Source organism: Dreissena polymorpha, chromosome 3, assembly GCF_020536995.1.
Source record: "Dreissena polymorpha isolate Duluth1 chromosome 3, UMN_Dpol_1.0, whole genome shotgun sequence".
NCBI lineage: Eukaryota > Metazoa > Mollusca > Bivalvia > Myida > Dreissenidae > Dreissena > Dreissena polymorpha.
Window position 1 is genome coordinate 2,582,877 of NC_068357.1, and position 144,179 is coordinate 2,727,055.

Consider the following 144,179-nt stretch of genomic DNA (forward strand, 5'->3'; position numbering starts at 1 on the left):
CGAGCTAAGTTGGGTAAAAAAAATTAAAAAACCCGGTCAAGTTTTCACCAATTGGTTCTGGAAACAAAGTTGAGCCCTTCAGTGGCCCTCTTGTTTGTGTTTGCGGGCAAGTAAACATCAGTATTAAACAAGGGACAAAATTGTCACAAAACCACGTTTTCAATTTGAAAAAAAAAATCTGATAAAGGGAGACAATTCAAAATGTGCGTTGTTACCCCTCTTGTGTAAGATTCAATCTATTTTTACTCATGGCAACCTTGATTTCAATTTGAAAAAAGTGTGATAAAGGGAGACCAACTCAAAATGTGCATTGTTACTGACCAAAGTTACCCCATTGTTTCAAAATCAATATATTTTTAGTTGTGGTGACCTTGACCTTGGAGATATTGACGTAATTCTTTCACGTGACACACCGTCCAATGATGGTGAACAAATGTGCCAAATGATTTTAAAATCTCACAATGAATGACATAGTAATGGCCCGGACAAGCTCATTTATGGCCATTTTTGACCTTTGAACTCAGTGTGACCTTAACCTTGGGGATATCGACGTAATTCTTTCGCGCGACACACCGTCTAATGATGGTGAACAAATGTGCCAAATGATTTTAATATCTTACAATGAACGATTAAGTTATGGCCCGGACAAGCTTGTTCCGCCCGCCCGCCAGCCCGCCGACATTCGACAATCTAATAACCAGTTTTTTCCTTCGGAAAACATGGTTAAATATATGTACATATTCTTGGTAGACTTAATAAGCAAAGAGATCGATTAAGGAAAAAACGCAAAGATGTGGGTTCAAACCCAGCCTACCCAGGTAAAATCATTTCAAAATTACATAACTTAAATTATTTGAATGAAACTACTATTGGTTCATATAAACAGGTCAGCGTCCTTTGTGCATACAAATAAGATTGTTGCCCTCACTTTTCTAAGAAAAGAAAGCTATTGATGCCAGCCCGAGATTGAAGCCAATTATGCAAATATAAATGCAATAACAACCACATGAACATGTGAATTCCTTTTATTTTTCATATTGAAGATTTTGTGACATTTCCAACTTTGGCCATTAAAAATGTTGACCAACAGTAGCTTGGAAATATTAACATGGAATTTATCCTTCATACACGAATATAATTTAACTAATATACTGTTGGGTTGAATATATTTATTTCTGTTCTGAACTGTACTAATTTTTCACTAAACCACTTCATACTTAACAAAAAGAGTTTTATTAAAGAAAACAACTTAAGAACATCATTAAAGTAAATGAGTGACAAATGCCAAGTTAATTATGTCCAGCTACATGTTTTAGAGGAAAACAGTTGAAGTACTCAAAACAAGTACATATGAATTAACAAACAAATTGTTAACAAGACACATGCTTACTGTATTATCTTCTGTTATACTTATTAAACATAAACCATACACATATTATTTACAATGACTTGTATATCATAAATAAATACACGTGTTCTGATACACTACATGAAGAAGTCATTATTGAGAACTCACATTATGTTTACCATTAACCTTTGCTGCAAAAAGAATGCCATGCATCCCCTTGCTAACATTCTGATTCAGACAAATATTGACACCTATTAAATATAAAATAAGGTTAAAATTTTAAACTCTAAGAGGTTGCTATGGTGTCACAGATTTGGTGTCCGCTCTGCAGCTGAACCCAACTTCAGCAGCGTTCTCAGGATCAAGACACCAAATACTCTAGCTTTCCAGGAAAATGACTCAAAATGACTACAGTATAAGCAAAAGGCTTCTAAGGCTTTAAATGCTTTGCAACTACAAAATTAGGTTTAAACTGAACATTGCAAAATGACCTAAACTCTCGCACAATCTCATGATCAATCTCATATGATCAGGCCCTCCGAATTTCATAACGTAAGTTATTTTATTTAGCTTGCACAGGAACTCTGTCTGTAAGCTCCCCACAGGCTTGCCCACTGGAATTTCCCGAAAACAATGTTATTAACTGTGGTATAAAATGACTAGTATCAGATCCTTAGTTCATCTTGTGTTTTTAAACATTAACTTCTTATTTAAAAACAAGAGATGTGTTTGCCAAAAACACAATGCCGCCTACTGCGCCGCTTTGATTTAAATATTTTTGTTTTTGATTATATCCCTTCAATTTTTTTACTACCCTTGTAAAAATGATCTGAACCTGCCAAATGATAAATATAGATTATCTCCCTTTAAAGCTTGTTACTTCCCTTGGATTTGGTTTTTTGACCTTGAAGGATGACCTTGACCTTTCACCACTCAAAATGTGCAGCTCAATGAGATACACATGCATGCCAAATATCAAGTTGCTATCTTCAATATTGCAAAAGTTATTGCAAAACTTTAACCAAGGTTAAAGTTTTGGGACAGAATGAGACAGACAGACAGACAGACTGGCCAAAAACAATATACCCCCAATCATTCGATCCAGGGGCATAAAAAGCTGATATCTCCCACGAATGCTTTATCACTTTGCCAAATTAATGGTCATGCAATTTGTCAGTCAAACAAAAGTGGCCAATAAACATGCTGAAAATTTTACCTTGAAAATGATCAAAAACGAATGTGCATAATCAGTTGTAACTTGTTATTAACACAGGAAATATGGTAATATGGAATAAAATGTGATAGATGACCTTTTTCACCTTTTTGTTTTTAATGGCATTTTAAGCATCAAAGACTAAATAGTTATGAACTTTGAATTATACACCTTTCACATTTGCATTATGCCTTGAAAATGTTCACAATATAAAAACAATTGAATTTTTTAAGTCCTCACTTTAATATTAAATAAATCTAATCTTATGAATGTGGGTTACCCCCCCCCCCCCCCCCCACCCCCTGAAGGTTGACAAGTTGTTTCATTTTAAAACAAATCATCATGATCTTTTTTGATAAACACACATTTTGTTTGATTTGTCTGCATGTTCTGTGTCCAGAAATAAATCTTTAAATGTGAGCAAATTTACAGTATGCATGTCCAAACACATGATTACCGGTATACAAGCCCTGCAAATGGAGGCAAGTTTAAAGTATGCATGATCAAACATGCGATTATACAAGCCCTGAAAATGGAGGCAAGTTTAAAGTCTGCATGATCAAACACCAATTATACAAGCCCTGCAAATAGAGGCAAGTTTAAAGTTTGCATGTTCAAACACGATTTGCAAATGGGGGCAAGTTTAAAAGTATGCATGATCAAACACACGATTATACAAGCCCTGTAAATGGGGGCAAGTTTAAAGTATGCATGATCAAACATACAATTATACAAGCCCTGCAAATGGAGGCAAGTTTAAAGTATGCATGATCAAACATACCATTATACAAGCCCTGCAAATGGAGGCAAGTTTTAAGTATGCATGATCAAACAAACGATTATACAAGCCCTGCAAATCGGGGCAAGTAAAAAGTATGCATCATCAAACAAATGATTATTATACAAGCCCTGCAAATGGAGGCTAGCTTTAAGTTTGCATGATCAAACATACCATTTTATCCTATTACCAGATGAAAATCAATAGTATAACAACAATCGTATAAACTTAAGCTTTATATTATCGCTATTTTAAGATCAGATTTTGTTTTTTCAAAAAATTAGACAATATGTTTTTGTCAACTACAGAAAGATAAAATCGTCAAAAAAATGCAATATTTTATAATTATTTATAGAAAAAGGGAAGAAATAATAGGATAAATAGAATATTTTGTGAGTTTTGGATAAAGTTCAATTTTATCATGCTTGGCTCGAACCATGGTAGCAATTGACAAGCCTCGTGCTAACATGGTTCTATGCCCCGCATGATAAACTTGATCTTTATCCAAAACACACATAATATTCTCTATATACAAGTCCTGCTACGAGGGCAAGTTTAAAGTATGCATGATCAAACATACCATTATACTATCAATTTCAACAAGGTTTGGATTTTAAGGCAAGTTCATGTAACAGACTCATGAGAAACAGGAACTAGTACAGTTCATGTAATAAACAATAAATGTATACAGTCGAAACTGACCTAACGGCTACCTGAATTTACCGGTCACATGCAGACAACGGTCAGTCTGGAATCCCCCCCGACGAAAAACACTATATTACACCTGAATTTAACGGCCACCTGTCCATAACGGCCAACGGCCACTATATTCAACTCCGAAATACATGTTTGAACTGAAATCAACGGTCACGCGTCTGTCGTCTCGAGTCGCGAAAATTAATAACACTGCCCTTGACTGACCGCTGAATTCAGGTTTGACTGTATATTTGTTGTAAGCCTTTATTCATTGATGAACTACACAAAATTAAGCCTCTTATTTCTTTAATAGATGATATTACTATGAATACCTTCAATCAATTTAATTGTATCAAATCTAATTACTGCTAAGAACAAAGCAGAGTGATCATGTACACATAAAGATTGCCTTGTTAAAAATGTATGACTGTGACAGACAGGTTCTCGTATTTATTTATAAATAATAATAAATCTGTAAAAATGTGATTGATTTTTTTTTATCACAAAACTTTTCGGATCACTATGAGACACCTTGTTTCATGGAAGTTTCTCCTGACAACTCTTTATGCTCATGCATTAAGCCCCGTTTTCCCTGAGCGCGGCTCATGTATATTGTATGTTAGTGGTGCTTGATTGGTCATTGCCGGCTCTGGTACTACTTACATATACTCTGGGTACTCTTACCGTAAGTATACTTACATGAACCCCGGGTACGGTAAATATACTCAAACATACCCGGGATTTTTTACGCTAAATCGGTTGTTGTCAGCTATTTTTTAAAATTAATTATGTTCACATGTATGTCAATTTTCTGTTAAATGGCCTCTGCATTTTCGAAACTCATACTCAACAAGCATGGTGATGCAGTATTTTATATAAAGAGAAGTTTGTTTAAGATAAACAATACAGTTTTAGAGTAATCAGTAGCACGTTTTACATCAGATTTTGGGCGGGAAAACAACAACGGTACAGTCTAATATCGACTGGGTTCGTTACCCGAGCCGACAATGACCAATCAAGCTTTAGTGGTGGTATTAGTTAAGACTAAAACTATAACTGAAGAACCTGAGGACTCTGTCTTGCCTATCTACTAGCACACAAGCAAATCATTGTAAAGCTACCAATGTTATCAATATCAATGAGTTTGAACAGAATACGCAGATCCAGTTGAAATGTTGCTAAAAATGCCAATTTGTTTGCAAGACTTGGACACTATCAGGGAAAAAAACAGAACGCTTAAACATTTATTTAGGTTTAATAGTTTAAAATTCTTAAATATTAATATGCAGTTTGCTACAAATAAGCAAAATTTTGTAAATAGCAACTACCATCAGGAAAAGTTATTTGCATTCATAGAACTATTACATATCAAGCTTTTTGTTCCCATAAAACATAATTTTTTGCTGTCAATTACCCATTTAGGATTTGAAAAAACAGACAAATGGCACAAAGCACCCACCCAACTATGAATATCTGTACATCATCACAATCGGGATAATAATTTGAAAATCTTGGATACAACATCAAAACCGTTGGGCCTTGTGATTACAGAGATTTTAACCCTTTGCATGCTTGGAAATTTGTCGTCTGCTAAAATGTTGTCTGCTGAATTTCTAAAATGAGATTTTTTTCAAAGAATACTATCAGAATAGCAAACAGTTTGGATCCTGATGAGAGGCCACGTTCTGTGGCCTCTCATCTGGATCCAAACTGTTTGCAAAGGCCTCCAAAGTTTGGTTCCAGCACTGAAAGAGTTAAAGTCAGTTGAAGCTATTGATTTGGTATTAACCATGTAATACCCAGAGAGTGGCTTGTGACATAACTTAGGCAATCTAGATAACAACAATACCATGTTACATTCCAAATACTCAATAGTTGGGACATGCAGTTTTACAGAATATTTGCACCATCATATGCCCATTCTATAATAACAGTCCAAGGTGCTTTTTTCCTCAGGGGGATGAGAGGAGAGGCATGGCCAATGTTTGACCCCAAATAATAATAATAATTTAAACAGATTTTGTAGAAGACTACTAGTGGATGAAACATATCCAGTGATATTAGCAACACATGTCCCTGCAATATTTTATTTATAAACTGGCTTACTCTGTTTCTCGTTTTCATAAAGGCAGTCTTGCACCATTCTCTTGGTCTCAACTCAAGTAATTATATACAAATTCAGACTTGATTGATAAAACTGTAAATTTCAAGGACTGCATACAAGAACATCAAAGTTGCTTCTTTTCACATATAGTGTGACATGCATTATCAGCATCAGTACAAACTGAAACAAGGTCACCTAAGGATACCTTGTGTAAATTCTGGTGAAAATCTGCTATGTGGTTCAGAAGATAAGAGAAAATGCTGACAATCAATAAACAAAAGGCAATCACAAAAACTCATCATGGACATTTGAGCTAAAAAGTGCAACATTTTAAAACAGATTCAAAATTAATGACTCCATAACAAAAATTCAACAAACACAGATTTCTCATTGATGGACAAATACACTGAGAACCGAAACACTGCCTATGGTTAGTACATGTAGCTCTTGCTTACAACTGTGATCGGAAGCTAATATTTAAGTATTAACAATTGTGATAGGAGGCAGATATTAATGCATTAACATCACTAACACATTTCAACAAGAGTTTAGTCTCATAGAACAGAATTGACAATAACAGTAATGCTTATTTTGACGAGTTACTAAGCATACCTGTGAATAAGATTGTGTGACATGTGTATGAAGACAGTTTCTTGATTAAAGCCATGAATTTATTTACTTAAATAAAATATCAAGCCTTTATTATATTTTTCTTAAGTTCCATTCCCACAGAGAATGGTGCCTTAAGCTACTCTTTACAAAAAGTCTCCACAGTTCATATAGCCTGTGCATTCCATTAACTGAACAACCAACAATCACATGTTTTTAAAAAGATGAGCTAATCATCGTCTTCTATATTAAATGTTGGCAGTTGCAGCGTACAATAACCAACGCCAGTCAGACTGCGTGGCAAGCCACCTATGGTCTCCCAAATTCCGCTGTACACATCGTACCTGGAAACCAACTTCTGACCAGTCTTTGTCTGAACATTATAGCCGCCAAGCACATAGATCTGATCACTGTAAACAACACAGGAGGCTTCCTTGTGAGATATGGATAACGGGGCTATAATTGTCCACTGGTCCACCTCTGGGTCATAGCACTCCGACTGTACAACCGGTTGGGCTTGCTGGTTGACGTTGAGGTTACATCCACCAAATACGAACAGTTTATCCTGGGCTGTGCACATGACATGCCAACCTCTTGGCGTTAGCATGGGCGCCATGTCCTCCCATTGGTTGGTCTCTGGGTCATACCGCTGCATATCCGGCGTGAAGTGATTATTGCTGTAACCCCCAGATACAAATATGTGATCTGCAAATACCGCTCCAGCATGTGCGTGGTACGACATTGGCATGGAGGCTATTGGCTCCCAGGTGTTCTCTGCTGGGTCATACACCTCAGCAGTGGCTAGACTTCCATCTTTGAACTTGCCCCCAACAGCGTACACTTTGTTTCTGAGAACCCCCGCAAAGAAATATGCCCGTTTATTAATCATTGACGACACCTGAAACCAGGTATCAAACCTTGGGTCATATCGTAACACTGAGTTCACTGCAGATTCTCCATGGGCACACTGTGTTGTGCAGCCACCTAACACATACAAAAAGTTATTAAATACTACTACTTGCATATGACTTAAAGCACTTGGTAGTGTAGCAACTTCACTTCTATTCAGAAGACTGTTAGCTGTGATTTTACTGTCAAACACTAGAATTTCATCATGTAAGCAGGGATTTGGGTGAATTTCTCTACCACCAACACTTATCAACCTCTCAGTGAAAGAACGCAGCTGAGTGGTAAGAGTGTTTAGGAGTGGTTGGGAGTGCGGTACAACGTGGTAGTTTAACGCTGAGAGAACCATTTCGCGCAAGTCTGGAACCGTCATCATGGTCTCCACTTGCTGCACATGCTGCACGAGGTCTCGAGGGTTGATTAATGGGAATCTGATAAGTTTCATGAGGAAGATTGCATGATCCTCACGATAACCTTCCTGCTTTAGCCAGTCCCAGGTTATTCTAAAGATATCAATTTCTCTTATACATAACTTGTCGTTTTTCAAACAGTTTATCATTTGATCATACGTCAACAAGTACAAAGTTCCATCTTTTGAAATTTGCATTAAGTTTTTTGCTATGAAAAAATCAATCTGTCTAAGGGCATTGTTCATGCTGTATAATTTCGCAGTATTGATGAAATCATAGAAGTTTGTGGTAGTCATTCCACTAAGGAAATTACGTTCACAAAACTCAATCACAGGAGTCACCTGCAAATGAGTGGCTGCTGCAATAACATCAAATATATCATCGCCTTCAAGAGTTGTTGTGGACGTGTAGATGATCTCAAGAACCTTTTCCAGTCCTTTGCTAGTAATGCCCTTCAGCTCTATCTCCCTCTGATGACTTTCACGCATCCCAGATGTGAACATAGAGCGGAAATAGTCGGAGGCTGACACTAGAATGACCCGGTGTGCCTCATACTTTTTGTCTGAAACCAAAAATACAGCTTAATTCCTGACACAAGAGAATATTTTTATTGCAAGGAAACAAGTTTTAAATGATGCTTTATTTACAGGTGTACAATTTAAGCTATTTTTAATATTGACTTTACTTTTTTATTCATACATTTTTTCATTTTTGAAATGATTAGGGCCGAGTAACCATTAAAGTGAAAAATCGAAAGGAACACACATAGTTTGTGGCGATAATCACTCCAAGTAGTCAGATTTCTCTAATTTCTGGTACAATGTCTTAAGAGATTTCATCAAGATAAAATTACTTGTATGCATCAAGTATTTGAAGGGCTGGAGGAACATAGATAAATGTACACCTTTACTTAAATTAAATGCATTGACATATCCCTGTCTCTTCCCATGATATCTTTTAAGGAAAACGTGAATGCTTCCTGCAGATAACAGAGGTTTCTTTGTTTAGTGATTTAAAAACGTGGGAAACATCAAGACATTTACCGTAATAGAGTTAAACAAGACACCCTTGGTTTTATTTGTTTCAATAATAGCCTTGTTGGTTTGATGTTGACAAAGACAATATATATATTTAAATCAGCATGGTATAAATATGCATGCTTTTGGTAATTAATGTTAGTGAATGTTTAGCCGCTATTTGCCATGTATCCTCTACAAAATGAATGGGTTCCAGTGTGTTCACTCAAGTGTTCACCATAGAAATTTGAGTAGCCAGTTATATTTTCAAAGTAGCCCGTCACTAAGAACTTAAACGGGCGTTTTTTTTGCGCTGTTTTCAATCGAAACTTTGGGGAAAAGTAGCTGGCGCCAAGATTGTTAGTAACAGGCAGGGGTTATGCTGCTGATCGCCACTGTCGCAAATTGCGACAAATTTTCAGAAGTGGTGGCAAAGTGGCAAATTTCATCAAAGACAACTTATTTGTAGACTGTGTTAATCTGTAATTCAATAAGTCTTGTTTGAAACATTACATAACAAGAGCACTGCATAACGGGTGCCACGTTCGGCTACGGTTGCAGTTTTGAATAAATGAAAGCTTGTCAGAATTTTTTTTTTTAAAGGTCACAGTGACCTTGACCTTTGACCTAGTGGCACAAAAATGAGTGTGGTGTGTAGAACTAATCAAGGTGCATCCACATATGAAGTTTCAAAGTTGTAGGTGGAAGCACTTTGATATTAGAGCCAATGTTCAAAACCTTAACAAAATGTTAAGGTTTTAGCAAGATGTGAACGGTGGACGACATTAGGAGCTGGCTATGACGATACAATTCAAAATACCAATGCAACATTTTAGTTAAGTGTATTTTATATTTGGAAATGAAGTTTCCTTTTATTCTAAAACGAGGCTAAATTACAGCATAGAAAAACGTAATTGTTTTGGATTTGATTTCTGAACTTTAAAACACTGCCTTTCCTTTATCATGATTTATTTTAACGTGAAAATGGAACAAACAGTTGCTACTTCAACAAATTATGGAACAAACAGTTGCTACTTCAACAAATTAATATCTTGTTAATGTTTGGATGGAGGATTTCGCACTCTGCAAGTAAAGTGTTAGTATGACATTGTCATAAATTTTCGCAACCCGATGAAACTATCATAAATGTTGACATTATTTAAATGAATTGAAATAATGTGTTGTATGTAAATACCTCCTAGTTTTTACAATTGAATACATGAAAAAGGAATTTATAATACTTCATGGTTGCAATTATTCTTATTGACTCTTAAAATGTGTCAATATGAGTTATTGTTATTTAAAATTTGATAACTATGGACAAGTATTGGCAAAAATATAAAAACTTAGTAGCTAAAAGAAAATTCAATGCCAACTGGAAGTATAATAGTCCAAGTGCAAAAAATCTTATTATTAATCTAAAAATAAAGCTTAGGCCTAACAAAAAAATATGTTTGTTTCCACTGACATGGCCTAAAAAATTAGGGTAGGTAGGTAGGCAAATAATTTTATTTTTTATTTTTTTTTTTTATAGAAAATGTCGTACATGGTGCATCTTCTTCTCATTTTTTTGTGTATAACTGTATGTACAATAAATTTGATGATGTATGTAATGCAATATGGCTTTATTTAAATGCTTTAATGAAATAAAAACTTGCTGTTCATTAATTTTGCATTTGTTGCTTTCCTTATTTCCGAGTTTAATGTTGACTTCTGGCAGCGGCTTTAATAGTCCATTTTATTACCAATAATAGGCATTACTAAAGTCGCAGTAAGCTTGACCCTCAGTGTCTATAGGAATTCAGTGTTGTTATACTTTCCGTTCCTTTGGAATCATGGAGTATATACTATATTATTTATAATTTATAATATATTAAATAGCCCAAAAGCCATGCTTGGGGGACGCGAGTGGTGTTGCATGTAACATTATCACCATGAACAGACCCAATCAAACTGGGTGTGCTATTATATTTCTTGGATGCAGTTTATGCTTCCAAAGGACCACATTTTCAGATTATATTATGTTCTGGTGTCGTGAGGTCTATCTACCAGGGCTAGCGCTGTCCCAAAATTTCTTTGAGCCGACCAGCTGTGCTGCGTGAAAACTGGTTTTGAAATAATTATATACACATTTACTTTCAACTTGTTTATATTCTTTCAATGACAACAAGGGCATATCACATATATCACATATCATAATGTAACATACATTTTTCAATATACAAATAATTAGTATGGTACTTGTCAAAGTACAAACATAAGTTATTTTATAGATGAACATTTAATAGGGGTGTCGATTGTTCCAAATTTGAAATCCTGAAAATTAGGCCGGGGGTCTTGGAACCGCAGCCGCAGGAATCCAACAGGAATAAAGGGCAGATCCACCAACCCATCCAGAGCCTTTACTAATTGTTCTTTTTTATAGTCTTTCCAATTGTATTTTCAGGTGAATACAATTTAAAATATTACAAACCACACCGTCTGTATCACCGCATGTGCATTCGTCATTCTATTTCTTCTATACAGAACTTCGAAAATAAATTATAATCGACGAAAAATAATTACTGTATCCGAAAACGACAGTCCGAAAAATTGTACGCGTTTTCCACATTAATTAAAATGTGCATATCGTTTGACTGCAGACATTGCAAAACCTAGCAAATATACAATTTGGTTGCCATATTGCTTTACAATAGCATTTTTGTGGGTAAAAAACAACTTAATTATCACCTTTTAATTTCAAACGATAATCGGCAAAAAGGTGTAACATCGTCGAAATAGAACTAATTATTTAATTATCATCCTTTAGTTCAGATCGATAGTCGGGAGAAAGGTGTTAAGTAATCAGCTTAGAAATAATTTATTTATTGGTACGCTTCTTTTGATTTGCTAATCTTTAAATACGACATTTGCCATCAGCCGCTATATTGTTGGCAGACGACAAGATCAACTGACTGTGTATTCCAAGTGTACAGTGTCTGCGCATGAATGACCCAATATCATGTGTGAGCAAACTCATTGCTGATTGGCCAGCTACCACGTGCGCTTCAATAACAATAAAAATGATATGCGGATAACGTAGACAAGTTTGACAAGTTTATTGACCGTCGCCGAAAAATACGCGGTCCGATTTTTTTCGAATTTTGGGCTCAAAAAAGATTAGGACCGGCGGCAAAAAATTAGGTAGGGTCGGGTCACCGGAAACAAACAATAATTTTTGTTACGCCTTATCAAGAGTAAAGTTAATCTTGAAATGTTTGTGTTTATCAGTGCCCCAGATAATTATTTCGGTAATAGGGTTTTCACCCACTGATTTTGAAAAATAGGGTGATTTCATTCGTGGAATAGGGTGAAATGAGTTATAAGCTGCATACAGTAAAACCATTGCTGCTTTACTTCTGTTGAAGCTGCACACAATTGTATTGATTCAATAAAACTGTAAACTAATATAATTAACTTTAATAAACTGATGTTTCATAACATCTCTAATCCTTGAAACAGTCAAAAATATAAACTTTAAACTTAAAAAAAATTGATAACACGAATGATTCGGCACTTTTTGACTCTTGCTTTCTTGGTTCGATAAAGTTGGCGATCGACACATATTTTGGCGCAACAATTGCGGACGTCTTTCTCTTAGACATTTTTATTACGCATCGTATTAGAAACTGAAAGTACAGACACTTTGCAAATATTTGCACAATGAACGACGGATTAAGTCAGATTGAAAACGCATGTATGTCGTCGTAAATAATTTTGTCAGCCGCTTTATTTAACTATGAAATCTAGTCCGCAGAGCGTTTGAATAGCTTTGACTGTTTTATTGCCCCGTCATCCAGGCGCTTGCTGAATAAAAGCGTCGCCGCGTAACGAAAATAATCACAAAAAATACCGAAAATGAGCAAAGTTTTTTCGATCAAAGCTATTGTATCGTACGCATCAAATAAGACGAATGTGCGTAAAAGGCAAATCGGGTGCGTTTTCAATACGCATGATATTGTATTTCTTTGCGTTTTTAAACATTTTAATAGGGTGAAAGACGCAGATACGCAGCTTATCTGGGGCACTGGTTTATATACTTGTAAAAGTAATACTCCAGTCAAAGACATAAATTGAATACAGGCTAATAACAATAATTCAATCAACTGTTTTACAATAATGTCATTGACTATGTTAAAAGCATCTGATTAAAGACATGTAAAGGTTTTTTTAGTAGTGAAAAAACTTTTTTTGACCCAGTGAAACCCCTGACCAGTGAAATCGCCAGCTGCTGTTGCTTCTGGAAAACACTGCTACTGAAAGAAATATGATAAATGAGATTGTTGTCTATTATTGTTTGACAGATATTTCAACCTACTTTCAGCTATCAAGATGACGTCACACAATATTTTGTCATTCTTAAGCTTATTCAAGGCGTGAAGGATTCTCATCCCATGTTCTGGCCGTTCTTCAACTCTATACACTTCTGTGTTTACAGATGAACCGTTTGCCTTGCTTGGGCTGTGGTAGGACTCTGATTCTGCCATTTTGTTTAATGGATCAGTGTCAATGAGTCATGCTGAAAATTGGAAGGAAACACCTGATGAAATGTTTGGAATTAATATATAATAATTCATTATAAAAATTATACAAATAAAAACAAACATTGTAACATCAAACCTCTGACAACGTAATTAGCTGCAAAATTATTAAATACTGTTAACAATAACAATGACTCCTCCATTAAATAAAATATGTGTCTTAATCAATCTAACATGTCTTTTATGCTAAACTAACACTGAAAAAATATAACTTGAATATGTTTATCAGCAGTACAAGACGCACGTAAACTACATCAACATAATTACGTTTAAATACACATAGGCTCGTTGTTCGTGAATGTTATGCTACCTGTTGAGCCCATCGTAAAAGCAGCAAGTACAAATAACTTTTACGTTTCTCTTTTCATGCTGTCACCATTTTCAGGAAGTAAAACAGCTTCAAATGCGCATGCTCGACCGATAGACCACCACCGTACAATAATTCAGAAATCGGCAGCGTTGACGTGGGTATAATTTTTTATTAACATGAGTCTTATTAATTACGCACAGTGTATGTCCTCATATTGACTCTTATTCCTCACATATGTATGAATATAACAAACTGAACTGTCTGAACCAATTTCTATGGTGTGAAATATTTGCAGAACTATGATATGAATCGGATGCATACACTGTTTTCGGATAGTGTAAATGATCATGACAATATGTCAAGAATTGACCATTTATCTGAATAAAACATAATTCTATTACTGGCCTTAGTATATGCACTTAGTACTGGTTAACCAGCTAACTCAGGAAGAGTGCGTTGGTTAGATGACCATCGTGATTTGATTTTATGTTAAAACTGCGAAAAACACTTAAAATTGTTTATGGAAGTTATGTCCCACCCACTGATATTTGTAAAGGAAAGTGGTAGTGTGTTCGTCACAGTTGTAAAAGTTTGCATGCATCGTGTAGCTGTGAATAATGTTGGTAAACTTCAGCGTTTTAATATAACATTTTTGTATTTGAAGATTATTTATTGATGATACATGAATTGTTTTAAATGCATTTCAAGTCTTATTGTTAGATTTATTGGGTGCTGGACGTTTCGTGCCACTACCAGTTCGTGCCACTGATATTTGTGTAGGAGGGCATTGGACTTTTCGTCCCACTGATAATATATAGGCGGATAGGTGTGAATAATACCGTATAGGTGTGAATTCATAACAGGAAACTTTCGCACCTTTGATTGTAACATCTGTTCAATGGGAAAATAACATTGTTTTATTTCAAGATTGTTTTAAGTCACAATCACGCTCACCAATACATACGGCTACTGTATTATGCTAAATAAAAACATTCGACAACAAGTAGTACCATACGATGGTTAATTTCAATAGTAAGACCCTAAAAACAAGTAACATTGATGTAAAAACGTTATATTACAAGCATTCGGCAAGTTTTAAGCATCTAAATATCGTTCCACGATGTAATCTACTTTTGCTTTCGAGTCAGGATGGGATTCATTCGGGTTGCGTTCATTTGCATAATTTATACAAGCCATTTTCTCATTTGCTAAGTTCCAGTTACCCAGAATTCATTTTGATTTCACAGAATGATTATTCATGAGAGCTACGTCATGCTTCCGACGCTTACCGTATCCAATCTCGTGTTCGCCCGTAAATGTTCGGATGTTTCGCGGGAGATACAAATGGAATTATTTGTGGCCACAAAAAAATAAAAACGAGCATTTTGTATCTCGTTAAATCCATTCTACCAGACAGCATCTAACGTTGAAATTTTGCATTTTGCTAAAAGGAACATTGATTTTTTTATGGGTTAGCTTTATTTAACGAAATATTCGATATTTTTGAGTGTGATTGTTACTTTAAGAGTCAATTTAAATGCTTCATATAATACATTAACAATACATTACATAAATATATTAAAACATTTTCAATTAATTGACATTAACCATATCAAAAGTGAATGCATACATACATTTTAACAATATCTAGATTGATTACATAAATATATTCAAACATTTGCAATAAATTGACATTAACTACATCAGAAGTGAATGCATACATACATTTTAAACAAAAAAATTGCATCCTACCCAATCTGGTGGGATTATCTTGTGTTGGCAGAGATTACATAAATATATAGAAACATTTGCAATAAATTGACATTAACAATATCAGAAAATAAAGCATGCATACATTTTAACAATATCTAGATTGATTACATAAATATTCAAACATGGTTTTAATACACATATACAAAAGTGAACAAATATAGAAACACCAATACAACAGCATACTATCCTATCATATACATACACAAATCATATATACAGTGTATTGCATTTCAGAAGTCCTCATCGTGGATGTCATCCTGGGTTGTGCTCGGTCCCAGCCCGATGATATGGCTGCACTCTCTCAGCAGTTGAGTAGTTTTCATGTCATTGTCTTCGTACTTCTCCCAGATCTCGAAGAGTCGCCCGTGCACTTCTTTGAAGATTTTCCGGTGTACCCGAGTCAGGGCGTGCTCCGACATAAGGTAGATGGTCAGATCAACTGTTTCTGCCTCACGGCGCAACAGGGGGGCGAGCACGTAAAACCCTAAGTCTGGACGCCCTGCTCGACCGTTGATTCTGCGATGCCATCCTGGAAAAAAGAAATATGTTGTGAACTATGATGTATATTGGTTTTTATATAATAATATTTAAATTATAACTATCAAATGAAAATATGATATATTAGTTTTTATAAGATAATATTTAAAGTATAACTATCAATTGAAAATAATATATTGCTTTATTATTCTATATATGTAAAAAAAATACCTTCAACGTCGTTGTTCGTTCGTACTGTCTGGTGATACACGCTCCAATTGTCTGGAGTCCACATTGAACCTCATATCCACGTCCGTTGCATGTACATCACCACATTCAGCATAGGACCTCCGACTTCTTCAGCCTGCAGCTTCAGCTGTTCGAAGGCGGGAACGATGTGTTCGCACGGCAAATACGGCAAGGACATCAGTTTCCTCAAGAAGAGGAACTTGTCACCCTTTGCTGCATATGCCGTGGCAAGGCCCTCATTCACCACCTTCCGGTACACGCGCTGATTCCAATGGAAGACACATCCTTTCAGAATGGCCCTTGGATAGACATGCCGTAGCGTCTGCCACGCCGCTGAAAAACATACAAATAGTATAGGTCATACATCACTTGATAAGTTTAAAATCAATTAAAATCGATTGACTTAATATTGTTGTGATTTCAAATAATTAAAGTACTCATATAATATTAATCAAATTACCTGCTTCAAAGTCAAGCATGACCCACTTGACCAGTGGATTTTCCAGGCGTTGGTGGATGGATGTCAGCACACTAACATAGTCTTCCTTCGTTCGCCTCGACATCAGCATGTACACCAACGGCACTTGTTTGGTGCCGTCACCCTTCTTCATGAAGGCGTGTATCGTGAACAGCTGGTAAAAGGGGGTCTTTACCAGCTTGAAAGTCCCGTCGATAAACCATCTTCGGGCTTCCTTCAGCTGATTCAGCTGATTGAACGTTGCAAAGATGATGTGACGCGCATCACCCGACCGCACGTCGTCAACCAGGAAATCGTCGCCGATGAATGAGACGTCAACCTTCAAAATAAAATAAAAATGTAATAAAATGTTATTTGTAATAATTATTATTAATACCATTATTATTACTATTATTGTTATTATTAATATACTTATTTTTATAACAAAACTATTATTGTGATAAATGAGTATCATTACTATGAATATTATTACCTCAAAGTTCAGATCTGTTGGGTCCTTGGGCCTCATATGCTGCCTGAATCTGTTTGCAGCCCTAACGAGGTTTGCCGGTTTCGGCAGGTTGACATCTTCTGTCTTAACCATCTCTTTGAGGACGTCCTCCACTATACTGGCCGCAGGTTCGAATACGTTCTTCTTTGAACTATCACGAACTTCTACACGGGCCTTTACTCGCTTTGGCAGACCAGGATACGCGGGATGACTGTGCCCACCCAACGACGCCGTGAAGTAGTCACCGAACTGTTTGACGTTGGCATAGCACCTCGTAGTTTTGTTACGGACACTGCATGTCCAGGATGTGTGCTCACCATCACTACACTACAAATAAAACAAACGCATTATTAATGATTATTTATATGCAAAATTGATTTTGCTATTGCTATTATTATTCTCAATTATAATAGTAAAACGAGTTATATTCTCATTAATTATTAACAAAAGATTATAGTTGCTTATTTTTACATACCTTGGCGGTATAGGAGTGACCATCACTGCTGATCAGCTTCTTTCCTCCTCTTTTGGTGCCACCAGTCACAACTTCATACGTTACGGGTCCGTCCTCTGGTATGACCGTATCCAGAGAACGTTCCCTTAGTGAAACGTCGAGCGGGACGTTCGGTTGATTGATCTCCCGATTGGTTACGTTGAAGGTCCTATCTTCTACTTCTTCTGAACGGGAGTCCATCGATAGGTCTGACAACAGAAATGTCATTTGTAGCCTCTGGTACTTCTGGCGGAACATCCATAGGGATCTCCACTATCTCCGGTACATCTGGCGTAACATCTAACGGGAAATCCACTATTGCCAGTACCTCTGGTGGAACTTCCACTTGTCGGCTACATTCGCAGTATTTCCACGTAACGACGACATTCCCTTTCATCATTTTTCGATACTGTCGGAGACTGACACCAGTCTCACACGACAGATGCTGCCATCTTTCACATTCATCGCATGAGATGGCTTTATCTTCTTACCCAACATTCAGTGCACAGTACACACAAGGATATTCGCAAGCCATTACTGGTTTTGTGAATATTATATACTGTGTGTTCAACTGACTTTATTTACTCTCTCAGTGAATTACACACTTTGTATCATAATTAAAGCGGTGAGTTGTTTACTAATTGGTAACTAATTGGCCATTAAAGGCCCACGTCGGTAAATTAAAGGCCCGAGTCGGTAATTAATTGTTTGTTAATTATGTAGACACATACGGCTAATTGAAAGTTTGTAAGTAGATAGTAAAGCATAAGCTAACTCTTTAAAGAAAAAGACCAACTTTATTTTAAATTGTATTATTGTTCATTCATGTTATATATTATTATTTATGTATATAATACATTCAATTGAAGCATAGAAAATAACAGAATTTCATGTTTTATATTTATTAAACATAATGAACTATGCACACATGTTTTTATACTAACAATAAATCATTTTATTTTATTATTACAAGCACATAAACATGATTCATAAAAAATAACAACACTTTATGCTTTATATTCATCGCATATAATACACTATTTACAAATATTAGTATATTAACCATAAATCATTTTATTTGTTTGTTATTAATAATTATAATTGTCAACATAGTTGTAATTTTCTACATTTATATACACCCCAATATCATTCACACCTATACAGCATTATTCACACCTATCCGCCTATATATTATCAGTGGGACGAAACGTCTACCCCTTTTCAACACAAATATCAGTGGCACGAACTGGTAGTGGCACGAAACGTCCATAAACCGATTTATTTTGCACTATATAAAATACATTCACGATATTATATCTGACCTATGATAAGCGTGAATCGGGACTTGTGTAGAGTCTGGTCCAAGTCCAGCAATGTAACTTCATGTCCGCAGTAATTGTGTAGTTGTTATCTTGTCATCCTTTTCTTTTCCCATATACATGTAACAGTCTTCTGTGGATCTCCATGAACTTTTCCAAAAAAAAGCTTATTGTTAGATCCACATTCTCAGCCTAAAGTGGGACAAGCATATAAAAGCTTAGGTCACCAAATAAAATATTAGAAAAACCTTGTTACTACTGTTCATGCAACATTTATGACTCATTTTTGATGAAACTTGTTCTTAATGTTTTTTATGCCCCCCTTCGAAGAAGAGGGGGTATATTGCTTTGCACATGTCTGTCTGTCCGTCAGTCCGTCCACCAGGTGGTTTCCGGATGATAACTCAAGAACGCTTAGGCCTAGGATCATGAAACTTCATAGGTACATTGATCATGACTCGCAGATGACCCCTATTGATTTTGAGGTCACTAGGTCAAAGGTCAAGGTCACGGTGACCGGAAATAGTAAAATGGTTTCCGGATGATAACTCAAGAACGCTAAGGCCTAGGATCATGAAACTTGATAGGTAGATTGATCATGACTCGCAGATGACCCCTATTGATTTTCAGGTCACTTGGTCAAAGGTCAAGGTCACAGTGACCCGAAATAGTAAAATGGTTTCCGGATGATAACTCATGAACGCTTAGGCCAAGGATCATGAAACTTGATAGGTAGATTGATCATGACTCGCAGATGACCCTTATTGATTTTCAGGTCACTAGGTCAAAGGTCAAGGTCTCAGTGACCCGAAATAGTAAAATGGTTTCCGGATGATAACTCAAGAACGCTTATGCTTAGGATCATGAAACTTCGTAGGTAGATTGATCATGACTTGCAGATGACCCCTATTGATTTTCAGGTCACTAGGTCAAAGGTCAAGGTCACGGTGACCCGAAATAGTAAAATGGTTTCCGGATGATAACTCAAGAACGCTTATGCCTAGGATCATGAAACTTGATAGGTACATTGATCATGACTCGCAGATGACCCCTATCGATTTTGAGGTCACTAGGTCAAAGGTCAAGGTCACAGTGACCCGAAATAGTAAAATGGTTTCCGGATGATAACTGAAGAACGCTTATTCCTAGGATCATGAAACTAATAGGTAGATTGATCATGACTCGGAGATGACCCCTATTGATTTTCAGGTCACTAGGTCGAAGGTCAAGGTCACGGTGACCCGAAATAGTTAAATGGTGTCCGGATGATAACTCAAGAACGCTTATGGCTAGGATCATGAAACTTCATAGGTACATTGATCATGACTGGCAGATGACCCCTATTGATTTTCAGGTCACTAGGCCAAAGGTCAAGGTCACAGTGACAAAAAACATATTCCCACAATGGCTGTCTCTACAACGGAGAGCCCATATGGGGGGCATGCATGTTTTACAAACAGCCCTTGTTTAGCAATATTTAAGCTAAGTCATGTGTGCCTAAAATCTAGGACCGTCAAGTTTGGAAAATTAGTTTCTCAAACTTAGGTGAGCTTGTTTGGGCCATAATGGTTTTCTTGTATATGAGTGCATTTAAATTATCTGTCATCATTCTTTATTTTTTCAGACAGATAAGTTCAACCAATTTCAAGGATGTGGAAAACTTAGATCTGGTACCGAAAACTTAGTCAAGAGAATTATGAACAAAAACCAGATGGCAACCGCAATTGATATATACAAGCCATCTCATTTCTGAGTGATGTCAGTTTGCTACTTAGGTACGAAAATCCTTTCAGCAATGTTTCGAAAATGTGGTTCAAGAGGTTTTCTCAAGTTTATGGCATTGACTGTCTTTGGTATGTCATTATACGCTCTTACTCTAAAATGGTTTCCTTCAGAAAGGACTGATCTCACTAACAAATTAGGGCCATTATATCAAATGATTATTGGTCATAGATATACTCATTTGGAAGATTTGGAGGGATTTGAAGAAGTCAGTGATCAGCAGAAGATATATTTAATGAAGAAAGTGCAAGATGAAGTTCACAATCTTATGTCAAAATGTCAGCTACAAAAAAATGAAGTGAGAGAATGTGAAAGCAAGTTTCAAAATCAGAATGATAAAATACTGACTATTTTTACAACATGGATGTATGATAAAGATAAGTTTCCCATCAACAACAAGACCCTGTTCAATTGGAGAACTTTGCCAGATGTGAACTTGATTGTCTTCAGTGACTCTGAAGACGTAAATCGCCTTAGCAAGGCAGCAGGTTGGTCGGTGGTGCCAATACAAAACAAAGCCGCTGGGGCACCTATTCTACCAGAAATGTTCATAGAGGCGAAAAAAACATTCAAGAGCTATTTTTACGCTTATGCCAATGGGGATCTTTTGTTTACAGATTCTTTGATAACAACACTAAGGACTGTTTTGTGCAGTCATGAGTATTTTAAATCAGAAAAATCCAGTGGGCTTTTAATTGTGGGTCGACGAACAAACATTCCAGCTGCAAGTGTAATTAATGATGATGCTATCTCATGGTCGAAACTTCATTCTCTAGCCAAAAGTCAGGGGGAGCTGTTTCAGACTGATGCAGAGGACTATTTCATATCGGATTCTAAATATCCATGGGAAAGTTTCCAACCTGTGGCAGTGGGCAGACGGGGCTATGATAATTGGGTGGTTGCATTTTCCCGATACTCAAACAAGACTGTGATAGATGCCTCTGAGACTGTATTATGTTTACACCAAACTCTTGATTCCAGAGGAAATTATGAAGGTCTCACAAAAGGAAACTACAATCTGGATCTCATAGCAAAATTGAATGTTCCATTTTCAGTGGGAGGCTGGGGCAGGACATTCTGTTCGGAGTGGAAAACATGGTCAGATCTCTGCGGCCATATTGTGATTACTAAAAGAAAGAAATTTCCATCAGAGTGTCTTGGTTATAAACTGACATATCAAGTGTGGAATGCTCTTTTTGGAAAAGAGTCAACACCAGTTCTACGTATAAATTAAGTGTAGAGTTGAAGGTTATAACAGTATTAAGGGCTTTTGCTGTAAGTTAATAAACTATCCATAGACATATTAATTTAATGATTTATCAAATCAATTGGTTATTATTTATAAGTTTTCAACATTATACTTGTGAAATCGTAAAGAAAGTATTATAGTAAGATCAAACAAATTTTTGTTGATCAATACATTGTTCTTGCATTGCTTGAGCAATCACCTATGAAATTGTGCAATTCTATATATAAAAAACACACTACAAGTACACCAGTTATCAAAATTGTGCATTTACTCAGCAAGACATGTATGTTTCATTCATTTATTACTGCAACAACCCTTCTAAGCTCACCTAAGCACAACTTCCTAATTATGAGCTTCTGTAATTGCTTTTTTTCGATCGTTTGTTGTCCCTTGTGCATCATCATCATTTGCCTTGTAAACACTTCATGCTTTGTTTGAAATTTGGTGACTTGGGGTCATGGCTAGGTCACTGTAAAATTTAACCCTTTACCACTTAGATACGTATTTTAATGCATTTGTAGTCATTAGAAAGTTATAATTAATTTGAGACCTTTCTTTCTATATTAAAGTGTTAAAGGCTTTATTTCCAACCCTTACATACTGATGAGGAGCAACCAGCATAGAACATGAACTGACTGTGAGTTACTCTCAGGTTGTTCTGGTTCTATGCTGTTTGCACAAAGCCATTTTCACTCTACTCCTGAATGGGAAGGGTTAAAAAAAGCTTGTGAACATTCTACAGACCACATTTTATTGACCAGTCTTCATGAAATGTGGTCAGAGTACATGTATCTGTCCCATTCATATCTCAGCTGAATGTGAAACTGGGTCATGTACGGGCAGAATCAAGGTCACTAGAGGCCACATTTATTTCCAATCTTTATGAAACTTGGTCAGAACAAATGTCAATATAATTTAGGTGAAGTTGTAATCTGGGTCATGTGGGGAAAAAACTAGATCACTGGGTCAAATTGTTGCAAAAGCATATGAACAATCTAGAGGCCATGATTATACTTTATAGTCCAATCTTCATGAAACATGTTGGGAATATTTGTCTCCATAATATAAATGATGAATTCAAAACAGGGTGATGTAGGGTCAAATGAAATAAAAAAAGTATGTGAACACTTTAGAAATCACATTTGTTTTTGCAATCTTTATGAATCTTGTCCTGGACATAAATGATTTAAGTATTTCCCCAAAAATGAATGTTTCCTGTTCATTGTAAAACATAGCTGCCATTAGATGGGGTAGTTTTCCATTTGTGCACACACTTAATTTCACTTTTTTACCCACTTATCAGTAAAGTTGTTCAAAACATTTATATTATATATCTAGGCTGTGTTTGGAAATGATTGTTGGTTGTCTAATAACATTGCAGCCAGGTGTTTGGGCAGTTTTCCTAATAAATATATTGTGAATTCTTGTGAACACAACCCACTCAGTTCCTTCTGGTTTCAGATGAGATTTTGGGGCATTGGGCCCTCTTATTTATGTCTGTGATAACTTTTAAAATATGTATTTTATTATTTATTTATTGAAAAAGATAGGAAGATATTTTGTGCCAAATTATTTTGAAATTCCATCATGTACAATTTAGACACGAGGAGGACATGAAATTTCCCATGCAAACACATAGACAGATGTAACAGTATTTGCCCTTCCGCCATTATAATGGAGGGTTCATAAAGACTGGCAAACAGATGGTATCAGTTAAACAACTTCAGTTTGCAATGACCATCTTGATGAAACTTTGAATGTAGGAAGCTTGCATAGAGACGCAGCTTGGTACTGTATTCCGGGTCGTCTGGGTTATGGTTATAATCACTGTGCTTGAGATTGCATGAATTTATTTTACTGAATTATGTGTGCAGGTAGCTTACATGCAGACCTAGATTTGTGATGCATATGTGGCCATTTAGGTTAAGATCAAGGTCACTGTTTCTTAAAATAGAAAAAAATGGTTTTCATTTAATATCTTCTGTTTTTATGTCCTCCACCACTATAAAGGGGGACATATTGTTTTTGCCCTGTATGTTGGGTTGTTTGTTTGCGCCAAACTTTAACATTTGCCATAACTTTTGCAATATTGAAGTTGCATGAAGATAGCAACTTCATATTTGGTATGCATGTGTATCTCATGGAGCTGCACATTTTGAGTGTTGAAAGGTCAAGGTCATCCTTCAAGGTCAAAGATATGGGTCCAAATCGCTCATTCAATGTACACTTGCAATATTGAAGATAGCAACTTGATATTTGGCATGCGTGTGTATCTCATGGAGCTGCACATTTTGAGTGGTGAAAGGTCAAGGTCATTCTTTAAGGTCAAAGGTCAAGTATATGGGGACATAGTGTTTCACAAACACATCTTGTTTATGCAGACATCAATCTGAATTTGTATTTGAAGTTTTGAAGGTTTCATTTGTATGTCCTTGACATCTGCTAATGCCGAAAGGCATAAAGCAATTGTCTGACAGTTTTTTCGTTTGTCAGTATTTGGTTAACATCAATTCTAATAAATAAAAAGCTTTGATACTTTGACTCAACACTAAGCACATATTTATCACCTGTCCTTATTTCTACCTTCTTTTTGACTTATTCAAATTTGCATATTAATCCATAATAATAAGGCTTCCACTGGGACATGCATTTATCGCATGCAGCATCTAGTTGTTATCCACTGGGACATGCTTTTATCGCATGCAGCATCTAGTTGTTATCCACTGGGACATGCATTTATCGCATGCAGCATCAAGTTGTTATCCACTGGGACATGCATTTATCGCATGCAGCATCTAGTTGTTATCCACTGGGACATGCATTTATTGCATGCAGCTTCTAGTTGTTACATATTTTACTGTATAAGCAGTAAATTAGCTTCTTTAACAAATTTTATTTGTAGACATATACATGCTTATTTGCTTTTAATTGAGAGGTGAATCATGTCCCTCAGTTTGTCAAACTTTCCATGCTTTTCATGAGGTGAATGACGTCATTTTGTGAATGGGTCTAATTTGTGCATGCTTTCTTGAACAATAACATTTGACAATGGTGTTTCGGATTACAAATTTAATTATATGCATTTCAAAATACTTACATGGAATAATGATTTGTGTTATACCAATGAATAACATATGGATGTAACACACAAATCAATATGGTAAGTAAATAGTGTGTTTTGAGATTGCCAAACTATGCTAATGCATACATATACATGATGAATAACTTGACAATTTATATCGCGCTCCGGATATATCACGGTCGCAATCTTTGGATCCCTTCAACCGCGATATATTGGAGTTGCAGTGTATTTATTTGGTGTGTTTGATGCAAAATATCTTCATCTTTATCCTGTAACAGTATGAAATACTTGCACATTTATTGCATTAGTATAACTGTCAAGCGGTCTTGTTAATACTTTTGTAACCATGAAAGTGGGTGATGTAGGGTCAAATGACACTACATTTGTAGACACTATGTCATTTACTAATACCAAGATACTTTTTCTACAGAGCGATCTCTTCACACATAAGCTTTAGTCTGTACTTGAAGTCCTATTTTATGTACGCAGATAAAGCGTTTTGCAGGTAATAATTCTGTAAAAAGTCTACAAACGTAGGAAACCTTTGAGCCAAATCTTAATATTCATATGGCAACACATTCAAAAGACCACTTCTTACTGAACATTAGGTAGGGTAACCTTTCAAATTCATCGGACCTCACCAGATTGTACAGGACCTCGGTCTTCTTTTACACAAATCAGAGAAAAAAAATTATCAGTTAATTTCTATCATATTGACGTTCACATATCATATTGATACTTTACATGTTTCATTAAGAAGTTTTTTACACCAAACTTAAATATAATTACTAGTTATTAATTATTTTATTTTTCTTAAGCGGAATACATTATGTAGATATAATTTAAAGGTTCATATTAGAGATTTTGGGCTCATAATATTTAGATGCACATATTTGCCAGAATAACAATTCTGCATTATACCGGTTAACAAAATACTCCATTGTTTGACCCTTAAACTCTCAACTTTAAACAAAGGGGAAAGTGGCATATGTTAGGTTTTTTTGCTTGAACCTGTTATGTCGGTCTTTTCTTCAAAATAAGTAGACATTTTCATATCAGTAGCAATTGAACGTGATTGTAAAATAATTGTTGCATGTACGTTTTAAATGAAAAAAAAGTTAATAGGTAAGAGATATTTTATCATGTCTCATCCTTTTCTTCAAACTTTTGTCTTTAAGTTTTTGAGTGAGTATTTACAAAAGTTAGCAAAATAGATGTTGCTGCCTTTTTTGATATTGTATTTTCCATTTTGTGCTTGGCTGGATCATTTCTTACATGTAACGTACTGGGATACTTTTTAATGTGTTAAGTTTGGTAACTTCCATTTACTTACCCACGTAATTAGTAGTGGGGCATACATTGCAATATTACTACATGTATGTTTGCCATGTATTTATTTATTTGTTATGTTTTATAGTTTGTTGAACCATTATTGCTAGTCACAGTTAGTACTACCATAGTAATTTACGGTATTTAAGATGTTAATAATATGTTGCTTGCTCTAGTGTTCTTAATAGTGTTCAATTTGGTGCTTAAAGAGACTTTGTTGTTGTTTTTGTTGTTGCTTTCTTTTCACAGATATAATGTTTGCTATTTGCACGAGATAGTTTTGGTATATTCAACCAGGTTTTCAATTGCAATTTGTATTTGCATTTTGCTCTAAAGTCTAGTAATAATTTTGCATTAATGTCTAGTACTTGTATACATGTTATAACATTTTGCAATCAAGCTTAGTGTTAATATAAATTCATTTTGCATTTAAATGGAGTAGTGATATGACATTTTGCACTTGGTCTATTACTGAAATTATGCCATTCCACCTCTTTTGGTAAGTCATCTTTGGGCATATAAATACATCATTGCCATACATAGATGCACACAATTAAAACTTGTAGTAAAATTGTCCGACTTTGATAGTTTTATTGTTTTAACAAGTATAAGAATGCACTATCGTATAACTATTATGATAACCAAACAATAATAAATGTGTTTATATGTATAATATATTTAGATGTTGTGTTAATGTAATAATGTACATTGAATTTGATATTGATTGTTATGGATGTGTTTTTTTTGTTTTAGTGAACTCATCATCAAAACAATATAAATACTAGTATATGTGATAAAAAAAAGCAAATGCCAAGTGATATGAACACAAGGCTTGTAAATGAGAAACACACACACAATATGAGTCGCTTTCTGAGAAAACTGGGCATAATGCATGTGCATTAAGTGTCGTCCCAGATTAGCCTGTGCAGTCCGCACAGGTTAATCAGGGATGACACTTTCCGCTTTTATGACATATTTCGTTTAAATGAAGTCTCTTCTTAGCGAAAATCCAATTTAGGCGGAAAGTGTCGTCCCTGATAGGCCTGTGCAGACTGCACAGGCTAATCTGGGACGACACTTTACGCACATGCATTATGCCCAGTTTCCTCAGAACACGACACATATAATCAGTTTGTAGAGCCACTATAGAGCAATTAGCTGAGAGGGTGAACACAATCAATAAACAGTGGCCAACAAGCCATTTTGAGAGCTGGAGCTTGTTTTTATAAACCTAGCAGTATCGATTAAACATTCCTATTAAGTAGTTTAAGAAATTTTAACATTGATGGTTTTTTATAGTGGTAATTGGATATTTATATCTTTTGTAAATCTGTTGATATTGAACAAATATTATACATACATGTATCAAATGATATTCATCTTCATTGTCATATTTGTGACATAATAAACAATAACATTGGTTTATTTTTATTCTATTTCTGCTATTAGGACATGTTTGAATTTAAATACAGGAAACTTTGAATTTGAATACAGGAAACCATCCCTCAAGACAACTATACCAATACATATGTAATTTTTATGATGTTATTGTATTTAAAATGTTTCTGTGATTCAAAGTGATTGGGACTCTAAAAAACACTAGGGACCAAAAACAAAATTAATACGTTATGAAGTTTTTTCAGTTTACTATTATGTGCATCATCTTTTTAATTGTTTTCATCTTTCTATTGTTGTTTAGTACTTAAGCTTACAATGTATAATTTTCAATTAAGAAAATTGCTGCATGTACTTATTTCACAGTATGGGAAGACATTTTGATTTGGCCACATGTCATTTTCATCCTTTTAAAAAATACCCCCCCCAAAAAAAATAGGTCACTAGGTCAAAGGTCAAGGTCACGGTGACCCGAAATAGTAAAATGGTTTCCGGATGATAACTCAAGAACGCTTATGCCTAGGATCACGAAACTTGATAGGTAGATTGATCATGACTCGCAGTTGACCCCTATTGATTTTCAGGTCACTATATCAAAGGTCAAGGTCACGGTGACCTGAAATAGTAAAATGGTTTCCGGATGATAACTGAAGAACGCTTATTCCTAGGATCATGAAACTTGATAAGTAGATAGATCATGACTCGCAGATGATCACTATTGATTTTCAGATCACTAGGTCAACGGTAAAGGTCACGGTGACCCGAAATAGTAAAATGGTTTCCGGATGATAACTCAAGAACGCTTATGGCTAGGATCATGAAACTTCATAGGTACATTGATCATGACTCGCAGATGACCCTTATTGATTTTGAGGTCACTAGGTCAAAGGTCAAGGTCATGGTGACCCGAAATAGTAAAATGGTTTTTGGATGATAACTCAAGAACGCTTATGCCTAGGATCATGAAACTTCATAGGTACATTGATCATGACTCGCAGATGATCCCGATCGATTTTGAGGTCACCAGGTCAAAGGTCAAGTTCACGGTGACCCGAAATAGTAAAATGGTTTCCGGATGATAACTGAAGAACGCTTATTCCTAGGATCATGAAACTTGATAAGTAGATAGATCATGACTCGCAGATGACCCCTATTGATTTTCAGATCACTAGGTCAACGGTAAAGGTCAACGGTAAAGGTCACGGTGACCCGAAATAGTAAAATGGTTTCCGGATGATAACTCAAGAACGCTTATGGCTAGGATCATGAAACTTCATAGGTACATTGATCATGACTGGCAGATAACCCCTATTGATTTTCAGGTCACTAGGTCAAAGGTCAAGGTCACGGTGACCCGAAATAGTAAAATGGTTTCCGGATGATAACTCAAGAACGCTTATGCCTAGGATCACGAAACTTGATAGGTAGATTAATCATGACTCACAGTTGACCCGACCCCTATTGATTTTCAGGTCACTATATCAAAGGTCAAGGTCACGGTGACCTGAAATAGTAAAATGGTTTCCGGATGATAACTGAAGAACGCTTATTCCTAGGATCATGAAACTTGATAAGTAGATAGATCATGACTCGCAGATGACCCCTATTGATTTTCAGATCACTAGGTCAACGGTAAAGGTCACGGTGACCCGAAATAGTAAAATGGTTTCCGGATGATAACTCAAGAACGCTTATGGCTAGGATCATGAAACTTCATAGGTACATTGATCATGACTCGCAGATGACCCTTATTGATTTTGAGGTCACTAGGTCAAAGGTCAAGGTCATGGTGACCCGAAATAGTAAAATGGTTTTTGGATGATAACTCAAGAACGCTTATGCCTAGGATCATGAAACTTCATAGGTACATTGATCATGACTCGCAGATGATCCCTATCGATTTTGAGGTCGCTAGGTCAAAGGTCAAGTTCACGGTGACCCGAAATAGTAAAATGGTTTCCGGATGATAACTGAAGAAAGCTTATTCCTAGGATCATGAAACTTGATAAGTAGATAGATCATGACTCGTAGATGACCCCTATTGATTATCAGATCACTAGGTCAACGGTAAAGGTCACGGTGACCCGAAATAGTAAAATGGTTTCCGGATGATAACTCAAGAACGCTTATGGCTAGGATCATGAAACTTCATAGGTACATTGATCATGACTGGCAGATGACCCCTATTGATTTTCAGGTCACTTGGTCAAAGGTCAAGGTCATGGTGACCCGAAATAGTAAAATGGTTTTTGGATGATAACTCAAGAACGCTTATGCCTAGGATCATGAAACTTCATAGGTACATTGATCATGACTCGCAGATGATCCCTATCGATTTTGAGGTCACTAGGTCAAAGGTCAAGTTCACGGTGACCCGAAATAGTAAAATGGTTTCCGGATGATAACTGAAGAACGCTTATTCCTAGGATCATGAAACTTGATAAGTAGATAGATCATGACTCGCAGATGACCCCTATTGATTTTCAGATCACTAGGTCAACGGTAAAGGTCAACGGTAAAGGTCACTGTGACCCGAAATAGTAAAATGGTTTCCGGATGATAACTCAAGAACGCTTATGGCTAGGATCATGAAACTTCATAGGTACATTGATCATGACTGGCAGATAACCCCTATTGATTTTCAGGTCACTAGGTCAAAGGTCAAGGTCACGGTGACCCGAAATAGTAAAATGGTTTCCGGATGATAACTCAAGAACGCTTATGCCTAGGATCACGAAACTTGATAGGTAGATTAATCATGACTCACAGTTGACCCGACCCCTATTGATTTTCAGGTCACTATATCAAAGGTCAAGGTCACGGTGACCTGAAATAGTAAAATGGTTTCCGGATGATAACTGAAGAACGCTTATTCCTAGGATCATGAAACTTGATAAGTAGATAGATCATGACTCGCAGATGACCCCTATTGATTTTCAGATCACTAGGTCAACGGTAAAGGTCACGGTGACCCGAAATAGTAAAATGGTTTCCGGATGATAACTCAAGAACGCTTATGGCTAGGATCATGAAACTTCATAGGTACATTGATCATGACTCGCAGATGACCCTTATTGATTTTGAGGTCACTAGGTCAAAGGTCAAGGTCATGGTGACCCGAAATAGTAAAATGGTTTTTGGATGATAACTCAAGAACGCTTATGCCTAGGATCATGAAACTTCATAGGTACATTGATCATGACTCGCAGATGATCCCTATCGATTTTGAGGTCGCTAGGTCAAAGGTCAAGTTCACGGTGACCCGAAATAGTAAAATGGTTTCCGGATGATAACTGAAGAAAGCTTATTCCTAGGATCATGAAACTTGATAAGTAGATAGATCATGACTCGTAGATGACCCCTATTGATTTTCAGATCACTAGGTCAACGGTAAAGGTCACGGTGACCCGAAATAGTAAAATGGTTTCCGGATGATAACTCAAGAACGCTTATGGCTAGGATCATGAAACTTCATAGGTACATTGATCATGACTGGCAGATGACCCTTATTGATTTTCAGGTCACTTGGTCAAAGGTCAAGGTCACAGTGACAAAAAACATATTCACACAATGGCTGTCACTACAACAGAGCCCATATGGGGGGCATGCATGTTTTACACAAATAACATGCGCATCTCCTCAAGGTAGTTAAGCTTCCAATAAAGCTTTATTGAATTCCAGCCAGTAGTTGGGGAGAAATAGCCCGGACAAGAATTGCACTATATGTACAGTTTATAGAAAATTTCAAAGGGCCATAACTCTGTGAAAAATCATGCGACCATAAACACCTGATAATATGCACATCTCCTATTGGTAGTGAAGCTTACCATAAAGTTTCATCGAATTCCCGTAATATGTTGCTGAGAAAAGGCTCGGACAAGAATTGCACTATATGTACAATGGAAAATTTCAAAGGGCCATAACTCTGTGAAAAATCATCCGACGAGAACAGGCTGATAATATGCACATCTCCTCTTGGTAGTGAAACTTCCCATAAAGTTTCATTGAATTCCCGTAATAAGTTGCTGAGAAATAGCTCGGACAAGAATTGCACTATATGTACAATGGAAAATTTCAAAGGGCCATAACTCTGTGAAAAATCATCTGACCGGAACCCGCTGATAATATGCACATCTCCTCTTGGTAGTGAAGCTTCCCATAAAGTTTCATTGAATTCCGGTCATTAACTGCTGAGAAATAGCCCGGACAAGAATTGCACTATATGTACAGTTAATGGAAAATTTCAAAGAGCCATAGCTCTGTGAAAAATCATCCGACCGGAACCCGCTGATAATATGCACATCTCCTCTTGGTAGTGAAGCTTGCCATAAAGTTTCATTGAATTCTGGTCATTAGTTGCTGAGAAATAGCCCGGACAAAAATTGTGCACCGACGGACACATGGACACACGGACAGACGAAGCGGCGACTATATTTTTTGAGGGAGCATAAAAAACCCACAGACAATTCTGATTATTTGCTCAACATTGTAAAATTGAAAGTCAAATGTACAAGGATACTAAGAAACAGGCCAGTTCTGTGCAGCCCAAGATATCATTAGAACAAATGTTCTGACAAAGTTTTATGAGTGAACAATAAATGTAACTTTTAGAGTCCTTACACGGTTTTACTTAAGCCTTATAATGATAAATGCCCCGCCCCCTGGCAGCCATGTTTTTAAAGCAAATGGTACCATTTTCAAACTCGTCCAAGATATATAAGGAAAAATGCCCCGCCCCCTGGCGGCCATGTTTTTCAAACAACTGTAACCATTTTCTATCTAGTCCAAGATAGCATTGGGACAAAGCTTGTGACCAAGTTTCACAATGACTGGACTATAAATGTGGCCTCTAGAGTGTTAACAATGTTTTATCATAGCCATATAATGAAAAATGCCTGGTCCCCTGTCAGCCATGTTTTTCAAGCAACTGAAACCATTTTCTAAATTGTCCGAGATAATCATTAAGACAAATCTTCTGACCAAGTTCCATGATCATCGGCCAATAAATGTGGCTTTTAGAGAGTTAACAAGGTATAACTATAGCCATATATGGAAAAATGACCAAGTTTCATGAAGATTGGACTATAAATGTGACTATGAGTGTTAACAAGTTTTTACTCTCGCAATATACAGAAAAATGCCCCCGCCCCCTGGTGGCCATGTTTTTTTTACCAACTGGAACCATTTTGGAACTCTTCCAAGATATCAATGGGACAAATCTTTTGACCAAGTTTCATGAAGATTGGACAATTTATGTGGCTTCTAGAGTGTTAACAAGGTTTTACTTTAGCCATATTAGTAAAAATGCCCCAACCCCTGGTGGCCATTTTTTCAAGCAACAGGAACCATTCAAACTCATCCAAGATATCATTAGAACAAATATTCTAGGTTGCATGATGATGGGACAATAAATATGACCTCTAGAGTGTTAAAAAGGTTTTACTATGGCCATTTAAGGAAAAATAAATAAATCTTTTCCCTGGCATGTAGGGAAGGAATGATATCTAAAATCAATAATATCTAAGCCTGTTTTAAATGTTTATCAGTTATCATTGTTTTATACTTTTTATGCCCCCAGATATAACTAGAGCTTTGTCACAGACTTAACGTATACCCCCACATGCCGCATTGACTCAGACTATTTTGCATGCTGTCTTCACAAAACAAGAGAATCTAACTTTTGGCGATTTTTAAGAATTATTATGCCATTATCATTTATGGCCATTTTGACCTTTGAACTCTTGAATTCTTTCGCATGACACGCTGTCCAATGACTGTGAACAAAATTAATGTACAGAGTCATTTTAAATTCTCACAATTAACGACATAGTTATGGCCCGGACAAGCTCATTGATGGCCATTTTTTACTTGAACTCACAGTGTGACCTTGACGTTGCAGATATCGACAAAATTATTTCGCGCGACATAACGTCCAATGATGGTGAACAAATGTGCCAAATGATTTTTTAATCACACAATGAATGACATAGTTATGGGCCTCACAATGAACGACATAGTTATGGCCCGGACAAGCTCATTTATGGCCATTTTTTACCTTTGAACTTATAGTGTTACCTTGACCTTGGAGATATGGACGTAATTCTTTCGCGCAACACACCGTTCAATGATGGTGAACAAATTTGACAAATGCTTTTAAAATCTAAGAATAAATGACAAAGTTATGGCCCGGACAAGCATTTGACCTTTGAACTCCAAGTGTGATCTTGACCTTGGAGATATCAACGTACTTTTTTCATATGACACACCGTCCTATGATGGTTAACAAATGACGTTGCAGATATTGACATAATTATTATTTCGCACAACACACCGTCCAATGATGGTGAACAAATGTGCCAAATGATTTTTAAATCTCACAATGAACGACATAGTTATGGCCCGGACAAGCTGGTTTATGGCCATTTTTTACCTTTGAACTTAAAGTGTTACCTTGACCTTGGAGATATCGACGTAATTCTTTCGCGCGACACACCGCTCAATGATGGTGAACAAATTTGACAAATGATTTTAAAATCTCAAAATAAATGACAAAGTTATGGCCCGGACAAGCATTTGACCTTTGAACTCCAAATGTGACCCTGACCTTGGAGATATCAAGGTACTTTTTGTGCACGACACACTGTCCTATGATGGTGAACAAATGTACCAAGTCATTTTAAAATCTAACAATAAATGACATAGTTATGGCCCTGACAAACTTTCGGTTTAAAACGCACTAAGTGACCCCATGACCTAGTTTTTGACCCGGCATGACCCATATTCATACTTGACCTAGACATCATCTAGATACAACTTGTGACCAAGTTTGGTGGAGATCTGATGAAATTTCGGGACAGACCGACCAACAGACAGACAGACAAAGTGACTCCTATATAGCCCCCATTACCAATGGTAATGGGGGTATAATGATCAGGGGTAAATTGTTTTTGGCTTGTCTGTAATTGTGTGTTTGTGTCTGTCAAAAAAATTTAACCTTGGTCATAACTTACAATATTGAAGATAGCAACTTGATATTTGGCTCGCATGTGTATCTCATGGTGAAAGGGCAAGGTCATCCTTCAAGGTCAAAGATATGGCTTCAAAGCGCAGTAGGAGGCATTGTGTTCCACAAACACAGCTTTTGTTATGTTTAATATTGTATTTGAAATTCAATAACTTAAATTTAAAGATTTTTTTTAAAAGTTATTTATTATCGTAATGTATACATTATACCATGTGTTAATAATTATTAAAAAAAATTGAATTTGAAAAATTGTGTTACGGGAAAACAACCTTGTTAATTGGTTAAATTCGGGCATATTATGTTATTTATATCATGCACTACAACATAGAAGTGAGAAAGGAGGGTTGTACTGATCAGCGATGCCTGTTTCAGCCCAGGCAACTACCTCGCTTAACGCATAGCAGCCGGCCGTATTCGGTATGCTTGTTATGTTGTTAGTTGCCTCCTGGCAGCAACATTACCCAGGTACATGGCCAAAACTTGAACTTAGTCTAGAAAATGTCAAGATTAACATTCTGACAAAGTTTCATTAAGATTGAGTCAAAAATGTAGCTTCTCAATTGGTAGTAAAGTTTTTTCTAAGATTTTATCTCGGGAAATCATTTATGAATGACCCAGATTCCAACTCGGCCTTAATATTGTAAATATAAACACTCTGACAGGTTAATTTATATTGATTCATAAATGTGGTCTGGCTTTAGAGTGGAAAGAAGGCTTTTTGATCATTCGAGATGGTGACCTAGTTTTAGGAAAAGCATGAAGCAAAATCGAACTTTACATTGATATTGTCTAAATAAACATTTTTGACAAGTTTATCTCAATGGAATGAAAAATTTGGTCTCTAGAGTGGTTACGAGCTAACAGTTGACGATGCACACCATACACGGCACAACAGAGAGACGATGCACACCATACACAGCACAACAAAGAGACGATGCACACCATACACAGCACAACAGAGAGACAATGCACACCATACACAGCACAACAGAGAGACGATGCACACCATACACAGCACAACAGAGAGACAATGCACACCATACACAGCACAACAGAGAGACAATGCACACCATACACAGCACAACAGAGAGACGATGCACACCATACACAGCACAACAGAGAGACGATGCACACCATACACGGCACAACAGAGAGACGATGCACACCATACACGGCACAACAGAGAGACAATGCACACCATACACGGCACAACAGAGAGACGATGCACACCATACACGGCACAACAGAGAGACAATGCACACCATACACGGCACAACAGAGAGACGATGCACACCATACACGGCACAACAGAGAGACAATGCACACCATACACAGCACAACAGAGAGACAATGCACACCATACACGGCACAACAGAGAGACGATGCACACCATACACGGCACAACAGAGAGACGATGCACACCATACACAGCACAACAGAGAGATGATGCACACCATACACAGCACAACAGAGAGACGATGTACACCATACATGGCACAACAGAGAGACAATGCACACCATACACGGCACAACAGAGAGATGATGCACTACATACACGGCACAACAGAGAGACGATGCACACCATACACAGCACAAAAGAGAGACAATGCACACCATACATGGCACAACAGAGAGACGATGCACACCATACATGGCACAACAGAGAGACGATGCACACCATACACAGCACAACAGAGAGATGATGCACACCATACACTGCACAACAGAGAGACGATGCACACCATACACGGCACAACAGAGAGACGATGCACACCATACACTGCACAACAGAGAGACGATGCACACCATACACTGCACAACAGAGAGACGATGCATACCATACACTGCACAACAGAGAGACGATGCACACCATACACGGCACAACAGAGAAACGATGCACACCATACACGGCACAACAGAGAGATGATGCACACCATACACTGCACAACAGAGAGACGATGCACACCATACACGGCACAACAGATGATGCACACCATACACGGCACAACAGAGAGACGATGCACACCATACATGGCACAACAGAGAGATGATGCACACCATACATGGCACAACAGAGAGATGATGCACACCATACACAGCACAACAGAAAGATGATGCACACCATACACAGCACAACAGAGAGATGATGCACAACATACACAGCACAACAGAGAGACGATGCACACCATACATGGCACAACAGAGAGACGATGCACACCATACACGGCACAACAGAGAGATGATGCACACCATGCACGGCACAACAGAGAAACGATGCACACCATACACGGCACAACAGAGAGACGATGTATACCATACACGGCACAACAGAGAGACGATACACACCATACACAGCACAACAGAGAGATGATGCACACCATACACAGCACAACAGAGAAACGATGCACACCATACACAGCACAACAGAGAGACAATGCACACCATACACGGCACAACAGAGAGACGATGCACACCATACACAGCACAACAGAGAGATGATGCACACCATACATGGCACAACAGAGAGACGATGCACACCATACACGGCACAACAGAGAGATGATGCACACCACACATAGCACAACAGAGAGATGATGTACACCATACACAGCACAACAGAGAGACGATGCACACCATACACAGCACAACAGAGAGACGATGCACACCATACACGGCACAACAGATGATGCACACCATACATGGCACAACAGAGAGACGATGCACACCATACACGGCACAACAGAGAGACGATGCACACCATACACAGCACAACAGAGAGATGATGTACACCATACACGGCACAACAGAGAGACGATGCACACCATACACAGCACAACAGAGAGACGATGCACACCATACACGGCACAACAGAGAGACGATGCACACCATACACGACACAACAGAGAGACGATGCACACCATACACGGCACAACAGAGAGATGATGCACACCATACACGGCACAACAGAGAGATGATGTACACCATACACGGCACAACAGAGAGACGATGCACACCATACACAGCACAACAGAGAGACGATGCACACCATACACGGCACAACAGAGAGACGATGCACACCATACACAGCACAACAGAGAGACGATGCACACCATACACGGCACAACAGAGAGACGATGCACACCATACACGGCACAACAGAGAGACAATGCACACCATACATGGCACAACAGAGAGACGATGTACACCATACACGGCACAACAGAGAGATGATGCACACCATACACGGCACAACAGAGAGACGAGGTACACCATACACAGCACAACAGAGAGACGATGCACACCATACACGGCACAACAGAGAGACAATGCACACCATACATGGCACAACAGAGAGACGATGTACACCATACACCGCACAACAGAGAGATGATGCACACCATACACAGCACAACAGAGAGAAGATGTACACCATACACAGCACAACAGAGAGACAATGCACACCATACATGGCACAACAGAGAGACGATGTACACCATACACGGCACAACAGAGAGACAATGCACACCATACACTGCACAACAGATTCAATGATGCCATATATTGGGTGGTCACAATAGATCAGCTTGAGCATATCTTGCTCAGGTGAGCAATTAAGGTAAAAAAGAAACACAAATCTTAATATTTAACTAAATTATGTTTGAATCAAATCAAGACATGACAGAATTGTTGCAGTTAAAGGGTTATTATTGTTGAAGTATATCAGTTAATATACTGGCGAGCTGTTTTTTATATTGATATCTATATATATGACATCAGTTAATATACTGGCTAGCTGTTTTTTATATTGATATAATATATATATATGACATTCAATATCACAATTTTTCTCAGGTTAAGGTTAAGTTTTTTTCCATTTCAAGTTATAGTGATCTGAACATTACACCAGTTTTTTTCCATTTCAAGTTATGGTGATCTGAACATTACACCAGTTTTTTTCCATTTCAAGTTATGGTGAGCTGAACATTACACCAGTTTTTTTCCATTTCAAGTTATGGTGAGCTGAACATTACACCAGTTTATTTCCATTTCAAGTTATGGTGAGCTGAACATTACACCAACTAAAATCATAATTCAATGTCTTAATAAGAAAACACTTTTTGAACAACACTATAACTTGTGTGTGTTTCGTGTTCTGTCACTGTATATATGATCAATACTTGGGCTTAAATGTAAAAAGTTTGCCCTGAAGACATTCTTCGGTAAATGTTAGCCTGTAGACAGCACATGCCACTATTATTAGTATAATCACAGACTAGATAAAAAACAAAAACAACATCATGTTGTTCACCTTTTGCTATTTATGATAACCGTGGATACAAGTAGATGTGCAGGTCATATACTCATATATTTTACAATAATATTCACTCAACAAGGGAATGGCTTGTAGTCCCTTCATTGGCAAAAACAATTTTATATCATTTTTTCTACACCTTTAATTTATAAGAAGTGATTAATTATAAGCACATAGAATAAAAAAATAAAAAAAATTAATGCATGTTATATCTTACACAAGTACACTAAACAAATTCACAATTCAGCAGATTGCGCATTCAAAATATCCGCCTGTTTATCAATAATTTCTTCCTCCATTCCCTCAGCATCATATTTCCCATCTTCAGTGCCATCGGTGTATCTAGCGGCAATTTCTTTGAGTCGCTCAACGCTGTCCTGTACCGTGTCATCCCCAGAGTGACCCCCCTTGAGCTGCTCTCTTATGTGTTCGTATCTCTCAAGCTCAGCCTCAGAGACTGAGGGCGAGAGGTTCTCTAGCGCCAGCTGGAAGTCACTCTCACCCACGGTGATTTTGTCCTCCACTGTTTTACCTGACATTAAAATATATAATGATTGCTAGTGTGCCAACTTTGTCCTCCATTGTGTTAACTGATGTTTGAAATATGTTAGCCTCGTTTTGAGAAAACTGGGCTTAATGCATGTGCGCAAGGTGTCATCTCAGATTAGCCTGTGAAGTCGGCACATGGTATTTTTAGTTAAAGGGAAGTATCTTCTTAACAAATATCCAGTTTAGGCGGAACATGCTGTCCCTGATTTGCCTGTGTCGACTGAACAGGCTAATCTGGGGTGACACTTTACCAAAATTTATTGTGCCCTGTTTTCATGATTTATAGTGTGCCAACTTCATGATTTATAGTGTGCTAACTTAATGATTTATAGTGTGCTAACTTAATGATTTATAGTGTGCCAACACTGAAAAAAGTTAAGTAGCCAATTGATATACTTTTATGTGAATGAATCATATGTGCTGGTAACATGCAACAGTTCAGTGATTGAATGGATAATTAGTCAAATGAAGCGGAGATGGAATGCTTCATAAAATGGTTGATGTTGTTTTAAGTATTTCAAGAGACATACTCACAAATGTTTGTTTCTTGGGCATTTTCCTTAAACACTCTGAATCAAAATATAAAAATACTAGTTGAAAGGATGTATACATGCCTGCATCAACCAGATCTATCTTTCTCTTGATAGCATTCAACATGGCATCTGATGCCAGGGCGTAGAAATCTGCACCCGTCAGATTGAACGGACATTTCTCAACAAACTTTTCCATGTCAAAATTTTCCTCTAGGTTGAATCTGCGGAAACAAAATCATCTTTAAAAGCTTATGAGTACATGTATAAAATTAATTTGTAAAAATAAAGTCAACTCTAAAGTTTCTTAAAGTAGGTATTTATACAAAGTAGAGCCACTATGAAAACAAATGATGCAATTGGTAAATGATACAGATTTGTTCTTGCATTTCTTTAAACAGTAAATAATTATAATGTATTATAAATTATTCGCACAAAAGCTCAACATTCTTTTTTTTTAAGAATGAAAAATTAATTTGATTTAGGAATGTGCGCTGCTTACAGGCTGAATTTCTTAACTTAATTTGCTACACTGATTTTAGTTTACTGTTATGTAGTACTTAACATCTGTAAATATGATAATTTCCTATGACCTACTTTCTCGTTAACGCTTTCAGAATCCTGTACTGAGACTGGTTGTCATCACTCACACCCAAGTACAGCATCTTATCAAACCTGAAACATAACCAGTCCATAAATGGAGTTACTGATAGTGCACAACAGCTTCCCATACAAAAGGCAAGGCTATATCAGTAAAAAGCAAAAAGAAAATGGCTACATTTAACCAGCATAAAAAACAGAGCAACCTGCAAGTATCTAGAAGCCTGTTCAGGTTATATGCTAATTGCTGCTCATCAGTATCTTAGGGATTAAAATGTGCCTTCTTAACTTGAAACTGTTAAGAAAGGACCAAACTTTACTTTGGTTTTCTTTAGGACTACAAACATGTCAAAATGTGTTTATGAGTGCTAAAGGGTCAAATCAACAACAGTGAGATGTTTACCGTCCTGGCCTAAGCAGAGCTGGATCCAAAAGGTCTGGTCTATTGGTGGCTCCAATGACAAACACATCACTAGCCTTGTTGAGGCCGTCCATCTCTGCCAGCAACTGGGACACCACCCTACAATAAATGCAAGCAGTCAGCAACTGTGACACCACCCTACAATAAATGCAAGCAGAGTCAACAACTGGGACATCACCCTACAATAAGTGCAAGCAGAATCAGCAACTGGGACACCACCCTACAATAAGTGCAAGCAGAGTCAGCAACTGGGACACCACCCTACAATAAGTGCAAGCAGAATCAGCAACTGGGACACCACCCTACAATAAGTGCAAGCAGAATCAGCAACTGGGACACCACCCTACAATAAGTGCAAGCAGAGTCAGCCTAGGACACCACCCTACAAAAAGTGCAAGCAGAGTCAGCCTGGGACACCACCCTACAATAAGTGCAAGCAGAGTCAGCCTGGGACACCACCCTACAATAAGTGCAAGCAGAGTCAGCCTGGGACACCACCCTACAATAAGTGCAAGCAGAATCAGCAACTGGGACACCACCCTACAATAAGTGCAAGCAGAGTCAGCCTGGGACACCACCCTACAATAAGTGCAAGCAGAATCAGCAACTGGGACACCACCCTACAATAAGTGCAAGCAGAGTCAGCCTGGGACAGCACCCTACAATAAGTGCAAGCAGAGTCAGCAACTGGGACACCACCCTACAATAAATGCAAGCAGAGTCAGCCTGGGACACCACCCTACAATAAGTGCAAGCAGAGTCAGCCTGGGACACCACCCTACAATAAGTGCCAGCAGAGTCAGCCTGGGACACCACCCTACAATAAGTGCAAGCAGAGTCAGCCTGGGACACCACCCTACAATAAGTGCAAGCAGAGTCAGCCTGGGACACCACCCTAAATTAAGTGCAAGCAGAGTCAGCCTGTGACACCACCCTACAATAAGTGCAAGCAGAATCAGCAACTGGGACACCACCCTACAATAAGTGCAAGCAGAGTCACCATTTGAGCCTTGCTCTGGAAAAACTTGGTTTAATCCATGTGTGTAAGGTGTCGTCCCAGATTAGCCTGTGCCATATGCACTGGCTAGTCAGGGAATACACTTTCCGCCCAGACTAGATTTATGTTTAGAAATGATTTCCGTTTAGGTAAAAATTCCATAAAAGCTTAAAGTGTTGTCCCTGATTAGCTTATGGGGACTGCACAGCCTAATCTGGGACGCACATGCATTCAGCCCTGTTGTCTCCTAGAGAGGCTCATTAATGACATGAAATCATCATAACTATTATTCACGTTTTATGTGTGTGATTTTACCTTTACATCTATCTATTATCCATTAATAGTTGCCATTTCAAAGTATAATTGCAATTTTCATTGTATGAGCAATATAATTGATAAACTTTTAACACACTTAACTGAACAGAAAGTTTGTTAAGACTTGCAATGGTTATCTTGTTTGATGTGAAAAACGTCATATAGATAAATGTCATGTGATAACAGATTACTGACACATAACAGTCAGAATAGATTTATAATAAATATATGCAAAGCATACATATTTAAATGAAGAAAATATACAAACATATCAAACATCAAGAAAATCAAATTGAGGTTGAGCAATGTTTTTGTTGTCCACTTTTTAATATACATTTACTATCAAACTGGACCAACCCTCAATACAAATAATAAGTTTTACAAAACCATTTCTTCATTGATATAGAATAATTTGTGGCATTTGATCTGATGTACATGTTATACAAAGGGTATACAATCATAGTTAAAAAGAAGTGGTCTGGCTGTCCATGACCCATGCTAAGTTGCTATTCTTTCTCCTGTGTTGGTCAATAAGTGAAAACAAAATAATCATTAGCACACATGATACATACCCCCATCACGCCCCCAACACCCTGATATATGAGCTGTTCTCTGGGAAACTGTGACTAAATGCATGTCAATAAAGTGTTGTCCCAGATTAACCTGTGCAATTAGCACAGGCTCATCAAGGATGACACTCCTTTATCAGTATGTTTTGTTTAAAGCAAGTCTCTTGTAAGTAAAAACCAGTTTAAGGGCAAAGTGTTTTCCCTAATTAGCCTGTGTGGACTCCAATGGCTAATCTAGGACAACACTTTACGCACATGCATTAAGCCCTGTTTTCCCGGAGTGAGGCTCATATCAATACCTGTCCATGACCCCTCCTGAGTCTCCACTCTATATCAATACCTGTCCATGACCCCTCCTGAGTCTCCACTCTATATCAATACCTGTCCATGACCCCTCCTGAGTCTCCACTCTATATCAATACCTGTCCATGACCCCCCCTGAATCTCCACTCTATATCAATACCTGTCCATCACCCCTCCTGAATCTCCACTCTATATCAATACCTGTCCATCACCCCTCTTGAATCTCCACTCTATATCAATACCTGTCCATCACCCCTCCTGAATCTCCACTCTATATCAATACCTGTCCATCACCCCTCCTGAATCTCCACTCTATATCAATACCTGTCCATCACCCCTCCTGAATCTCCACTCTATATCAATACCTGTCCATCACCCCTCCTGAGTCTCCACTCTATATCAATACCTGTCCATCACCCCTCCTGAGTCTCCACTCTTGCCTCTGTGTGGGGCCAGTGAGTCCAACTCATCAAAGAATATCACACATGGAGTAGCACTTCTTGCTCTATTGAACACTGTAAACATGGCAACATGACCCATCATAAAGTACCGCAAACCACAAATGGATTTTCAACAAATAAAAAACTTAAGGTATTTTATACAGATGAATTCCACATTTGTGTCTTAATTAAATAAGTCTGCAACATTATCAAAGCTTAGAACATGGATATCACAGGTTAAAGGGCTCAATTTGTATACAAAAAACAGATGACCCTTGTTATTGATTTTCCAAAGAGCATGAGTTGATGAATGTGATATGGAATAAATGGACATTAATCAAGTAATCCTCAAACAATTGTTAAGGAGAATTTTAAGTAGCTACACACTGAAGTCTTTTCAAGTAAAAACCATTTCTGATTGTTTTATTCTGTGCCCTCTGCTTGAAAAGAATGAAAAGCCTTTAGAATCCATTTGGGCTGTGCTCTGTGAAAAAGGGATTTAATTCATGTGCGTAAAGTGTCGTCTCAGAATAGACTGCAGTCCGCAATAGATACTCAGGGACGACACTTTTGGCCGAAACTGGATTTTTGCTAAGAAGAGACTTTAGTAAACTAAAAATACCATAAAAGCAGAAAGTGTTGTCCCTGATTAGCCTGTGCAGACAGGCTACCTGATTAGCCTGTGCAGACAGGCTAATCTTGCACAACACTTTACACACATGCATTAAACCACATTTTCACAGAGCATGGTCCATTTAGATGCTTAAAAGCGATTTTTGTTTATTGCATCCTTTCTGAGACTACCTTGTTTTCTCAAATGGAAACACTATCCCAACTTGATTTATAGATAAAAAAGATTGAACAGTGTATAAATCATATACCATGTACTGTCTGAAAGGACTATGGATATCTCAAAAGAAGACTCAGCTGGAACAGAAAACTAAATCTTAAGCCTTCAGGCCCATTTTGGCATGACAACTCTCATATATTTATAACAGGTTACAAATACCTTCTCTAATATTCTGCTCACTCTGTCCCACGTACATGTTTATTAACTCTGGACCCTTCACACTGTGGATACAAAACACCAACAAAAACTTAATAACTGTTCCAAATGTTCTAAGCAAAAAAAAGTAGCAACCTTTTTGAAACCACTGATTTTAAATTTAAATAAAGAAAACATAAAATGAATTAAAACAGCCACAAATTAATGGATCAATTATAATGTCAACATTTCACTGTATATTTGAATGCACAAAAAAACTGAATGTCATTTAATCACTACAAAATAGCTTGAGCAGAACTTTTCTTGTGATAAAAATCCATCAAAGATATTTGGACCCCCATTCAGCAAACCATTATTGCACTTATGTATACAAAAATGCCAAGAAAAATACTCCAGGTTAAGCAGCATATATGAAGGTTACAACTGGTGCGTATTTAATTTTTTCAAATGTTCTTAATGAATATTGATTTAATTAGCAGTGGTTAATTCCATGTCTGACTAAAAAAAAAATTCCAAAACATTTTATTTCAAGATAACAAGCACATACAAATACAATATGGATTATAAAAATAATGTTTTGCAATCAGACACGAAAAAAAAGAAAAAAACATGTAATGCACACATCTTAAGTTATATATAATAGTAGTCAACGACAGACAAAGCATATAAGTTAGTACCTTGTAAACATTACAATAACATGTAGTTAAGTGTTGAAAATCATATACGAAATACATAAAAGAGAAAAAAGTCGGACTCAAAATTAAAGAAATTCTTTAATATAACATTTGAAAGAATATCCTTAGTATTAAGTCTAAGAATAGTTTGGTGAATAAATGAGTCGTGTTCTGAGAAATCTGGGCATAATGCATGTGCGTAGTGTCATCCCAGATTAGCCTGTGCAGTACACAGGCTAATCTGGGATGACACTTTCCGCCTAAATTTGATTTTTGCTAGAAAGAGACTTCATTTAAACCAAAAATTCATAACAGCGGAAAGTGTCGTCCCTGATAAGCTTGTGCGGACTGCACAGGCTAATCTGGGACTACACTTAACGCACAAGCATTATGCCCAGTTTTCTTAGAGTGCGACTCAAATGTACAGACCCCCGAGAGAGACTAACCTGAGGAAATTGAGGGAGCATTCAGTGGCTACAGCCTTTGCCAACAGAGTTTTACCAGTACCAGGGGGGCCATATAGCAAGACACCTGGAATGGAAGCGTCCTTTATAACATGTCTAACATCCACATAGTTAAAAGAAGATTTACATAAAATTGCAGGAAACATTAGATACTTTCAATATTTATACACATGTATTAAGTATATGGATAAATGTATTACATATGTTTAAGGTAATAAGCACACAAAAGTAACAATGAACTCCAGACCAGTCTTGAGGCCATTAAGACAGAGAGATATCACAAGAACCTCATCATGCAAAAATGGGTTTTATGCAATTTACAGCCAGCATAGCGCAAGGCGAGCCTGGGCAGTCATGCAGTCTGGGCAGGAGCTACGCTGTCTGCGATATAGTCACTCAAGGTTTCATTGTCACATTATTGTAGACAATTGCTCCTGACCAGACTGAAAAAAGCTGTTCTGGATCGCGCTTCCACATGTCATAAAACCCATTTTCCCTTGACACAGCTCATACGAGACCCATACCTGAACGTCTGAGTCCGGCTGCCAGCAGTTCTGGGTACTGCAGAGGGAGTTGGATAGTGTCCAGTATCTCACTCTTAACGTCTGAGAGCCCACCCACATCATCCCACATCACATTGGGAATCTGCAGAAAGGCAATACAAACAATAAAGCCAATAGCCCACCCACATCATCCCGCATCACATTGGGTATCTGCAGAAAGGCAATACAAACAATATAGCCAATAGATCACCCAAATCACGTTGGGAATCTGCAGTGAGGTAATTCAAACAACAAAGCCAATAACCCTCCAACATCATCCCACATAATGTTGGGAATCTGCATTTAGGCAATTCAAACAACAAAGCCAATAACCCTTCAACATCATCCCACATCATGTTGGGAATCTGCATTTAGGCAATTCAAACAACATAGCCAATAACCCACCAACATCATCCCACATCATGATGGGAATCTGCAGAAAGGCAATTCAAACAACATAGCCAATAACCCACCAACATCATCCCACATCATGTTGGGAATCTGCATTTTGGCAATTCAAACAACATAGCCAATAACCCACCAACATCATCCCACATCATGTTGGGAATCTGCAGAAAGGCAATTCAAACAATATAACCAATAGCCCACCCACATCATCCCACATCACATTGGGTTTCTGCAGAAAAACAATTCAAACAACATAGCCACTAGCCCATATTTCTAGAAAAAGTGCACTAAATGCGCATTTAATGCGCATTAAATGTGCTTTTAATGTGCATTAAAGCGCATGTTATTGGCACCGTATTTTTTGCTTAAAAAATACGGTGCCAATAACATGCGCTTTAAAGCGCATTTAAATAAACAAGCGCATTTTTCTGTTCAAATAATACACTTTTTGAGTGTATAAATGCCATTTTGTGTGTATTTTAAAGTGTATTTCAGTGTTTTTTTCCAGTGGAACTAATACGCTTAAGTACATTTTTTTGGTTAAGTGTACTAATACGCTTACCGTTTTTTTTGTACCCCATAATGTACACTTCAAGCGTATTAAAAGAGTTTTAATTTACTTAGGAAAACATGAAAAATACACTTAAGTATGCTCTAGTGTATTTAAAAAAAAACAAAAACGCTCTAGTGTATCTTTTAAAAAATACGCTCTAGTGTATTTTTTTTTAAATACCCTATAGTGTTGTTGTTTTTTAAATACGCTCTAGTGTATTATTTTTTAAAAGATATGCTCTAGTGTATTTTTTTTATAAATACGCTCTAGTGTATTTTTAGTGTATAAGTGCACTTAAGTGTATCTTTGAAAAATATCTATTTAAAAAAAACATTCGTTTGGATATGAAAAGTGGCCAGTTTAAATATGATCTGAAAGAACGAAAGCAAATAAACTTTGTAAATAAACACATTTATTAACATTAATCATTTTAAAATAAACAAGTAGTTAAGACCAATCTAGCTATGGGTGCTTAAAAGCTTTTCTGCTTTCCTCTGCAACTGCTGCCCCCTGTCCCTATACTTTTGGTTTACTTTGTTCCTTACAAAGAATGCATTGAAAAATAACATGTCAATATACATTTTTTTCAAACAATATCACAATAAATAACAATGGCAAATAAAACATGTTGAAAGACATTGACGTTATGAAAAAGTTATAAAAGACATAGGCTTACCGAATTGTCAAATAGCAAAAAAGTTTAAAAAAATCTTTTTCAATCCACACATGGTTTTTAATATTGTTAAAGATTTTTTCTTGCCAAACTTGTAATGTGGTACACAAATAATGTAAGTTTCTCGAGTTTATAAAAAAACACACAATTACATCAAAGATAATTCATTCTAATTATTAAATATATAAGCACTGTGGACATGGAAGCACATTCAAGATCAACATGACTTTCTGAACTTGGAAATATATACAACCATTTACAACTATTTACACACAAGTTATCTCAGTTTTAACTATTAAGGGGACATATCAACAGCTAGAACAGTATTTTATATTCTGAAATAGATATATATATGAAAAGTAACTTATTAAATAATTTCTTAAAACAAACACTTTCAGAAGGTGCCGTGGGAAAATCTTAGGAGTGACACAAATGCACCCACATCATCCCACATCATGTTGGGAATCTGCAGAAAGGCAATTCAAACAACATAGCCAATAACTTACAAACATCATCCCACATCACATTGGGAATCTGCACAAAGGCAATTCAAACAACATAGCCAATAACCCACCAACATCATCCCACATCATGTTGGGAATCTGCAGTTAGGTAATTCAAACAACATACCAATAGCCCACCAACATCATCCTACATTACGTAAGGAATCTACAGTAAGTCAATTCAAACAACATAGCCAATAGCCCAGCAACATCACGTTGGGAATCTGCAGTTAGGCAATTCAAACAACATAGCCAATAGCCCAGCAACATCACGTTGGGAATCTGAATTTAGGCAATTCAAACAACATGCAGCAGAAAATGGCTCTAAAAATCTCTTTTTGCTACCATGCAAATGTTTCCTTATAGAACCATAAATTTGAGAATATTTGCCTTTTCTACATCAAAGTGATATTAACATTTCTGAGCAAAATTGCCATGGCAGGTAATTAATGCACATCAAACAACTGTAATGTACTTGTAGGATAATTCATTAGGAAATCACCTTGTCTTAAAGAAGAGACTGAATGTTTCATACCATACACAGAGTGAAAATAAAGGCTGAATGTTTCATACCATACACAGAGTGAAAATAAAGGCTGAATGTTTCATACCATACACAGAGTGAAAATAAAGGTTGAATGTTTCATACAATACACAGACTGAAAATAAAGGCTGAATGTTTCATACCAAACACAGAGTGAAAACAAGAGCACCGCCTTGCGGGTGCAGACCGCTCATCTATTTTCTTTTTAAAGGTGAAGGGACTCTCATTTTCAATCACAAAGGAGGGAGGAGTGGAGTGAAGAGGGGTGTATAGTGTGGGGTTGTGGACATTTATTACATTATCTTCCAAAAAAGCGAAAAAAAAAAAAAAAAAAAAAAAAAATCGGGGGGGGGGGGGGGGGGGTATAGTGTGAGGGTGTGGTGATAATTTGTGAGATGATCTTAAAAAAAAAAAAAAAAAAAAAAAAAAAATCAAAAAAAAAATTTGGGGGGGGGGGTGGGGGGGGTGGGGTGGGGGTATAGTGTGAGGGTGTGGTGGTCATTTGTGAGATGATCTTATAAAAAAAAAAAAAAAAAAAAAAAATTAGGGGGGGGGGGGGAGGGGGGGAGGGGGGGGGAGGGCACGGGGGATGGTTTGGGTGAAGTCTATTGTGGTATGTCAGGTAAGAGTAGTTTCATCAAAGTATCAATCAAATCTAATCATAAATAAAGAAGTTATGGCAATTTTAGCAAAATTTAATAATTTGACCTTGAGAGTCAAGGTCATTCAAAGGTCAAAGTAAAATTCAAGTTGCCAGGTACAGTAACCTCATGATAGCATGTAAGTATTTGAAGTTTGAAAGCAATAGCCTTGATACTTCGAGTGGATCGAAACACAAAATTTAACCATATATTAAAAGTTACTAAGTCAAAAAAGGGCCATAATTCCGTAACAATGACAACCAGAGTTATGCAACTTGTCCTTTTACTGTACCCTTATGATAGTTTGTGAGTGTTCCAAGTATGAAAGCAATATCTATGATACTTTAGGGGTAAAGTGACCAAAACATAAATCTTAACCAAATTTTCAATTTTCTAAGTATAAAGGGCCCATAATTCCGTCCAAATGCCAGTCAGAGTTACATAACTTTGCCTGCACCGTCCCCTTATGATAGTTCATAAATCTTGCAAGTATGAAAGCAATAGCTTTGATACTGTAGGAATAAAGTGGACCTAAACACAAAACTTAATCAAATTTTCAATTTTCTAAGTATAAAAAGGGCACATAATTCTGTCAAAATGCCAGTCAGAGTTACATTACTTTGCCTGCACAGTCCCCTTATGATAGTTAGTAAGTGTTGCAAGTATGAAAGCAATAGCTTTGATGCTTAAGGAATAAAATGGACCTAAACACAAAACTTAACCAAAATTGTCAATTTTCTAAGTATAAAAAGGGCACATAATTCTGTCAAAATGCATGCCAGAGTTATCTAACTTTGCCTGCCCAGTCCCCTCATGATAGTAAGTAAGTGTACCAAGTTTGAATGCAATAGCATTGATACTTACTGAGAAAAGTGGAACTAAACGCAAAACTTAACCAAAATTTGCAATTTTTTAAGTACAAAAAGGGCACATAATTCTGTCAAAATGCACGCCAGAGTTATCTAACTTTGCCTGCCTAGTCCCCTCATGATAGTAAGTAAGTGTACCAAGTTTGAATGCAATAGCATTGATACTTTCTGAGAAAAGTGGACCTAAACGCAAAACTTAACCGGACGCCGACGCCAACGCCAACGCCAACGCCAACGCCAACGCCAACGCCGACGCCAAGGTGATGACAATAGCTCATAATTTTTTTTCAAAAAATAGATGAGCTAATAAAGGCTGAATGTTTCATACCATACACAGAGTGAAAATAAAGGCTGAATGTTTCATACCATACACAGAGTGAAAATAAAGGCTGAATGTTTCATACCATACACAGAGTGAAAATAAAGGCGGAATGTTTCATACCATACACAGAGTGAAAATAAAGGCTGAATGTTTCATACCATACACAGAGTGAAAATAAAGGCTGAATGTTTCATACCATACACAGAGTGAAAATAAAGGCTGAATGTTTCATACCATACACAGAGTGGAAATAAAGGCTGAATGTATCATACCATACACAGAGTGAAAATAAAGGCAAAACGCTCCTAAACAGGCTAATCCTTTTGTTTGCAAGTTGAATGCTTTATATGACTGGGATGCCAATACACAAAAGCAAATTCACATTTGATACCACTATGGGTCCACACTTTTTTTTTTCTATGGTTCCATACCTTTGGTGTTCCAATAGTTTCTTACATTTTGTGTTTCTATGGTGTCATTACTTTTGTGTCCCTTAGGTGTCATACCTTTGGAGCCCCGATGGCGTCTGAGTGTGCAGCCTGCAGCTGGTCAAGTGCAGCCTGGAAGTCGGCCTGCTGCAGTACAATACCTGCTGCCAGCAAGTCCTCTTCCTCTGACACTGTGGGGCGCACCTTGCCAGAGTAGCTACAAATTATGAGGTTGAATAGCCTTGCTCTGGCAAAATGGGGTGTAATGCATGTGTGGAAAGTGTCATTACTTATCAGCATGTGCAGTTATTTGCACACGCTAATCAGGGACTAAACTTTCCGCCTAAAATGGATTTGTGCAAAGAAGAGACTACATTATTTTATAAAATACAAAAAAGAGGAAAGTGTTGTCCCTGATTAGCCTGTGTGGACTGCATTAAACCCTGTTTTCACAGAGAGAGTTGCTTTATAAAGGTAACATCTAATTATGTTCTCTGCACTTTAAACCTTTAATTTAGATGTTGCTGTGTTTTTGTTTTTCAAAATTAATATAATTCTGAAAGCTGAACCTCCTTATCTCAAAGTCAACCAGAATTCAATGGCCACTTTGACTTTGTCTGGAAATTTATTGTACATACTGTGGGACAACAACTTCTTTATTGCTCTTGATTTCAGAAGAAAAACAATCTGCAACACAAACCACTTTGACTTATGGTGTATATTGTCTGAATTTTATAACTTGAATAGTAAGGCTATTTTAAGATTTTGTCCGCTATTACAAGTCTTTTATACCACTTTTCATAGTTGATGTTGGACATATCTTGCATAATGAGTACAAAGAACAAACTAATATAATTCAAAGGCCATAATTGTATAGTTACTAAGTCCGTTGGGCTGATATTTAAAGTTGGTCAAGACTGGTTTCAAATTGTAGGACTCGAAAGTGGAAAAACTATCTACACAGAGACATAACAACATAAGCAAATCAATGTTCCCTGACATCTTAATTGCATTTTATAACATGAAAAAAAGCATTGCGGTTTTTCGATGAACAAAAAAGATGCTTTAAGGTATTTATTAATATCTTAGTTACTTAGACATGAGCAAAAAATATCAGAATAGAATATTTGAAACATGCTTCAAGTAAAGTACGCAATACTTCAGTGTAAATCTCACCAGAGGTTGACAATGCGCTTGAAGGCCTCTCGTTTGGCATGGGCAACCAGGGCAGCAAGGTCTCCCAACACAAAGCCCTAAAATCATCAGGTATATAATGATATATAAAATAAAACAAATGGCATATAAAATATAATATTCGGATATGCTCGTCTATCATAAGAAAAAACATACCTATGAGGTCTTGCACAAATGTTCTAAAGCTCAAAACTATTGCAAAATATTTGGCCAAGATTTTTAAACTAAGATATGATAAAGTATATTGTTTAGATGCAGTATAATTGCATGTTTACACACATAATTGTACTAAATTGTCTTACATTTTATTTGTTATTATGCAAATGTTTCTTGATTGTCACATTTGTTCATCTTTAAATACTTTATATTGAATGATTCTCTGTCTTGCCCATATTGCTTTTGTAGGATTGCCAATAAACTTTGTTTGTTGTTTATTAATATCCATGAGGATATGTGAAATAATAGGCATTGAGATTCTTCAAAAACTGCTTTATTGTCAAAAATCAATTATAAATATATCTTAAGCTCAATCAAACTTGACGAAAATAAAGATATTGTCAAGTTTATACATGAACCATGCTCTGTGAAAAGGGGGTTTAATACATATGCGTAAAGTGTCGTCTCATTTTAGCAGGTGCAGTCCGCTCAGACTAATCTGGGACGAAACTTTCCGCTTTTATGGTATTTTCTGTTTAAAGGAATTCTTTTCTTAGCGAAAATCCAGTTTCAGTGGAAAGTGCCATCCCTGATAGCCTATGGGGACAACACTTTATGCACTTGCATTAATTGCATCAGTTCTCTGGGCTATGTAGGAGAGAGAGGTCACTTACTGCAGTCCTCTGGGCTATGTAGGAGAGACAGATGTTGGCGCTGTGGTTCACATTCTGTATCAATGCTCCGACAATGTCTCCCCTCTCATGCTCTGTAGGAACCTGGATGTAAAAGGGAAGCATTTGCAACCATAAATTTGGTCGGCTTCATTTTTTAAATTCTCCAAAATTTGAAATGACTAATCACTATGTTTTAATTTGAGATTCAACATTTTCAATAAATTCTTTAAACAATTTCAAACCAGTGTATTTTTTCTTTTTCAAGCTTAATGTATACACTCAAACAAACAATAACATAATAACAGACTTCAGTTTTAATGTCTGCTAATTCATCCCATTGAGATCACTCTCAGGTCAAATCTGTTTTTCAATCCTCACCTCTGGTTTCAGATGGAGCATTCCTGCATGTCTTGGCATGTCAATGGTGGTATCATTTGAATTTAATTCGCTGTGTTACAAGAAAAATACAATTTAACTTTAATTATTTTTTCTATTTTTTGTTGTCATTACATTATATTATTTCTCACTGAGCAAAACTTAAGGAAATAAATTAATCCTCACTTCTATTTTAAGGTGGTGCAGAAAGCACTCCTGCATGTCGTGGGTAAGGTCCTTGTTCTTGTGGCAGGTTGCTACGACAACCATGGGGAACAGTTGCAGGTCGTTCTTCAGCTGCATCACATTGGAGAGAAGACTGCTAGCAACCCGGGGGTCTGTAATAGCCCGGAACAGGTGAAAATGAATTTATTTGCAGGGACATTTGTAACAAGAGAATTTGTTGAATTGATATAACCCACATACATTTTTTTTTGTTTAATTAGGGGCGCAGAACTAAAAGAAAAAGTTATTTAAAGGGTTGCGCTTTTTCTCAATAATATGTAGTTACATCATACAAAAACAACAAAGAGCAATTACTTTTGTTTAAGAAAACATAGGGTTCTGGTTTTTATTCATGGCATTTCTCCTCATGATATCTATACACCCATGAAGTATCATGTTGAAAGTATCTGAGATATAGCCCTGAATAGTAACGTTATACAACAACAACAAAGGCAAAGAACTCATATTTTAGAAAGTGTATGGTTAAATTTCTTGTGCATGGCACTTCGACTCCTTTATATCTATACATCCCCTTTGGCATGGGATAAAAATTCATCTTTAACTTAAAAAGATCAACGCTGAAAGCTGTTAAATTTCGTAGAGTTGGGGCACCTATCTCCAAACACTTTTGAATCAGCTTAAGGTAATGCTTAAAAATAAACCACAATCTTGTGCATTATTTAACATGCAATTAGAACATTTAGCATACTTAACTATCTTGAAGACTGTAATATCGATTAAATAATGATTATTGAAAATAACACCATTTAGCATCTATTACGAAACATGGAATCTATTACAAAACAGAAGGCATTCTATTACCGTACACGTTTGAATGATTAAAAGTTAGTATAGTCAAAATGTACATTTGTTTAATGGCTGCAAGTTAAACAAATTAATAATCTATCTTAATCAATGATTTTATAGTTATTGATTTTAAGAGTCATAGCACACGAAATGCATCTGGATCGGCCCCGGGGCGTCTGAAAAAATTCCTGCGGAAGCACTGCACATGATCCCTTTAAATATTACCAAACACAATATAGTGGCATTGGGAATAGCTTTTACTAAAAAAGTACTTAAAATATACATGTTACATGTGATAAGTTAGAATCTAAATTAAACATTTATGTGTACTTGATACTACAGAAGAGCTCCTAACCTTCAGTATTTCCATCCCTGTCCCGACCCAGTGCATGTATGCTCTGCAGCAGCAGAATGCACGGAGAATACAGCCCGGCTGAAAACACATTAATGAAATTAAATTTTCCCTGTAATTATAGTTACACTACACATATTTCAAACACACCGATTGTAACAAACTAACCATGCGAAACAGCATTTTAATTATTAATTATTTAATTACATTTTTGTAAAAACATTAAGTAAATCATTTTAAAATCAATCTTTTACATTATGGAAATAGAGAACTTTCAGTATCTGACTTTAAAAAAATACTATGGACAACTTAAATCAAATCAAACAATAAGCACCTGCAGTAAATGCGTTTTTCATTCTGGATTCCGTGGCTGCAGCAGACTCTCCAACCAAAGTGTGACAATTAACCTGTAACAGAAATGTCACCACCATTGAGCCTCGCTCTGGAAAAACAGGGTTTAATTCATATGAATCGCATTCTGAGAAAACAGGGCATAATGCATGTGCATAAAGTGTCGTCCCAGATTAGCCTATGCAATCTGCACAGGCTAATCAGGGACGACACTTTCTGCTTTTGTGACATTTTTCGTATAAATTAAGTCTCTTAGCAAAAATACAATTTAGGCGGAAAGTGTTGTCCCTGATAAGCCTGTGCGGACTGCACAGGCTAATCTGGGACGACACTTTACACACATGCATTAAACCCAGTTTTCTCAGTACACGACTCATATATACGGAATATTACGCTAGTCAATTGTTCCAAGAGTTTGTATCACTCGAGTGGCTTGTGTGATGACGTATCACACGAGAGGCGGAGCCTCGAGTGTGATGCGAAATAGCACAAGCCACGAGAGTGAAACAAACTCTTGGAACAATTGACTAGCGTAATATTCCTTTTATTATATACAGCAACTAACGAAAACAGTTAACAATTGTATTTTTTACTTTAACAAAACTGAGAAAACAATGACTAAAACGGTACGCCATAGTTTATTTAAGACGCGTATGAATACAGTTTATGTAAATTAACGTGTAAACATTCGAACCGGGAAAACACAGGTTTCCGACACGCTTACCTTAATGCCATCGTTAATCCAATATTTATAACAATTAATTTGACATCTTTAATCCGATGTTTATAACAAAAACTTGAAACAATATGCACTTCCACTTCTATCTTCCATGTCTTCATCAAAACTTAATTTAAACCACACTATTTATTGTATTCCTATCAAAATATACATTTATGCATGATAAACACGCACTCCAAAATAAGTTTTGAATTCGTTCAATGTTTTTAACAAATAGTTTACTGTTAAAAAACACCACGTCCGACAGGTCCTTAAATTGCATAGAGTTTAGTTAAAACTATTGTGTTTCGTCACAGAAATGACGTCACACGATGTACTACGTTATATATTTCGTAATATAAAATATTTCTATTTTTGGTGCGTGTAATGTGATGCATTAAATGGGTCGAAGAAGTCCGGCAAGTATGGTAATACGGAATTGGAAACAGTGAGTAGCGTAATACGGGATTTTTTATTTCAACGATTGATACAACCTGTATTTTGTTAAAAGCATTAAACAGGTTTATAATAAAAAGACATCCCAGATTAGCCTTAGCAGTCTGGCTGTACAGGCTAATCTTGGACAACACTTTCCACTTTAATGAAATTTTCATTAACATGAAGTCGCTTCTAAACATAAATCAACTCTAGGTGGAAAGAGTTGTCCAGGATTAGTTCATGATTCCATTTCAAAATGCACAGCTTCATATGGGCAGACACTATACACACATGCATTTAGCCCTATTTTCCTAGAGTAAGACTAATGTTATATCCAAATTACAATTTGCAAGCATATCTGTGCACTAGTGGTAACAAGCAAATTCGTTGAATTGATATCCCCCGCCTATATACTTCTGGACACAAAAGTGTTATATTTGACACTAAAAAAAGCATTTTTTTGAAGGTACAAAGGGCCATAACTCTGTTATTATCAGATGGTGTACAATGCTTTTTGGCGTGCATCATCCTATTATCCATATATATACTCATACCAAGTTTCAATGAAATCCGCAAAAGCACTTCCAAGATATGGCTCGGACACAAAAGTGATGGACGGACAGCCAGACGGACAGCGCCAAAACAATATCCCTTTGCCTCTGGCGGGGGATATATACTCATACCAAGTTTAAATGAAATCCGCCAAAGCACTTCCAAGATATGGCTCCGGACACAAAAGTGCCTATAGTAAAAAGCATTTTTCAAGATACAAAGGGCCATAACTCTGTTTTTAACAGATGGTATACAATGCCATTTGGCGTGCATCATCCTCTTATGCATATATATACTCATACCAAGTTTCAATACAATCCGCCAAAGCACTTCCAAGATATGGCTCCGGACACATCAGTGCCTATAGTAAAAAGCATTTTTTCAAGATACAAAGGGCCATAACTCTGTTTTTAACAGATGGTGTACAATGCCATTTGGCGTGCATCATCCTCTTATGCATATATATATACTCATACGAAGTTTCAATGAAATCCGCCAAAGCACTTCCAAGATATGGCTCGGGACACAAAAGTGCCGGACGGACGGACGGATGGACGGACAGCCGGACGGACAACGCCAAAACAATATCCCTCCGCCTCTGGCGGGGGATAACAAACTGGTGCCAGAACTTGAGGTGTGCAGGTTCAATCCTCTTCTCTAAACCTACAAAGTACTTAATTGTGCTAGGTGATTCACACTGTGCATACAAAAACACTGTGCTTTCTGGAAGGGTGCCTCTAGCACATGTTGCACAATACAACTTAACCTAAATACTGTTGATTAAGTATCATTAAATAAACATGTATATGTTTTGAATGCATTGTGTTTTTTTTACCTCACAAATACTTGACAATAGCAATAGCTGTCTTTAAAACTTTTAAAGGCAATTTTGTGCTACAGTATCAATTTTTAGAAGACTTAATGAAAATGGTAGTTGAGCGAGTGTTGTACTGATACTAATATCTTCCACCATCATCCATGAGGGCATATTAAGGTGTCTAAAACACAACTTTGATGCTCCATACCTTAAAACCATGGACAAAAAAATATCTCCTTTTAGTTTGGTGAAGATTTGTTTGACTTAGAGAGTGGAAATAAAACTGGTCAACAAAGTGGATATCAACATAGCAAAACTGGTCGACAAAGTGGATATCAACATAAAAAAACTGGTCAAAAAAGTGGATATCAACATAACAAAACTGGTCAACAAAGTGGATATCAACATAACAAAACTGGTCAACAAAGTGGATATCAACATAACAAAACTGGTCAACAAAGTGGATATCAACATAACAAAACTGGTCAACAAAGTGGATATCAACATAACAAAACTGGTCAACAAAGTGGATATCAACATAACAAAACTGGTCAACAAAGTGGATATCAACATAACAAAACTGGTCAACAAAGTGGATATCAACATAACAAAACTGGTCAACAAAGTGGAAATCAACATAACAAAACTGGTCAACAAAGTGGATATCAACATAACAAAACAACAAAGTGGATATCAACATAACAAAACTGGTCAACAAAGTAAATATCAACATAACAATACTGGTCAACAAAGTGGATATCAGCATAACAAAACTGGTCAACAAAGTGGATATCAACATAACAAACTTGGTCAACAAAGTGGATATCAACATAACAAAACTGGTCAACAAAGTGGATATCAACATAACAAAACTGGTCAACAAAGTGGATATCAACATAACAAAACTGGTAAACAAAGTGGATATCAACATAACAAAACTGGTCAACAAAGTGGATATCAACATAACAAAACTGGTCCACAAAGTGGATATCAACATAACAAAACCAACCATGACAGTTGCCATATGAGCTTTCTTCTGACAAAACTGGACTTGATGTATATCCCTAAAGTGTCATCCCAGATTGGCCTCCTGCTATTCAGGGATGACACTTTCTGCTTTTCTGGAATTTTTTGTTAAGAGGAAGTCTCTTCCAGTTTAGGCAGAAAGTGTCATCAATGATAAGCATTTGCAGATTACACAGGCTAATCTGGGATGATATTTAACACAAACACATTAAGCCCAGTTTTCGCAGAATGATGCTCATATTTATATTGTGTGCCCACCTTGAAGGCGTGGACTCCAAAACGTCGTGCCACTGCTACCACCAGACTTGTCTTCCCACACCCCACTGGGCCGGATAGCAGGATTGCCGGCGGCAATGACTGTAGTATCTTTGTTTCAGAGCTAAAAAGCAGGTAAACATTTTTTAATATTCACCAATTATTTTAATAATTTTTTAACTATAAATTGGATTTTCTCAATACACATGATTTATGTACCATCTAAGGGGAGTAAAAAGAATGGTTGTGATGAAGTATACATAGTAATGCTCAATTGGTCATTTTCGGCTTAAGTAAAACTATTACAGCGAATATACTAAGATGTACCCCTGAGTATGGCCTTAAAACATATTTTCCATACATAGGGACAGTATATTGCAGTATACATAAGAGTACCTGGGGCACTATTAAGCAGTTCCTCAGCCAACAACGAGCAATTGAGGTATAGTAACTTGGTGGTGTATTTCGTATAAATGGTTACCTAGTCTTGATGTGGTTAGTAACTTGGTGGTCTATTTTATTAACTAGGGTTACTTGGTGGTTATGTGGGTCAGGATGGTTACCTGGTGGTGATGTGGGTCAGGATGGTTACCTGGTGGTGATGTGGGTCAGGATGGTTACCTGGTGGTGATGTGGGTCAGGATGGTTACTTGGTGGTGATGTGGGTCAGGATGGTTACCTGGTGGTTATGTGGGTCAAGATGGTTACCTGGTGGTGATGTGGGTCAGGATGGTTACCTGGTGGTGATGTGAGGCAGGAAAGTTACCTGGTGGTTATGTGGGTCAGGATGGTTACTTGGTGGTGATGTGGGTCAGGATGGTTACTTGGTGGTGATGTGGGGCAGGATGGTTATTTGGTGGTGATGTGAGGCAGGATGGTTATCTGGTGGTTATGTGGGTCAAGATGGTTACCTGGTGGTGATGTGGGTCAGGATGGTTACCTGGTGGTGATGTGAGGCAGGTTGGTTACCTGGTGGTTATATGGGTCAGGATGGTTATTTGGTGGTGATGTGGTTCAGGATGGTTACCTGGTGGTGATGTGGGTCAGGATGTTTACCTGGTGGTGATGTGGGGCAGGATGAAGTTCTCCAGCCTATCCACGTAAGTGTGAAGGCCGTGTAAGTAGTCCTGGTCCCAGAAACTTACAGGCTGGGGGCTTAGGTATGTCTGCATCATCACTGGCACGTAACTGTGCTCTGTGCCAATCTGAAAATGTATGTGCCTCATTCTGGGAAAACAGGGCTTTATGCATGTGCATGAAGTGTCATCCCAGATTAGCCTGTGCAGTCCACGCAGGCTTATCAGGGACAACACTCTCTGCTTTTAAGGTATTTTTTGTTTCATGGAAGTCTCTCCTTAGCAAACTTCCAGTGTAGACACAGGCTAATCTGGCATGACATTTTACACACTCGCATTAAGCCCAATTTTCCCAGAACTAGTCTAATACCATCAATACTTTAAGACACCTAAAAAAGAAATTTTGTCTCAGAAAACATTGAAACAAAATGCATCATCAAATTTCTGGTATACAGAAATTTAGAGACAAGTCTGTTGTATAATGACATTTGCCTTTAGGCCAATTAATCATATAGAGCATTTATTCACAATAATTGTAAACACTTATTAAGCATTTAGGATAATATTACCTATACTGATTCACCTTTTTTGAACAGCAGTTAACATTTTATCTCACCTGTACTAGAGTGGTGTGTGTGGTGTCCATTACAAAGTTCCTGTGCTTTGTTTCTTGGCCTTGTATGCCAATTACTTTGAAGTAAATACATGGAAATCTGTTCTCTGTATCATCGCCAGTGTTCTGCCAGAAAAGCGGATCATCTGTTAAAACAAAATTATAAACTTATTAACCTGTAGATGAACTTCAGAGAAATCCATCTTTTAAATGGAAGCCAATCAGATGATATAACATGTAATTCCATTCAGAGTTTTTCGAGACGGCTAAGGTTCCATATGATCACATGATAGTACATTGTATAGCACACAAACTTTCTAATTAATAGGCATGTAATTAATTTATATGTTTGATGTCATAACATGCTTGAACTTCTTAACTGTAATAAAGACAATTGATTAATGTAGGAAGATTACTGAGAGGTTGAACAAACTTGTTTTTACCTGAGCTCCTTATGGCAATAATATCTCCTTTTGCAACAACCCTGAAGGAAAACACTACAGTTATAACTTATAGGATTAGTGTACATAGATTAAATTTTAGACTTTAAGGTCAATCATGCCCATTTAAATTATGTATACATGGAAAGCATATTCTTTATAAAGAAAATATTGAATTTGTATTATATAACTCATAACAATAATAACTTTGAAATGACATAAACTGACTATAAAATAGGTTAGTACAGGTTCATGTAGGTTTCTCTGCTCTGGTTGATGCATACTTGAGTAGATTCTTGGACTCAGAGCCGGTTTATTTACCTTGGAATTTTCGAAGATATCACATCTTCTTCATCAGCTGATCACTGAATCACTGACGTCACAATCACATGACCGGTGAAGGGTCACGTGATACGAAGAGACTGGCATACATCCGGGGGTAGCTTGAGTCCCTCGTCCCTGTTAAGTGATGGCCAGGTGTATGCCAGTCTCTTCGTATCACGTGACCCTTCACCGGTCATGTGATTGTGACGTCAGTGAATCAGTGATCAGCTGATGAAGAAGATGTGATATCTTCGAAAATTCCAAGGTAAATAAACCGGCTCTTAGTCCAAGAATCTACTCAAGTAGGTTGGTACAGCTTATATACCAGTATATTCTACATCACACCTCCAGTTTGCCATATTAATACCATTTAAGAACTGAAGATTTGCAAAAAGACATTTTGTCACACATATTCTTTTTTTTATGTTAGAATTGTATGTATTTTCTAATGTATGTGATTTTTCAGAGCAGTTTTTTAGTTAATTTTAAATTTTCTATTAAATGCGTTAAACAATAAGTAAATTAAAACCTAATTTTTTATTTAGATCATTACTCTCACTTTTACCTTCTGCATGTAAAATACTGTTTTAGTGCCTCGTCATGTGGAGACCGTGGACTGTAGTTGGGAGATGGGACAATAGAAATGGTGACTTCACTGGCAACTGGCGGCGTCACAGTGCAGGATGGGCTTTTGGAGGATATTATATTCAAGGTATACACATCTGTGAAGTTATATCTCTGTAAAACAAGAAAAAATATTAATGGTTTTAAAATCTATCTGGTTTACATGCAGTCAGAAATGCATGTCAAATTTTGAAAATATTTGGTAGCAATTTAAATATAGAAATATTGTGCCATTTACAGTTTTTAATTAATGGATTTTCTATAAAATTGCAAACCATCTATCATTTGCATGTTCTAAGCCAAGAAATTCAAAATAACTGTTTGCAAGTGTATGTAAAAAGAAGGTGAATAAGTCAACAATGCAAATTATCATAAAGCATACCTTTAATTTCAATTTTGATGGCAATATAACTGGTGGCTTTTGTTGCATGTTAAACAAGCAGAGGGGTGAGATGTAAACCTTTGTGGATCTATCAAACTCCTTAGTTAGGCAGCGTACCATACAAAGTCTCTCTATTGGAGGATCTTTACCAACAACATCAACATCTTCATCATAATCTGGAGTTACAAGCACATAGCTGCTATCAAAAACACCAAGTTTTAACATTTGTTTTCTTGACATTCCAATAAAATAGAAAGAGTCAAAGTTTTGTTTTTTTACTTCACGAAACAGCATCTCTCTGAAAACATATTCCTGTGAAACAACTTCAAAGCAGAAACTGCCAATAAAGTCTGAGACTTTCCTTTGCCTTGTTACATCAAAAGTCTGAGTTGTAGTTTTTGAATTCTTATCATCAGTGATGTCTTCAAAGTTTGGGATACAATCGTCTTCATCTTCCTGTTGGAGTGAATTAGAATAAAACACGTCTGAATATTGTGTGAAATCTGACAGAAGTGGACTGAATGACACGGCATTGCCTGGACGCTTTAAAGATCTGATTTTGTCTTGAAATCTCTTTGTTTCAGCTTGCATATCACCTAAGAATGTTATCACCATCTCTGTCTTTTCAGTTAACATGCCTTGTTTAACTGGAGAACATTCTAGTACAAATGTATCAGTGTAATATTCTCGTTTGAAATCTGGATCATTAAGAAATGGGCCATATGGTGCTAAGAAAACATCCTTTGCTCTAACAAGAACAGGGCTTTTCTTGATAATCTGTAACAAATGTTTGGAAAATTCTGAATCTCTCTTAGTAATCCACCTGTAGGTCTCTTGTGAACCGACTCCAATCACTAAATTGTAGACAGGGTGAAGCTGGACACATCTTACATATATATTCTCTGATGCAATGTTATAGTGTGTCATGAATTCTGGTGAACAAAATATCTCAATCTTGTTAGGGCTATCAGTCTCAGCTTGGTTCTGCGTTTGTTCTCGAATTATGGTGACGACGAAGATTTCAATATCTGAGCCATGAACAATACTTCCTGTGTTGTCAACGTCTGTTTCTTCAGTATCTGGTATTAGGATCTCTGGAAAATTCTGACTGTTCGACAAGAACCTCTGAAATACGCTTCCCTTTCCTGGTGGGTGTTTACTTTCGCTTTTAGTGTTTGTCCAAATAGACAGACAAAACGACTGTCTGGAACTAGGTAGTCCCAAAATATCGGCATCTTTTCTTGAAACAAACACGTGTAATTGGTTGTCATTATTACTTAGGTCCTGTTTATCAAGCTTGACAAGGGACGCGTTGAATCTAAGGGTTTTATCTCGAAATTTGTCAGAATTACTGAGGGCAGCCATTTTTATTTGCGAATATAACAACACATACATTTATCCCCAATAGTTTGAGGCCCGTCCTGCATTTGTGTCAACAAAATTTTTATGTTAAAAGAGTTTTACGGAATCCGGATAGTGCCATCTATAACCTCGCCCTTTTTTCATCAAGGGCGACAATAGACACACGAAGCGATACACGATATTTTTCGCGACAGTCGCGGCGACGCACGATATTTTGCGCGACAGTCGCGGCGATGCACGATATTTTTCGCGACGGTCGCGGCGACGCGCAATATATTTAACACGATATATCGCCTTTTGGGCTACCTACACAGGGGCGATATATCGTGTTAAATATATCGTGCGTCGCCGCGACTGTCGCGCAAAATATCATGCGTCGCCGCGACTGTAGCGATAAGTATCGTGTATCGCTTCGTGTGTCGTGTCTCGCGTTTACAGGGCGACACTAGACACACAAAGCGACATGTATCGCAGTCTACTAATTTGAGACAGATTCGGATAATATGGGCGATATTTGAATAATAAAATATCGTGCGTCGCCGCGACTGTCGCGCAAAATATCGTGCGTCGCTTCGAGTGTCTAGTGTCGCTCTTTTAACGCCAGACACGACACACGAAGCGATATGTGAACGATATTTTTCGCGACAGTCGCGGCGACGCACGATATTTTGCGCGACAGTCGCGGCGTCGCACGTTATTTTTTCGCGATAGTCTTGGCGACGCACGATAGTTTGGGCGACAGTCGCGGCGACGCACAATATATTTAAAACGATATATCGCCTTTTGGGCTGCCTACAAAAGGGCGATATATCGTGTTAAATATATCGTGCGTCGCCGCGACTGTCGCGCAAAATATCGTGCGTCGCCGCGACTGTCGCGAAAAATATCGTGTATCGCTTAGTGTGTCTAGTGTCGCCTTTGATGAAAGAAGGACGAGATTATAGATGGCACTATGCGGATTCCGTTGAGTTTGAATACGATTTGCGTGCTTTCATATAGGAAATCATGTAACCGATGTGAAAGAGATTGTCTACTTTATTTATTTATTTATTTATTTATTTATTCATTCATTCACTCATTTGTTCGTTCATTCATTCATTCTTTCATTCATTCATCCATTCATTCATATTATATTTTATTCAGAGTGAGTTAAAGGTTAGGGGGGATACGGGAGTTAGAGAGAGAGAAAGACATAGAAGTTGTGAGGTAATTCATGAGCGAACATAAATTAGTTAATCTTGTCTGGTTTATTCTTGGTTGTTTGGTGGTTTGATGGTTGTTTAGAAAGGCTACAAGAGGTTCTGTAGGTGGGTATTTTTTTGTTGTTTACGCTCAACCCATCATCCGATGAGTATTTATAATTCATCATTCATTTAACGTACGTTCCAAATTATAGATGCATTACGCACCAAACAGTATTCATGCCGAACCTTTAGCAAATCTTTAAATGGACCTTTTCGCGTTTCGTTAAATTGACAAAATAAAAAATAAAATGTTTCAGAATCGCAATTTTTCGTTGTAGTTTTGATATCTATGATGTAACAGTAATACTGAACATTTACCATGCTCTAAAATATCCATCATAGGCATCTTTTCACGATTTAAAAACCTGAAAATTATAAAGCGTTGCAACGCGAAACGATTGAAAAGATGGCGACAATGCGATAGTACGATAATACCATGACGAAAGTGCGACAATACGATGGCGACAGTGCGATAGTACAATGGCGACAGTACGATGACGACAATGCGACAGTGCGGACTGCACAGGCTAATCTGGGACGACATTTTACGCACATGCATTATGCCCAGTTTTATCAGAACAAGACACATTGCCATCTTTGACCTCTTTATATTGACCTTGACATTGATCCAGGGATTCGTTTTTCTGCTAAATAATGAATGTGCACTCAGGTCAGGCTGTATTACACAAGGCCATATTTTATCTTTGACCTCAAAGTGTGACCTTCCCCCATGAGCTAGCGAACCATGCATTTGCACGCAACACGTCGTCTCAAAGTGATGATTTTGTGGCAATGTATTTTTACATTACCTGAGTGGCAAATAATAAGCTTCTCTTCGGTTAATATTTCGACACAAACGTACAGATGCACACCGTATTACGCGTCACGTCGATGACAGAGTGTGCCGTCGAAGACAGGCAGTTGGATTCGACTGCGAACAACAGGTAGGTTATAAATTCGGTCGGTATAATTATATCACGCAAGTAAGGCCAAAATCATTACTTCGAACATATTGCCCATTGACTGAGGACGCCACCAGGCAATTTTGGACTCGTTCCAGTTTTTAAAGAAATGTGAACGAGTTAAAAGTGACAGTTTCCGAAACATCATTGAAAATGATTTTTGTTCAAAATATCTCAAGTTTGAAATAAATGACTGGATTTCGTGTTATATACTTACGCAAGTATCCCTTGAGGATACGTAATCTAAATATCCGCCCTTGAGTTGTTTTATGAACATGTCACAGGCGTCCAAACTGACCCCGTCGAAAAAAAAAGATGCCGTAGTAAGCAGATATGTATTTTAAATGATGCCGATCATGGCAGAAACGCTGTAGAAGATGCTAACGAAGATGGCAGATTGTCCAAATAACTATTTTATTTATTTCTCTCTTCTTTTTGTACTTTTATACACAATTAAAAAGCGAAATTGTCCTTTGTAAAATATTATCAAGACAGGAAGGTTATGTATGCTGTAGGTGTATGAACATATGGTCAATAACCCATACATATTATCAAGCACGCTCACTGGTTAGGCCACATGTCCACACATATTATCAAGCACGCTCACTGGTTAGGCCACATGTCCATACATATTATCAAGCACGCTCACTGGTTTGACCACATGCCCACACATATTATCAAGCACGATCACTGGTTTGTTCACATGCCCATACATATTATCAAGCAAGCTCACTGGTTAGGCCACATGCCCATACATATTATCAAGCACGCTCACTCGTTAGGCCACATGCCCATACATATTATCAAGCACGCTCACTCGTTAGGCCGCATGTCCATACATATTATCAAACACGCTCACTGGTTTGGCCACATGTGCATACAGATTATCCAACACGCGCACTGGTTTGACCACATACCCATACAGATTATCCAACACGCTCACTGGTTTTGCCATATTCCCGTAATGCATATTATCAATCACGCCCACTGGTTTGGCCATATGCCCATACACCAGGCGCGCTCACTGGTTTGGCCATATGCCCATATAGATTATCAAGCACGCTCACTGGTTTGGTCACATGCCCATACATATTATCAAGCACGCTCACTGGTTTGGCCACATGCCCATACATATTATCAAGCACGCTCACTGGTTTGGCCGCATGCCCATACAGATTATCAAGCCACTCACTGGTTTGGTCATATGGCCATACATAATATCAAACATGCTCACTTGTTTGGCCACATGCCTATACATATTATCAAGCACGCTCACTGGCTTTGGCCACATGCCCATACATATTATCAAGCACGCTCACTGGTTTGGCCACATGCCCATACATATTATCATGCACGCTCACTGGTTTGGTCACATGCCCATACAGATTATCAAGCCACTCACTGGTTTGGTCATATGGCCATACATAATATCAAACACACTCGTTGGTTCGGGAACATGTCCATACATATTATCCAACACGCTCACTGGTTTGGCCACATGCCCATACATATTATCCAACACACACGCTCACTGGTTTGGCCACATGCCCATACAGATTATCAAGCCACTCACTGGTTTGGTCATATGGCCATACATATTATCAAACACACTCACTGGTTAGGCCATATGCCCATACAGATTATCAAGCACGCTCACTGGTTTGGCCACATGCCCATACATATTATCAAACACACTCACTGGTTTAGCCACACGCCCCTACAGATTATCCAACACGCTCACTGGTTTGGCCATATGCCCATACATATTATCAAGCACGCTCACTGGCTTTGGCCACATGCCCATTCAGATTATCAAGCACGCTCACTGGTTTGGCCATATGCCCATACATATTATCAAGCACGCTCACTGGCTTTGCCACATGCATGCCCATACAGATTATCAAGCACGCTCACTTTAGAATATTTTACAAAGGACAAGTTCGCTTCTTGTGTATAAAAGTACAAAAAGAAGAGAGAAATAAATAAAATAGTTATTTTGACAATCTGTCATCTTCGTATGCATCTTCTACATTGTTTTCGTCATCATCGTTATTATTTAAAATACATATCTGCCTACTACGGCATCAATTTTTTTGACGGGGTCAGTTTCAGAGGGGGTAATCACGTGATTATCAAGATGGCGACGTCCATGCCGAGGCCGGTATTTTTCGCCGTTTGATACCATTTAATAACTTGTTTTATTCTTTAAATTCCGCCCACTTTCCAGACATAGTAATATTCGCTCTATATCTCGACTTTACTCGGTGCGAAATTTCTTAGCGGGATGACCTAATTAGGGCTCCACTAAGAAAATTTGCGGGGAGTAAAGTCGAGATATAAAAGCAAATTTAAATACGAAATAAACGCTAATCACTTTTTACTGATATGGCTGGAGAGTGAGCGCCGTTTAAAAATTAAACAAGAGTACTAAAGGGTATAAAACAGCGAAAAATAACTGTCTCGGCGTGGACGTCGCCATCTTGACTATCACGTGATTACCCCCTCTGAGTTTAGACGCCTGTGACATGTTCATGAAACAAATCAAGGGGCGGATATTTGGCTTACGTATCCCCAAAGGCCCGGTCACACCGAGGTAACGGACGAGAAACGGACATTACATCATTTTATCCGTTCGTGTCCGTTCTTATCCGTTAAATGTCCGTTTCGTATCCGATGAATCCTCTCCTTGTTCGGCGATGTCCGGTGACATCCGTTCCGTCCGTTGGGAAGTTTTGAGCATTTTCCACCGGATAAAACGGACAGAGACCTCCGTTTGATGTGCGGTTTTCATACGTTAGTTTACGGTTTGTTTGGAACTCGTGCGTTACACCTCCTGAACGTATCCGGTTTATGTCCGTTAATGTCCGGTTGTCCTGGTCCACCACCGGACAACTTCCGGATTAATACCAGACTTGCAACGGATAAACCGCATCGCTCCGGACACCCACCGCATGTTCAACAAATAATCACACCGATGTAACGGACGAGAAACGGACATAAAATCATTTTATCAGTTCGTGTTCGTTCTTATCCGTTTAATGTCCGTTTCACATCCGGTGAATCCGCTCCTTGTTCGGCGATATTGGAAGAACTTTCTGTCCGGTTCTTATGCGTTACACTGCCGTTTTATCCGGCAAAAGTCCGTTACTCGCACGATAATATCCGTAAGCAGACCGTTAATTATCCGGTACATATCCGTTAAACGTACGTTTTTTTCCCCCGTTACATCACCAGTAGAAACTTAATATCATCGCTTTATCTATTTATGACATTTTTTCGGCGTTAGCTGTATACGCCAGCTTTTCACCTTATCCTGACCTTTGTTAGCGTCCAATAGAATTCAAATAAAACTTCCCGCGGCCAAGTACAGATGAATACACTTCATTGACTGCATTGGCTGATTTGATAATACCACTAGAACATTGGAAACATGTCCGCGTCTTTGTAACACTGTTTAACTGCGTGTTCAGCATGAAACAGTTTTATCTCTAATAAAAAGGGTTAATAGATAGAACAGTTTTACACTCAATCTCGACATCAATACAGTTTGTGCGTGCACCTTTTATTTTCAGAGGATTTTCAGCGCGAGAACGTTGTATACTTAAAGGCCATGTTCTCATATTTAGTACAGACTTCCATATTCCTGTCAACATGTTATATGAAAAAGTATAAATAGCAGTGGAAGCGATGCCTCACTTTAATGTATTGCATTTCAACCCGCGAGGTATAAGGGGTCAGTTCGCGGTTAGTGTGTTTGAATGTCAGAGTTTATATACAGGTCAGACCTTATGTGCTGTTCGGAGTTCGCGGTCAGTAACATAATAGTTATATAATAAAGACGCTATAGCGTGAACTAGGTGAACTGGAATTTTCTTTACCACTAGAAAGATGTGAAATGAAGATATCCAGCGATATTTTTTATGGCATGTCAATAATAGATTCTTAATGTGTTTTTAACAATACCATGATACATATTATTTTTAATTAATTAACAAGAATTATTCCATCATATTTACTAATGTATTATTGCAGCATATTGACTAATGTATTAAGTATGAGCGCGATGATTCTCGATACTGTTAATAATCGAATCAAATACACGTAGCAATGCCCGATAAACCACTCAAACAGGTTTGTTCGAAGAACGCGCGTATACATATTTAAAATATGTACGGAGACTTCGCGTGTGGCCGGTTGACTTTGGTTTTCTGTTTTATATCTATAGGTTTATGACCAGCAATATGTAATAATGTAAAATAAGCCGCGAAAACTCCGCGTAACATCCCGTACTGCGCTTGATGCAGCTAAAAACTGCACAGAAAAAGATATTAGCTATCCTTGATCTCATTCATTTAAAGGAAACAGTAATACTGAACATTAACCATGCTCTAATATAGCCATTATATGCATCTTTTGATGATTTTAAAACCTAAAAATTATAAAGCGTTGCAACGCGAAACGATTGAATAATTTGGAGAGTTCTGTTTTTGTCGTTAAATTTTGTGAAACTACAAAGATTGCTTATATAAGGTATAAAATACGTCACGAATGTGTACTCGGCGGAATAGCTCAGTAGGCTAGAGCGTTTTTACTTCAGGACTCTGGCAGGACTCCAGGGGTCACTGGTTCGAAACCTGCTCCGGGCAATGTTCTTTTCCTTTTTTAAATTTTTTTCTTGACTTTTTACTGGAGCTTTTACGATCCAATGTTTACATTTATCAATATAAAGCATTTAATGAATAAGTTAAAAAATGCCAAAAATCTGTGAAAAGGCCCCTTTAAATCTTTACCTTCCATAAACTCCAACCACAATCAACGCCGTATATCTTTTTTAAAGATATTTCTTGTTTCTCATAAACGCTTTCTTGTGTTTTTTAATTGCTATTTAGACGAAAACATGTTATTAAGATAACAGTATTTTAATTAAGTTTATCCTCGTTCATAGTTATTGACTCACGATCAGGCGTATTTAATGATTAGGTTAGTAAAAGAGTGTTCGTTGCTCTCGTGCACTTGTGACGTCATGTACATCAGCGTCCGTATCTGGTTTATGTCCGTGGTTGCATCTTTCGCAAGATTGACGCACATGCGTCTGCATTGTTTCAGCCGTATATTCATACAAGAAATGTATTTCAAACAAAATTTTCGTCGCTCATTCTCTTTGTAAATAAAGGTTGAAAATTAACATGTCTTAATAATTCAATTAAAAACAATGGTTTAATTGTGTGGTTTTTATGTGTTATTCACTTATCAATCGCATGAAATGTTTGTTGCATAATGGTGTGTTGAATTTTCAACGCATGTTTATACAGTTTATAAATAAATACATTGTACATATGATATGTCAAACACACTTTTAACCCATTTATGCCTAGCGTCTAGAAAAAAAGGCCTTGACGTCTCATCAGGGTCTGCGATGTTTGCTTAAAGGAATTTCCGTAAGAAATATTCTAAATATAGACATAAATATACTAGACATCCCTAATTTTGGACATAAATTGATCCAATTTAGAAGGATGGGAGAGTCCACTAGGCATAAATGGGTAAATGTTGGAGCGTGTATGTGCACTAAATAAGACATAGTTGATATCAAATACATACCTGTACATGTATAATAAAACTTCTCATTTTTGTACGTAGATAGAAGTACATGTATATGAATGGTACTACATCAGATCATACTTTTTGTCCACATACTATTTGTCCACATACTATTTGCATATTATGCGCCCAAAAATAACTTGTCATTCACTATTGAAATATGTGGTGTGATAGAATTTCGTTGAAACGCAGTTTTTTCTTTCAACATATTCAAATCACGTCATTATATCAAATTGCGTTTATAACGATACTTTCGAGATTAAAGTCAGACTGTGGTATAACGCATTACTAGCAAACGGGAAAATGTCGATAGCAAAATAAGAAACTACCATGGAGGATTTCCAAACAGGCTTACCTTGGTTTTCTGCGTTATGGAATATATTACTTCACAAGGGCTGTTTGTATTTACATGCATGCCCCCCTATATGGGCTATAAGTTGTAGTAGCAGCCATTGTGTGAATACGTTTTTTGTCACTGTGAACAAACGGTGGTGGTGGTGGTGGTGGTGGTGGTGGTGGTGGTGGTGGTGGTGGTGGTGGTGGTGGTGGTGGTGGTGGTGGTGGTGGTGGTGGTGGTGGTGGTGGTGGTGTGGTGTGGTGGTGGGGGAGGAGGAGGAGGAGGAGGAGGAGGAGGAGGAGGTGGAGGAGGAGGAGGTGGAGGAGGAGGAGGGAGGAGGAGGAAGTGGAGGAGGATGAGGAGGAGGATGAGGAGGAGGTGGTGGGTGGAGGAGGAGGAGGAGATGGATGAGGAGGAGGAGGAGATGGATGAGGAGGAGATGGAGGAGGAGGAGGAGGAGGAGAAGGAGGAGGAGGAGGGGAGCAGGAGGAGGAGGTAGGAGGAGGAGCAGGAGCAGTAGCAGTAGCACCAGCATTACAATAACAATACTTAAGAATGATCAAATGGGAAAAGGTAACCTAGCACTGGCAGTAAATATGGGGCTCATTTACAGGTCAGATTTGGAATCTCTGCTGTAAAATGAGATTTTAAATGAATTTAAGGGAGGCAAATGCTGTAATAAAAAGAACATGCATAAACGGTAGTTGTTTCCCTTGTTTGAACCATGCTAAATCCTTAAAATGCCTATTTCCAGTAACTGTGACCTTCACCTGTGACATTGACCTTTGACCTAGTGACCTCAAATAGGGGTCATCTGCGAGTCATGATCAATGTACCTATGAAGTTTCATGATCCTAGCCCCAAGCGTTCTTGAGTTATCATCCGGAAACCACCTGGTGGACGGACCGACCGACCGACCAACCGACCGACCGACCGACCGACATGAGCAAAGCAATATACCCCCTCTTCTTCGAAGGGGGGGCATAAAAAGAAAGTGCAAACTGTTCGTGCTGGAACGTAGCCTCATTCAAAACACAACATGTTTAACCCATTTATGCCCAGCGTCTATGAAAAAGGCCTTGGCAAACAGCGTAGACCCAGATGAGACGCCGCATAATGCGGCGTCTCATCTGGGTTTGCGCTGTTTGCTTTAATGAATTTCTGTAAGAAATATTCTAAATGTAGAAATAAATACACTAGACATCCCTAATTTTGGAAATAAATTGATCCAATTTAGAAGGAAGGGAGAGTCCACTAGGTATAAATGGGTTAAAGTTCAATATAAAACTTTGTAACACTATTTCTTGTAGGTATATCGGGGCATGTGGCGATAGGGAACGGCAATAATTACATGATATAAAATGTGTCGTGTTCTGAGAAAAATGGGCATAATGCATGTGCGTAAAGTGTCGTCCCAGATCAGAGACGACACTTTACGTTTTAATGGTATTTTTCGTTTAAAGGAAGTCCCTTCTTACCGAAAATTTAGTTAAAGCGGAATGTGTCGTCCCTGATTAGCCTGTGCGGACGACACTTTACGCACATGCATTATGTCCAGTTTTCTCAGAACACGACTCATATGTTTGTGTGCACATAATGGAGCACGAGCATAAAATAGCCGCTAAGTATAGACACTTTGGCTAATATAAAGGGACATGTACAATATCTCTTGATTCGTAGAGATGAGCTTGGAACGTTTGTATCCGCTTAACATATGTATAATGGCATAAGAACGCTTCCAGCTCGATGGCGGTTATCATCGTTTTAAAACGCATTGCTGCATCCCTATACTTTTCAATTTGATTCAATGCAAAACTCAAACGTATTCATTGAAGGCTTGAGATTTTTGCCAACATTTCGTTGGCTGTTGATAAAGGTCAATTAAAGGGGCCTTTTCACAGATTTCGGCATGTATTAAGCTTGTCATTAAATGCTTTATATTGATGAATGTAAACATTTAAAAAGCTTCAGTAAGAAACAAGACTAAAATAAAAAAGAAATAAAAAAGTAAACCTCAGCTGGGCTCGAACCACTGATCCCTGGAGTAAAAGTCTATCGCTCAGAGCACTCGGCCATTTATGCTCATGCAATGAGTGGTGTATTTTATACTTTATATAAGGCATTCTCATTGTATCACAAAACATAACGACAACAACAGAACTCGCCAAATTATTAAATCGTTTCGCGTTGCATCGCTTGATAATTTTCAAGTTTTTAAATCGTCGAAAGATGCATATAATTTATATTTTAGATGGTAAATGTTCAGTATAACTGTTTCCTTACAAATATCATAACTACAACGGAAATTTGCGAATCTGAAAACATTTTTTTTTTAATTTTTCAATCTACCAAAACGTAAAAAGGTCCCTTTAAGGTCAATACCATGGTTAGACATCTACGCCGAACAAAAAAAACAGTTGTTGTATCGAATGAATGTGTGTTAAAGGGACATGTTAAAAGTTTGGTTAATTGACAAATATAAAAAAATGGTTTCAGATTTGCATTTTTTGTAATTACATGTATGTAATTTGCGAGGAAACAATAATACTGAACATTTGCCATGCTCTAAAATATCCATTATCTCCATCTTTTATCGATATAAAAACCTGAAAATTATAAAGCGTTCCAAACGCGAAACTGTTGTTATCGTAATAGTTTGTGACACTACCTGGATTGCGTATATAAAGTAAAAGTTCCATACAATGTGTATCAGCACGCATCGCCGTGTGGTTCAAACGTCAGACTTTTACTGAAAGGGTCAGTGGTTCGAGCTCAGGTTTGGCTAACTATTTTTCTCTATATATTTTTTTTTTCTTGTTTTATACTGGAGCTTTTTAATTCCGATGTTTACATTTATCAATTTAATTACAAATCCCAAACATTCCAAAATCTTTAGTCCCTTTAGCTGTTATTAAACACAGTTTTCACAAAAACCAAAAGGCGGAGATAGTAATGCTCGAAACGTGGCGGACTGTTATTTTAATAAGCTTAAACGACTCGCTGAATATAACGTGATAAAACGAGTCGCGTTCTGAGAAAACTGGGCATAATGCATGTGCGTAAAGTGTCGTCCCAGATTTGCCTGTGCAGTCCGCACAGGCTAATCAGGGGCGACACTTTCCGCCTTAACTTGATTTTCGGTAATCTGCACGGCTAATCTGGGATGACACTTTACGCACATCCTTTAAGCCCCGTTTTCTCAGAACGCGTCTCAAATAGTCTCTTAAAATTATTTTTTTCGAAATTGATTCCAAGAGTCGTTTGCGTCTTCATTTGTGCTTATTATAACGAATTAACATGTCCTTCGCACGATTAAAAGATCGCCGTCGTAGTGGAAATGGTGTCCGCCTAGCGATCGGGAGGTCACGGGTTCGATGCCCACTGTGGGAGCGTTTTTAGATCTCTCGCAAGGATACCAAGTACTGGTTCTACCTAAGTCCAATACTCATTAAATACCCGGTAGTTAAATTGCGTCGATGCTCCATAGGAGCCCTGCAAATAATGGGAAGAAGAAGACATAAAACCTAGACGCAGTGTATCGGTGCTTTACGGTGTTTAACAAACAAGGATACACTCTGGAATCGGGGAATCCTTTGTATCGTCCTCTTACCGCCTTAACACATCTCTTCTGTGCGAAAGCGTTAAACACAGTACACAAACAGAAAACACAACAAAAACAACATTACCGTGTTATACTGCTCACAGGGAAACCTACAGTTGACATACAATATTATGATAAATAAATCAAAATACTAAATCATCAACAAACAGTTTAAAATAGAGCATACACTATTTCACAAATAGAGGACGCACACATTGCGAGGGACGGTCTTTGTTCCTCTCGGTCTTAAACAACAAGGAGATCGACGAGGTTATTACATACAACCGGGACTGTGACAGTCTGGGGCTCGGGGTAGGCGCTGCACGCTGTACCGACGGGCTTGCCCTGTGTCGGTTAGCATGGTGTCGGTGTGGGTAGGGCTTTGGGTGTTGTCGACTGGGAACTGACACTCACTACACTTTATTACGACGGACTACGACTGACCTTTACAACCGAAAGTACAAGCATGAACAAAAACACACAAACAAAAACCATCGCACAATGTTAAATGTTTGGCAGAAAATGTTTATCATATTTTTTTGCCAAACAGAAGTACACAAACTTAAAAAAATGTGAATATTCAATAAAAGAATGACTCGCTTCTATTGACTTACATTCATCAGGGACCTATACAAAAATTGGTACCTGCACACGGAGCGTATATCTAGAGTACGTGCCTGCATGCATGAAACAAGAACATAAAATGTGTCACGTCTGTGTGTATGTATTTCGAACTTTAGCAGCGATTTCCAGCTTTTGATATATTACTGAAATGTTTCAAGTGTAGTGTGGTCTGTTTCTGTGTGGGAAGCCAGAGTGCCCCGAGGAAAAGCAAACCTGTCCGGTAGTCTGACCACCAACCAAGCACTAATTCGCCGGGAACAGGGAATGAACCCAAGACGCCTTGGTTATAATCGTAAACCAACTACTGCGCTAACGGGACAACCGATGCGTCCACTCTCAAGATGTTTATCTTATAAATATTACTGTTGTAATGATCTGCGTTTTAATAGTGTTGTCGCTTTCAATACTTGTTATAACTAGATAGCACAGCCTTTAGCAAAGTGTTATTTACGCGTGTTCCTATCTGACGAGGACTAAACAGTCGGGACTCTATTTACATTTGCACCGAAAGCATGATCATTAACGGCCATATTTGTTTATTTCACTGACGTACGTAGTGTTTACAAATCGCAATTTTTAGTTGTAACTAGTCCAGATAGGTGACTCTGGTAGTTTTTATAGCAGTTTAAGGATGCCGAATTGTGATTTACGTAGGTGGGCACATGAAACGCAGGATTAAGCGAAGGTTTGTGTGCTAAAGGACATGCAAAGTTTAAGCTCGGAAGACTTGAACTATTTGCCCGACACGAACTTTAGAGCGACCGATTTGGTAAATTTCTCTCTATATTTTAGCCCTTAAACCGCGGGGCGCTATTAGTGTACGCTGAAACCACGGCTTTCTTCAAATTATTTGCGTTCTCTCCACCACGCTGCCAGCCGATAGTTATCAACATGGGCAACAGCTCTCAAAAGGGGCGACACATTTCAGGCGAAGACTCCGGCCCCTCCCTTACTGCTGACAGGTACATAGAGCAGTCCTCGTTTGAATCAGAGAACATCAATGACTTCCCTCAGCCTAGATATCAAAGGGTGAGTATTGCATGTTGATTATGTTGTATGTGTTGTTGCATGGTTCTTTGTAAAGTGTAGGTCAAACTTCATTCTTAAAGTTGAATTTCATCATTCTGGAATGACAAATAAAGTTTGATTTTTAATATATTTGCTTTTTTATTTAACATAATTAGTACAGCATTTGTTAAGATTGATTTAAAAATGTTATTTTATGAGAAGTTTGTGGTGTACATTTGTTCTGCTTGTGTAATCAATAATTGACCCCTTCCATGGCCTAGCTGTGTGGAGTGTTGATCTACAGCAGATTTGTTACAGCAAATTTGATTGGCTCGTGTGCTATCATTAACATAATTCCCTATGAAGTTCAAGGATACTGTTGTTTACGTTTTCAAAGTCAAAAATAACTTGTTAGCTTGTGAAATTAATCATGGTTATTATCTATGTTAATTGTTTTTATATTGTGGTTATGCCATATTATGGCCAAAAAGTGTGAACAAGCCTCACAGTCAAGTATAGATGAGTTTCTCAAAGTTATTGAATCCAGAAGAAGTGCGGAAATAGGATACAGAGTAATGAATAGTACTGTTATATTTACTTGTAGTGAGAAAATGATTTGTGTGCAAAATGTCAAGTGTTAGACTGATCTATGTATCTGTTAAACAGCGGTTGTAGTGTTTGCTGCTGGTAATGTTCAGTTGTTTGAATTTAGTCCTGGTGTTGTAAGGATAAAGTGTAAACAGATGACCTTGAGTCATGATTTAAAACTGAGCTTTATTTGCGCACTTAAGGCATGTAAAAATCAGCCATGACATATATTATGTTTTATACAAAATTAGATTAGTATGCATTGTAATTGTAAACATGTTTATAGTGTTGGGACAGACTAAATGAAAAATAACAAAATCCTGGCTAATTCAAAAATAAAACCTTGTTTTATGCAAATTGGCTATATAAAAGCTTTTTGTGTCTGTTTTTTAACTTTTGTATGATAGAGAAAACTCTTTTGGCTACTTCACATATTAATTATGATCTTAACTGAATGTGTATTCATAAGTGATGGCTGGATAATTTGGTTTCAATACAATATGAGCATGTTTTGTGACCATGTTTATATTTCACAACTGTATTTTCAATCTCACTAAAATTTCACAATTTATGAACACATGTATACTTCCTCAAAATGACCAGGCTATGGTTTCTTCACAAATTTTGTTTAAAAAAACCCAACCTGTTTATGCTGTAAGTTTCTTTTTGTAAGTCTTGTATTAAAAGAGTTGACCCGCAAATAAGCTCAAGGGTACAGTTGAAATCACAGGGGGTTAGAATTGTGTTTGGATGGTACAATGTATACTAAGGTGTGTTTGACCTAAACTATCATAATCCAAAGTCATATATAATAATAGTAACGTGGGTTCAACTCAAAAATTCATGTGTTGTGTTCTGAGAAAACTGGGCATAATGCATGTGCATAAAGTGTCGTCCCAGATTAGCCTGTGCAGTCTGCACAGGCTAATCAGGGAAGACACTTTCCACCTAAATTGGATTTTTGCTAAGAAGAGACTTCATTTAAACGAAAAATGTCATAAAAGCGGAAAGTGTTGTCCCTGATTAGCCTGTGCGGAATGCACAGGCTAATCTGGGACGACACTTTACTCACATGCTTAATGCCCAGTTTTCTCAGAACCCGACTCATATCTTCTGACAGCCATCAATTAGTGTTTTTTTTCACCATTTTTTGAATGGGGCCCAGTCCCTTTGGATTGGGAAAAATCCATTAGAAAAAACATCCGAAAAATCGCATTGTTGTGGCTTAAATTGGGAAATTATTGTTCCTGTCTTTTTATTAACAAATGCTTAAGAATTGAGAATAAAAGTGATGCCAATACATTTACTAAGGTGTAACTTATAGAGCTTGATGGGAAATTAACTTAATGTTGAGATTTATTTGTTTTTTATTTTTATTAATTTTTTAAGCCTTCACTTGCGAATTTTTGGATGACATTCAGGAAAAATATATACATTTTCCCAGGCCTCAAATTTGATATTAAAAACACTGTCAATAAATGTCAAATTTCAATGCCATAAAATAATTCAACTGTTAAATTTTTGTATGTGCATGTAGCTGAGGCATTGCTGTATCAATAAGTTATAATATTTAAGGTAAAACATGGAAAATTTGGACAATATAAACACTTCAAAATTGTCAATGCGTTTCACCCTTTCCCACTCAGAAGCAAAGTGATAAAATGGTTATGTGCAAACAGCATAAAACCAGAACAGCCTGAGAGTAACTCGCAGTATGTTCAGGTTTTATGCTGTTTGCTGCTCATCAGTATCTAAGGCTTGGAAATGAACGCTTTAAAAATTGAATCTAGTAAGAAAGGTCTTTATTATATTTAACTTTCTAAGGGACTACAAATGCATAAAAAAACGTATCTAAGTGGTAAAGGGTTAATCAGTTAGAAGTTTTATCACAGGAAACACTGAAATTCACATGCTTAACATGTGATTAAATAGCATATGTGGTTAGTTACATGCATGCAATCGATAAATACCCAATATTTTACCTGCTTACTATTTAATTTCATGTGATGTTTTCAACCAACCAATAAATGCAACCAATTTAAAAAAAAAAGAAATGACATTTCAACAGGAGGGAGCCAAACTTGTTAGAAGACCTTTTGCCTAAAGAATTTAAAGTAAGATGTCCCATAGGATAAGGCCAGTGTTTTTTCATCCTTTTGGGAATGTGACTGGTCCCTTTGGTTTTGGAAAATTTGCAGCGTTTTGACTAAAATTTGGAAATAAGTGTTGTTGTTGTTTTGCTAAAAAAAGTTTAAAAATTGAGAATACACCTAGCTGTTTTCAGTATGATATTTACTAAGTTGAACTTATATGGAGATGAACAAAATATTGAGATCTAAAAAAATATTACTTTTTGTGTGTGTGGAAACCTTCCATTGGGAATTTTTAGCTCCCATTCAGGGAATAATCTTGAATTTACTATCTATGGGTCCCTGAACTCGCAGATTTTAGACCAATGAGTCCCAGGCCAAAATTAATGAGTCCTACTTGAAAAAGAATGGGTCCCAAATTTTGAAAGATACCAAGTAGTGAAGAACATTTTAGTGACACTAGCTCAATAACTATATTTTGCATTAAATTTTAATAATCTCTAAAACAGTGAATTTTGAAACCAAAAAACAAATTCAGGGTTATCACTATCTTGTTTGCCTTCACATAGGCTATAAGTGTCTGTTATATGAATGTAACCTGTTACAAAATTTCAACTTGATTCAAGTTAATGATCATGTTATTGTTAACTTCCGAATTGCGAGCCTGATAATATTATTGTTAACGTCTGAATTGCAAGCCGTTGACCTACCGCTATTTAAGTTTAGAGTTGTTTGTTTTGGATCTAGCTTCAACACCTTATTTCGGAGGCATTAGTTCTGTATTATTTATGACTAAGTTACAAAAAGTTAAAGTAGGCCTTCATCCGGGGACTTTAGAAAATATCATAACACACTCTATTTAAAAGGTAGATTCTAATTGGTTCGTATTATACAGCAGCGGCTCGACTAGAGTCAATCAAAAGACTTGTTGCAGTCTTCAAGCCTCATTCGGTTAAACTCGGCGTTCATCGCTACACTTTTGACTCATACCCAAGATGGTTCGTACTTATCGTGATTCGTGTATGTGTTAACGCATTGGTTTCAGCAATGCGTCCGAGTGGACGCACATATTTCAAAACTATGCGTCTATTTCGTTATTTGTGCGTCATAGACGCGGGACGCGCATGTAGATTATTCCCTGCCCATTTAAGAAAAATATCTACTTTTTTCCATTGGGAATGGAGCTTATTACTGGACCTGATTTTGAATGAAAAAACACTGGATGCTATACCGCTGTTGTTTTGCCCAATTTGGAATAGTACTGCAACCACGCAAATTTGGAAAAATTAAAAACGCAAACCCCCTAAAATTGCAAAATCAAGAAATACAAATTTTGAGTTAAAACACTTGTTACTATTGTTATATACATGTAGACAGGGTTTTGACATTTTTATTGGTCAAAACAAACCACATTACACCATTTCTATACTGTACAAATTGGCTTCCATTCAAAGCTTCCACCATGTACATGTTTTGCCAAATCACTAAATGATATACTTTGCAGTCAGAATTTCAGAAATCCATTATTTACTTTAAAACATGCTATATCAAGGGTAATTTGAGATGTTGTTTGGCACATATTTAATTAAATAAATGATATACAATCCATTCTTTTGAAACACTTACATGAATGAAAGGTTAAACATAACATGTTCCACTCAACATGTTCCCATCTTTTAAATATATATAGTCACTGCTTTATGAAGTTAAATTATATGGGTTAGTACATGTATAACCACTGTACATGTTTATGAAGCAAAATATACTTATCTATTTAACATGATATGTATTTTTATGCCCCTGAAGGAGGGCATATAGTGATCGCACTGTCCGTCCGTCTGTCTGTCCGTCACACTTTGCATTTAGGTTTCGAAAAATGCTCATAAGTTAACTTCTTTGTCGCTTCAGATGTAACCTTCATATTTGGTATGCATATGTATATGGACAAGGCCTTTCCATACGCACACAAATTTTGACCCCTGTGACCTTGACCTTGAACTTAGGGTCCGCGTTTAGGTTTCGAAATCTGCGTTTAGGTTTCGAAAAATGCTGATAACTTCTATCAAAGTGTTTTTCAGGGGCATATGTCATCCTATGGAGACAGCTGTTATTGCTACTTGATGTGCTCAAGTCCACCTATGTTCTCCTCACACGAGTAGGGTTACTGGTAGCTGTTATGTGCTGGCATCTGAGTTCCTATTAAATCAGCCAACCTAGGAAAATTGTTAGTAGATTAGCTGACCAACAGGATATGACTGAAATAGTGGTGAAACAAGGTCACTGGTCACTTGTTGGACTCCGACTGTCTCAGGGATAAGTTGATAATGGAGTGGATAATGTGTTCATAATCATAAATTTAATCTACTTACTTAAATCCAGATCAATATTATTTTTGAATACATGTTACAGTAACTTGGTTGAATTACCTAAATTTCTTAGAAGCGGTTGAACCCTTTAGGTTGGTTACATTTAAATAAGAATATTGCACAATTTAATTTGCCTTGTTAACATTCTAGAGTCCACATACATTGTCCGATCTTCATGAAATTTGGTCAGAAGATTTGTGCCAATTATATCTTAGTTGAGTTTCACTAATGGTTTAGATTGGTTCAAAAACATGGCAGCCTGGGGGCAGGGCATTTTTACTTGTATGGCTATAGAAAAAACTTAACAACACTCTAAAAGTCAAATTTTATTGTTCAATCATCATGAAACTTGGTCAGAACATTTGTTTTAATGATATCTTGGATGACTTTGAAAATAGTTCCGGTCTGTTAAAAAAAATGAACGCCAGGAGCAGGGAAGTTATCCTAATATGGCTATAGTAAAACCTTGGCTAAAGTAATACCTTGCAAGGACTCGTAAAGTTACATTTATAGTTCACTCTTCATGAAACTTGGTCAGAACATTTAATCTTAAGATACCTTGGGCTGCACAGAATAGGTCAGTTCCTTTGTATTTCATGTGAGCGACTTTGGGCCTTTCAGGCCCTCTTGTTAAACTAAACTAAAATAGAAATTATGTACATGATGTTGCAGCCTCTAAATGATTATTTTAAGGTATAAGACTCGCTATATTTGCATCCTGTTGCTTGTAAACCAGTACTACTCAGCTATATTATGATGAACATCTGTTCAGTGGTAAAGCATCATTATAATCCTGTTCAGTGGTAAAGCATTTAAGTGTTAAAAATTAAGAAGTAAACTAAAATGTATACATATCATTCTAGAAACCATGTTGTTTGGTTCTAAGCTGGATTAAACCAGCGCTGTCTGTGAGTCAGTGTGCCCTGCTACATGTACTGAAATACAATCGCCCACACATCATGTATGGTGATGTACCTGACTGAATTGTGAAGACAATAACAGCACAGTCATGATTTATATTCTGACATTGTAATTGCTGGCTGCAGCAGTGTATTGATTGTCTGCTGATAAGGATCAACAGTGTGCACAAATACAAATTAGGTAATTAACCTAGATTTGGAAGGGGTGGGGATCATATTAAGAATTATTTAACTCAGCCTATAAGCAATATAATCTAAGTGTGGTATATTCAACTATGTTTATTGGTAAACCATAAAATCTCATATAATAATCGGCAATTTATATTTGCTGCTGGTTCTACAATTGTTGTCCAAAGCGGTGTATTGATTATTAGATGATAATGGTCTATAAACTCTGAAGGAATGCAAAACAAATATTTAGTGGGATTGGACCACATAAAAAAGGATTACACTTTGCCCAGTTAATTCCTCAATTCTTCATTTGACCCCCATGCCCACCCCCCCCACCCCCCTTCCAAAGCAAACCTCATCATTTTCCTGTAAACTGGCACCCAATTGTGTTAACAGTGCAGTGGCCCCTATCAGCAGTAATCAATACACAGGTACAGAGGAAGCAGTGCTGTATACTCTTTTTATGTCAACTGTTTGAAATGATTATCAATAAAGGTGAGATATTGTCAGAGGGCTCACGCTGAGCTCAAATTTTAGGTAGAAGTGACTTCTCCCTGGACACTGATTTAGGGAGAAGTGAGGAGACTTTAGGGAGAAGTGAAGAGACTCGGACACAAGGGTTTGCCTGTAGGGCGTTACAACACACGTATATGTATATCACATTATTCCAGTATACCACTGTAGTACACATAATTATATTTCTTTTGTGTATCTTAACAAAGTAATTATAGACACAACAGATAAATAACCATAATTTTACTAGCTATTTTTTATTGTTGCCATGCCCCATGAGAATAAAGGGCAGAGCCCCCACCCCACCCAGAACCCTCACTAATTATACTTTTTATGTCCCCCACTATAGTAGTGGGGGACATATTGTTTTTGCCCTGTCTGTTGGTCTGTCTGTTTGCGCCAACTTTAACATTTTGCAATAACTTTTGCTATATTGAAGATATCAACTTCATATTTGGCATGCATGTGTATCTCATGAAGCTGCACATTTTGAGTGGTGAAAGGTCAAGGTCAAGGTCATCCTTCAAGGTCAGAGGTCAAATATATGTGGCCCAAATCGCTTATTTTATAAATACTTTTGCAATATTGAAGAAAGCAACTTGATATTTGGCATGCATGTGCATCTCATGGAGCTGCACATTTTGAGTGGTGAAAGGTCAAGGTCATCCTTCAAGGTCAGAGGTCAAATATATTTGGCCCAAAACGCTTATTTTATGAATACTTTTGCAATATTGAAGATAGCAACTTGATATTTGGAATGCATGTGTATCTCATAGAGCTGCACATTTTGAGTGGTGAAAGGTCAAGGTCAAGGTCATCCTTCACAAGGTCAAGGTCATCCTACAAGGTCAAACATCATATAGGGGGACATTGGGTTTCACAAACACATCTTGTTAAAATATATAAGCTCAGTTGAATTATCCGAAGGGATATTAAAAAATTATAACTCTCTGATTATACTCCTTTAATTGACGTTTCGGCATAATGCCTTTATCAAAACATTGGAAATTATATGTTAACTACATTTTTACGTCTTTTGACTGCACAATTTAAATAACAAAGAAAAATGTTTTTAAACGTCAAATGACGTTGTACATGATGACGTCATAAATGGCGTTATATAAAATGGCGCCAAAAAAATGTAAAAATTCGCCAAAAATGAAATGACGTTAAACACTTACATATTGTATCTTAATCCTATGTTAAATGTGTGCTTTATATATTTAATAAATTGATATTTTACAATAAAATAATCATCATCATATGTAATTATAATCTACCTTAACTTATTATCATAAATTAAATAGGGTAAACTTATTTAATGACTCTTATTATTTCAATCCATATCTATGTATAATATTCAAATGATATTTGATTAAATAATCATATATACTTGCTATTCTATATATCATATACACATTATGGACAAGATAAATTGCATAAAGTACTATTAGTTTTACATCCATTTATGTTGATGATTAATATCAAATGTTTTTCACATATATTTTTTACAAGATAGTTTCCCGTAGCAGGACATCAAGTTGATTTTTTGTATTTAGTCCGTTTGGTGATTGCGTTTGAAACTTCTTTATAAATTCCAATTCTTTAATAAGTCTGTAAGGCTTGTTAAAATAGTTTTTCCAATTGCTATTTCTGGTGAATAAAATTAGAAATATTATAAACCACACCTTCCGTATCACTGCATTTGTATTCATCATTCTATTTTTTCTATAAAGAACTTCGAAAATAAATTATAATAGACGAAAAATACACTATCCGTAAACGACCGTCTGAAAAATTGTACTCGTTTGGCACATGAAGTAAATTGTGCATATTGTTGACTGCAGAAAATGAAAACTAATAACCTAGCAAATATGTAATAAATATACAATTAGGTTGACATATTGCTTTACAATAGCATAGTTTGTGAATAAAAATACAAATTAATTATCACATTTTAATTGCAATCGATAATCGGCAGAAAGGTGTTACATCATCGACATTGCATTACACATTAGACATTAGATCTACTTCATTATCATCCTTTAAATTTTCATTCAGATAGATAGTCGGTAGAAATGTGTAAAGTGATCAGCTCAGAAATAATTAAATTATTGCACCTTTCTGCGTTTCAAAAACTTTCCCGGAAACATCGACATAAAGCAACTGTTATTGCCCACAAAAGATCACAAGTACATGATACGATAATTCATCGCAATCAATTTAATTGATCAATTAATATGGCAACATCACCCCGGTGGATTATCTTTAACCACTTTCAAATCACTTACACATGACAGACAGTAGCAAACTTCAATTATCACCCTGCTGGCACGTGACTACATTCGAGTTGAACGCTGACTTGACGAATATCGGTAGCCGATTGGATAAGTTCGGAGGTTGGGAGAATCGGGGGCGGGGTTTTCCTCAAATTACATGTCGCTCAATTGCAACACGCTCCGGGCTGCGACAGTGTGTATTGGAAAATTGAATCAGACCTTGTCATTGAGAAAACCGGATAAAAACAAATTCCGGTCAGAGGGCGAATGAAAGTTGCTTTTTCTGGAAGTTGCTTTTTATCTAGAAATTCTTAAATTTCCGGCGAAGTTTGGCGTAAGAAAGCGACTTTGTCGCTCACGTCGCCCACTCGCGCAAGCCCTGATAGTATAGACCAATCCACTGAGTGAAAGACTCAAAGCAAAGGTGTGACATTCCTTTGCATGGGATATATTCAATTACTGCAGACAGAATCACAACATTGTGTAAAGAATGTGACCGCCTCAAGGGACCAATTCATAGGAGTCATCCAAAAATTTGAAGCACATAATTGATTTTACTAATTCCCTTGAGTCACTTGTGGAGCATTATAAGAGCCTTAGCAATCAGTCCTCCAGTGTTCTCTGTTCTGCCTGGCTTTCTTTAGCTCTCCCCACGACAGGTTACAGTTGTTCAATTCTTCCTCACAGGATGACCTTCAGATGATCTTGGGGAGGCGGAAAACTACAACGGGCGAGGCATGATCAGGGGTGATAACCCCAAAAAAGGGTTAGGGTAAGGGTTAGGATTAGGGGTCGGGTTAGGATTAGGGTTGGGTTTAGGCTAACCCAAACCCTAACCCGACCCCCAACACTAGCCCAAACCCTAACCCTAACCCTCTAAACCCCCCTTGCACAATACCATACCATGCCTCGCCCGTTGTAGTTTTCCGCCTCCCTTGATCTTGGGGCGACCGACCTATAATTGTGTTTTTTTGTGTGCTTTCTTTTCAGAGAGCACGAGCAGCCACCACTCTCAGCCAGACGGACAATCGTGAGCGGGAAACAAAGCTTCTACCTACAGTGTTCAAGTGGGAGGCTGGAGGGAAAGACGTCTATGTGTCCGGTAGCTTCAACAACTGGAAAAGCAAAATACCACTGGCAAAAAGGTAGGATTTGGTACTGGTTAGCCACAGTGTTAAAATTATAGGCATTAATAATTTTACATGTTACGGATGTTTAAGACCAGGTATATATTCAAGAAGTATGGAGACTTCTTGATATGTAAATGTATTTCACATGTAAAAGACATATTATAATATTAAGCTCAGGCTTCCTGAAAAGTCCCAAAAAGTGCCTATAAACCGGACAGGCTGATGGAAAAGTTAGCCTGTCCGGACAAAAATTCACCTGACCAAACAGCGTGAGTTTATAACTGAAGAATTAATATATATATCATCATATTTATTGCAATGTAAAGCCTGTGTATAGGTACACTCGATAAAGTTAAACAAAACACTTGCGTGTTCAAATGATTACATTGTATGATGGACAACGGCTTTAAATTCTAATCAGACTCAAAACAAAATAACATAATACGATTGGTGTTGCCATTGAAGAACTTAATCAACGACATACGTTTTTCATTTGTAGTTTTTTGTTACAACCATTGTAATTGGATAGATGGTTATATGTCGGACCATTGAAAGTTTTCGAAATAACAACATTTCAAAGGGAGAGCACTCTTAAGAATTAGTGACGCGTTAGTGTTCTTAATGACAAAAAGGCTTGAAATTCACGAAGAGAGTGATTCTAATGGGGTGTTTTCGTTCTTTTGGCAAGTATAAGACTTTTCAGTATTTAGTCATATTTTTTTTGGCCTGTCACAAGGACAGGCGATATAAGAAACTTTGCAGGACCGTAAAGACCGGCTGTCCGGCCTTTTCAGGAAGCCTGTAAGCTATGTACAACAAGAACATGTTTGTCAATCCTAATTCTTGTTTTTTGGCTGTGTAAGATAAGAAAGTTCTTTCACCTGTAATTGCTGCCAAATCTTGGCACACAAAGTGAAATAAGACCTGCATCCCATTTGAAATAGCAGTTCTCAACTGGTTAGAGAAATACACATAAAAGCTTATTTTGTGGTTTTTAGCATATTGGATTTAAGATGATGTTCACTACATGGTGATCTGCTAACTTGACAGTAAATGTAATTTTCTAACTTTCATTTATACTGATTTATACATTAAAATGTTAACTTGATATCTAGGTAAAAATCACTTGGAGAAATATCCTTCCTGTGTTACTTTCTAATGCAAGAAATCTCTATTTTGTAAATATTCTAATGAGTTTTAACCTTATTCCTAAGGCAGCTGCTCCTGTTTTGATCTTAAATATCACTTTTAAAGAACAAAATGAACCTTCAAGATAAAAAAAATACAACAAAAGCTTAATTAGTTTAAGAACTTTGATAACTGGTCATAAACTGAAGTTTGTGATATAAGAGCATTATTTTTATTCCCCCGGATCGAATGATCGGGGGTATATTGTTTTTGGCCTGTCTGTCTGTCATTGTATGTGTCTGTCTGTCATTGTATGTGTGTGTCTGTCCAAAAACTTTAACTTTTGCAATATTGAAGATAGTAACTTGATATTTGGCATGCATGTGTATCTCATAGAGCTGCACATTTTTAGTGGTGAAAGGTCAATGTCATCCTTCAAGGTCAAAGGTCAAATATATGGCTTCATAGCAGCGCAGTTGGGGGCATTGTGTTTCTGACAAACACATCTCTTGTTCATTCTGTCAGTCAGTCTGTCCGTCCGAAAACTTTAACATAGCCCATAACTTTTGCAATATTGAAGATAGCAACTTTATATTTAGCATGCATGTGTAATACATGGAACTGCACATTTTGAGTGGTGAAAGGTCAATGTCAAGGTCATCCTTAAAGGTCAAAGGTCAAATATATGGCTTAAAAGCGGCGCAGTAGTGGGCATTGTGTTTCTGACAAACACATCTCTTGTTAATTTAAATTTGGGGCCAGGGCTAGCGCTGGCCCAAAATTTCTTTGAGCCAACCTGATTTCGTTTTTCGGCGTGCGAAAAGTGGTTTTAAAATAATAATATATTCTGTCAACTTGTTCATATTTCTTTTTATGACAACAAGGGCATATCAGATATAATATAACATGCAGTTTACAATATAGAAATAATTATTATGGTACTTTTCAAAGTACAATCATAAGTTAATTTATACATGTACACTTAACAGTGGAGTAAGTTGTCCCAAATTTGAAATCCTGAAAATTAGGCCGGGGGTCTTAGAACCAGGAACCCAACAGGAATAAAGGGAAAAGCCCCCCACCCCACCCAGAGCCCTTACAAATTGTTCTTTGTTATAGTCTTTCCAATTGCAATTTCAAGTGAATACAATTCGAAATAATATGGACCACATCGTCCGTATTACCGCATGTGTATTCGTCATTCTATTTCTTCTGTAAAGAACTCCGAAAATAAATTTAAATCAGCGAAAAATTATTTATCCGAAAACGACAGTCCGAAAAAATGTACGCGTTCTGCACTTGAAATAAAATTTATATATAGTTTGATTGCAGAAAATGAAAATCAGTGACGTCTGACAATCTAGCAAATACGTTATAAATATACTATTTGATTGACATTTTTCTTAACAATAGCATTGCTTGTGGGTAAAAACAACTTAAAGGGGCCTTTTCACAGATTTTGGCATTTTTTTAACATATTCATTAAATGCTTTATATTGATAAATGTAAACATTGGATCGTAAAAGCTCCAGTAAAAAATCAAGAAAAAAATTTAAAAAAGGAAAAGAACATTGCCCGGAGCAGGTTTCGAACCAGTGACCCCTGGAGTCCTGCCAGAGTCCTGAAGTAAAAACGCTTTAGCCTACTGAGCTATTCCGCCGAGTACACATTCATGATGTATTTTATACCTTATATAAGCAATCTTCGTAGTTTCACAAAATTTAACGACAAAAACAGAACTCTCCAAATAATTCAATCGTTTCGCATTGCAACGCTTTATAATTTTTAGGTTTTAAAATCGTCAAAAGATGCATATAATGGCTATATTAGAGCATGGTTAATGTTCAGTATTACTGTTTCCTCACAAATATCATAACTAAACAAAAACTTACGAATCTGAAACAACTTTTTTCAATTTTGTCAATTTACCAAAGCGTGAAAAGATCCCTTTAATTATCACCTTTTATTTCAAACGATAACGTCGATAATCGGCAGAAAGGTGTAACAACATCATCAACATAGAACTAATTATTTAATGGTCATCATTTAATTCAGATCGATAGTCGGTAGAAAGGTCTAAAGTGATCAGCTGAGAAATTATTTATTGTTGCTCTTCTTGTCATGTGTTTATCTTTAAATACGACGTTTGCCATCGGCCGCTAAATTTTTGGCAGACGACAATATCAACTGTGTATCAAATTGTATACGCATGATTGACCCAATATTATGTGTGAGCGAACTCAATGTTGATTGGCCAGCTACCACGTGCGCTTCAATAACAATAAGGTCGAGCGATGTCTCATGTTCTGGTGCAGACCGGTTTTCGTTTATTATTCAATTTGCGAACACTTTCAATGAAACAAAGAGAAAACTATAGAAAACTAGTCTGGATTTAAATGGCGGATAATTTCAATGAAGATTTGCGAGAACTTAGCATTTTCGCAAATCAGAATTTTCTTGAGCCAAATTCTCAATATTTTCGCAAGTGGCTCAAATGGCGAACGACAGCGCGAGCCCTGGGGGCCTGTGGAAGGACCCATTCCCAATCGAAACAAGTAAATACATTTCCCAAATGGAACCTAAACCTAAGGTTTTCAAAAAAATATCTTTGTATGCCCCCAACAGGCGGCATATCAGGTTTTTTTTTGCCCGATTTTATAGCCAAAATTCGGCTATATTCCCAATCGCAAAAAGTATACTTTTTTCTCAAAATTTGCTAAAAAATTCCCAATTGGGAAAAAAAGCTAATGACATCGGCTTTTTCGATTTTTAACAAAGTGTAGTCCGATCCAGTCACGTACAGTTTTTAGACTACCGCAATTTGGATAACGTTGGCATTATTTGTGTGCCTGATATTCTCTGTGTTGTTCAGGGGCTTATTATATTTGTGATGAAATTTAAGTGTTTTGTGATTCTGCTGAATGGAAAACAAATATGTCACACAATTCGAAATATTACTTGAAAAAGATTCCTTAGCAAAAATGTGGCCAAACAAAAACTGTTAATTTTTTTAAGCAAGCATCATTACATAAACAAACATCGTCAACAATTACAAGTCCTCCCATTGAAACCCCTTCCATTGTCAATGATAGTAATTTAATAACAAGTGACTATTTTGCATCGTCATCGTTTATTTCCGAAAGCAAAGTGCTGACTGATATTCAACCTGTTGAAACTAGGGTAATAAGTTTGTGACTGAAGACTTTGTGTGAGTTTATTATGTGGAAAACTGTTGATCATGATGGTGTTTGTGGAGTTTGTGATTAAAGATGTTGAACTCTTTCATGTAGTTTTAAATCTCAATTTATTATACCCCCATTACTGGTAATGGGGGCTATACAGGAGTCACTTTGTCGGTCTGTCGGTCGGTCTGTCCCAAAATTTCATCCGATCTTCACCAAACTTGGTCACAAGTTGTATCTAGATGATGTCTAGGTCAAGTTTGAATATGGGTCATGCCAGGTCAAAAACTAGGTCACGGGGTCACTCAGTGTGTTTTAAACCGAAAGTTAGTCCGGACCATAACTATGTCATTTATCGTTAGATTTTAAAATAACTTGGTACATTTGTTCACCATCATGGGACGGTGTGTCTTGTGAAAGAAGTACGTTGATATCTCCAATGTCAAGGTCACACTTGGAGTTTAAAGGTCAAATGCTTGTCCGGGCCATAACTTTGTCATTTATGGTGAGATTTTAAAATCATTTGTAAAATTTGTTCACCACCATTAGACGGTGTGTCCCGCGAAAGAATTACGTCGATATCTCCAAGGTCAAGGTCACACTTTGAGTTCAAAGATCATAAATTAGCTTGTCCGGGCCATAACTATGTCATTCATTGTAAGATTAAAAAATCAATTGGCAATGATAGTAATTAAATAACAAGTGACTATTTTGCATCGTCATCATTGATTTCCGAAAGCAAAGAGCTGACTGATATTCAACCCGTTGAAACTAGGGAATTAAGTTTGTGACTGAAGACTTTGTGTGAGTTTATTATGTGGAAAACTGTTGATCATGATGGTGTTTGTGGAGTTTGTGATTTAAGATGTTGAACTCTTTCATGTAGTTTGAAATCCCAATTTATTATACCCCCATTACTGGTAATGGGGGCTATATAGGAGTTACTTTGTCGGTCTGTCAGTCGGTCTGTCGGTCTGTCCCGAAATTTCATCCGATCTTCACCAAACTTGGTCACAAGTTGTATCTAGATGATGTCTAGGTCAAGTTTGAATATGGGTCATGCCAGGTCAAAAACTAGGTCACGGGGTCACTTAGTGTGTTTTAAACCGAAAGTTAGTCCGGACCATAACTATGTCATTTATTGTTAGATTTTAAAATGACTTGGTACATTTGTTCACCATCATGGGACGGTGTGTCTTGTGAAAGAAGTACGTTGATATCTCCAATGTCAAGGTCACACTTGGAGTTTAAAGGTCAAATGCTTGTCCGGGCCATAACTTTGTCATTTATGGTGAGATTTTAAAATCATTTGTAAAATTTGTTCACCACCATTAGACGGTGTGTCCCGCGAAAGAATTACGTCGATATCTCCAAGGTCAAGGTCACACTTTGAGTTCAAAGATCATAAATTAGCTTGTCCGGGCCATAACTATGTCATTCATTGTAAGATTAAAAAATCAATTGGCATTGATAGTAATTTAATAACAAGTGACTATTTTGCATCGTCATCATTGATTTCCGAAAGCAAAGAGCTGACTGATATTCAACCCGTTGAAACTAGGGAAATAAGTTTGTGACTGAAGACTTTGTGTGAGTTTATTATGTGGAAAACTGTTGATCATGATGGTGTTTGTGGATTTTGTGATTTAAGATGTTGAACTCTTTCATGTAGTTTGAAATCCCAATTTATTATACCCCCATTACTGGTAATGGGGGCTATATAGGAGTTACTTTGTCGGTCTGTCAGTCGGTCTGTCGGTCTGTCCCGAAATTTCATCCGATCTTCACCAAACTTGGTCACAAGTTGTATCTAGATGATGTCTAGGTCAAGTTTGAATATGGGTCATGCCAGGTCAAAAACTAGGTCACGGGATCACTCAGTGTGTTTTAAACCGAAAGTTAGTCCGGACCATAACTATGTCATTTATCGTTAGATTTTAAAATAACTTGGTACATTTGTTCACCATCATGGGACGGTGTGTCTTGTGAAAGAAGTACGTTGATATCTCCAATGTCAAGGTCACACTTGGAGTTTAAAGGTCAAATGCTTGTCCGGGCCATAACTTTGTCATTTATGGTGAGATTTTAAAATCATTTGTAAAATTTGTTCACCACCATTAGACGGTGTGTCCCGCGAAAGAATTACGTCGATATCTCCAAGGTCAAGGTCACACTTTGAGTTCAAAGATCATAAATTAGCTTGTCCGGGCCATAACTATGTCATTCATTGTAAGATTAAAAAATCAATTGGCAATGATAGTAATTTAATAACAAGTGACTATTTTGCATCGTCATCCAGGGTTTTTTTTTAGAAAAAGGGGAAGACGCTGGACGCTGGGTAAAAGGGGAAAATAGAGCGCGAAAGAGACATATTTGGGGAAAAAATAAAAACTGTTGATTTCAATGTCTATAACTCACCTACAAACTAAATGTTTATTTTTAGAAAAAGAGGCATGTCTCTGACCTTTTTGTTCTTAAACACATGAACAAGTATGATATTAAAGTCAAAGTCCTAAATAAAGTTTCAGGGGTAGATCTAATAATGGGAAATGTTTTCAACTGGGGCCGGGGGACGATGTTAATATTGTGATTTCAATTTCATGATGAATGGGTAGATGATTTAGATCTGCTACAGTATTGGAAGGATAAGGTGCGGCAGCTGCCGATTATGTACTTTCACTTTCACAATGTTCGATGTTTATTACATGTACCTCCGAGTTCTGCTGGGTTTCAACGGTTTTTGATGATTCATTCTTAGAAAATGCGTCGACGCAATTAATATTTTCCGAGTCCGAACGTTTTATTTCGTTCGTGTATGAACGCCAATTGTGAGACTTTTTTCTGTTTTAAAGTTTATATCTTGGCTTTCACATAACCCGGATGAAAATTCGACTGGTTTTTGGTAAAAAATAAACATTTAGTTTGTAGGTGAGTTATAGACATTGAAATCAACAGTTTTTATTTTTTCCCCAAATATGTCTCTTTCGCGCTCTGGTTTTCGGTAATTAATTGACGAAACGCCATTCTCGCGCAAGACCGGAATCCAGTAAAATAGTCCCATGATTAATACGATTAGTTGCCCGGTTTCCATTACGTAATTTAAGAGCTATATTTAGAATCACTGGTATTCCCAGATTTGAGTGTTCGTCAGGAGAGAGAGAGAGAGAGCGAGATCGTTGTACACGGTACAAATTGGATAAGTGTCGACTTCCCAAAAGAAAAAAACATTTCTTTGAGGGTAAAATATTATATATTGGTGAAAAATTACATTTTTGGAGGGGAAATTGTATTTTTAGGGGAAAAATTCTGGTAGGGGAAGACGCCGAATATCGGTGTCACTTTCTTAGTAAAAAAAACCCCTGTCATCATTGATTTCCGAAAGCAAAGAGCTGACTGATATTCAACCCGTTGAAACTAGGGAAATAAGTTTGTGACTGAAGACTTTGTGTGAGTTTATTATGTGGAAAACTGTTGATCATGATGGTGTTTGTGGAGTTTGTGATTTAAGATGTTGAACTCTTTCATGTAGTTTGAAATCCCAATTTATTATACCCCCATTACTGGTAATGGGGGCTATATAGGAGTTACTTTGTCGGTCTGTCAGTCGGTCTGTCGGTCTGTCCCGAAATTTCATCCGATCTTCACCAAACTTGGTCACAAGTTGTATCTAGATGATGTCTAGGTCAAGTTTGAATATGGGTCACGCCAGGTCAAAAACTAGGTCACGGGGTCACTTAGTGTGTTTTAAACCGAAAGTTTGTCCGGACCATAACTATGTCATTTATTGTTAGATTTTAAAATGACTTGGTACATTTGTTCACCATCATGGGATGGTGTGTCATGTGAAAAAAGTACGTTGATATCTCAATTTTAAAGCATTTGTTAGCAAACCAAACAACAACACTTATTTCCAAATTTAAGTCAAACAAAATGATTTTTCCCAATCCATTCCCAAAATGATTGAAAAAACTCTGCTACTTTGGTACTGACCAACCCCTATCAAACCATATCACCAGCCCCCATTGGGGGTTTGTGTGTTTATCTAACACATAATTATTCTTGTTTTTGAATGAAACTCACTTTTTTTAAACAAAAATGTAATTTATGTTATCCAATACTTGTATGATACTGGACACTATAACACTATTTGAGCTTGGCTGTGGGAAAACTGGGCTTACGCATGTGCGTAAAGTGTTGTCTCAGAAAAGCCTGTGCAGGCCACACAGGCAAACGTGGGAAACACTAGAATTTTGTTTAAAAGAGACTGACTTTGATTTACATGTTGAGACTGCTCAAGATTATCCAGGAGGACACTTTATGCTCATGCATTTAGCCTGCTTTCCTCAGAAGGCAGCTCATTTGTGTCGTGTTCTGAGAAAACTGGGCATAATGCATGTGCCTAAAGTGCCGTCCCAGATTAGCCTGTGCAGTCCGCACAGGCTAATCAGGGACGACACTTTCCGCTTAAACTTGATTTTCGGTGAGAAGGGACTTCCTTCAAACTAAAAATACCATTAAAGCGGAAAGTGTTGTCCCTGATTAGCCTGTGCGCACTGCACAGGCTAATCTGGGACAGCACTTTTCTCACAAGCATTAAGCCCAGTTTTCTCAGAACAAGACACATTTAATCTCATTTCAATGCAGCAACCTGTTGTGACACTGAATCATTGTAAGTGTTCTTTCATTCTTCTGACTACATGTGGTTGTTTATGTAGGCAGAATGATGCAATTCATTTTTATTGACTTCAATCAATTGTATGAGCATTGTTCTCTTGTTACAATCTGTCATCACTTTGTTTACACAGTTATCACCCTTTCTGAAATTTTGAAGGAGAGGAAACTTAATCCTTTTTTTAGTCCAGTCATTTGGATTGTTAATTTTCTCTTTATTTTTGTGTTGAAATCTTTTCTTTTCATTCGGTTTTTTGATGTTGTCACTAAATGTCTGAAATTCTTTCATGATGATGATGATGATGATGATGATGATTTAAAGAATACTACTGCAGATCAATTGATACTATTATCTAAAACTGAAACCCACTAATTTTCTTTTAGCTAATCTGAGCACATTTTATCTATCGTGCAACATCAACATTAACCTTCTGAGCAGGCCACATTTACCTAATCTTTATGACACTCGGTCAGACTATTTGTCCCAATGATATCACAGCTGAGTTCAAAACTGAATGAGGTGAGGTAAAAAACTAAGTCCACAGGACTTATTCAAATAGGCCCATGAACTAAAACTGACTAGGCTTCCACTGGGGCATTTTTATTGCCGGCAGCGTATTGTTCAAATGTATTTATCCACCATTAGATTAACACTTTCAGCGCTGGAACCGAATTTTGAAAGCCTTTGCAAACAGTTTGGATCCAGATGAGACGCAACGTTCTGTGGCGTCTCATCAGGATCAAAACTGTTGGCTATTCTGATAGTATTCTTTGAAAAAAATCAAAGAAAATGCTACTTTTAGAAATTCAGAAGATGACATTTTAGCAAACGACAAATTTCCCAGCATGCAAAGGGTTTAGGAGTTCCTTTACTTATGTTTTCAGCCATGGAGATTTCTATACAATTGTTGATCTACCCGAGGGAGAACACCAGTATAAATTCTATGTTGATGGCAGTTGGATGCACAATACCAATGAGGTAAGAATAACTCTGAAGTAATATATTTACCTGTTTTACGTTCACAGAATATGCTTGTATTTTTGTATTGAAGATTAACCTATTGTTGTAGTAACATGTTGTTCTCTTATGGAAACCATATCAGGTGTTTACAGAGCACTCAGTTCTAGTCTTAGACAGAGTAGGTTGGTGTGTTTTAGCAAAAAAATCTTATGGCATTCAAAAAACAATAATTTGAATGGTCTGTCATTGCTGCTGATAGAATTGCTGCAAACATTTGCATTAGGAAAAAGTTGCGCTGTCCTGTTTTTATAACAAACAGATATGTTTTAGTCACAGCAATTTTTATGCCCCCCTTCAAAGAAGAGGGGGTATATTGTTTTGCACATGCCGGTCCGTCCACCCAATGGTTTCCGGATGATAACTCAAGAACGCTTGCGCCTAGGATCATGAAACTTCATAGGTGCATTGTTCATGACTCACAGATGACCCCTATTGAGTTTCAGGTCACTAGGTCAAAGGTCAAGGTCACAGTGACTCAAAAACAGTAAATGGTTTCCTGATGATAACTCAAGAATAATTAGGCCTAGGATCATGAAACTTCATAGGAACATTGATCTTCACTGGCAGATGACCCCTATTGATTTTCAGGTCACTATGTCAAAGGTCAAGGTCACAGTGACAAAAACCGTATTCACACAATGGCTGCCACTACAACTGACAGCCCATATGGAGGGCATGAATGTTTTACAAACAGCCCTTGTTAAAAACTATTATGTTACATGTATATGAAAATCATACTACATCTTGTATGCAGATGAATGGAATAAAAGTTGATTACTGATTTCATGACTATTTCTGTTTCCTATCTCAATTTTCTTTATTAATACAATCATGTTTATGTTAATACTCATGAATAACATTACATTGTGGTGGTATGAGCATTAAATTCTCTATAAACCCTTTCCCACTTAAAAATAAAGTGAAAATGACTAGAACCAGTAAAATGGTTTCTGGATGATAACTCAAGAACGCTTACGCCTAGGATCATGAAACTTCATTGGTACATTGATCATGACTTGCAGATGACCGCTATTGATTTTTCAGGTCACTAGGTCAAAGGTCACGGTCACGGTGACTCGAACCAGTAAAATGGTTTCCGGATGATAACTCAAGAACGCTTACGCCTAGGATCATGAAACTTCATAGGTACATTGATCAATACTCGCAGATGACCCCTATTGATTTTCAGGTCATTAGGTCAAAGGTCAAGGTCACGGTGACTTGAACCAGTAAAATGGTTTCCGGATGATAACTCAAGAAAGCTAACGCCTAGATCATGAAAATTCATAGGTACATTGATCATGACTCGCAGATGACCCCTATTAATTTTCAGGTCACTAGGTCAAAGGTCAAGATCACAGTGACTGGAACCAGTAAAATGGTTTCCGGATGATAACTAAAGAACGCTTAAGCCTAGGATCATGAAACTTCATAGGTACATTGATCATGACTCGCAGGTGACCCCTATTGATTTTTAGGTCACTAGGTTAAAGGTCAAGGTCACGGTGACTCGAACCAGTAAAATGGTTTCCGGATGATAACTCAAGAACGCTTTCGCCTAGGATCATGAAACTTCATAGGTACATTGATCAATACTCGCAGATGACCCCTATTGATTTTCAGGTCATTAGGTCAAAGGTCAAGGTCACGGTGACTTGAACCAGTAAAATGGTTTCCGGATGATTACTCAAGAAAGCTTACGCCTAGATCATGAAAAATGCATAGGTACATTGATCATGACTCGCAGATGACCCATATTGATTTTCAGGTCACTAGGTCAAAGGTCAAGATCACAGTGACTGGAACCAGTAAAATGGTTTCCGGATGATAAATCAAGAACGCTTAAGCCTATGATCATGAAAATTCATAGGAACATTGATCATGACTCGCAGATGACCCCTATTGATTTTCAGGTCACTAGGTCAAAGGTCAAGGTCACGGTTACTTGACAGTAAAATGGTTTCCGGATGATAACTCAAGAAAGCTTAGGCCTAGGATCATGAAACTTCATAGGTACATTGATCATGACTTGCTGATGACCCCTATTGATTTACAGGTCACTAGGTCAAAGGTCAAGGTCACAGTGACAAAAAACGTATGCACACAATGGCTGCCACTACAACTGACAGCCCATATGGGGGGCATGCATGTTTTACAAACAGCCCTTGTTTAAATAAAGAATGGGATTATATATTTAAAGTGAAAATAAAGTTGTACACCTTGCACTGTCCAATCTTTTAGGCATGTCCATGGATTGATGAACTTACATGTAACAATAATATTGACAGGGGTTAATACTGAGGGAGTATTTAATAATATTTAATCTGAAAAGAAGCATTAAATCTGAATTTGTGCTGGTAGTTTCTTTTATGAATTTTCTCTTGTATCTAGGATTCTGTAATTTTGTAATAAAACTAATATAATACATCAGGTATCTTTCTATTTGGAGTTTTGTCTATGCGTAAAACATTTTTATAGCACAATTTTATTATTAATACTGTGATCATGTAAATATATGGTACAGACTTTAAACCTGATTTGATTTTTCAAGGAATGGGATGCATATTATTTTTAAATTTTAAGTTAACTTAAAAATTCATTCCAAATGTTTGTTAAAGTCTTACAGGTTTTTTTCCCCCACAATTTTTGGTTGAAATTTTGGGTTGTGTTAATTATAATGATAAGATTGCAGTTATGTTTTCACAAGATTCATTGCTAAAATATTGAATGTGCACTAACATATCCTGTCTGAATGTCTCACAATCATGGAGTATAGTTAATTTATACTAATTATCATTTTTTTAATTAAGTGTAAAACAATATACTGGTTAATTAAACAAAGTGACATTTTTCTTTTGATTTTAATTTTAAATGAAGACTTACATCATTCTCACATTCATACATTTCATACAAAAATGGTGGCCCAGTGAATTGTTGTTTGGTCCAGTTGATTCAGCTAGCTTAGTGGACTGACAGTCCCTGGCTTAGAAATTGTATTTGTGAAGACACAGAGGATACTTGGTTAGTGTTGAATACAGATAAAATAAATCAGGGTTCCCTCTGGGCTTCAAAAAGTTGTATCCACTTACTTTTGCTGAATGTTTTATTAGCTCTACTTTGCACAACGTGCTCATGGTGAGCTTTTTTGATCGCCTTTTGTCCGTCGTCCGTCATGCGTTGTCCGTTGTCTTTTGTGCGATGTTAACATTTGCCTTGTTCACTCTCTAGAGGCCACATTTATTGTCCAATCTTCATGAAATTTGGTCAGAAGATTGGTTTCAATGATATCTTGAATGAGTTTTAAAATGGTTACGTTTTCTTGAAAAACTAAGGGCTACCAAGGGGAGGGGCATTTTTCCTTATATGGCTATATATGGCTATAGTAAAATCTTGTTAACACTCTAGAGGCCACATTTATTGTCTGATCTCCATGAAACTTGGTCAGAAGATTCATCCCAATAATATCTTGGTCGAGTTCAAAAATGATGCCGGTTGGTTGAAAAACATGGCCGCCAGAGGGCGGGGCATTTTTCCTTATATGGCTATAGTAAAACCTTGTTAACACTCTAGAGACCACATTTATTGTCCAATGTTCATGAAATTTGGTCAGAAGATTGGTCTCAATGATATCTTGGATAAGTTCGAAAATAATTATGTTTGCTTGAAAAAAATGGCTTCCATGGGGCGGGGCATTTTTCCTTTTATGGCTATAGTAAAATCTTGTTAACACTCTAGAGGCCACATTTATTTTCTGATCTTCGTGAAACTTGGTCAGAAGATTTGTCCCAATAATATTTTGTTATCTCAGGTGAGCGACTTTGGGCCTCTCAGGCCCTCTTGTTCTTCATTTTGTGCATATTTTAAGCTCACCTGAGCATGCTCATGGTAAGCTTTTGTGACTGCTTTTTGTCTGTCGTCTGCCATGCGTTGTCAATAATTGCCATATTAACACTCTTGAGGCCACATTTATTGTCCAATCTTCATAAAACTTGGTCAGTAGATTTGTCCCAATGATATGTTGGATTAGTTGGGAAATGGTTTATTTTGGGAAAAAACATGGCCGCCATGGGCAGGGCTTTTTTCCTTGTATGGTTTTAGTAAAATTTGTAAACACTCTAGATGTCACATTTATGGCCCAATCTTCATGAAACTTGGTCAGAACATTTGTTTTAATTATAGTTTGGATGAGTTCAAAAATGGTTTCACTCTGTTGAAAACCTTGTTAACTCAATCTTGATGAATCTTGGTCAGAACATTTGTTCTAATGCTGGTACGGCTGTGTTAAAAAATTGTTATTGTTCTAATGGTTTCTGGTCTTAGTTAAAAAATAGTTCCCGTTCATTGAAAAACATGGCCGCCAGGGGACAGGGCATTTTACCTCATATGGCTATAGTAAAACCTTGTTTACTCTCTAGGAGTCACATTTTTAGTCCAATCTCTGTCAGTTGAAAAACATGGCTACCAAGGGGCTGGGCATTTTTCCTTATATGGCTATAGTTGATATTTTGGCCAAGTCAGAAAATGGTTTCAGAAACATCACAAAAGTTGATGAGAGCATTTCAGTTTCCTAAAGTCTCAGGTGAGCGACGGTAGGCCTCTGGCACTTTTGTTAACAGACATTATTAAGGCTTTTCTTAACAGAACATTTTTGCTTGTGCATAATTTTATATCTGATCTTGTATATATTTTATTTTATTTTTTTCTTCTTATAAACATACTTTTTCAAAAATTTAATTTTTGATACATAATTTCTGCTCTTCTCAGCTGATTTTCTTTCTTTTGATGCCCATGCAGTTGTACAAATATTGATTAACTTTGACAGATATATTTACAAGTGAGTTAGTTTGGTTGAACACGAAAATGATTTTAGTAAGATGTTTTCCGTCCATGTGGTATTCCAAAATCACATCGCTGTAATATATGTATCTTGTAATAATAAAGGTATTTCTGCTATTACATGTGGACTGTGGAGTGTTTTTTAAGGATGACATTTGAATATAACATAGTGTTGAAAACAATTTTATTCTTAATTATAAAGTATTTGTAACAAACTAAAATCTGAATGTCTCAATTTTAATCAAAACTTGCCATTTTTTTGTATCTAAAGGGCCGCAGCCCAGTTCTCAAAATGATGAAAAAAACACAACAACACCATTGTGGTATATTTTAGTGCAAATGGTCTCAGGTTTGAAGACCATAATTTAAATTTACCAGTATAATATGTGTATCACCACTTATAAAACATCAATATTAGTCATTTCATTAAGTTGTAAAATCCTGTATGTACTAAAATAGTGTGTCTACATGTATGATTGCTTAACATTAGAGTGCAAGCTTGGCCCTCACGTTTAAGTGCATCAATTTAGCCTTCAATGCTTTGTAATTGTTGTCTAATTAAACATACAAAAATTGAAAATCCATGTGTTGATCATGGTCATTTTGCTGTTTTGCTTACATAATTACCAAATTAAAAGGGACCACCATTGTGCTTAGGTTTCTTGACATTCTCTATTCTGTGTAAGTTTAGAATGCTTCTTAAATAAGGCTCTTTTCCACAAATGTGAATATATGTGAACAATTCTTAAGTTGTGTTTTCTATTGGAAAAAATGGAACCAATGGAAGGTTCACAGCATGATGCCTTAAATTTTTCTAACGTTTGCACAATTTTATAGCCCTTCTCCCCATCCAGTGTAATTCTGCCTCCATGGGTTCGATGGATGGGCTATAACTCCCACCTAATGCCACACAGTTATAAGGTTCAATTTTACTATCTCAGTAGCTGGTAATCTGATGCATGATGTAGTGTTCTGGGGAGGTATAATCAAATGTGTCGTGTTCTGAGAAAACTGTGCACAATACATGTGCGTAAAGTGTCGTCTGCACAGGCTAATCAGGGACGACATTTTCCGCTTTTATGGTATTTTTAGTTTCAAGGAAGTCCCTCCTTACTGAAAATCAAGTTTATGCAGAAAGTGTCGTCCCTGATAGCCTGTGCTAATCTGGGATGACACTTTACACACATGCATTAAGCCCCAAGGCTGAAATGTGTGACGCAGTGACTTTTTATCCTCTGTTGAAGAACTTTTTCGATCTTCATCAACTGTTTTTATAGCCCTGCAAACAGCATGCAAGGCAACTTAACCATTGCCCAATGGAGTTTTGTTCTCTGTTGCGGAGACATCTGCACTTATCGTATATTTGCAACCCTAACATTTTCTTGAAGCACACCAAAGCATCTTGGAAAACAAAGCAAATACTATTTAATACAGAGATGAATCTCGAATGCATAGCCTAATGGATTAACTAGGGTGATAGTGCCATATTGGATTAACCCTTTCAGCACGGGAACCGAATTTTAAAGGCCTTTGCAAACAGTTTGGATCCAGATGAGACGCCACAGAATGTGGCGTCTCATCAGGATCCAAACTGTTTGCTATTCTGATAGTATTCTTTGAAAAAATAGAAGAAAATGCTAATTTTAGAAATTCTGCAGACGACATTTTAGCAGACGACAAATTTCCCAGCATGCAAAGGGTTAAAACCATTCAGATTGCACATGCATTCACATTTTTTTCCACAAGATTTGTAAGCGAAATAAATTGCTACATGTATTTGACCTATTTTATTGCGACATTCTTAAAAATTATGCAATAAACTTGCAAGTTTGCAGTGTCACCAGAACATTGATAATGGTATGCATACTAAGAGATGATATATTGTTTTTTCATGTTGGATGCCAAAAATGTGATAACATAGATTGGTATATTAACAGTTTCCCACAATGTTGGCAAAAAAGATTGATGTGACACAACAGAAAGGAATCTTTTAATAAATTTCCAAATGTCAAAGTCAACAAACAACTTACATGCTGTAGTGACATTTAATAGTGTACTTTTACTGTTAATATAACAGAATGGCCATGATTAATACAATCTTGTTTTTCAAACTAGTTTTGAAGAGTCAGTGAAAAAGTTTCTGTTCCATTGTTGGTTCCCAATCTGTTACTTTAAAATGTAAGGAGTGATTTTATTTTAACCCCAAGCTCTGATGATCAATTGAAAAGGTCAAGGTCACACTATGTTAATAAAGCAGCTATGTTACCTATGTTTGTCTGGGAAAGGTTATTGTTAAAAAGGTTATTGTTAAAAACTATGTAATTATGTATGTTTTAAATTGATTTGAATGTGTTTACTTATACAGATTTATTATTTCACATTAACATATGATGTTTTGGGCGTTCATAACCTAATCAAGTCTATAAAAGGCTCAAAGGCTATAGGACATTAACAGGTCAAATGCCATTTGTATTTGTCTGGTGTTTCATGACTTTCAAATGACTGGAAGACACTAACAAAAGATCATACACTGCCCAAGATTCCAATCTTGTAAGCTCTCATATAGATGTATATATATTGGTTTTAATGTGAATGTATATTCAATTTGGTATTTATGTGAACACTGATTGCTATCAGGAGAGTGTCAAAGGTCAAAGTCATTCATAAGAATGCACTTTCTGTGGCAAGCATTATTTCAGCAATTTTGGATGATAAAATTTGGCTGGGGTTCATGTACTGGCTTGTCGGTGTTTAACGTTTATGTTCCTTTGAAATCTTTCTTTATTTTCAGTAAAACTTGGGAGGGCATGGTCACGCCTAATGTTGTGTTATGTTTTCTGCGGTATAACCTGTTAATTGGCGCCACTATGATGCTTGGCATCGATGGCTTGCATGTTTTAGTAATTTAAATAGGCCCCTGTCACATTGTCTTTTTAATTTAACACTGTGTAGAGTGCATAGGAAGCCTCGTTACATGCAAATACAGTAGAATTGCAATAACTCGAGCTGGCGATTACTCGAGCATTAAAGAAAGTCCGTAGCATTTTCCTTTAATGTCTATATAAAAATACACGCGATAACGCAAACATGCGATTTTCGATAACTCGAGGGCGTGTGCCGGTCCCTGAAAGGCATTTCACACCTAATTAACTGGCAATTATTCGAGGACGCTTTCTCGTCTGGTCGGTGCTAAAAATATTCGAGTTGTGAAAACAGCGCAATCAAGCAGACAAAAGACGCTCCAAGACGTTCGATTAGGTGTGAAGTTAGTTGCAGTTTGAGAAACACTGCAAATTGTCATCCTTTGAGAAGCAGATCAAAGCTACACAGTTTTAATGATAATTAAATAATTACCAGCAATCGATAATTATTGCAAAACGTCTTCCACCATCAGTCCCAGGAAGCTAATGGGTTGCGACAATCTTCAATCCTTGACTTTGAGCAACACAAGTATGACTAATGTACATAAAATGCAAAGTGTTGTGATTATGTTGTTTTTAGTGTGTGTTTTTTTCATGCGCATGTACGTACCTTGTGTGCTTTTTTTAAAATAATTATGCTACATTTACAGTGAATATTGATGAGATATTTTTGATTATATATATGTTTTGTGTGTATGTTGAAATAATTAAATGAATTTACGATCATCTTAATTGTTTTGTTTATTATACTGTAACCTTAAGCGATTTTTACAATGCCTTTACTTTTTCTAGCACCGTCTTAAATGTAAATAAAGCGTTTGCGGTCAGAATAAAGCATTATCAACATAGACAGTGAAAACAAATAATACCATGGATTACTCGAAATCTGCAATTACTCGAGCATCGAAGTCGGTCCCGTGCTTCCTCGAGTTATCGCAGTTTTACTGTATTGCTGTTGTAAACAACATCAAATTCCTGTGTTCAAAAACATGCCCACTTTTTTATTTGGCAGTTGGCCAATGCATGACTTGTGGTTCAAGTGAAACAGTGAACATTGATGTTAAATGAACTTTTGAAGTCTTGGACTGTTATTAAACTATTGATATAATTAACCATTGTTGGTTAATCAGATTGAATCATCAAGCTACCATTGTCAAAGACATAAAGAACAATCCATCCAACAGAGCAGTTCATAATTTGTCTCAGAAAACTAGTTAATGCCTTTTTGGTGTATAAAATAATAAATTTTGTAAAAGAGATTTTGAAATATTATTGAGAAATATAAGGCAGCCTGTTTGTAAATAATGAAGAGCTGGTATTGTGTGAAACGTAAATATACTAACTTTGTATACAGAATTCTTTTAGAAAACTGTTAATTGAAATACTATATTGAATACTCTCTTCTTGTAAAACTTTTCCAACCTTAAAATTCTCTTTGAGAAGGGAATTGATTTTGGGATAAAATGTGGTAATAGTTTGAACATGTATGGAGATATACTAACCAAAAAGATGTCCTGCAACAGATGTCATAATTACCTGATGTCTTATATAAATGATAATTAATTATCTTTTGCTATTCTGTCGAAAAAGAAATTTGCAATGTTTTAAACTGTTACCGGTGAATATCGAACTGTTGATCGGTCAACAGTTTAAACTGTTGCCCGCTGGAATAATGACGTCATTTCGTTGAAAAAATGACATCATTTTACAGTTAAACAATAAAAATTATTTATTTTATCTATTACTGTTGTGTGTAAATAAAAATTTAGTTTGCTGTTCTTTCTATGTTGGAAATTTGATAAGGTAATAAAACACTTGTTTCATGGATGCTTAGTGAACAGTCAAAACTTTTGTCCCTCAGTACCAGGGCTGACATTTGGAACTGTTGCCCTCGGCCTAATGGCCTCGGGCAACAGTACCAAAGTCATCCCTGATACCTTGGGAAACAGTTTTGACTGTTGACCAAGCATCCATGAAATAAGTGTATATTGTGTTTTTGTAGCCTGTTCTTGCTGAATGTAGTACTTCATGACAAAATTATATTATACAAAAGCATTTACATTAACTGTTACCTTTGAGCAACTTGCATGGAAAACTGCATGCTTTCTCTTTTAAAGCAACTGTAACAAGCTTGACTGTAGCTGTATAATCCAGTGTTTCGACAATATTGACCTGATTCTAGTTAGTGTGATGGGCATAAATTGCCCATGTAAGTTGTGTTCAGTGAACTCCTCTACCAGTAGCTTTAAAGGTGTCATGTGCCACAGTTCTCAGGTTAATTAGGATCAAAGTTTATTTCTTGGTAAATATCTGGGAAGCTGGAGTAAGTTTGACCTACATTTGCTAATTTAACCTTTTTTGGCTGAGAGGTCAGGCATGACATGGTCCCTTCAACATGACTTGTGAAGCAGTCTTGGCATTAATTTTTTTTAGGCACTAGCCCTGTCAGGCTACCAGCTTGGAAATTTCACTAGCCTGAATAAATTTTAACTAGCCCAATTAAAGTTATAATTCTGTTACTTTTGTAACTATGTTTTGAAGAAACATAGAACAATGTAGAGTAAACAAATAAACACTTAATTATGTTTTAATTCACAGTTAATGTTTGACAAAAAAATTAACACAAGGTCTCCAGACATCTCCATTCCATCATGGACCTTGTCTGAGTCACCGACATCCAGGTCTGACATATCAGGTATGCTATTAAAGGCGGCCTGAAAAAAAAATGTTATAACATGATACAAATGTTCCACACAAATATCTGAATAAAGTAAATGCACTGTCAAACTAGCAATAATACCTGTGCATTAGAAGAACAAGAAGGCAACTTTTCAGCCTTAACTTCTGAGTCTTCTTAATCTAAAACAACATTTGTAACAGAAGTACCATTGCCTAAGCCAATCTTATACAACATTTGTAACAGTAGTACCATCGCCTAAGCCTCATCTGGTTTGTCGCCGATTGTACCAGCATCTAAAATGCAGTATGGTACACATTTTAATTTACTGTCAGGATCCTCGGCATACAAACTTTATCTGTTAAAACTATAATTGTAAGTTAATGTATGATGTTTAATTGCATGTATTTTCCCCATTATGTATGAAATGCACTTACCAGCCAGTCAGCAAAGCATGCTCAGAATCAAATTCCTCAATACTTGGAGACATCAAAACGAAGCCAAGACTGATTATTTTTCCATTACGGTTGCTATTATCGTTTCCTGGACTGTTCATATTTTTTCGGCGTAAGCTGTATTAAGCCAGCTTTTCACCCTGACTTGACCTTTGTAAGGGTCCAATAATACACAAATAAAATTTCCCGCGGCTAGGTACGAATGAATACACTTCATTTATTCTATTGGCTGATTTGAGTATAACACCAGAACATTGGAAACATATCCGCTTCTTTGTAACACTGTTTTACTGCATGAAAATTTTTATCTCTAATGAAAAGGCTCAATAGATAGAACAGTTTTACAATCAATTTTCGACATAAATACAGTTTGTGCGTTCACCTTTTATTTTCAGAGAATTACCAGCGCAAAAGCGTTTATACTAAAGGCTATGTTGTCATATTTAGTACTTACTTGCATTGCATTTCAACCCGCGAGGTTTCGGGTCAATAAGCGGCTATTTGTGAAAGTCATAGTTTATATACAGTTCATTGTCGGAGTTCGCAGAAGGGGTTGCGATCATTGTGTTACACCGGTCTTACTGACAATAACGTAGTGACTGTAATGCATTGCATTCCAATCCGCAAGGTATCAAGGTCAGTTTGTCAGTTTGTGGTCAGTTGCAGAAATCTTTATATAAACGCCGTCTCGTAAACTTTGTGCACTTGAAGTCTGTTTTGATCAGAAAGATACTAAATAAAGATATTCGGCGATATTATTGTGGTATGTCAATCATCGATTTTTAATATGGTTTCAACATTGGCATGATAAGGACCAATTTTGATAAAATTAATTAGAAATATTTATCCATTTAGACCAGTTTATTAAGCATGAGCACAATAATTCACTATACTATAATTATGCAATTAGATAAGATTCGAGTATTGCCGGCTGACCTATATGCACTCGTTTATTTTCATGTTTCTTGTGTTTTTCTGTTCTGTAAATATAGATATCTGAGTAATAATATCACATAAAGCATAATAAGCCACGAAATCTGGCGCAACACCCCGTAATTGATTTGCTTATGATGTAGCTAAGAACTGCGCAGAAAAAAGGCATCCGCTACTTTTTATCTCATAGAGATAACTTTTGATCGTTCATAAACATCGACCACAATCAACGCCGTATATCTTTTTTTAAAGATATTTCTTGTTTGTTGCTACCTTCATTCTCATTTTGCGGTTGATGTTTTATCAATGGGCCCTCAAAAAACTCAGTAAAGACATTAAATTAAATAAATCGCCGCGAGTTTTCCACCCAGTAATAATAATAGTTTAAACATCTCGCGAGATCGACTTGCAACACTGTTAGATAAGCGTCTAATCAATGAGTGCTCAACGGAAACAACTGATGCAGTTTTTAATAAGGGTACATATGAAGCTATTTCGGACTCGTTACTAAGTTCGGACACGAAAAAAAGCACTTGACTTATCGGGCTACTGGCTGGCAATTTTCACTCTACCGACGCAAAAATCAATCGACTCGGTCGACGGTCGAATGGGTTACGTCCAAGACTGGTGAAAACATGGACGGACTTGTAACTCAACTCTGAAACACACTATCCATTTTACATTGTGTTGTATTTGCACATGTTTCATGAATTTAATGACAAGTTAACATCGTTTCAGTGGTACATTCTTGTATCGACATGCATTGAAAAATCCACTCAACCGCTCGCTTTTACATGTGAAGTTGAAGGTTGGACAAGTTATTTTTAGCTCACCTGAGCACAATGTGCTCATGGTGAGCTTTTGTGATCGCCTTTTGTCCGTCGTGCGGCGTCAACATTTGCCTTGTTCACACTCTAGAGGCCACATTTATTGTCCAATCTTCATGAAATTTGGTAAGAAGATTGGTCTCAATAATATCTTGGATGAGTTTGAAAATGGTTAAGTTTGCTTGAAAAACATGGCTGCCAAGGGTGGGGCATTTTTCCTTATATGGCTTTATATGGCTACAGTAAAATCTTGTTAACACTCTACAGGCCACATTTATTGTCTGATCTTCATGAAACCTGGTCAGAAGATTCATCCCAATAATATCTTGGACAAGTTTAAAAATGATGCTGGTTGGTTGAAAAACATGGCCGCCAGGGGGCGGGGCATTTTTCCTTATATGGCTATAATAAAACCTTGTTAACACTCTAGAGGCCACATTTATTGTCCAATCTTCATGAAATTTGGTCAGAAGATTGGTCTCAATGATATCTTGGATGAGTTCAAAAATGGTTGCATTTGCTTGAAAAAAATGGCTGCCAAGGGGCGGGGCATTTTTTCTTATATGGCTATATATGGCTATAGTAAAATCTTGTTAACACTATAGGGGCCACATTTATTGTCTAATCTTTATGAAACTTGGTCAGAAGAATCAAGATTCATCCCGATAATATCTTGGATGAGTTAAAAAATGATGCCGGTAGGTCGAAAAACATGGCCGCCAGGGGGCTGGGCATTTTTCCTAATATGGCTATAGTAAAACCTTGTTAACACTCTAGAGGCCACATTTATTTTCCGATCTTCATGAAACTTGGTCAGAATATTTGTCCCAATAATATCTTGTTATCTTAGTTGAGCGACTTTGGGCCTTTTAGGCCCTCATGCTTTATCTGTTTAATAATTTTCAAATTTGGAAAAATTTGTCGATGCATGATCTATTTTAATCCGAGCCCATTATGAAGACTCACATATTCTTAACCCTTTACCACTCAGAAACGCACTTTGACACATTTGAAGTCACTAAGAAAATCAAATTTAATTTCAGTTTTTTCTTTTTTTTATTCAAGTTTTACAGTTTTCATTTCCAAACCTTAGATATTGATGAGCAGCAAATAGCATAAAACCTGAACAGACTGCGAGTTACTCGCAGGCTGTTCTGGTTTTATGCTGTTTGCACATAGCACTTTTCACTCTTCTTCTGAGTGTGCAAGGGTTAATAAAGGTTCTTTCACATATTCATGCATCAAGTGTCAGGTTAATATTGGCAAGATATACAGTTTCTTTGCATTTAGAGACATGAGGTGGCCTGTATGTTTTCTTCTACATGCATCTTTACTATAAATACGTTTTTATGCTTGTCTTAAACTTTTCCCTCAATCTCTTTCAGAAGACTCAGAAATCTGGATTATCCGATGACGTTAGTGAACTTTTCTTTTTCTTTAAAAACCGCATTACTACTCAAAATCAACGAAAATTTTGTGCAATATTTCGTAAAATAAAGTTTAACAATTAAAAATCAGTGTTCCTTATGGCAATTGCCGAAATTTCAACGCCAGATGTGGTCTTGTAAAATAGATATTTGTAGATACAAAATGCTTGATTTTATTATTGTTTTGCACATTTAATTTCATTTGAATTTCCCGCAATAATATCTATGCATACGATACATGAACACTAACATGGTACCATTTAAGTGTTCGTGTGTCGTATGATTAGATATATTCGCAGGAAATTAAAATTAAAAACAAGCATTTTGTATCTACAAAAATCTATGTAATCATACCTCATCTAGCGTTGAAATTGTGGCTATTGTAATAAGGAACACTGATTGTTTAGGTGTTAACTTTATTTTACGAAATACTTTACACAATTTCCGTTGATTTTGAGCTTTATAGAGGCTTTAATAATCGCCCTTTTCTGTCCACACAGTTACGGTTTGTTAGTTTTGTGTGAAACTGTTGTATTTGTGTCTACAAAGGTATGCAACTGCCAGAACTTTTCTTTAAAATAGTTTATTTCTAATACAGTAGATTTAGTGTAAAATATTATGCTTATTTAGGTTCACTTATTTAGGGTCACTTTCAGCAAAAAGTTGAAAGTTTTCTTTGAAAAAATCATGTTCATGAATATTGATATTATGTTTGTTTATAATCCTGTATGCTTTTCAAGAACATGAGATTTTCATTATCAACTAAAACGCCATACATGTAAAAAGTACAATTTCAGAAAAATTGACACATTTCCAACAGTTCTGCACTAAACATATTCAAATTAAACTGTTTGGACTTTATTGCCAAATATGTAGCAGTTTTAAGATAATTCAATTTTTTTTTTTCATTAAAAAACTTTGTTTGCTGTATTATTGGCAATAATGGATGCGTTATAGCCATTGATACTACTGCTGTGGCTATAGTTGCTTTGATACCATCTGTATTCAAACTCTAACAAACATTGTATATGCAGAAGTATTCTTTGTGTCTGTTTTTGTCTTGCAATCCAAATTACTTCCTAACACCTTAGCCTACCTGACAATGAAGGAAAGCCCCACGGATTGTTACACATATACTTCACAACATAATTCATTCCAAACCAATATTCTGAATCATTTATTGATATGCCTTGGCTTCTACTAATGTTGGGATGAATTGGACCTGGATTTGATTTAGACATAATCAGGTGAACACCCTCGAATGAAACTGAAGTTATCAAATAAGATTTAATATGGTACTAAAAAACTGGTTGGAAAATTTGAGACCTGATTGTTGAGCTTAAAAGAACGTATTCATAGATTTTAATATTTTTTTTAAATGATATAAAAAGAATTTATTTGCAAAATTGGTCTATTTGGAATAGTTTTAAAGAATTATATTGACAAGGAAAATGACATGTAAATATCACTCCACTGATCACACTTAATTGCACAAAGATGGTTGTTTTTAAAAGCTATGTTGGTAATAGGCATTTGCTTTTTTCAATTGTCATTTAGCCAAACTGTGCACAGGTTGATCCAAGTGTAATGCCCTGGTTAAGCTTTGGTTGCAACAAGTTCAACTCTCTGTTACTTAACTACATTGAAACTTCAAACACATGTTCAGTCTATAAAAATTTGTCATCCACTAGCCTGAACACCTTGAATTTAGCAGAATGCCCCTTTGTGTCCAGTGCTTTCCACAGGCTTTTTGTCAGGCGCCCTGGGGCTTATAGGGGTGGTTCAAGGGGCGACCCCTCCTGACGTTGATTTAAAAAAAATTTAACGTGTCAATTCACGTTCTGTGGTGCGTTATAACTCTGAGAAAAACAGCGTCAAAAGACGTCATTTGGTGCGCTATGACTCTTCAAGAAAATCCCCCAGTCATTTAAAAATATTTAATTTTTTGTATTGTTTAATTGTTTTTGAAACTTTTCCGCACAGATAGTAAAATCCTGACTGGAACGATTCCCCAATAGCATCCGTTTCAACCCGACTCTATTGATGTATACTAACTACTTTTCAAGTTTCTATTTATTACCCGATAATCCCGTTTATTCCGTTTTTATAAATCACTTTCTGGTAAATATTTACGATAAAAGCTCTCAATTATTTCTTTAACACAAACCTTGCCATTTTTCTATAGTATCAAATAAATTTTAAGTGACTATTTATAGATTTGATGAAATATTGCCTCTGAACATGTGTCAATCCCCTGACGTGGTGTGTGCTTGTTAAAATGCTCAATACATGCACGCTTTGTCTGCAAATGACGCGACGTTGTACATGCTGCATAATTTTCGCGCTCTTTTTAATTGAGAAAAAGGTTCTACACACAAAATAAATGTGCATTGCTAATTTAAAGCAAGAATATTTTAACGTTGCGGTAACATTTACATTCGGAAGTGTGTTTCGGATTTAAAACGCGTTAACATCGACTTACGGGAATGGGTTTCGGATTACAAATTTAATTATTCCCATTTTCGATTTCAACAAATATTAACAGTTGCGTTATGAATTCAACAATAATTTGTTTAAAAATTTTACGAGTCGAAAAAAATGTTTTGACGGAATTATGCATGAAAAGCACGTTGTCCACGAGGATTACGGCCATCATCAGTCTTCTAAGTATTGATTATCAGACGAAACATTTATAACTATGCGTAATTAATTCAACAAAAATTTGTTAAAGCGCATTACATGTCGAATAAATGTCAGAAAAACGAGATGAATCATATCTATAAATGGACATGATGAAATATACATGTACTGGAATTAAATTGCTATCGCATAATTGTAACCGGGAGTTATTTGCACAACTTACTCGCTATAAGTAATTAATTGTTCACCACCTGCAATTAATTTCTCGTATTAATTATGAGTCATAGGTAACACTTGTTTACAGTAAAAAGGTGTGATGATGATGCCCGAAACCGTCTTTAATGTACTGTACTGTACTAGTTACTGGTTTTATATTAAGTAAATGGTACAACTTCTTGCTAATCAAGCTGCGATAAACTCTTACTTCGTACCCGACGTCAATAAAAAATAATGGTCGATAGTTAACCCCCGCCCTCATAAGCATTCGCGTAACCAATTGGACGATGGACATCACAGTTTGACGACTGGAAAGTTACCTGATACATTCTTTTTAGCATTTCAATGACTGTGTAATGTGGCTAGAATAATCCATATGCGCGTCATGCTATTCTCTTATCAGTGGATTATCCATTACCCCATGTGGTGTTTATGGCGATTACTTGTGAAAGTAGGTACCGAGTGCTCTTTTAAAACAGGGAATATTGATACACTGATAGAGAAACCTTGATTTTTTTTTACATTCTCCACTTTCTTTGACTGAAAAATACACTGATCAGAAAATTTCAAGTGCCCCGGGGACTCTGATTTGGAAATTCAAGCCCCCCAGCGAGGGAGCGTTAAATGGCCTGTGGAAAGCCCTGGTGTCAATTTGTATTTGGAAATATTCAATTTTTTATGAAAGTACTTCTGGTACATTATGAGACAACAACCGGTACTTTATGGAACATTCACTCATTGATGGGGTGATTTTGTGTGGTCACTTTCAAATATTTATATAAGGAATGCTAACAAAAAGTTATACATTCTGTAAAAAAAATCTTGTTTGTTAGTTAGATCAGTCCTTAAAGTTGTTTAATATATTAGCAGTGTTATTATCAGTTGATACCCTTGCAATTATTTGGAATGTATAGCAATCAGGGATCATATTTTCCCGCAACATTAATCGGTCTGGATATAAATGGGGAAAAAGTATCTGAAAATTTATGTCCGAAATTATGACAAATTACGTTAAAATAATATACCATTGATTTTGCCATTCATGAAGGTGGTATAATAAATGTACCAGTAACATTCCCTTAGACATTTTTTAACGGGACATACGAGTTTTCTCAACTGGTTTTATCATTTGCTATTTCATTGTTGTTTCGTGTTGTTTTATCAGACTTTTTTTCATCGTTGTCAATATTATTAATCTGTGTAAGTCTATACCGATGTTTTAAATCGTTGTCGACTTGATAATAGCTTACAAACATGCACTGAACCAAACAATTGTCTGTGCGTAGGTTGGCTACAATCGCACATGGGTTGGCTACTGACAATAACAAAACAAAATAATTGAGAAATAATTAGTGTACGTTATAGTTTGTTGTCAAATAACCCACGGCCGATAGTTTAGATGCGTAGGGATTAAATCACGAGAGCAAAGCACGAGTGATATTAAACCACGCATCTAATTTTCCGGACGTGGGTTATTCAACAACAAACTGTAAAGTAAATAATTTTGATTCTAACGCGTTTTTTACTAAAGATTTATACAATGTATATTATTTTTCTTATGTACTTTTTTATGTGAAGTTCCGCCCATAAAAATAACTTTTGGCTGTTCTGTCGATAAGATCCGCGACTTTCATTTATAATTATATTCAACCTCCGCGCAGTGCTTTGACGGGAACAAGCATAGCTGGATCAAATTGTATGTGAGAGCAAGGAACGACAAATCTGCATGGAGATTGAATTATATTACCGTATTATTACGCTGGAAAATATATCGGCATGTTTTGTCTAGTTACAGCGCGTGCTTTAAGTGTATAAAGTGCACAATTTTCGACCACCCTCGTTAATTTCGGACGTGTCTTAAATCTGCTGTTCACAAGTTTTTGATTCTTGATCTGAAGTGCAATAAACCGGTCCTGACTGGTTTAGAGACTGCAGCGAATGGTTTATCACACCTAATCGAGATAAGATATGAATGCCATTAGGGGGTGTTAACAATTCTTGTGCACTGTGTAATCGATTTCATGACATGGGAATTTTAGCAAACAAAATCAGACCGACTGTTTAGGATTTTCAATCGGTCTTTCGTGACCACGATCGGTCTAGGACCGACAAAACCGAAAAAAAAAAGATCCCTGATAGCAATAGGTGCATACAGTTATATATCTATCTACAGCGGCATTGGACCCATCAGAAATCTAGTACCACATTTATTTTAATCAACCATAGACAGTGAATAATATACATTGGCGGAGTGGCAAGAATTATTGAAAAGCATTTATTAAACATTGAAGAAACAATAAAAGGATATATATATATATATATGTTTTGTGTGTTTTTGTCATGCATTAATATCTTGTTGAAAATCAAAGTCCTGAACGCTGTACAAGGAAAACATGTATATTAAAGTAATAGAAATTTGGGTTGGAATATTACAAGGTTTGGAATTAATTTTTTTAGGCACTAGCCCGGTTGGGCTACCAGCTTTGAAATTTCACTAGCCCGAATCAATTTTAACTAGCCCGAATTAAAAGTTATAATTCTGTTACATTTGTAACTATGTTTGTATTGATGAAACATAGAACAATAAAGATTAAACAAATAAACACTTGATTCTGTTCAGGTTTTTTTTTGCTTCTTTGGGACCTGCCGAAAATCCGCCCTTTCCCCTCGGATTTTTTTCCCCTCAGCTGGTAAATTTTCCCCTAGATTTCATTTTCACCTAAAAAAAAAATTTTTTTTTTTTTTTTTTTACCTCTAAATATATAAGTTAACCTGATCCACTGTAGAAAATAGAAAAATCTTGCATAATAAAATTATCTGTTGCCTTGAATTTGTTTTAAAAACAGTAAAATATGTTAAATTGATTATTTTAGACTTTCCTTATTTTCCCCAATATCCAACTTTTCGCACAATTTTTTTCCCCAAAATTTGACGTTTCGCGCGATTTTTTTCCCCTCAAAAAAGGCCAGGCCCTTTCCCCAATATCAGATAAAAACCCCTGCTGTTTTTATTCACAATGATATCTTACAAAAAAATTAACACAAGGTCTCCTGACATCTCCATTCCATCATGGTCATTGTCTGAGTCTCTGACATCCAGGTCTGACATATCATGTATGCTCCTTAAGGTGGCCTGAAAAAAAACCCAATTGTATAACATGATATAAATTTTCCAAACACATATCTGAATAAAGTAAATAAAATGTCAAACTAGCAATAATACCTGTGCATAAGACGTAGACAAGGAGGCAACTTTCCTGCCCAAACTTCTGAGTATTCTAAATCTAAAACCACATTGTAGCAGTAGTTCTATTGCCTAAGCCACATATGTTTTTTTTCCGATTGTACCAGCATCTAAAATGCAGTATAATACACCTTTAAATTTACTGTCAGGATTTGTTCCTTGACAGATAAACTTTATCTGTAAAAAACTATACTTGTAAGTTAGTGCATGATATTTAATTGCATTTTTTTTACATTATGTATGAAATGCACATACCAGCAAGTCAGCAATGCAGGCGCAAAATCAAATGTTTCATTACTTGGAGACATCAAAACGAAGCCAAGACTGATTATTTTTCCATGACATTTGGAATTTTCGTCTTGTTGTTCATATTTTGTGTTGCTACCTTCATTGTCATTTTGCGGTTTATGTTTGTGCGATGCGCCCTCAAAATAACACAGAAAATACATTAAAATAAATATATCGCCGCAAGTTCTCCACCAAGTAATAATAATTGTTATAGCGTCTCGCGAGATCGACTTACAACACTGTTCAATAAGCGTCTAATCAATAAGTGCTCAAGGGAAATAACCAATGCAGTCTTGAATAAGCGTCTATATGAAGCTATTTTGGACTTGTTACTAAGTTCGGACACAAAAAAAGCACTCGACCCATCGTGCTACCGGCTTAGAATTTTCACTTGACCGACGCAAAAATCACTCGACCCGGTCGACGGTCGAGCGGGTTATGGCCAAGACTGTATTACAATCCAAACTGCATAGGAATGCCGTTTGAAAGTCTGTCCATCAATGTATCAATCCATAACATTTTTGTGTCCACTTAATATCTCATAACTTATGAAGGATTTTAATCAAAATCAAATGTTAAGGTCATTCATTGGGTTTTCAGTAATGTTGGGTCCAGGTCAAGAGAACATTTGAAGGACAAATATTCAAGCCTCCATTATCTTTGCGCTCTATAATTATCCTGGATGTCTTTGAAAGACTTTTCATGAAAATTGGCTCAAAAGATTTGCTCTTTTAGACCATCAGCATGAGGCACAAGCCAGAATCACTTAGGTTGAGGTCTCACTTGAAGGTGAAATGTTGGAAACTATTTTTCTTGTCGAATCTGCTTATTATGTGCCATTCAAATGAACAGGCATACCACCTTTTTAAGGTCAAGGTCACACTTTAGGGTCCATTAGAATAAAATGGAACAGGATACAGTTTTTTTCTGCACAAAATTCTATGCTGAACTGGTCTTACATGGCAACTGTATTTCAATATTTTTAGCAAAAGTATACACATAATGTAACTTTGTTATTATGTAAATTAGAAAAGGTATTAAATTGGTGTGAAGCATAGGATGTAGATAGAGATATGTTTTTTTTTAAACTTGATCAATACTCCCGGGTAAAATTGTGTAGGAAACATTGATGCTGTTTGCAAAAGGTTTCATAATCTGTGCATGCACCAGGACTTATAAGAGGTGTAGTTTACTATTCAAAATCTACTAATTATAGTCTAATGTTTTAAAAAAACTTTCAATATAATAAAACAGTATTAATGCATGAAAACTGCATGACACACTTAGTATATTTTTCGCCCACAATTTTGTATTTTTGATTTTTTGTTTCAACTTGTCAACTGATGTATCATTTTGCTTAGTCATCCGTATATATTATTAATATTAAGAATTAAGCTACAATTTCCAATATTGTATATAAAGGCATTTAACAAGTAGTTGAAACTCATAATAAAAAATCTAATGGAAATTTCACTCATGTTTATGTTGCTGATTTGACAAACCTTTTTGGCACTGAGCTTTGATAATGGCTTTCTTACGTGTGCATGATTCAAAGCAGATTTATTATTTCTTGACTTAACCATGCATAACTTGCAGCAATGTTTTAATTGTGGTAAAACATTTCTGATAAAAAACAATGGGCGAATCAGACCCCAAATTAGCTGCCACTTTAATACTGCCAGAGCTGTTGATCATGTGACTTCAACATTGTTCAGTGTCACTGAATATTTTTATTTCGCATTTATAACATTGAGTGTTTTTATGAAGATGAGCATAGGTGTATGGCACTATAATTTTGACGAATGTTTAGATAATTCTCTAGAGAATTAATATGATGTTTCCTGTAAAGGGTTGTTGTTATAGGTCAAAGTGTCCTTTCATAATTATCTACAGAGGTCTACCTTGGATGCCTGAAGCATCAACACCTTCATATTCTCTATAATCATGTTTTCTCATAAAAATACACCACTGACTTTGATTAAAGCCATTGCATGAGCGTACTGCTTTTCAGGGAACTTAAAGAATAATTTGGTTGAAGTGCTGAAGCGATGCCAATACAATAATGTTTAATGTTGAATATTTGTACTCACTTATAACGTTACAACATGTTTTCACATTCTAGTGTTTTTTTGCATCCCTATTTTACTCAACCAGTGCTGTCAATTACTAGAATTGGGAACCAGAACAAAAATTTCATAGTTAATGCAAACATTTTATTTTCTATACAAAATACTGCTAACTTGTTCACACATACCATTACCGTCTGTTTAGTTTGTTGAGGACTACACCCTGCAATATAATACTGTGTAATATTTTGGAAATAAAAGCGTGTTCTCTGTAATGATTTTTTTCCCTTATAAGAAGACAGACTAGGGTTGTATCTATGCATAATTATACCCCCATTTCTGGTTATGGGGGCTATATAGGAGTCACTTTGTCGGTCTGTCTGTCGGTCTGTCCCGAAAATTTCATCCGATCTTCACCAAACTTGGTCAGAAGTTGTATCTAGATGATGTTTAAGTCAAGTTTTAATATGGGTCATGCCATGTCAAAAACTAGGTCACGGGGTCACTTAGTGCGTTTTAAATTGAAAGTTTGTCCGGACCATAACTATGTCATTTATCGTTAGATTTTGAAATGACTTGGTACATTTGTTCACCATCATGGGACGATGTGTCGTGTAAAAGAAGTACGTAAATATCTCAAAGGTCAAGGTTGCACTTGAGAGTTCAAAGGTAAAATGCTTGTCCGGGCAATAACTTTGTTGTTTATCGTGAAATTTAAAAATCATGTGGCAGGTTTGTTCACCATCATTGGACGGTGTGTCGCGCGAAAGAATTAGGTTGATATATCCAAGGTCAAGGTCACACTTAGAGTTCAAAGGTCAAAAATGGCCAAACATTAGCTTGTCCGGGCCATAACTATGTTGTTCATTGTGAGATTTTAAAATCATATGGCACATTTGTTCACCATCATTGGATGGTGTGTCGTGTGAAAGAAGTTACTCAATATCTCAAAGGTCAAGGTCACACTTGGATACAAAGGTAAAAAAATTCCATAAGTGAGCTGGTCCATGCCATAACTATGTCATTCATGGTGAGATTTTAAAATCATTTGGCACATTTGTTCACCATTATTAGACGGTGTGTCACGCGAAAGAATTACGTCGATATCTCCAAGGTCAAGGTCACACTTTGAGTTCAAAGGTCAAAATTGGCCATAAATGAGCTTGTCAGGGCCATCACTATGTCGTTTATCGTGAGATTTTAAAATCATTCGGCACATTTGTTCACCATCATAGGAGGGTGTGTCGCGCAAAAGTATTATGTTGATATCTCCAAGGTCAAGGTCACTCTTTAAGTTCAAAGGTCAAAAATGTCCGGGACATAACTATGTCGTTCATTGTGAGATTTTAAAATCATTTGGCACTTTTGTTCACCATCATAGGACGGTGTGTCGCGCGAAAGAATTACGTCAATATCTCCAAGGTCAAGGTCACATTTTTAGTTCAAAGGTCAAAAATGGCTATAAATGTGCTTGCTGTGCCATAACTATGTTGTTCATTGTGAGATTTAAAAATCATTTAGCACATTTGTTCAACATCATTGGAGGGTGTGTCGCGCAAAAGAATTATGTTGATATCTCCAAGGTCAAGGTCACTCTTAAAGTTCAAAGGTCAAAAATGTCCAGGACATAAAACTATGTCGTTCATTGTGAGATTTTTAAATCATTTGGCACATTTTGTTCACCATCATAGGACGGTGTGTCGCGCGAAAGAATTACGTCGATATCTCCAAGGTCAAGGTCACATTTTTAGTTCAAAGGTCAAAAATGGCCATAAATGAGCTTGTCCATGCCATAACTTTGTTGTTCATTGTGAGATTTTAAAATCATTTAGCACATTTGTTCAACATCATTTGATGATGTGTCGCACGAAAGAATTACGTCAATATTTCCAAGGTCAAGGTCACACTGAGTTCAAAGGTAAAAAATGGCAATATATAAGCTTGTCCGGGCCATAACTATGTCATTCATTGTGAGATTTTAAAATCATTTGGCACATTTGTTCACCATTATTAGACGTTCTGTCACGCGAAAGAATTACGTCGATATCTCCAAGGTCAAGGTCACACTTTGAGTTCAAAGGTCAAAATTGGCCATTAATAAGCTTGTCCAGGCCATCACTATGTCGTTTATCGTGAGGTTTTAAAAATCATTCAGCACATTTGTACACCATCATTGGACAGTGTGTCGCGCGAAAGAATTATGTTGATATCTCCAAGGTCAAGGTCACTCTTTAAGTTCAAAGGAAAAAATGTCAGGAACATAATTATATCGTTCATTGTGAGATTTTTAAATCATTTGGCACATTTTGTTCACTATCATAGGATGGTGTGTCGCGCAAAAGAATTACGTCAATATCTTCAAGGTCAAGGTCACATTTTTAGTTCAAAGGTCAAAAATGGCTATAAATGAGCTTGCTGTGCCATAACTATGTCGTTCATTGTGAGATTTAAAAATCATTTAGCACATTTGTTCAACATCTTTTGACAATGTGTGGCGCGAAAGAATTACGTCAATATTTCCAAGGTCAAGGTCACACTGAGTTCAAAGGTAAAAAATGGCAATAAATAAGCTTGTCTGAGCCATAACTATGTCATTCATTGTGAGATTTTAAAATCATTTCTTGACCATCATTGGACGGTGTGTCACACAAAAGAAATATGTCGATATTTCAAAGGTCAAGGTCACACTTTGAGTTCAAAGGTCAAAAATGACTTTTGTTCACAGTCATTGAATGACATGTCCTGCAAAAGAATTCAAGAGTTTGAATGTCAAAATGGCCATAAATGATAATGGTATAATAATTCTTAAAAATCGCCATAAATAAGCTTCTCTTGGTTGTGAAGACAGAATGCAAAATAGTCTGTGTCAATGCAGCATGTGGGGGTATACGTCACGTCTGTGACAAAGCTCTAGTTCTCACAAAAATTTGAATTGAAATATTGAGAGAAAAAAAGTTATACATGGTTACATACGCTTACTTGTATTTATGCTTTATAAACTTTTTTCAAATTTAATAATTGCTCCAGCTAGGATTTGAAAAGGGCAGAGGGGGGGGGGGGAGCTATTTTGTCAAAAGGTTACTTTTGAGCATGCAGTATATTGTCAAAAGCGCACTTTTGAGGGCAAGGTCGTATCCGGAGAGCAGGCAGTATATTGTCAAAAGGGCACTTTCGAGCGCACGGTCGTATCCTGAATGCTCCCTGTTGCATATTTGATGTATGTATAATATTTATATATTATTTTATATTATTAATAGATGTTAGAATATATTATCTCCTTTATTATTAAACCATGCAAATAAAATGTCTATAATAAGGAATTAATTAATAACAATGTAATTTATGAGATTTATACATTAAAATATGTCTAACAGGGCGGGGCTTCGGAAGGGCAGGGCGGGACTCCCTTCCATTTAGGCCTAGCTGGAGCACTGGTAATATCCAAGTATATAACTGATATTTTGTAGGTTCCATTTGGATGCACGTAAATTCTACTTAAAAGCTAGAATCTTATTACCATTTACCATTCACGAATTTTCAGCAGGTTGTTTTAGGTCATCTATTTGAAAGTATTGATTGTTTGTCTGTCTCATTATATTTTGTTGCTCAACCAGTTCTAGTTTATGCCACTGTATCCAAGATCCATAATATTTTAATTGTAGCAAGAAAATGCGATTAAATTAGTTTGCATATATTTTTAAAGTTTAATTATACCCCCATTACCATTGGTAATGGGGGCTATATAGGAGTCACTTTGTCAGTCGGTCGGTCTGTCGGTCTGTCTGTCTGTCCCGAAATTTCATCCGATCTTCAACAAACTTGGTCACAAGTTGTATCTAGATGATGTATAGGTCAAGTTTAAATATGGGTCATGCCGTGTCAAAAACTAGGTCACAGGGTCACTTAGTGTGTTTTAAACCGAAAGTTTGTCCGGACCATAACTATGTCATTTATCATTAGATTTTAAAATAACTTCGTACATTTGTTCACCATCATGGGACGGTGTGTCATGTGGAAAAAGTATGTCAACATCTCAAAGGTCAAGGTCACACTTGGAGTTCAAAGGTCAAATGAATGTCCGGGCCATAACTTAATCATTTATTGTGAGATTTAAAAATCATTTGGCAAAGTTGTTCACCATCATTGGAGGATGTGTAGCGCGAAAGAAGTTTGTTGATATCTCCAAGGTCAAGGTCACACTTTGAGTTCAAAGAAAGGTCAAATGCATGTCCGGGCCATAACTTAATCATTTATTGTGAGATTTTAAAATCATTTGAAAAATTTGTTCACCGACATTTGACGGTATGTCACGCAAAAGAATTACGTTGATATCTCAAAGGTCAAGGTCACACTTTGAGTTCAAAGATAAAAAATGGCCATTAATGAGCTTGTCCGGGCAATAACTATGTCATTTATTGTGAGATTTTAAAATCATCTGGCATATTTGTTCAGCATCATTGGCCGGTGTGTCACGCGAAAGCATTACATTGATATCTCCAAGTTCAAGGTCAAACTTTGAGTTCAAAGGTCAAAATGGCCATAAATGAGCTTGTTCGGGCCATAACTATGTTATCCATTGTGAGATTTAAAAATCATTTGGCACATTTGTTCACCATTATTGGATGGTGTGTCACGCGAACAAATTACGTCGATATCTCCAAGGTCAAGGTCACACTGTGAGTTCAAAGGTCAAAAATGGCTTTAAATTATCTTGTCCGGGCCATAACTATGTCATTCATTGTGAGATTTTAAAATTACTTGGTACATTTGTTCACAATCATTGGACAATGTGTCATGCAAAAGAATTACGTCAATATCTTAAAGGTCAAGGTCGCACTTGGCGTTCAAAAGTGAAAAATGACCATAAATGAGCTTGTCTGGGCCATAACCATGTCATTCATTGTGAGATTTTAAAATGACTCTGTACATTAATTTTGTTCACAGTCATTGGACAGCGTGTCATGCGAAAGAATTTTTCAAGAGTTCAAAGGTCAAAATGGCTATAAATAATAATGGATAATAATTCTTAAAAATCACCATTTAGATTCTCTTGTTTTGTGAAGACAGCTTGCAAAATAGTCTGTGTCAATGCGGCATGTGGGGGTATATGTCACATCTGTGACAAAGCTCTAGTTATTATGCCCCCTTTCGAAGAAGAGGGGGTATATTGCTTTGCTCATGTCGGTCGGTCGGTCGGTTGGTAGGTCAGTCCGTACACCAGGTGGTTGTCAGACGATAACTCAAGAACGCTTGGGCCTAGGATCATGAAACTTCATAGGTACATTGATCATGACTTGCAGATGACCCCTATTGATTTTGAGGTCACTAGGTCAAAGGTCAAGGTCACGGTGACCTGAAATAGTAAAATGGTTTCGGGATGATAACTCAAGAATGCATGCGCCTAGGATCATGAAACTTCATGGGTAGATTGATCATGACCCGCAGGTGACCCCTATCGATATTTAGGTCACTAGGTCAAAGGTAAAGGTCATGGTGACCCGAAATAGTAAAATGGTTTCCGGATGATTACTCAAGAACACATACGCCTAGGATCATGAAACTTCATGGGTAGATTGATCATGACTCGCAGATGACCCCATTGATTTTGAGGTCACTAGGTCAAAGGTCAAGGTGACCCGAAATAGTAAAATGATTTTCGGATGATAATTCAAGAACGCATATGCCTAGGATCATGAAACTTTATAGGTAGATTGATCATGACTCGCAGATGACCCCTATTGATTTTTAGGTCACTAGGTCAAAGGTCAAGGTCACGGTGACCCAAAATAGTAAAATGATTTTCGGATGATAACTCAAGAACGCATATGCCTAGGATCATGAAACTTCATAGGTAGATTGATCATGACTCGCAGATGACCCCTATTGATTTTAAGGTCAAAGGTCAAGGTCACGGTGACCCGAAATAGTAAAATAATTTTCGGATGATAACTCAATAACGCTTTTGCCTAGGATCATGACACTTCATAGGTACATTGATCGTGACTTGCAGATGACCCCTATTGATTTTCAGGTCACTAGGTCAAAGGTCAAGGTCACAGTGACAAAAGTCGTATTCACACAATGGCTGCCAGTACAACGGACAGCCCATATGGGGGACATGCATGTTTTACAAACAGCCCTTTTTATACGCCCGTATAAAATACGGGACGTATTATGTGAAACCCCGCGGCGGGCGGCGGGCGGCGGGCGGCGGGCGGCGGGCGGCGGGCGGCGGGCGGAAGGCATCACTTTGTCCGGACTCTAATTCAAATTGTATTCATCCGATCTTCACCAAACTTGGTCAGCAGTTGCATCTAGTTGATATCTAGGCCAAGTTCGAATATGGGTCATGCCGGGTCAAAAACTAGGTCATAGGGTCAATAAGTGCATTTTCAAAGGGGCCACTTTGTCCGGACTCTATTTCAAATTGTATTCATCCGATCTTCACCAAACTTGGTCAGCAGTTGCATCTAGTTGATATCTAGGCCAAGTTCGAATATGGGTCATGCCGGGTCAAAAACTAGGTCATAGGGTCAATTAGTGCATTTTCAACGGCGCCACTTTGTCCGGACTCTAATTCAAATTGTATTCATCCGATCTTCACCAAACTTGGTCAGCAGTTGCATCTAGTTGATATCTAGGCCAAGTTCGAATATGGGTCATGCCGGGTCAAAAACTAGGTCATAGGGTCAATAAGTGCATTTTCAAAGGGGCCACTTTGTCCGGACTCTATTTCAAATTGTATTCATCCGATCTTCACCAAACTTGGTCAGCAGTTGCATCTAGTTGATATCTAGGCCAAGTTCGAATATGGGTCATGCCGGGTCAAAAACTAGGTCATAGGGTCAATTAGTGCATTTTCAACGGCGCCACTTTGTCCGGACTCTAATTCAAATTGTATTCATCCGATCTTCACCAAACTTGGTCAGTAGTTGCATCTAGTTGATATCTAGGTCAAGTCCGAATATGGGTCATGCTGGGTCAAAAACTAGGTCAAAGGGTCAATTAGTGCATTTTACTTTGTCCGGACTCTAATTCAAATTGTATTCATCCGATCTTCACCAAACTTGGTCAGCAGTTGCATCTAGTTGATATCTAGGCCAAGTTCGAATATGGGTTATGCCGGGTCAAAAACTAGGTCACAGGGTCACTTAGTGCATTTCAAGCATTAAGCATGGTGTCCGCTCTCTAATTGAATTAGTTTTTTTCCAATCTTCACCAAACTTGGTCAGAAGTTGTATCTGGACAATGTCTAGGTCAAGTTCGAATATGGGTCATGCCGGGTCAAAAACTAGGTAACGGGGTCACTAAGTGCATTTCAAGCATTTAGCATGGTGTCGGCTCTCTAATTGAAGTAGTTTTCATCCGATCTTCACCACATTTGGTCAGAAGTTGTGTCTAGACAATATCTAGGTCAAGTTCAAATATGGGTCATGTCAGGTCAAAAACTAGATCACGAGGTCACTTAGTGCATTTCAAGCATTAAGCATGGTGTCCGCTCTCTAATTGAAGTAGTTTTCATCTGATCTTCACCAAATTTGGTCAGAAGTTGTGTCTAGATGATATGTAGGTCAAGTTCAAATATGGGTCATGGTAAAGTTATCAAGTTGTCCAAAACCTTCAAACGGGCGTATCTTGTGACAGTTTGGCACTCTTGTTTCTTTATTTTGTTAATATGCTTTTCTGCATGATTTTAATGTTCTTATATATCACTTTAAACTGCTCATTTTGAAAAGTGCCTGTTCTTAAAATTGTATAATTGTATATTAATCTAGAAATAATTATGAATGTTTATGATTTTGTGTTTATTTTGATGTTGGGTATTGTCACTCAAGAGGGAGCTATAATCCAATATGGCGGCGTATGAACACTATACACAGTCTTTTGCTGTAATCATAGATATAAGTTTATAGATCCTTATTACAAAAAATGTATACCTCCCCACCTGCCATGTTGTGGGTCCTGTTATTCCTTATAAACCATTTTTGCAGGGTTGCCTAATAAAATAGTAAGGTTATATGAGCCCAATAGTTTGTTTATATTTTCTCATTCCTTTGGCTGTTTTCTCACTTATATTTTCTCATTCCTTTGGCTGTTTTCTCAGAAGCGAAAATTGTTTATTTAACAATGACTTTAATACTGCTGCATAGAAGGTAGCTCCAGAGGTTTAACAGTCACACAGAATGGTGCAGAGTTGTTTATTGGCCGCTTAACAACAATTATAACAAAATTACTTGAATTCAAACATGATCTGACAAACTGTGTAACTGTAGACCATTGAGAACTATATAAAGCTGTGTTCCATTCTCATTTCCACACGAAAGTTTAAATGCATTTCACTGCTGTGAGCTAAGTGATTCCGTTTCTCTATACAAAAATGCAGTATTATATCACTTTCAGTTATAGAAAAATATACAATGATCATCTGAATCCGGGCAACCTTTTTGCATTTTTTAGTTGGGTAGTTAAACAATGAGATCTTGTACTTTGTGTTAATAAAAAATTGTGCTTGTCTTGTTATTATGTTGAATAATGGTAATGGTTTACTAATAATGATTCAAATTTTCAGCCTGCTACTTCAAACAATATGGGTACATTAAATAACCTTGTGACTGTGAAAAAGTCAGACTTTGAAGTGTTTGAAGCGCTGGCTTTGGACAGCATGTCAGTGCCAACTAAGAATAAACAGAGTGAGTATTCCACAGGTACCTTTCCTCACCCGCTTGTGTTGCACTGGTCACAAGCCTGTGAAAGAAACCTGCCATTTAAGAAATGTTTGCTTGTGGCTTGTCGTGGGGTTGTTGTAATAGTTTTTTGACGTATGATTTTCTTTATTTAACAAATTGGAATATGTGTGTGCACAGCAGTCAAATGTTCAATTAGCGCTTTTGTCACGTTGAGTGCAAATCGTCGCCACTAAATGCTTTCACACAGCAAGCAAACATTTTTTATCAGGCTTGTCTTAGCCTGCTTACAGTGTAAAACCCTATGTTCAGCTGTCATCATCATATACTCTATGTTCAGCTGTCATCATCATATATTCGTCATGTCCATGTAACCTATCCTGGCATTTTTGCATACTCTTTTCAGCCAACGAAACCAAACAACATGGGGTCATTTAATAACACTGTGACAGTGAAACGTTCGGATTTTGAAGTCTTTGAGGCATTAGACATTGATCTACTCAACACAAGTCATAAAAACAAGCACAGTAAGTTACATATACAAACATACAGCAGTGGTGCAGCTCTGCTATCGGTATCCACATTTTGGAAACAAAAACATTGCATGGTAGTCTACTAGTCTTGGTAGATTTTCACCCAATCTCATGAATATCTTGTACTGTCTGTTCCTGCTATACTGTCTGCTAACTTGATCTGATGACATCACATTATGGGTTACCTTCAAATGACATTTGCAGGGGACAATCAAATTGGTGTCTACAAGCCATTAAGTTTAAAGCAAGCAAAAGCTGTGCTCAAAATTGACATGTCTGTTGGGTGTTTAATTGACTTAATTTACCACTTTTCACATAGGTGTCGACCTGAAAATTAGCTGTCCATGGTTTATTTTCTGAGGATCAGCTGGAAAACCAAGTATTTTTTCAAATACAGTCACAATAAGTTATTGTTTGAACATTCATTAATGTGACCACTTTAACTGTTATACAATATCATCAGATCCTATGACTTGATTTTAATGAGTTTGATTTTTAGTTAAATCTTGGTAGGATGTTTGTGTGTGTGACCAAGTATGCTTGGATCTTTGGCTGGATTCAGTTTTCTTTCATGATATTTTTGTTTGTAATTTTGGCACCATATACATTTTTATTAATAAAATGCATAGTTTGATTGTGTGTTTATAGTTTTTAATTTCACCAAAACAACAAGAATTTTTCATATTTGGCTTTCAACTTTTATAAAGAAAATAAATATGTATTGTAAAATAATTGTATTTGTTATTTCTTTTTTGTTGTTGTCACTTTAAAATTTTATTGGATGAAATTATTATGCATCCATCACTGAGTTTAACTTACATGTTTTTTTTGGTTTGGTTTAAGGGCTTTTACTTAACCTGTCTTGTGTTTGAAAGCTTCGCCATCTTCATGGACATTCACTTTCCAATCTAGAGCATAACTTAATTTTAGTGATATTAGCTTTGCTTCTACCCTTTAATTTGTTGCTTTATGTTTTCAATTATTTTACCTTTGTACTTGTAGTAAAGAAGAATTCCAGCAAATGTCATATGACCCGCATTATGCGTACATGCGTCCCTATTTAACAAAATTCAGTCTTGACTTTTACTTATCACATTTACAAGCTCCTAATACAATCACTGAACCTTTCCCATGTCATGATGCTATGACAATATAAGTCAGTTAAACAGTTGTTTCAACCACAACCAGTTTTCTAGAAATATTGGAAACATGTCTTCGACAAAAGGTAACAACAAGAATACATGCAGGAGTCTCTAACCAATTAGAATTCAATCAGAAGTTTTTAGCACATTTGTCAACCAGAAGCTGAGGCAGTCAGTAAACCAGAATTGTTAATCACAACAGTTTGTCCACCCGAAAACTCAACCGCAGTCAGTCAACCAGTATGCTCAACCTCAGTCAGTCAACCAGTATGCTCAACCAGTCAGTCAATCAGTATGCTCAACCTCAGTCAGTCAACCAGTATGCTCAACCTCAGTCAGTCAACCAGTATGCTCAACCAGTCAGTCAACCAGTATGCTCAACCAGTCAGTCAACCAGTATGCTCAACCAGTCAGTCAACCAGTATGCTCAACCACAGTCAGTCAACCAGTATGCTCAACCTCAGTCAGTCAACCAGTATGCTCAACCTCAGTCAGTCAACCAGTATGCTCAACCAGTCAGTCAATCAGTATGCTCAACCTCAGTCAGTCAACCAGTATGCTCAACCACAGTCAGTCAATCAGTATGCTCAACCTCAGTCAGTCAACCAGTATGCTCAACCACAGTCAGTCAATCAGTATGCTCAACCTCAGTCAGTCAACCAGTATGCTCAACCTCAGTCAGTCAACCAGTATGCTCAACCTCAGTCAGTCAACCAGTATGATCAACCCCATCATTTAACCAGTATGCTCAACCACATTAAGTTAACCAGTACGTTCAACCACAGTCAATTAACTGGAATTTTCTATCACACTGAGTTAACCAGAATTCTAAACATTCTACACCATATTCTGTTAATCGAAAGTCCCAACCACTTAAAAGAAGAAGTCTAAGCCAGAGTCCTTTGATCATAAAATAATTAACCACATCTAACCAAGCCTCAACCACCCAGAAGCAGCAGTTGAAAAAGCTCAACAAGATATCAGTTTCAACCATTCAATCAGAAACTAGATAATGCCACCTCATATCATATGCTCACTCAACATGAGTTTAAAGAAAAACACTGGCATTTTGACCCTTGTTTAGTTTTAACCCATTTATGCCTAGCGTCTAGAAAAAGGCCTGGGCAAACAGCATGATGCAGCGTCTCATCAGGGTCTGCGCTGTTTGCTTAAAGGAATATCATATTCTAACTATAGAAATAAATATATTAGACATCCCTAATTTTGGAAATAAATTGATCCAATTTAGAAGGATGGGAGTGTCCACTAGGCATAAATGGGTTAAGACTCACCATTTCTCAACCAGACATCAAGAACCGCATAGTGCAATATTTTATACATAAGAAACAATATCAGCCACTGATTTAACAAAGCAGCACACAACTTATGTTACGCCTTTCGTATCCAAAAAACACATCTATCCAGTTAGTTACTTGGCTACCAAAAAGCAACAATATGGAATTGTTTCCCTGTCACAATCATGGAGCATGCCAGCTTAATTATAACCAAGGCAAGAATGGAATGTGGAAAATCTCTAATATTTGCATATCTTATATTGTTACAGAGTGAAATCCAAGCAATGTTTTGCTTGTTGTCCTTAAATTCATTTTTTTCTAGCGTTTTATTTTAAAAAGATTCTTTGTTGTTGATACCGTTCCAAAATCAATAACAACAGTACCAATGTCTTTTTACTATAAGAATATTTTTCAAATAAATGATGCATTGTATACAAATGGTGTGGTTGACTGTGTCTATCTCTACATTGTCTCTTCAATATTAGCTGATGAGAATTAATATTCATACAAAACAATTGGTTTCATGGGTAATACTTTTAAAGTTTTTGCTTTTCATGACTTAAGGTTAAGACTAAGTTTGAGGATGTTCACTTTATTGGACTATGTTTGTCATACTAAACATTTTGTATAAAATATTCACACTTTATCTTGAGATTAGCATGCATAACTTTACCCTCAAAAAGCGTAACATTTAAAAAACATATACAATTAATAAAATATTTAAAATATGTTATAACATTAAAATATACTGTAACCATATCAATCTTGACCTTTTCAGCCACTGAGTTGTCAAGCTCGCCCCCCGGGGATTACGCCCAAGATATCCCTGTGAGACCCACAAGCGGCAAACAGAGCGGGCCACCGTTTCTACCTCCACACCTGCTTCAAGTCATTCTCAACAAAGACACGCCGGCACATGTGAGTGGGGCCACCATATTTATAGTAACGGTGTTTAATAAATATCAATTTTCGGCCCTATTCCCATGACTCTTGTGAATATATAATTTGGAAAAAATATAGTTAAAATGATTCAGTGATTTTAATTAGTAGCAGAACTTAATGTATTGCTCAAGGAAAACCAAACACAAATTATTGAAACTGCCTCATTCCTTTTGCTCTTTGGGTATATATTTTGCTGAGGATTGATGTATTGATTGAAGTCTTGTAAATCAGTCTCACACAGGACATGCCAGTACACACCAGTGGTAGCTCTACATGTAACTGCTATGAAATTTTTACATACTTTTTAAATAGGCAATTTTTGGTGGAATTTGGCTTCAGTGGACAGTAAATTAATTGACATTGAAACTATGATTGATTTCATGCTTGATTTCATGTACATGCATAAGGTCGGGAAAGATGTAGAATCATAAGAGGTACAGAGTGCTGCTTAACGTATTTATGTCTAGCGTCTAGAAAAAAGGCCTTGGCAAACAGCGTAGACCCCGATGAGAAGCCGCATGATGCGGCGTCTCATCAGGGTCTGCGCTGTATGCTTAAAGGAATATCTGTACGAAATATTCTAAATATAGAAATAGATATACTAGACATCCCTAACTTTGGAAATAATTGGATCCAATTTAGAAGGATGGGAGAGTCCACTAGGCATAAATGGGTTAAATGGGCAGGGTGGACAGCTGGCCCAGTTTTGTGTAAATTTCGTATCAACTTTCTAAATTTAAGCAATTTCTGAGTACAGCTCTTGTAATTAAGGCATTTCAATTCAGTATTTTTCATTCCCAAAGGATTTTAGCACATTTATTTCATATTTCAACAGATTTTTTTTCTGTTTCGGTATTGACCAGCGAAACAAGGACTTGGTGCTGATGGATCAGCACAATTCTAATTATCCCCGCCAATTTTTTTTTCGGATGGGATATAGTAATTGGTCCTGTCCATCTGTCCGTCCGTCTGTCCGTCCGGCCGAAACTTTGTCCGGAGCATAACTCCAAATCTGTTCAATGGATTTACTTTAAACTTAGAATATAAACAGATGGCAACTAGGAGAAGTGCAGTGTTCAAGAACCATAACTCTTATCTACCTTAGTGTTTGAATTATCTCCTCTTTTATATAACTTTAAAGTAAATTTTTGTCTGGAGCATAACTCTAAATATACTGAAGGGATTTACTTGAAACTTGAAATGTAAAGAGATGGCAACTAGGAGAAGTGCAGTGACCAAGAACCACAACTCTATCTACCTTAGTTATTGAAATATCTCCCCTTTTATATATTTTTTAAGAAATTTGTGTCCGGAGCATAACTCTAAATCTAAAGGGATTTACTTGAAACTTGAAATATAAACAGATGGCAAGTAGAAAAAGTGCAGTGACTAAGAACCATAACTCTATCTACCTTAGTTTTTGAATTATCTCCCCTTTTATATAACTTTAAAGTAAATTTTTGTCTGGAGCATAACTCTAAATCTACTAAAGGGATTTACTTGAAACTTAAATATAAACAGATGACAACTAGGAGAAGTGCAGTGACCAAGAACCATAACTCTATCTACATAAATTTTTGAATTATCTCCCCTTTTATATAATTTTAAAGTAAGTTTTTGTCCGGAGCATAACTCTAAATCTACCGAAGGGATTTACTTGAAACTTGAAATATAAACAGATGGCAAGTAGGAGAAGTGCAGTGACTAAGAACCATAACTCTATCTACCTTAGTGTTTGAATTATCTCCCTTTATTTAATTTCAAAGTACATTTTTGTCCTGAGCATAATGAATTATCGTCCATTATTTGTTTTTACAAATATTATTCTACTCTCTAAAATAAATGTTGTCATACAAGCAAACACATTTCGGCGGGGATTTGGCACTACTGTGACAAGCTCTTGTTTGCTCTAGATCTTTCCTAATTATTATTAAGACGCTACCTTGCTTAAATGTGTTCTCCATGTTTGCAGTGTGAGCCAACCTTGTTACCAGAACCAAACCATGTGATGTTAAACCATCTGTATGCTCTTTCAATAAAGGTAACAATGTTCTGCTTTAAAATGAGGAATTATGTTAATAAAGTCTTCAATGAAAGTATTCATGAGTCTGGGGAAGTCTTTAAAATGAAATCAGATTTGTAGAGAAATGCAAGGTGAGTAATGCCAGTAATTATTGTCATGGCAAACTTGAAGATTAAACTATGAATGTTGGTGTCATTTATACCGTTTGAGAATATTTAAATCATATTGTAAAGGCAAATCAGAGCTTATGGCGCACCACTAGTGTATGTTGTTAAGAAATGTGAAGCTTATGCAACAGTATCATGGTAATCACTTGATATGCACTTAAAATATCAGAGCTTGATTTGCAACAATTATTTTATATTTAATTTAAAATTATTACTATAGTCACGGAATGTGTTGCAGATGAAGTTGTTATGATGAAAACTGCAACAATCCAAATGGATTGTACTTAACATTTTTGAATTTGCTTTAACTCTTTCAGTGCGGGAACCGAATTTTTTGAAGGCCTTTGCAAACAGTTTGGATCCAGATGAGATGCCACAGAACGTGGCGTCTCATCTGGATCCAAACTGTTTGCTACTCTGAAAGTATTCTTTGAAAAAAAATCGAAGAAAATGCTAATTTTAGAAATTCTGCAGACAACATTTTAGCAGACGACAAATTTCCCAGCATGCAAAGGGTTAAAATTTTAGAGTTTTACACCAGTATCATAGTTTCTGCAAATTCCTTTTGGTGTTGTCTTTGCTTTGATATTTCAGCATTTATAATTTTGTAATTTACAAACAATCCAATTATATTTTGAGATACATATAATTCATTTGTGTCAATTAAGATATATCATGAAGATATGAGGACCACAAGTTGCTGATTTAAATCGGGAGGAGAAAAAAAGAGCTAACAATTGCTATTATTTATGTCTTGTCCATTTTCAGGACGGTGTAATGGTTTTAAGTGCCACCCACAGATTTCGGAAGAAATACGTCACAACATTGCTGTATAAACCTATCTAGCTGTGATAAAACTGCCCTGTTAGCTTAAAGACAATTATTTAGTAAATTGCGTTGTATTGTTACATGTTAAGCTATAATTGTGAGATGTCCTTTGTAAATAGTCTGTTATTTTAACATCTGCAGTATAAACCATGTTGTTGTATAGTATAATGGATACATGTTAATGGGCATAAATATTGAGAATTGTTACTTGACTGTTTTATCAGCATAACCTGAGTGATCTCAGATTATTGAATAGAAATTTTAGCTTTGTTTGTGGTCTCATGGTAAACCTTATGACAATAGTTTTAAATATATCAGGCTGTCAACTGATTTCTATATTCCTATAAATCTACTATATTTTGTATAAAATTCCTCAATTTAAGTACACCCCAATATATCATTAACTTCACTTACTGTAAAACCATTAAATTTCGTGTGGTACGAATTTTCGTGGATTTCGTTGTTCCGCCGAACCACGAATTCAAGTACCAACGATTATTTTTACATTTTTAATCCGGAATTGGTCTTTTCCGAATGTCATTGCGGACATTCTCTATTGTTTTCGGTTATCACAGATATTTGATTGAGATATGCTAGGTAATACAATATGTTGTTTTCTTGATAAGTGTTTGGGTAATAATACTTTTTTAATCAAGCGTGGACTTTAAACTGTACATCAACGATTGTTCTCTTTTACGTGACGTCGTCAAATTGACAGTTTGCAGATTTATCACATATGTCAATTAGTGCCAATTAAAGTTAAAAGAGACAAAACGGTTTTCACACCTGTATTTTGGGGACCTTATTACTCAATTGTTTCTACTAGGGACCGATTGAGCAGAGAATTGCAAATATTGTCAAAACAACATTGATGGCAATTAGCGAGCGGGGACACACAAGATAGCCGCTTTATTCGCTTTTATCGACAATTATCGGCAACACTTCCATGCTTCAGTGCACATTAATCACAAGCCTTGCTGTCAACACACATTAGCAGATTATTCTTCGTTATTACTCTGGTTGTTTTTAGAAAAGTTTAATTATTATGACTGTCAATCTTCCCCGAAAATTTGAAATCCACGAAATTACGTGTCAACGAATTAGTTGTTTTGTATTAAACCACGAAATTTCATACCGACGAATTTATATACGTTTACAGTATTTCTTAATTTTACTATATTAAAAAAATAAATATTAGTGGACATTATTTCATGAAACTTCCATAATCAGAGTCAATGAAATTAAAGCATCCATTTTCAGGTTTTTGAAAGCTTGAATCTGTCAAGAATTGAGCAAGATAAATATATGAATGTTTCAATTTCTGTTACATATTTTATTGCCATAATGTTCACATATTTACAAAGTAAATATGCTATTAACAATCAAGTAACAGAATGAAAGGTGTCAGAAAGAAGACCCAATGTAAATCCTTTATTGTCTTGAAAAACTGTTAAAAACTCCTAAATTTTGGTGAACAAAGTTCCTAAATGTTTGCTTTATTTTCATGGAAACATGGTTGACAGCCTGATAGGTGTATAATTAATAAACTATTTCTCTATTGCAAACACTGACCAATCAACCGAATTTTAACATATCAAACAATGATTTCATTGGTCAGAAGAAAAGTTCAACATTGTATTGGAAACCATGCATGGCCATGCTACTAGCTCATTTAAAGATGTTTTAGTAATTTTTTGTTCTGAATATGGTCTAAACATGTAGAAAAATGAAAATGCATGCACAACTTTGATTTCACTATGCTAAATTTTTAAGATTATAAAATAAAAAATAAAAAAATCATTTTATTCAAATGTAAAAAAAACATTTGTTCTACATAAATATATGATGTATGCATTTTATTACCTTGTTATTCTAATCAGGAATTTTTGTACTTATGTAGGATTTATTACCTAGAAGTAAGATGTATTGTACTCTCAATTGCATTCTGAATGCAAGAATATCATGCAAATAGTGTTTCTCTTATTTTTGACATGATGTAATCTGACAAATGAAATATTAACAGAAATCTAAGGCAAAGCATTTTGGTTGTTTGTTCGGAGATTTCCAGTAAATAACTTGGATCATGCAGCCAATATAGACAACTATCTTATATAATTGAATTTTGTGTTTCTTACCTGGGTTCGATACCCACTCTCGTTGTATGTGAGCTGGGTTTGTTGTTCACCATACTGGATAAGTGAGGTTTCCTCAGGGTTTTCTGGTTTTCCCCCATAGCCTCAAAACGTTGAAAAAAGTAATATCTTTCAGGTAAATATTTTGAAGGATATTTTCATTATAATTCAAAATTAGTCACAACTTTGGTGAGTCTTTCAAATTAATTTGGTAGGAATGCTGGTACGCCCTCAGGGTTCTCACTGGCGCAGATGGACCTTGTTAATGATAAAATACACACCCTATCAGTGATTGACAAGTTTGTCAAGTCACTTGCCATCAATAGCTAAGGCAGTTTAAAAACATTAAACTTTTATTAATGTATAGAAGATGAGAGAGGTATAGGAGTATTTGGCTTTTCAGATGATTTCCTCAGTTTTCACTTCATCAAGAATATTTGTTGAACTTGGTGGGATCTGTGTTAAAAGCAAAGATTTTAAGTGGATTTGAGGGTGTCAGATTTTGTTTAAATTTTCATTCCCATGTCCAGACCATACTGAAGTTACTTTTTAGCATTGGGTAATATGAGGCATGCATTCATTGTTCACATGTGATTCAGAAATCTTATGTTTAAATATGTTGATTTTTATGCTCCCCCCAAAAAAATTTGGGGGAGCATACAGTCGCCGCTTCGTCTGTCCGTGCTTGTGTCCGTCCGTCCGTGCACAATTTTTGTCCAGGCTATTTCTCAGCAATTAATGACCAGAATTCAAAGAAAATTTATGGAAAGCTTCACTACCAAGAGGAGATGTGCATATTATCAGTCTGTTCTGGTCGGATGATTTTTCACAGAGTTATGGCCCTTTGAAATTTTCCATTAACTGTACATATAGTGCAATTCTTGTCCAGGCTATTTCTCAGCAACTAATGACAGGAATTTAATGAAACTTTATGGGAAGCTTCACTACCAAGAGGAGATGTGCATATTATCAGCGGGTTCTGGTCAGATGATTTTTCACAGAGTTATGGCCCTTTGAAATTTTCTATAAAAAAATTCTTGTCCCCCCAACTACTGTGTCCTCAAGACGTTTCCTTGTTTCTGAATATATAGTGCAATATTGTGACAAAAAAACGCTTTGGGGAGCACCACCTGTCTCTGACGGTTTCTTGTTTGTGATGTTATATTTTGGAGAGCCCTGTGCACTAAACTAGGTAGACCAGATTAGTATGCCTACACTTTATAAATATGGCATGAAATGTCGTTCAATGTGGCATTTTCAATAGTGAGCTTTGTTTGTGTATGAGATACATGTACCGGTATTCCTATACAATTAGTCAAGAAAAAGAAATGGAGGAAAGATTGAGTCTGTATCATACTTATTTCTAGGAAGTAAATTTGTAAATAAAACCAAGATTTGTTTTTGTTAAATGTAAACCAACTTTAAGTTGGTGAACACTCAAGTTCAAGGTGTGATTATTATGTTCATAATTATGTGTATATGTAACATTTTGCTCATCCATTTTTTTGTTGCCATAGTAACAGCAGTCGGGTTCAGGGAAATTTGGTTCACTTTGCCCCATATTGATTGTAAAAAATCAACCAGTATATTGTTAAAACAAATACGAGTCTTCTCCCTGTGTTTGTAATAAGTCACTTTGTTTACACACATAGCTTGCAAGAATCTGGTGAATGTAACAGATAATTGCATATTTATTTGCTGCAATATCTTGTTCTACCATGTAATTGGTTGAAATAATTATACACTGTAACTCCAATATAACGCGCTCCGTTATAACGCTGAATCCAATATAACGCGGGGGTGCTTGGATCCCGTTTTTTTTCCAACCTTCCATTTCTGATTCAAATCCATGTTATGTAACTTCATGTATTTTCAGACAAATCAAAGATAGCGGCGATCACATCTTGATTGCTTTATTCAACCGTTTGAACCGATTTTAATTGCTTTAAGGTTAAACAACACCGACAGCTAATTGGTGTTAATCTGTTGTGTAGTGTCAATAAAGGTGTGAAAAACTCACGTGTCAGTGTTTATTACATGTATTCCTTATCTGAGCGGTTCTGTGCGCTAATTTTCATAAGTTAAGTGCAAGCGGGATAATTATAAAATTAAAGTTATTCAAAACGATTAAACCATTCTAACTTTGATGATTGCAGTTTGACTATATTAAAGGAGCGGCTGTGAAATATACTGCGTACTGTATAAAACAAGTGGTTCTGTCATTTCATTATCATTCTAGTATTAAGTCATTTAATCTTTCAGTTCGTGTACGAGAAATTAGTTAAATAATCCAGGCGATTTATTTGTACATGCTTACGCAGTGTAATTGTTAACAGAGATTCACTTTCAATTTTTTCCGGTATCAGAAAGTCCCCGGGAAGCACGTTGTTTGCATGCGTATGACGCAATAAAACATTTCTTTGTACATGTATTTAAATTCGCTTGTCCAATGAAAGCTCTGCCCCATCATGTGCACTGTTCTCTGTAAACTTCTGGAAAATGGCGTATGCGTATGGTTGTGTTTATGAATTTCTTAAACATGTGTATCGTCATAAATGTTCAAGATTATTATATTTTAAGTGATGTTGTAACTGTATTGAATTATCCAATAAATGTGCACATTAGAAAAGCGGTATGTATACTGTTATCGATACCATTTGGTTTATATGCATGTATTTGCGGATGACAACACAGCATGGCAATGCACAGGACCTATATTATAGGCTATACTATACCTGTTTTTATAGCCCCCTGCAATAAATTAGCTCAAAACTTATAACGCAGATCCGTTTATAACGCTGTTTCGCGGCTTGGACCCCATTGACCGTGCTATATTGGAGTAACAGTGTAGTTCTGCAGACATTGTTTGTAGATCTTTTTTAGAGCCACTTCAGTGCTTTGGATTGTCCTCATAATATACTACTAAAAATTTGCTTAGGATCACTTTTTATTTTCACATGATCTTCAATTTCATTTAATTTCATTTAAATTGTTATTTTGCATGTTTTGATATTAGAATCTGTGTTTTTGATTTTATTGTTATGTATTGAGCTATCGTTGATGCGTGATGCTGGCTGAATCTAGCCAAGGATGAACTTCAAATAACACATACTATCAAAAGTGATCCTTTGCAAATTTTGAGTAGTATATATTTCAAGTTTGTTGAGGGTACTTCTTCCACATTTCTCAAGCAAGTAAATTGAATTTTAGTTTGGCATCACAATTAAGTTTAGATGCCTTATACATTTTGTATCTGCAATTACCTACACATTCCAGATTTTTTTGGCCATAAACATAGTTGACAAAGCGGTGTGGGTAATAGTACTGTGACAAAGATCTAGTTTTCAGTGTTTCATGTATATTGCATATTTATTATGCAGCATGTAATGCATACTTTATGACATGTTATGAGGAAACAGTTATTAACATGGATTCTTCTAAAGAAGACAATTAATATATGAAACCAAGGTAACCCAACATCATTTATTTTCCCCTACCGGTGAAACCGAAGGGGACTTAGGGTTTGCGCTCCGTGTGTCAGTCTGTCAGTCAGTCTGTAACACTTTTCTGGACCCTGCGATAACTTAAAAAGTTCTTCATATTTTTTCATGAAACTTGAAACATGGACAGATGGCAATATGGAGATAATGCACGTCAATTCATTTTGTTCCTACGTCAAAAATTGTGGTTGCTATGGCAACAAATGTAAAAAAAATATTTATTTTTTTTACTGACAATGGTGGAGTTTCACCAGTAGGAGACCATATTGCTTGGCAATCTCTTGCTTAACATATAATTAAGGTTGTGCATGTAAAAAAAAACAAGGTAAATTAAAAAAAAATGTCAGTGACATTTTGTTTTGACAAATTTCTAACTTTGTTTAAATAAAGATCATGTTTTATGAATAAGTGAGTATGAATATAATCTTTGTGTTCATTAAATGTAGAAAAAAATAAACGTTGGGATATATGTAGAGACTTATTTAGAAAGCTGGTATGTGGAATATGTTTAATCGGAATCTGTTTGTTATAATGTTATTTGGTATTTTTTTGAAATTTGTTAATTGTGTAGAGTGTGTTTTCACAATGTTTTTTGTTTGTTTTTGTTTCATTTTAGAGCACACCTGAGCAGAAAATGCTCATAGTGAGCTTCTGTGATCATCTTTTGTCCTTCATTCATTGTGCATCTTCCATTGTCATAATTTACCATGTGAACACTCTAGAGGACACATATGTTTCCCAATTATCGTGAAATATGGTTACATCATTTTTCCCAATACAATCGTGGCCTAGTTCGAAACTGTGTCATGTGGTGTCGAAAACTATTTCACAAGGTCAATTACATTTAAAAACATGTGAATCCTCTCTTACTTTAAATTTGTTGCATATTGTAATGAAGCTTTCTGAGTACATATGTTCTAATGATATCTTTGCCTAGTTAAAAAATGGTTCTGGTCTGTTGAAAAACAAGGTCAGCAGGAGGTGGGTCAGTTTTTCCTATAAGGCTGTTCTAAAACCTTGTGAATGTTCTAGAAGTGTCCAAGTTTGCAAGTAGTTTTGGTCCTTTGAACGCTTTGGTCTCCTGGGGCTTAGCAAATTGCCTTACAAGACCATCTGTATGAAAATTGCTCAGAACATTCAGCAGGGTTCTAAAATTGTTCTCTAAAGGTCATAAAATTTCAGAATAATTCACTTCCGACCTAGGACCTTTGGTTCTATGGTAGGACTTCTGCATTTAAATGCAGAACACATAAAAAGATTCCTGTGTTTTTGATTTCAAACAAGATTGTACTTGATTGTACTTTTCTGTTTAGCCCTTATTCTGCTTAGGTCCAAAATTGCTTGCTACAACATGTTGATAATTTGCAGGTGTTGCTTAAAACAGTTCCGAATCCAGCCCCAATACCCTATCTCACTTTGAATTTCAAAGTTGTTTCTCATGAGAATTGCCTAATCACCCATATAAACCAACTTCACCTTGATACTGACCGTGATCTTGACCTTATTTTGGATAATGTAAATGCGGTTTTAGTATGTTATGTTTGCATCTGTACTTGATCAAACATGTGTTATTATTTCTGGTATGCATGACATGGGAAACATGCAACAGTATTCATGTTTGTGTGTTAGTGTATTACGGCTATTAAAATGTGACAATGTAATGCCACATAATTGTTGAATGGAATGAGATGTGTTATGGTTCTGTTTTTGTAGCATATCATTACACAACACATTGAACTCCTGCAGTGTTTTAATTAGTTTTCCTATAGTTATAAAAGCTAGAAAATAAATTAAAAATCATGTAAATCTCCATAGTGGTGTAGATTCACACTTTATATGCAACTTAAATTATCTATATAAAGCATTATTATTACATTAAAAGATGATGTTCCAGTTGGTTAAAGTAATTTATTAGTTTGAATCATATTAGTTAAATTTTAACCTTTAAACAGATATTTCTAGTTCCACTAAGATTTTAAAATGGGGCCATGTTCGGAAACTTCCCTATCAGATCCACGCACTTCAAAATTAATTTTGTTAAGGGTCAAAGTGCGAAATTTTTCTTTTTCTGCTCTATTATTCAAACAGTTTAATTGGATATTTCCATACTTGTTGTTAAAGTATTAGTTTACGTAAAAAAGGAGGGCAATTTTCATAACCAGCCAATTTTAGCAATTCACTTCAGAGTAATTGTCTTATGTTTATACAAAAAATGCAAAATTTGATGTTTCAGCTCTTTTTACTTATTCACTTTTCACAGCTTCTTCAAGAACCTTGATAGATATAGGATCTATTTTTAATAAAGGGTGTATATTTCTGTCCCTGACCTGGTAAGCATTATATTTTGTATGATGGATGATTGGATTTACATTTTTAAGTAATTTGAAATATATAGCCGCATGGGCCATTGTTTAACTAAATTCTTGCATGCTGA

At 36.6% G+C, this 144,179-nt stretch overlaps 5 protein-coding genes and 2 long non-coding RNA genes across 15 annotated transcripts; 5 read left to right on the forward strand and 2 right to left on the reverse strand.

Moving 5' to 3' along the window:
- Positions 1–1,009: 1,009 nt before the first annotated feature.
- LOC127872750 (kelch-like protein 13) lies at positions 1,010–14,076 on the reverse strand. 2 transcript variants are annotated; one of them, XM_052416128.1, is made up of 3 exons: positions 14,015–14,076; positions 13,438–13,638; positions 1,010–8,626 (listed from the first exon to the last, which is right to left on the reverse strand). In XM_052416128.1, the coding sequence occupies exons 2-3, from the start codon at positions 13,604–13,606 to the stop codon at positions 6,978–6,980; spliced, it is 1,818 nt and encodes a 605-aa protein (XP_052272088.1). In that variant the 5' UTR covers positions 13,607–13,638; positions 14,015–14,076; the 3' UTR covers positions 1,010–6,977. The 2 variants fall into 2 exon arrangements, with proteins under 2 accessions (XP_052272088.1, XP_052272087.1); XM_052416127.1 differs by having other exon boundaries at positions 13,971–14,074.
- Positions 14,072–28,116, forward strand: LOC127872752 (uncharacterized). 3 transcript variants are annotated; one of them, XM_052416130.1, is made up of 3 exons: positions 14,086–14,124; positions 15,978–16,304; positions 20,874–28,116. In XM_052416130.1, the coding sequence occupies exon 3, from the start codon at positions 21,006–21,008 to the stop codon at positions 22,263–22,265; it is 1,260 nt and encodes a 419-aa protein (XP_052272090.1). In that variant the 5' UTR covers positions 14,086–14,124; positions 15,978–16,304; positions 20,874–21,005; the 3' UTR covers positions 22,266–28,116. The 3 variants fall into 3 exon arrangements, with proteins under 3 accessions (XP_052272089.1, XP_052272091.1, XP_052272090.1); XM_052416129.1 differs by lacking the exon at positions 15,978–16,304 and having other exon boundaries at positions 14,072–14,124; XM_052416131.1 differs by lacking the exon at positions 15,978–16,304 and having other exon boundaries at positions 14,080–14,128.
- Positions 19,212–28,750, forward strand: LOC127872756 (uncharacterized). The gene is made up of 3 exons (XR_008045774.1): positions 19,212–19,836; positions 19,982–20,271; positions 28,628–28,750. It is a non-coding gene; the product is annotated as an uncharacterized LOC127872756 (long non-coding RNA).
- A 7,230-nt stretch (positions 28,751–35,980) lies between these two features.
- On the forward strand, positions 35,981–37,225 carry LOC127875076 (histidine-rich protein PFHRP-II-like). The gene has a single exon (XM_052419896.1). The coding sequence runs from the start codon at positions 35,981–35,983 to the stop codon at positions 37,223–37,225; it is 1,245 nt and encodes a 414-aa protein (XP_052275856.1).
- A 2,184-nt stretch (positions 37,226–39,409) lies between these two features.
- Positions 39,410–64,558, reverse strand: LOC127872749 (peroxisome assembly factor 2-like). 2 transcript variants are annotated; one of them, XM_052416125.1, is made up of 20 exons: positions 63,173–64,558; positions 62,732–62,904; positions 61,846–61,886; positions 61,406–61,548; positions 60,770–60,918; positions 59,717–59,837; positions 55,891–55,963; positions 55,560–55,637; positions 54,359–54,510; positions 53,798–53,899; positions 52,950–53,026; positions 51,852–51,990; positions 46,815–46,935; positions 46,273–46,357; positions 45,156–45,217; positions 44,113–44,221; positions 41,505–41,621; positions 41,099–41,176; positions 40,586–40,725; positions 39,410–39,954 (listed from the first exon to the last, which is right to left on the reverse strand). In XM_052416125.1, exons 1-20 carry the CDS (start codon positions 64,535–64,537, stop codon positions 39,659–39,661), a joined length of 3,621 nt encoding a protein of 1,206 aa, XP_052272085.1. In that variant the 5' UTR covers positions 64,538–64,558; the 3' UTR covers positions 39,410–39,658. The 2 variants fall into 2 exon arrangements, with proteins under 2 accessions (XP_052272085.1, XP_052272086.1); XM_052416126.1 differs by lacking the exons at positions 39,410–39,954; positions 40,586–40,725; positions 41,099–41,176; positions 41,505–41,621 and adding an exon at positions 43,783–43,825.
- A 12,770-nt stretch (positions 64,559–77,328) lies between these two features.
- Positions 77,329–137,260, forward strand: LOC127872753 (5'-AMP-activated protein kinase subunit beta-2-like). Of its 5 annotated transcripts, none has more exons than XM_052416133.1 (8): positions 77,329–77,932; positions 87,829–87,983; positions 97,835–97,928; positions 112,005–112,034; positions 129,590–129,710; positions 132,932–133,071; positions 135,068–135,136; positions 136,054–137,260. In XM_052416133.1, exons 1-8 carry the CDS (start codon positions 77,795–77,797, stop codon positions 136,129–136,131), a joined length of 825 nt encoding a protein of 274 aa, XP_052272093.1. In that variant the 5' UTR covers positions 77,329–77,794; the 3' UTR covers positions 136,132–137,260. The 5 variants fall into 5 exon arrangements, with proteins under 5 accessions (XP_052272093.1, XP_052272096.1, XP_052272092.1 ...); XM_052416132.1 differs by lacking the exon at positions 129,590–129,710 and adding an exon at positions 129,069–129,189 and having other exon boundaries at positions 77,335–77,932; XM_052416134.1 differs by lacking the exons at positions 77,329–77,932; positions 129,590–129,710 and adding exons at positions 78,074–78,483; positions 129,069–129,189.
- On the forward strand, positions 126,719–127,938 carry LOC127872754 (uncharacterized). The gene is made up of 2 exons (XR_008045773.1): positions 126,719–127,179; positions 127,336–127,938. It is a non-coding gene; the product is annotated as an uncharacterized LOC127872754 (long non-coding RNA).
- Positions 137,261–144,179: the final 6,919 nt, after the last annotated feature.

Excerpts from the sequence above, each read along its gene's own strand:
- LOC127872750 (XM_052416128.1), bottom strand. The coding sequence starts at position 13,606 with ATGGCAGAATCAGAGTCCTACCACAGCCCAAGCAAGGCAAACGGTTCA. Across the intron at positions 8,627-13,437 it reads CGTCATCTTGATAGCTGAAA|ACAAAAAGTATGAGGCACAC; the intron begins GTAGGTTGAAAT and ends TTTTGGTTTCAG.
- LOC127872752 (XM_052416129.1), top strand. The coding sequence starts at position 21,006 with ATGTCAGTTTGCTACTTAGGTACGAAAATCCTTTCAGCAATGTTTCGA.
- LOC127875076 (XM_052419896.1), top strand. The coding sequence starts at position 35,981 with ATGCACACCATACACGGCACAACAGAGAGACGATGCACACCATACACA.
- LOC127872749 (XM_052416125.1), bottom strand. The coding sequence starts at position 64,537 with ATGGCTGCCCTCAGTAATTCTGACAAATTTCGAGATAAAACCCTTAGA. Across the intron at positions 46,358-46,814 it reads AGCCGGACTCAGACGTTCAG|GTGTCTTGCTATATGGCCCC; the intron begins GTATGGGTCTCG and ends CTTCCATTCCAG. Across the intron at positions 40,726-41,098 it reads CTGAAAGCGTTAACGAGAAA|ATTCAACCTAGAGGAAAATT; the intron begins GTAGGTCATAGG and ends TTGTTTCCGCAG.
- LOC127872753 (XM_052416133.1), top strand. The coding sequence starts at position 77,795 with ATGGGCAACAGCTCTCAAAAGGGGCGACACATTTCAGGCGAAGACTCC. Across the intron at positions 97,929-112,004 it reads GGATGCACAATACCAATGAG|AAGACTCAGAAATCTGGATT; the intron begins GTAAGAATAACT and ends AATCTCTTTCAG. Across the intron at positions 135,137-136,053 it reads TGTATGCTCTTTCAATAAAG|GACGGTGTAATGGTTTTAAG; the intron begins GTAACAATGTTC and ends GTCCATTTTCAG.